This window comes from Oratosquilla oratoria, chromosome 9 (genome assembly GCF_046742065.1).
Source record: "Oratosquilla oratoria isolate Oo_2021 chromosome 9, ASM4674206v1, whole genome shotgun sequence".
NCBI classification, from domain to species: Eukaryota; Metazoa; Arthropoda; class Malacostraca; order Stomatopoda; family Squillidae; genus Oratosquilla; species Oratosquilla oratoria.
Genome location: NC_134785.1, coordinates 13200273 through 13344451, shown reverse-complemented (window position 1 = coordinate 13344451; position 144179 = coordinate 13200273). Strand labels below are relative to the sequence as shown.

The following is a 144179-nucleotide window of genomic DNA, read 5'->3' as shown; positions in this document are numbered from 1 at the left end:
ATAGATGTGCTAATAATCTTCCACCAGTACCCTGGTGTAATGCATAAACACTTTCACACTTGGATCAAAGAACAAGCATGCCATTTTAGGTCCATCAGGATCTGTACTACAAATCCCCAGAGAAATCACTCCTAAGGCAAGTGAGAATTACTTAGACAATTTTATGGATGGGGATGACGGGGGGTGATGGATACAGAGCTGCCTAGTGTAGGCCTTATGGTCTCTTGCAGTCTCCTTCATTCTTATGTTCTAAGAATTGCACTGCCATGCAGTTCAGGTCACCACCCTACCAACATATAATTAACACCACTTTACCTAAATGCAACCACCATACAGAAGGCACAGAGCACCTTATATTACATTGCTCTGCATTCGCCCCTTCCAGAGTCCAACACAAAATCTCTTGACCTATGTAGTGAATCAGTGCTCATGGACAGTTTCCATGGCAACAGATTGATTGACTATATGTCCATAAAGTATATTTTTTATGTTAAATACAAATGTATTGGTAAATGTCTAGAATAGCAGCACTGGCATCTATATGCTGTTAGAATAGTTGACTACGGTGACAGTTTGCTGGTAATTGTTTCCCAAGATCTCCCCTGTTGTACACCCATGGTGTGGGAAGAACCCGACCACAGCCACAAGGTTATCCCTTGGGTCACTAATTGAACATGCTCGGTATTTTTCGAAGGTGAGTAAGTATAGGGCATTTATAAGATAGGGTGGGTCAAATCTGAAGAAAGTCACAAGAGAATGTCATAAGCTAATCTAATCTAACCTAACCTAAACTTCCCTAGCCAATGTACTTATTTTTTTATGACCTGTGAGATTTTCCTGAAGCTGTCTGATCATGTTGGCTTTCTGTGTGGTGATTTCGTATTTGACACTGATGTTTGGAGGCTGGCTAGTTCTGTGTTGGCACAGTGTTGAGTAATGAATTGATTGCATGTGCTGATACTCATGTGTGTCTTGGTAGTGATTTTGTTTATTTTTATTTATTTTTTATTTTTATTTATTTATTTTTATTATTATTATTATTTTTTTTTCCTAGCTTGATGCATAGGATGTTTGATGAAGCACGTAATGTGATGGCAGAGAAACATTTGTCATCTGCATAAATTTTTTGTTACAGTAGTGAAACCAATTCATTGTACTAGTTCTTGCTTGTTGGAGACCCACAGCTCTGAGGGAACTGGGCGTGGCCACCAATTTAACCTATAGGTTGCTTGGTGAGATTTTGCAGAGTTGACAGGATTTATTGAGTACATGACTGTGCAAGATAACATGTTCCTTGTCTTTCGTGTGGTGATTGCATTTTAGGTGCTTGGTGTCTGTTGCCAGGCCATTTCTGTACTTGTGGTGGTTAGGTGCTGGGGAAGGTTGTAGATAGTACTTCATTAGCAATAACTATGAAAAATGGTCTCCAAACATGTAAGAATACTGTGTGACTGGTCCTACAAGATGGACAGCACAGCTGCCAATTTTTAAAACCTTGTCTCCCTCTTCACCTCCAACAGGGTGTGTGACCTGGGAGGCAGGCAACTGGTCTCTAAACTTGACGTAAGATCTCAGGGTAGTCACCCACCCTAGGAAGATAACCATGGGAGGGGATGATTACATGAGTAAACCCCTCCACCTCTACTCCACATACACACACGTGCACACGCATCCACAACCAAAATTTTGCAGAGGGATATATTCCCTCGTTTTCTTCATGGACCTACACTCTTGTATATTGTTACTTTTGTCAACAGTTTCTCTGAAATTTCCTCTTCACACACCCTTAATATAGATAATTTAGTTGAAAATGCTAAGTAGAATTATTGCAATTTTTGAGTTCATGTCAAGTTTGGCAAAAATGGACCAACATAATTGAGATGATGAGTTGAAGGACATTTTAAGAAAGTAAATAGATATTTGTCAAAACAACCAGAAATTTCTTTCTCTTGCAGAGGAATTGCAGCTTCAATGACATCATCATCAAGGATATGTGTGGTAAGTTACATAATTATTGTGCTCCATTTTACAATTCCAAATGCTGTACTTTACAAATGTTATAAAATATGATCATATAGGTCTTCTAGTTTGTAATGTCCTAGAATTAATATTGACCAGTTATGGGCACCAGCTATTATGGTCATGTGGATGGAACGCAGTGACTAGTTTCCCTAATACTCAAATAAAGGTAAAAGAAATTATAAAAAAAAAAAATCCATCAACATAACACCATGATTAAAAGAAGCAAGACAGTTTCCCCAGACCAGATCTTGAGATTTTTCCCATCCCAACCTCGACATTATTTTTTCCACCTTTTCACACAAGGACAATTGACTGGAAATTGCTCCCCTCCTATTAGCCAATAACAGAAATAGCCTCACACTGATACAACATGCAGTATTCCTTTATGTCTTCAGAGAGGTCTGTAGGTGATGAGCTATTGCCAGACACTGTTGGTCTGTGGGTGTCTGGTCATTGAAGTTGGGTAACAGTTGTTATCGTAGAAAACTGTAGTAATTGTTGAATGATTTTGCTTGCAGGTGACAGGAGCCAACAAGGGTATAGGCTATGGCATAATGAAAGAGCTATGCCAGAAATTTGATGGCATAGTATACCTGACTGCACGTAATGAAGAACGAGGAAAGGCAGCAGTCGCTGAACTCAACAAGGTAAGGTGATTTGGGGTTGATATGAATGTTGTTTAATATCCCATTTGTGTTTACTATTTAAAAGTACATAGAAGTATGGCAGTGAAGTACTTAAGATGTCATTGGCGTAGCTAAATTACAAATGTGTGGTGGTCATTAAATCAGTTGCTTTGTACAAGAAAGATGGTCTCAAGGTTTCATCAAAACCTCTAGGGTTGGTGTATAGGTAATTCATAAAAATAACAGGATTTCAATTTACATTTTACCTTTTCACTGATGTCGTTTACAAATATTATCTGGATTGTAAAGTCAGAAATGTTGAGATTAAGCAGAAAACAGGTTTGAAGGGAACTGTCAAGTAGATAAATCAGTGCTGAGGTGATTTGGGCAAGTGGAAGGAATGGATAAAGAAAGCGAATGTGACTGGAGTGAGGTTGAAAGGAAGACTTGTGAAAATGAGATGGGTAGATATGGTGAAGGGGTCTTTACGTGCATGTGTAATGGAAGAAAGGGTCTTGGATATGTGAATTCAATTTGTTGTGTAGTGTGGTAAACATGCTGCTGGGATGCTTATTTTTGAAGCTATGTTGGTTAGGTGCCAAGATAAGGGGGAGGGAAGAGAGTGGAGGGGAGTGGAGTGTGATAGGGATAGAATGAGTGGGAATGGTTTTTATGCCTTTGTTTTTTGGCTACCTCCCTTGTAAGGGGGGAAAAACCTTTGGAATATGTATGTTGGTTAGGTAACAATAGTGTGTTTGGTTCTTCCTGGGAGCATTTGTTAGTTTAAATGTAGCTGAGAGGAGAAAGATATATTTATATGATTTTAGCATGGATGATTTGTTGAGGGATATCTTACAAATCCAAGAGTTGTTGAAGAATGTTGAGAGTGCCATTATGGGCATTGGGCCTTGAGGTTTAACGTTAACACTTCATTATGAGTCAAATTCTTGCGCACTGCATTGGCTGCCATATGAAAGATACATCACACTATTTGCAATATAAAATATAGTCACTGCTGCATTACTAGTTCTCTTTACTTTGAGTAATAATAAACAGAAAACTTGATCAAACCGGTTTACAGAATCAGAGGGTAACTCGTTTACAACTACAAAAAATATATACAATCAAGACGCCAACGCCAACATAGGTGTCATCATACTGAAGTGGTTAAGAGGGTAGTTTGGAACTCTGAACTCGTGTATTTATTGTTTTATTTTATTTATTTATATTTATTTATTAATTGTTATTATTATTATTATTATTATTATTTTATTATTATTATTATTATTATTTTTTTTTTTTTTTTTTTTTTTTTTTTTTTTTTTTCAGTTTGATAATTCTGTGCTTTTTCATTTAACAGTTGGGCTACAATCCAAGCTTTCATCTACTTGATATTGACAGTAAAGACAGTATAAACACATTTGCTGAATATCTGAAGGAGACTTATGGTGGCCTTGATGTTCTTGTGAATAATGCTGCAATTGCATATAAGGTATGTATTTTTCTTTTTAATCAGAAGTTACAAGTGTAACCATACAAAAGACTGATTCCATACCATTAAATTATCATTGTTATTTAAATACTTGGGGGCGAATGTGGCAGGAATGGGAGGTAGAATGTAGGCTGAGAGAAGCAAGTAAATGCCTTGGGGGGATTAAAAAGTGTAATGAGAAATAGACATTTGGGAATGGATGCTAAAAGGAGATTGTATGAATGGGTGATTGTGCAGACAGCACTGTATGGGGCAGAAACATAGAAGATGAGAGGGGAAGAGTATAAATGTATTTGAGATGAAATGTCTGAGAAGTATGGTAGGGGTTATTAGGCTGGATAGAGTGAGATATGAGGAGAGTGGGGGTGGAAAGGGAGTTGGGAAATGGGGTTGATGAAAGAGTATTGTTTTGGTTTGGACATATGGAAAGAATGAATGAAGAAAGATTAACCACTTCACTCCGGGCCAAAATCTCGCGGGCAGCATTAGCTGCCAGACTTACAATGTTGCGTCATAATACTTGCATTATAAAAAATATAGTCACCGCTGTATCGATCGTTCTTTCACCTGTGAATTTTGATAACCATAGAAAATATGATAAAGCCAGTTTACAGAGTATGGGGGTCATGCAGGTACAACTACAATAAATATAATCAAGACGCCGACATCGGCATCCTCGCGCACCCACTTGCTCCTCATGAAGCCTACGTAGGCGTCACCATATGGAAGGGGTTAATAAAAGAAATGTGGAAGGCTGAGGTGGATGGAGTGAACATGAGGGGATGACAAAGGATAAGATGCATGGATGGGGTAAATAGGGCATTGGGAAAGAGGGGAATGTCTGTTGAGGAAGGGAGAGGACAGAAGATATGGGTGAGTGGAGAATGGTTGTGTATGGATGGTGCTGTGATGCATGGGGTAAGGGAGCATATGTGAATATTTTGACGTAGCCCGAAGGGATTTCTCCCCATCTCTTTTTCTGCATGAGAGGATGGAGGGGGTGGGTCACTGATTAAATGAAGCAGCCTTGCTGTGGATGTGCTGTGTCTTGCAACACTGCTTCTGACCTAGGGCAGTGGGCAAGATGCAGGTATGACCCATCATCCAGGAGGTGCCAAGATATGAGGGAGGGAAGAGGGTGGAGGGTAGTGGAGTATGTTGGAGATGGAATGGATGGAAGTGGTTTTTATGCATTTGATTTTTGGCTACCTCCCTTGTAAGGGGGAAAAAGCTTTTGGTTATGTATGTACCTTCATAGGTGTCGGCAAATAAAAGATTACTCGTTTACCGAGCAGAGTGTATTCATGAGCATAGCTACTTTGTCACTATTTACATTATTTCTCTGCAGTCAAAATTACTTTCAGTTGAGCTTTGCTAAGGTTGTAGAGTTCAAAGTAAGAGTGTACATTAGATTTGCTTTTTCAAAAAGTCCTTTGTAATGTAACACTATCCATGCCTTGAAAGGGCAAGTTTGTGAAGTTACATCAGATTATGTATGGTATGTGTGACAAATGGTTGGCTACCTCCCAAATGTGGGGAAAGTAATCTTGTGTATATACAGTGCTTAACCACTTCAGTACAACTCAAATTCTCCTGTGCAGCATCGGTTGCCATATATAATTTGCATCACACTACTCGCACAGTATGAAGTCACTGCCGTATTACTCATTCTCTTTTAGTCTGAGTAATAATGAACATAGAAAACATGATCAAACCAGTTCACAGAATCTGGGGATAACTATGTACATAAAAAAAATTATATATATATATATATATATATATGTATATATAATAAAGACTCCAATGCCAGCACCCTCGTGTACCCACTTGCGCCTCATCGGACCTACGTAGGCGTCATCATACTGAAGTGGTTAACATAGAATTGGTCAGCCAGGGTTGTGATGGACCAGTGCAATGTTGAAAATGGAAGACTCTTAAGGAGGGTGAATTTTCATGCAATTTGAAAGCTGCCTCCCATTGTAGCATTTTGGCTGGAGCTAATCATCCTGCCAAAAATCACCACACTTGGTTGTTGTCTTGCCAGTGTGTGGAGGTTTGTGATGCAAGTGTCCTGTGTGTCCCTACCTGTTCTAGCCCCCCACACACACATATACACACCCACCCCTGGGTTGTGATTATGGGCTATAATAAGGATTTATCAAAGAAAACCATTACCCAGATCATAACCATAAAGAAATCTGTTTGTACAATGAAGGAAATAGCCTCTGTTTAAGGGTGAGAAGAGGCTCCTTGACAGGTCTGTGCCCTGTGCACCCAAGTTCTGCTATCATACAATTCACAGTTCGGACTGACAACTTGCCAAACAGAAGGTTATTTTCCTTGATATTCCTTGCAGTCACTCATGAATTATACTCGACCTGATGTTTTACAGTTGTCTGGGCCCTTTTACTGGTCTTTAGTGCCTTTCCAGGCTTCTCTTTCGGAGTGGGAGTGGAGATGCCCCCCTCCCAGCCAAACTTGGCAGCCCAGCATCCAACACTTCATGAACACATGCCAACTCATTCAGCTATTTCCTTCTTTGTATGACTGGATTTCTTTAGAGGTACAATCTGGACAATGGTTTCCTGCAATGAATCCTTACTAGAGCCCATATTCACAACACTGGAGGAAGGGGGGGGTTTGAAGAGGTGATGGTAGAGTTTGAGAGGTGGGGACATATACTTGCGGCACAGATCCTCTCTCAACAGTGGCAAGGCAACAACGAGATGATGGTAGGCAGCACATTCAAATTAGTCCCCCTTAAAGGTGTTGACTTTTTCGACATTACATTGGTCCATCACACACCTGGTGGACCAATCCTATGTTGAGCACTGTAAATAGAATGTGTGAGAAAAAATCCCTCATACCTGTCCTAATAAGTTGACTTTTGGGTTACAAATACTTGGCAGTATAGGTGGGTGCGACAGAACCATTTGAAGAACAGGCTGAAAATACCGTACGAACAAACTACTTTGGAACACTGAATGTTTGTCATGCCTTGTTTCCACTGTTGCGACCCCATGCTAGAGTTGTTCACGTGTCTAGCAGTGCTGGACACCTACTGAGGATGAATGGCAAGGAGCCAGAGTCGTCGGGATTCAGAACAAAACTGGCTTCACCTGACCTCACTGAAGAAGACCTGAGTTCAATGATGAATGATTTTATAAGGTAAGGTTATATATATATATAATATATATTTTTTTTGTTTCTTTCTTCGTCGTCTTCTCTCTACTCTCTTCTCTCAAATGGTTGAACAAGAAGTCTTTATTGGTGAACATGTTAGCAGATTAAAGATGAGTCCTTGGAATTGATTTTAGTTAGAATATTGAGTCAGTTATAGCTTCCCCACAAGGGATTGTTTTTATTGATTGGTTGGTTTGTTTATTTGTTGTCTATTTGGTTTGTTGGCTACCTCTCTTGTAAGGGGAAAAAACCTTTGGATGTATGTGTGTATGGTTTGTTTATTCATTTATTTTATTATTTTCTTTATACAGAGCTGCCAAAGCAGGAACATGGAAGGAGGAGGGATGGCAGAGCAATACCTACTCTGTTAGCAAAGTTGGCGTGTCTGCCCTGGCACGTATCCAGCAAAGGGCCTTTGACGAAGATCCTCGACCAGACATTGTTGTGAACAGCTGCCATCCAGGTTATGTTAGCACAGACATGTCATCACACAAGGTAGGCTAAGAACATGTTCATGTGTTGCTCCGTACCACAACATGGTTGATTCTTGTTTTGAATGATAGGAAGTGCAAGTATGCAATTAATTCAATTTTCTTCCATATCTATGCTAGGGCCCAAGAACCAATGCCAGCCAGTGTAGGGGTTTTGTAGGTTGTCTGTCGGTAAAATCAGAGGCAAGAATTTTGATCATTACAAATATATTTCCTTTAGATGTTGTATATGAAAATTTTCTCCATTTTCTTTAACCATCTCTGATCCTGGGCCCAATACCCTTGCATTTACTTCTCACCACCCCATCCATGTATAGATTGAACAGCCATGTTGACACAACACATCCATAGCAAAGTCCCACCTTTCCCTCAAACCACTAGCTCTCTCCATTTTTAGTTCTAACACAGGGTCTTACTCTTACAAAAACTCTTGACTGCTCTTACAGCTTTCTTCCATTCTCAATCTGCAATACCTCCCACAGTGCCTTCCTGTCTACCCTGTCATAAGCTTTTTCCAAATCCATAAGGGCCCAGAAAACATCCTTACCTTTTCCTTAAGTTTTCTCACATATCTGCCTTACCACAGAAATCTTGTCCACACAACCCCTACCTGTTCTAAATCCACTGCACTAGTAGCAGGATCGGAGGAGGGATTAAGGGAGTTAGTGACAGAGTTTTTGAAGGTGTGTGAAAGAAGGAAGTTAAAGATAAATGTGGGTAGAGGTAAGGTGATGAGATGTACAAGGAGAGAGGATGGCAGTAAAGGGGAAGTGACTGGAGGAAGTGGATAGCTTTAGATATTCAAGGGTGAATGTGACAGGAAATGGAAGGGTAGAGGGGGAGGTAGAATGTAGATTGAGAGAAGTGAGTAAATGCCTTGGGGGATTAAAAAGTGTAATGGGAAATAGACATTTGAGAATGGATGCTAAGAGGAGCTTGTGTGAAGGGGCGATTGTGCTGACAGCACTGTATGGGGCAGAAACATAGAACATGAAAGGAAGGGTGTAAATGTGTTTGAGATCAAATGCCTGAGAAGTATGGTAAGGGTTACTGGGCTTATTAGAGTGAGAAATGAGGTGAGGAGGAGAGTAGGGGTGGAAAGGGAGTTGCCAGATAGGATTGATGAAAGAGTATTGGGATGGTTTGGACGCATGGAAAGTGAGTGAAGGAAAATTAATAAAGTGTGGAAGGCAGAGTTGGATGGAGTGATCACGAGAGGATGACAGAGGATGAGATGTATGGATGTGGGTAAAAGGGGCATTAGGAAAGAGGGTGATGTCTGTTGAAAGAAGAAGACTGAAGATAGGGTTGAGTAGAGAATGGTTGTGTATGAATGATGCTGTGATGCATAGAAAGGAGTGAGTGTGGGATGGGGAGGTTGAGGGAGTATGTGTGAATGAAATTTGGATGAACTCTAAAGGGATTTTTTCTCATTTTTTCTTTTTCTTCACAAGGGGATGGAGAAGGGGGGGTCACTGATTAAATGAAGCAGCCTTGCTGTGGATGTGTTGTCTTGCTGCATTGCTTCTGACCCATTATCCAGGAGGAGCCAGGAAAAGAGGGAGGAGGTGGTGGTGAATGGGAGTGGAGTATATGGGAATGAAATGGGTGGAAAGTGGATTTATGCCTTTGACTTTGTCTGTCTCCCATGTCACATTTAAGAAGAAGAATAAAGTTATGTTCTCCCTCTCCTTTCCCTAACTCTGGTGTCTGGGTACGAAGTGTTTTCCAAGGATAGAAGTGCTGCTAAACTACAATCCGTAACAATGACAACAACGATTATTTTCTTCTTCAGGGACCAGCCTCCATTGAGGAAGGAGCAGTGTGTCCATCCTACTTGGCACTCCTCCCTAATGATGTCGAGGAGCCACGAGGCGGCTATCTGTGGTCCCAGAAACAAATAGTTGATTGGGTGCATGGCCCCATTCCTGTCCGATTCTGATTTCCTTTAAGTGTACCTATGTACCGATTAGTTACCTTATGGTAATTACCAATTCATGGTTTGCAGGATTGAGTTGTTCCCATAGTGTCCTCTCTCTTAGTTCATGTGAAAGTCTTCCTTTGAACTTGTCATAAGCTCAAGATGCCCCATGTTTGTTTGTTTGAGAATAGTCTTACAAAGTATGAACAGGACTGCAGCACAATGCATTGTACTGCAACTGGACAAGTTGTAGAAAATATATATATTTTTCTCCCAAGATTTTGCCAATACCTACTTGTAAGGTGGCTGAGCATGATGACCAGTGTTGAGCTTGCATGCACAAACTTTGTGAGGTAGAAATAAGAAGTGTAGAGAGAGAGAAATACCTTGGAGTGACATAGGCTAAAAATTTTATCCCAAAGTTCGTTAGATTATAATATGTGCATAATAGGCAAACACCTGATTAGTTGTCAGTTATATTGATGTTGAAACCACATTGAGCCTACACAAAAAGATGCCATGGAACAAGGCAAGGTACAAGTGTTTGCCATACAGGCTTCAAGCTTGCTAGGAGTAATGTACGAGATACTTGGTGACATAATTTGACAGTTTTCAGGGTGGCTTGTTTGTGGTTTTATAAATTGTTTGCATCTACGGTATTATCTTGTTCTATTTTTGTATTGTGGAAGAAATTTAGGCATGTATTTGATTCAAGGAATGTGATTTAATCTTGAGTGTACTGAAACAAATTTATTTCTTGGTTATGTTGGATTACTTGAAGACTGTAGATGGAGAAACCTGTAAAGGTTGCAATGTTTAGGTATGTCTGGAGTTTTTTAAAACGGTCAATTGCTTACAGTTGTATAAAATACAATTTGAATGTGAAGGTGCATGCTGGAAGTTTTCTAAAAATTATGCAGTTTGCACAGATGGTTTAGTTATATATAGGGAACTTGAAATTATTATCAATGCCTTGCATGAAATGTGATTAGTATTACCAAGGGACCAAGGTATTGGTACTCTTACCACAGTGGGCGTGAGATCTCTCGACTTCAGACTGTACAGGGTATTGACTGCATGAATGTTATGCAATCAGAATTTTTGGAACTTTTATGACATTCCCATGGATCAGTCGTGCAGTTTTCTATCATGATTGGATACTAATTTCCACTAATGCTTATCACATAACTTCTTTAGTCTTCCTCTCTGTTGCTCTCCTATCACACCTGTCACTATTCTCAAGTCTCTTCCAAACCATGTCTGTAGCTCTACCTCTTTGGTGTGATATTGGTATTGGCCAATTAATGTCAACTTCAACTAGTTTTCCTTGACTTTCACACGGGGGAAGAAGAAAACTAGCAAGTTACCTCTTCCTCTGCTCCTACCCACCTACCACTGCCACCAATAAACCAAAGAGACTGTACTGATAAACAGATATCAGAAACTTTCTTAGTAGGAAATTTATTGGAAAGTCAGAGGACCATTCTTGTCTGTTGTGTGAAAGCAGGGTTCTCGTCAGTAACAAAAAAATTAAAGTTGTTTCAGGTTGTATGCACGGAAAAGTTGTGGGCACGTTTTCAAACGGGAGAACAAGTCAAGTGCAAAGGATTTCCGAGTATTTTCCAAACTTCAAACTACTATTTGAAAACACTATGCATTCAGACCATGACCACCGAAATAAAAATTGTAAAGCTGTATTGAGCTATAAAGAGAATCTTACGAGAATGGATACTATGATACTCAGTCAAGTAAACCACATATGTATATCGGTAATTGCAATTGGGTGATGGCTTAAGTTACTGTATATCTATTTACCTAATTGTGATGTATAAGAAAGGAGTACTCGTGGAGTCACGTCTCTTTTCTCAATCGATGAAACTTTGCTTTAAATTTGTTTGTTTTAGATGGGACTGTCTTTTGTGTATCCAATTTACCTAATTGTAGTGTATGCAAGAGGAGGGTCACCTTGACTGTCCCCTCCCTCCATATAAAGGTAAAATAGCCTTTGGTATGTATCTTTAAAGTAAATACAGAAGGCAGTCCACTCTAAAATGTTAAATGCTGAGTACACTTCTGTATATTTGTGTGGGATAGATAATTATCTGTTATTAATTATAATGAATGTACTTGCATTATGTAACCGGTTTCTGGTATTTGGTTTGCCTTTTAGTTTATGTGGTGTTTTATCTTAGCAGAGCAGTTTTCCTTAAATCTGTATGTGGTCAGAACACATTTTCATCGGATAAACCAATTCACTAGTCCCATTTCACTGTTCAGGAAGCTATTTTGATATCTTTGGTGAACATTTTATTTTCCAGTTTTGAATGTAGACAAAAGGCCATGTATTATTGTTAACAACATTTTTTGCCTCAAGTATTTTTACTTTGTGTACTGTTGTAATTCTTTGCCTAGGGTTTGTGATGTTACTCTCCTCTTTCCTCTTGTACTGATATTTCTGGTGACACCACCTTCTGTGTAAGATGATTCTTCCAAACTTGGAGCCCACCATTTAATTGTTGTTTAGACACTCCAGTTTTAATGTCATTTTGTGGGGACTTAAGATATAGCAAAAACTTGATGTTAGAGATTGGGTTGTTTGTATTTTCACTATGTCTTCATAGCAAGGAAGTGCCACATAGATATTTGTATACCATACTATTGGTCTGTGAACTATGGTGTTGAATTGGTGTTTGGTGTCTAACTTTTTATAACCCTTTTTGTAATGATAATGCTTGTTACAGATTTTGTTCTAATTAAATGCCAGGCTGTTTTATTTGGCTTGGTGAAAGTCCTTGTGCTGAAGAAGATAAGATGGTCTTGGTTCACCCCCTTTGCTGTGATAATGCTCGTTCCAGGTGTTGATGAAAAACATGGCTTTAATTGGCTTAGGGATAGGAGTTGAGCGTGACCCCTTTGCTATCTTTTACGTGTTTTGTTATACCCCTTCCCTTACTGCTTCCTCCTCTGTTATCATCTCTCCATCTGCACCTTTCATTTTTTTACTTTGGCTACCCCCCAGGTAAGGGGGGAAAAGACCTTGGTATATAGAATAGAATATACATTTTTGGCATACCCCAGGTTTTATTCAGGCTTGACTGATATTTCATGGTAGAATGAAATGGAGTAGAGGCTGTAATCATGCAAGACTTCATGTTGACGTGCACAACATTCTAAGAAGCTACAACCATTGTATCTCTGGAGAATGCAAAATGGGGAATGTCACATGTTTTTGTAGTCCCTCCGTTTCAAATTTCCACGAGTTTTCACTTAACCTTGGGGAATACTTTGTATTGATGGGCTGAAGCCCAAGATGTTTACGATTTTCCAGGTCTTTATTTTTTGCTCATTGATTTTTGGGTGTTGCACTTTGTAACCTCAACCTTGATGTATTGCACTATATTTGTTAGTGATTAAGTCTGTTTGACACTTTTGGACCATCAATGTTTTGTATTCATCACACATCACATATATCAATTCGATATTTCATCCTCTGTAAGGATCAATGTGAAGGCTTGAGAAGCTTTATTGGCTGCTGTAGGTCTGAGTTTCTGTACAAAGAAACCCAAGGTGGCATTGATTGATGCTTTTGTTTATATTCTCATGTATTGCTTCATTTGACCTGTCATTTCTTTGTTTTCCTAAGTATTTTTGTTATCTGCAAATGTGTTTATGTAGCAATATAGTGCCTCCCCCCATATTATTGTAGATTTAGAACAACATTGGTGTCGGCACTAATCCTGGTGGCAATCTATTTTTTACCTTTTTAACTATTGAATGATTTCATGTGTTCATGATCTGCCTCTCCATCAGGAAGTCTTCCATCCAATTAAGTGTGGTGCCTCTGTTTTCACCTATATTTTTCATTCCCATAGCAGTCCGTTTTGCAATACGTGAGCAATTTTTTCCTTTTGTCTCCATCTACAAACAGCCCCATGCTGGGGTGTTGGCTTCTTAGTAAGCTGTTAATATCTAGGGATTTTAGTAACACCTCGATGGACCAGTCATGCAACATTCTTCTGTAATTGGAGCCAAGTCTCCACTCAGAGGAACGCTGAGCCACTTTCTTTCACAATCACGTACATTCCCCCCCAATCATCCCCCACAGTTCCAAACACCTTCAGACCTCAGCTCAGCCAACTAACCTCAATCCCCAACCTGATCATGGGTGGTGACTTCAACGCCAAGTCGTCTGCCTGGTTTGTCGACAACCCCGACACAGACAGAGGGCTTGATATACAGACTCAACTCGACTCATTGACTATCATGAACAACACGCATAATCATACACATATCCCATACCAAGCCCTCTACACTCCCTCCTCTCCTGATATCACCTTTTGCTCCCCCTGCCTAACCCCAACAACATCATGGAGAGTGGTCGGAGCCCTTGGTTCTGACCACCTTCCAATCATCATCACCACCAAAACAAGATGCACCCCAGCTGGCCACAGACACACTTACACCAATTACAAGAGAGCTAACTGGGAAGCCTTTAATGAAGAGACAGAACAACATTTTGAAACACTTAACAGTACACCAATCACAAACATAAACAATGCTGTGCACGCTTTTAATACAATCATACAAAACGCAGACAAGAGATACATCCCTAGAGGCAACAGAAAATCACACAACCCCAACTTCACACCAGAAATCCAAGGCCTCATCAGACAACGTGACACACTTAAACACGATACCCCCACACCTATCCCTCAAAACATAGCAGACCAAATACAAACACTAAACACTGTGATTGCCAATAAAATACATGAACAAAAAACACAAAATTGGCAAAACTTTATCAATACACTTGATCACAAAACAAACACCAGCAAATTGTACAAAACACTCAACAGCATCACACTATCCAACACTAACACTACACGCTCTCACGCAGCAATAATCACAACAACAGATAATCTACCCTCAAACAGACAACAAGCAAACGCACTCATACGTCATTTTGCACAGACGAGCCATCTTACATCTCACCCTGACGACCGACGCACCATTCGACGTAAGAAAGACTTTCCCACAGACTCAGACTATACACCCTTCATAGACAGTCAGACAAAACTCATAATGCATAGTCTCAAGCACTCATCTGCCTGTGGCCCTGATAACATAAGCAACATCCACCTAAAACACATTGGACCACAAGGTATACACGCACTCACAAACATTGCAAACTACAGCTATTCACACAACACTATACCCGACATCTGGAAGCATGGTAAAATAATCACCATCCCAAAACCGAACAAAGACCCAACAATCCCATCATCGCACCGCCCAATCACACTTCTCTGCACCCCCTCTAAAGTCATTGAACGCCTAATACTTAAACTTGTCACACCATATATTCCCCTTGCTGACTCACAACACGGTTTTAGGCCACTACACTCCACAAACACTCTTCTGACAAACCTCACACAAAGAATTTTTGATGGCATCAATTCAGATAGGCCCCACCACAGAACACTTCTTATAACATTGGACATTAGTAAAGCTTTTGATGCTATCCCCCGCCACAACCTAACAAATAAAATATATAACACAGACATGCACAATAACACCAAAAGATGGCTGGCCAATTATCTGGCAGGCAGGAATGCTCATATGTCATATAATGGCCAATCATCGCACATCAGAAACATTAAGAACGGAGTACCGCAGGGCTCAGTTCTATCCCCCACATTATTTAATCTATACATGCATGACTTACCCACGCCAGACACCTCAGAAATACAAATCTCTTCTTACGCAGACGACATAACAATCACATGCACACATCGTAACACAGACAAAGCTGCAGAAATAATCCAGCCTTACCTTGACACACTCAACACATGGTTCATCACAAACAGACTCAAAATAGCTCCAACCAAATCTACAGCAACACTTCTCACCAACTGGACAAAAGAACACAAATACATACCTCATCTCTACATCAACAACACTCTAATACCACACACAAACACACCGAAAATTCTTGGTGTAACATACGATACATCCATGTCTTTCAAACAACACCTCACAAACATAAAAAACAAATGCACACCTAGACTTAACGCACTTAAGTCAATCACTGGAACAACATTTGGACAAAACAAAGAAACTAATATAACAATATACAAACAATGTATACGCTCAGTGATGAATTATGCGAGTCCTGCATGGGCTCCTAATCTCAGTGAGACACACCACAACACCCTTCAAATCATACAAAACAAAGCCCTAAAAACAATTACAGGCTGCACAAATACATCACCTACAGACCATTTACACCATGAAACAAAAGTCCTCAAAGTCAAGGAACACCTCGACATGAGAGGCACACAAACACTTGCTGCAGCCACCACAAACACATCACACCCGTTACACTACATAGCAGAACACCCACACACACCAAGAAACATTAAAACTACACCCAAAGACCTTTATTACACAAAGATACTCTCTTCTCTTCCTCCACAACCACCAAATACCAGCCTCCGGAAACATATTCATAATCATATCACTCACCGCTCCATTAACACGCTGAAAGACAACACACTGCTGCATGCCAGACCCCCTGATATCCACCCTTCTGAATCCTCTCTCCCACGTAAGGACAGAGTCCACTTGGCCAGACTGCGATGCGGTCACCACCCAGCACTTCTAAGCTACCAGAGGAGGCTGGACGACCGTGTTGTGAACAGCTGCCCAGGATGTAACACTTCACCCCATACCATACAACACATAATGGAAGACTGCATTATACACAATCATGCACGCAAACAACACAACATACACTCTATAAAGGATTTGTGGGAAAACCCAGTCTCGGCTGTGGCCTTCCTTGGGGAGACGGGACTGCTCGGACAGACAGTCTAGGGAACGACAACAACAACAACAACAACAATCCCTCATTCCTGCTCTTCTAGAATCTTTTCTGTACCACTTTTAGGACACCACCTCTTTGTGTGTCTTGTAAAAGGTGACTAAACAGTGGAGCAAATAGATAGAGGATTCCCTTGTGTTTTTCGAGGCATTTGTAGTAAAACTTCAAAGATCAGATTTTGGGAAGAAAGGTCTGCTAGTTTTAAATTTCAAATGTAGGCCAAAAAACAATGAAATAAAGTACTACAAACTAAATAGAAATAAACAAGAAATATAAACGTTGCTGTTTGGTTTCATAGGGAAAAAGTCAAAAGTTGAAAACATATTTAAACTTACAAAATGAGCTAGGAATAAAACCATGGTAGGCTGTCCCATTCATAGGCTAAAGTTATCCTTGCTAAAGGTGAACCAGTGTCGTGACTGGTTGTTTATGCACTCTTCAAACTACATGTAGTAATTGTCTGCCAGCATCCTGTATCCTTACTTCCATAGTCCCGTCCTTACATTAAGTGTTGCACTGGCTCCAGAACTATATATTAAAGTACAGTAATACTCCATTGTATGTCATCTGACTATACCACTTCCCAAAAAGTGAAATTTCACTTTGGTGAATGTCCATAAGAAAATACTAAAGGTATACCCTTAAATAAGAGTATGCGAGTAAAATTACTTAACATTATCAACTACTGCCAGACATGTTTATATTTGAAAACTAGAAGAAAAAAAATCCAGGTAAGGTTTATTTATTTTCAGAGTGAATGTAACCAATATTACATATGGTTTGGCAGTAGTTGTATTTTATTTAATTTTGCTGTGTTTTACCACATGTCCTATTTGCATAAAAAACCAGGTTGTCATGACTTGAAATCTGTTAATGTTTGGTGGGGTATTGTTAATAAAACTTAAATTTAAAGAAAAAATGTCCATCCTTAGGGTAAAAATAACCTTTGCTGAAGATGATCTGTTGACATGCACACTTAATCATAATAGAAAATAGTGCATAAACAGTATACTACATGTACAGCACTACATACTGTATTTGGTGCTTAGATGTGTGGTTAATACTTTTGTGATAATTTGTAATCAATTTTGATACTCCACCATTGCATAAAAGTAGTGCTGTGAAGTAAGTGTGATATGCTTTATTGTTATTTACTCGATTAGGTAAGTGATAGGTCCTGTAACTATGGAAAGCTCCAGATAGGTTTACACACCCAAGTCCCAGATCTTTGAAGTTTTACTCACTCAAGACACAACACAGACCCTCGTATCACTCGTCACCTCGTAAAAATTCAGTTTTTGTTTTCATCTGGCATCAAAGTGAAGGCTCAACTGAATAGCTAAAAGCCCATCAGGATAAGTGAAGGTGAGGTTTGTATGAGCAGTTGCCGCTCCTTTTCCCCACCTTTATTGGCATAATCAATTCCTGTGTCTGTTATGAAACAGAAACAAGTACTGAGTCAATGTTAATGTGTACCGGGAGACGGTGGTAACCCAACCCAATTGCTCTGTCCCTCAACCCCACTATCCAGTCAGAGGCAGACGCAATTAAGGTGGTGTGAATGTCTTTTTGGCAGTCAAACTGGATGTGATACCAGAGAAGTGAGCAAGAACCTAATCAGGACAGCAACTCTCCTAATACCAAGGTGCTCTTGTCCAATGGATTAGGGTTCACCAGTTGGAGGCAACTTGATCTTTATCCTGGTGTCACTATCCAAATATATCAGGCCACACATGAGCTCTAAGCTCTCATCAGGGATGGTAATAACTGTCTATCAAAAGTCCAACATGTGATCCAAGACCGTGGTGAATCACACAAACACACGCAGTACCTCTTAATTTATGCAAGTTTGATTTTCTTTCTGAGTAATGTGGGGCTTCCTTTTGGGGGGGAATTCAAAGCACCATCTTCAAATAATGGCAATTTCTCGAGCTTTTTTATAGCAAGTTTTTGTGTGTATATGTACTATGTTAAATATTTTTGTTGATATATTGTATATATGTGTCGTTACTATGTTATGATAATTGAGGCTTTACGCATAAGTATGGTTATCTTTGTGTATGCGGAACATAATCACTTATTTTCATATAATGAAATGGGTTTTAATATATGCATTTTTTTTAAATTATGCATGGTCTGCAGGTATGTAACCCTTGCTTAAATTAAGAGGTGTTTATATATAAACATAGACATCCATGTATTGGAAAGTATTTACAGAATGCCAAAGCAATGTAGGATATAAATAGAAGTTGGTAAACGAAGCTTTTCAGATGAATTGTTGCCGGCAGTTCCTCGAGTAGTCAGTCAAACACTTTGTGGTTTATTCCTCTGCAAATAAGCCTTGAAAAATAATAGGATGCCAAGTGGAGGCTTCTTGTAGCCGATGAATGTTATTTGCCAATAGCTCGAATTAAGTCTTCAGGCATCGAAATACATTTGGATTTGTCAAGTCAACCCACATGAATAAAATTGCCATTAACCAGAGTAGTCCAGAAGTGACTACATTCCATAGCAAGTTAAAGAAGCATCCCATCAACAAATTACACAATTAAATTTCAATGGGAGCCCCGCGGTTGCCTGCTCAAATTGACCAAATTGTGACCAAGGTGGAACCCTTCTTGTTTGTAAAGAGTAGAAGCATTTAACAAGATGTATCCTGATAAAGGCATTTATGGTCTGTTACACTATGGAAACATACGAGATCAAGCATTAGACTGAAGACCATTGGAATTGCAGTTGACTAGTAACTTCATAACTGAAGTCAGGATAGAAAAGTGATTTAACTTAACTTGCTATACAGGATATTTACAGGGTCATAAATTAGCAAGTTGTGCTACTGTATTGAAGAAATACTTTAAAGTTGCATAAGAATATGATAAGGGCAGCATTTATATGAATGCAGTTGTGATGACTTGGTCTAACAATTCTTTGATAAAACTGTCACTTTGTATTAATTACTTGCAAATGCAACATAAAATGTGGCTGAATGTTTATATAAAATTGTATGAATGGGATGAATTGGTATTGTAATAACTGTAATAAAACTTTCAATTGAATATAGCTCGAGTTTGTTTTTCATTTTTAGTCTGATATGTATCCCTGTAATATTTACTGCTATTTATACATTTTGTTGTGGTGCCAGGAATGTTCACTAAATGGGTCATGTCCAGATTTCAATGCAATAGAATGTTGACAAGTCATTATTGAGAATGTATACAAAACAGGAGAAGAGCATTTTACACCATGTAGTTATTATCTAAAGACTGAACAAAATTATGACATTTGCTACACAGGAAGCTTGTTCCTTTTGCTAACACTGAGGATTGCAAAGTCATTTATTTCTCAAATAATATTACCAATATTTAGCCCATTGTTACTTGTCTGGCATCCAGCAAGTGGTCAGTAGCCACTCCCATTGATCTACAGATCTTGTTCTTTACAAAGTAACTCATTGTACATAGGGTTGTACCTACACTGGGATGATGAAAGATTGGCATCAGGCACTTTGTAGTTTGTATTCAAAATTTTATCTATTTTTGTGGTATATTCAAAATTGAAAAGTTCACACTTGGTATTCAAATTCTAATGACAAATCTCTATCTAGATTTGCAGAATGGTAAATCATCACTTGAATACTCAAGAAATTGACAAGCTAGCACAGTGGAATTTGGATAAACTCACCACAAAAATGAGTTCCCCTCAATTCACAGGAGATCTGTAGTCCACAAGATACTGGTTATGGCCATTGATTCAACTTATACGTCACTTGGCAGAGATTTTGTTGTCTGGAGTGAAGGAGTGTGGTCTTGGGTGCTCTGTGGTTGTATCTGGCAGTTGCCAGGCCAGTACAGTGTTTGTACAGTTTAAGTGTGGCCAGTTCAGGTTTAAAGGAAGAACAGGGTGTGGGGAAGCTTGGCCATAGGGAACCTTGTGATCCATCAGGTTTGATGCAGAGAATCGATCTGTTGCCCCTACTCTCTTTCAGAAGACCTGCAGCCTCCAGGTGGGACTACAAGTTGTTTAAAGAGAGTTGTGCTGTGAAGCAGCCTTGCTGTGGATGTGCTGTGTCTTGCGACACTGCTACTGACCTAGGGCAGTGGACAGGATGCAGAGATAACCTGTCATCCAGGAGGTGCCAAATGAGAGGGAGGGAGGAAGGTGGAGGGGAGTGGAGTATGTAGGGGATGGAAAGGGTGGGAGTGGTTTCTATGCCTTTCTTTTTGGCTTGTGCAGCCGCGACAAGTCACTCCAGGGTCACCAGTGTAGTGATGCTACTATTGGTGAAGAGAAAGAGGTTTTGGTGAGTTTGTCTCCTTTATTGTAAGGTACGAGTGAACTGATTTTACATGTGGCAGTTTTGGCGAGTTTGTCTCCTTTATTGTAAGGTACGAGTGAACTGATTTTACATGCGGCGGAAGCCGATATATATATATATTGGCTTCCGCAGCTTGTAAAATCAGTTCACTCGTACCTTACAATAAAGGAGATGAACTCGCCAAAACCTTTCTCTTCACCAATAGTAGCATCACTACACTGGTGACCCTGGAGTGACTTGTCACGGCTGTATAGGTTACCCTCCGTGTAAGGAGGAAAAAGCCTTTGGTATATGTATGTATGTGTGGGGCATAGCATTAAGTGACCTGTGTTTTCTGTGGTGGTTGCATCTGGGGCATTTTGAATCCAGCCAGTCCTATTCTGTGTTAATGCTTTCTTAATTGGTTTGCTAGATTACATTTTCTCTGCATCTGTCATTAACTAGATAGACATTACAGTTTATGCATTTCCCCAATGAATCTCCAAATCTTTAAATTTGGTGCATTGGAGGGTTGTGGGCTTCCAAATTGGTAATATTTTTTTTTATATAGAATGTCCTATGCATGCCATTGTGGAAGGGAAATAATAGTATAATTACTTTTACTATTTATAACAAGATACAACAGGCACTGAAGAATTCCTGATATTACTTGTTTGGAGTTGAGGTGCAGGAGATGTGAAAATATGATTCCTCTATACTATCTGTGCTCTTCTGCCAAACACCATCTTGAGCTAAGAGAAAGGAAATTCACATAAATACATGCCACAGGTAAAGTATTTTGATTTTTGTTGAGGCAGGGAAAGTTGAGAAAACATCAGTACACTGCCTGGGGAATAAACCCAAGACCTCCCACTTGCTGGGTAAGGATGTTTACATAACCAACAGCCATTTCCCCTTATAATGCAACAGAAGGTTGCCTGTCTCTTGTCTCAGTGCAGTGAGATGAAACGGGGCTAGAACCTGATCCCCACCATACTCGCTTGTACATAAAATATTGGGTGCATAACACTGGAAACATTGTAAATATCCCATATATTCTGCATGTGCCTTGGTTGAGTGGTTTACAAATTGTACAGTTTGTGACAAATCATACATACATACATACATATACCAAGGCTTTTTCCCCCTTCCAAGGGAGGTAGCCAAAAAGGGAAAGGCACAAAAACACTCCCACCCATTACATCCCCAAATACACTCCACACCCCTCCCACCCTTCCTCTCATCTGAGCACCTCCTGGATGACGGGTCATCCCTGCACCCTGCCCACCGCCATGGGTCAGAAGCAGTGTCGCAAGACACAGTACATCCACAGCAAGGCCGCTTCATTTAATCGGCGACCCCCCCTCTCCGTCCCCCTTTGCATATAAGGCGAGGACGGGGAGAAATCCCTTCGGGCTGCGTCAAAATTTACTCACACATACCACCAATTACTCCTCCTGTTCCTCTCCTAATCCTCTCAATTAAGATCCTCCCATAAGCCTTCCCTACTACACTCAACAGGCTAATCCCTCTGAAATTACTACATTCACACTTGTCCCCTTTTCCCTTGTAAAGAGGAACTATACAGGCACTACTCCAGTCCTCCGGTACTCTACCCTCTCTCCAGCAAACATTAAATAACCTCACCAACCAGTCCACCATCACTGAACCTCCCTTTTTCAGACATTCTGCATGACATCCATCCAGACCAGGTGCCTTACCTGCTTTCATCATCTTTACAACTGCCTTCACCTCATCCTTCCTTATTTCTCCATTCTCCTCACTCATCACTCTCATTTTCTTCGCATTTCCCACTGCAGCTATCTTTCCTTCCCTATCCTCCTTCACATTCAGCAACTCCCTAAAATATTCTGCCCATCTTCCCCTCACTGCCATCTCTTCCATTATCATCTCTCCATCTGTACCTTTTACCTTTTCTTCCCTACTTGATTCGCCTCATCTTCCTCTCTTAATTTCTTTCCAAAACATCTTTTTATTACTTTCAAAATTTTCTGTCATACTCCTACCCCATTTCACATCTGCTCTCCTCTTTGCCTCCTTTACCTTTTGCTTTACTTCTCTTTTCTTTTCTTTGTACGTCTCATATGACTCCCCTGTCCTCTTTTGTAACCAAACTGTGAATGCTCGCTTCTTCTCTTCTACAACCTTCTTTGTTTCCTCATCCCACCATTCACTACCCTTTCTTCTATTTCCCCCTGTCCTTCTTGTTCCACACACCATCCTTGCACACTTTAAGACTCCCTCCTTGACAAGGAACCATCCCCATTCCTCCTCCACACCCATCTCTGCTCTATCCTTTACTCCCTCCCACTCCTCCTTCAGCTTCTTTTCGTACTCCTTCTCCTTTTCCTTTTCATTCAAGGAGTTCACTCTAAGAACCTCCCTACCTTTTGTCCCTTTCCTCCTTCTCCATCTATCCTCCACTCTCAGCTTACCTTCCACCAAAAAATGATCTGATATTCCCCCACCCTCTCCCCTTAGCACATGTACATCCTTAACTCTTCCTATCATAATCCTATTTACCACTACATAATCCATTAGTGCTCTATCTACCACCCTTCCCTCCACCACCCTCTCCCATGTGTACTTATGCTTGGCTTTCTTCCGAAACACTGTATTTGCTATCATCAACTCTCTTTCTAGGCACATTTCCACCATCATACATATGGCAAAGTAGAAAAGTAGACATCCATGTAACTCATGTACCTGTAACAAAGTGGGTAAATGCTAACAAGAGGTGGTGGTAAGGTGGGCACAATATTTTTGGAGCTTTTGTATGTGGAGGAGGGTAGGGAGATGGAAGGTACTAAGAAAATGACAGTGAAGTGGCCTTGCTGTGGATGTGCTGTGTCTTACTGCATTGTTTCTGACCCAGGGATGGATGACATGTCATTCATGAGGAACTAAGATGAGAGGAAAGAAAGGATGGTGGTTTAGTCTGGGTGTACTTGCCTTTTGATTTGGCTATCTCCCTTGTAAGGGGGAAAAAGTTCTTGGTATATAGATATACCCAGGGCTTTTTTTTTCCCCTAACAGGGCAATTAGCCAAAGTCAAAAGAAATAAATCCACTCCCATTCAACACCCTCTTTTCTTGGCTCCTGGATGACAGGTCTTCCCTGAATCGCTTCCACTGCCCTGGGTCAAAAGCAGGGCAGCAAGACATCCACAGCAAGGCTGCTTCATTCAATCAGTGATCCCTCTTGTCTGTCTCCTCATGCAGAAAAAGAGAAGGGGAGAAATCCCTTCCATGCATCATGGCATCATCATCAAGATAGATTATACTTTCTTGCTGGTTCTACAGTACTTTTGTCAAATCTGGAAAGACCATGCAAGTGGTATGGTTTTGTGCCAAATATTCTGTTCACCTACAGCAAGTGAGGAAGGGGTAGAGCTTATCAACAAGGCAACAATTAATCATGTCAAGTCATTGTCTTGTTGGTGAGAAGGTAGGTTGTGTATGCCATGACCCCTCTGTCCAGGGCCACCCTCTCAAACACCCCCCCATGAAATCTTCTCAGCCACCCTCTGTTACCAATATGCCTAAAGATCTAAGGGCAGAAACCATAGCCCAGATAGTTTTCCTCAAAAAATATTTGGCTGGCAAATGAGGGAAATTGCCGAACAAGTTGGCATGTTTACCCCCACCATTCACCACTGGGTTACCAAATTTACCCCCGAGGAAGGCAGCTAGACTCCTAACACTGCTAAGAAGCTTAGGAGGTCTAACAAGATGGATTGGGCTAAAACTATTGTGAAACATGAACTAGTCTAATTCACAAGTGAAGGAAAATAACCCAGAATTGTTTGGAGAGTATTCAGTGAGAACCATCAACCACTGTATTGTCAACGTGGGGTACACGAGGCACCATCCAGTGAAGAAACCTCTTCTGACCCTTCAACAGAGGAAAATTCCTTTGTTTGCCATCAAGAAATCTGGCTGCTGAACAAAAGAAATTTCCTCTGCTGAAGGGTCAGAAGAGGCTTCTTCACTGGATGGTGGCTCATGTACCCCAACTCGACAATACAGTGGTTTACGGTTCTCACTGAATACTCTCCAAACAGTTCTGGGACCTTTTCTTTCACTTGTATGGCTGTCACACAAAAATTAGACTAGTTCATGTTTCACAACAGTTTTAGCCCAATCCATCTTGTTAGACCTCCTAGGCTTCTTAGCAATGTTAGGAGTCTAGCTGCCTCCCTCGTGGGTAAATTTGGCAACCCAACACTGAACAGTGTGACTCAACATCCCAACTTGTTTGGCAATTTTCCTCAAAGCCAACCAAATTTTTTTTTAGGGCAACTATTTGGACTATGGTTTCTGCACTCAATCTTTGTACTGTTCACATTGGTTACACAGGGTGGTTTAAATATCATGGTGGGCATTGGGCACACGACCTTCCTCTTCAGCAGCAAGACAATGACTGCAGTGATTAATTCTTGGCTCACTGATAAGCTCTGCTCGCTGTAGACAGGCAAAATTATTACATAAAACCATGCCACTTGTATGGGTCTTTCCAGGTTCAAGAAAAGTACTGTCCACCTCAACCTGGACAGACAGTACTTTTGTCAAGTACTACATAGTTTCACCAGATCCTTTCGTCCATAAATCAACATGGTCTGGAAGAAAGAGCTCTACAGGTGAATTGTGACTGCTTGTTATTGTGGCAAAGTAGCATGCAGTCGATACTTTAGGGTCTATATGGGGCGCCCCTACGGACCAGAGCCACACATCATTTTGTCTATGATAGAAGAAATTCTGTTCATAGAGAAATGACATGACACTTTTATACTACGACTGTCCCTCCGTTATGCTGTCCCCCAACCCCTTGTTGCTGTCCTGTACCATTTCTCTGAGTATTCTCTTTCTGTGATGGGGGAATTCCCTGTGGTGGGGGGAAAGAATACTGCCACCAAGTTTCCCACTTGGATCGTAAGAGGCGAGAAGAAAGGGACGGGGAGAGGGACTAGGCATCCTTCTCCCTGTAGCCCCAAGGGGCAGATTCCTAAAAAGAAAAGGAAAGGCATAAGGGGTGCTGGAGGGCCTCGGGCCAGCACCCTAAGGTTTGGGTCTTTTAATGTGCGTGGATGTGGTACAGATGAGAGTAAAAGGGAAGAGATAGGTAGTATGTTTGTGAGAAGAAAGATGGATGTGTTGGCTTTGAGTGAAACTAAGTTGAAAGGGAAGGGTGAGTGTAAAGGCCTGTCTACACGAGCGGGCCTGATCGGCGGGCTTGCCCGTTAACGGGCATATTTGACGGGCAAATGATCAAATTGCCCGAAAGCCACTGACCGAAAGGCCACTGAGCTGGTGCCCGGTAGCTGGAGTTTCTACCCTGCCAGACGCAAGATAATATCGTGAACCATATCCTTTTCTTCTTTTTCTTCTTGAGACACACAGCTATTATCATAGAGCACAAAATCTTTTTCTTGACAATGCTAGGCACCATGGTTCTCGTACAGCACTCCACCCGCTACTGGCAACATCGTCGGGCAGGCCCAGCTGTTCATCACTTCGGTCGTGTGGACAACATTCACGGGCAGGCCCGCTCGTGTAGACAGGCCTTAAGTTTGGGAGTGTAAGTGGGAGGTTATCAGGAGTGAAGAGAGGGCGAGGGAGGGAAGGGGTGGCTATTCTAGTAAGTGAGGAGATAGGTAAACAAATAGTGGAGTGGAAGGAGGTTTTAGTGGAGTGGAAGGAGGTTTCCTCAAGGATAATGTGGATGAAGGTGAAACTGGGAAAGGAGATGTGGGTCTTTGTAAGTGCATATGGGCCTGGCAGTGAGAAGAGCATGGAAGAAAGGGAGGCCTTTTGGATAGATTTAAATGAGTGCATAGAGGGTTTAGGAAGAAATGTCAATGTAATAGTACTGGGAGACCTTAATGCTAGGGTGGGAAATGGTCCAATCGATGGAGTGGTTGGGAAGTGTGGAGTTCCAGGAAAGAATCGTAGTGGAGAGTTGATGGTGGAAATGTGTCTAGAAAGAGAGTTGATGATAGCAAATACAGTGTTTCGGAAGAAAGTCAAGCATAAGTACACATGGGAGAGGGTGGTAGATAGAGCGCTAATGGATTATGTAGTGGTAAATAGGATTATGATAGGAAGAGTTAAGGATGTACATGTGCTAAGGGGAGAGGGTGGGGGAATATCAGATCATTTTTTGGTGGAAGGTAAGCTGAGAGTGGAGGATAGATGGAGAAGGAGGAAAGGGACAAAAGGTAGGGAGGTTCTTAGAGTGAACTCCTTGAATGAAAAGGAAAAGGAGAAGGAGTACGAAAAGAAGCTGAAGGAGGAGTGGGAGGGAGTAAAGGATAGAGCAGAGATGGGTGTGGAGGAGGAATGGGGATGGTTCAAGGAGGGAGTCTTAAAGTGTGCAAGGATGGTGTGTGGAACAAGAAGGACAGGGGGAAATAGAAGAAAGGGTAGTGAATGGTGGGATGAGGAAACAAAGAAGGTTGTAGAAGAGAAGAAGCGAGCATTCACAGATTGGTTACAAAAGAGGACAGGGGAGTCATATGAGACGTACAAAGAAAAGAAAAGAAGTAAAGCAAAAGGTAAAGGAGGCAAAGAGGAGAGCAGATGTGAAATGGGGTAGGAGTATGACAGAAAATTTTGAAAGTAATAAAAAGATGTTTTGGAAAGAAATTAAGAGGAAGAGGAGGCGAATCAAGTAGGGAAGAAAAGGTAAAAGGTACAGATGGAGAGATGATAATGGAAGAGATGGCAGTGAGGGGAAGATGGGCAGAATATTTTAGGGAGTTGCTGAATGTGAAGGAGGATAGGGAAGGAAAGATAGCTGCAGTGGGAAATGCGAAGAAAATGAGAGTGAGGAGTGAGGAGAAATAAGGAAGGATGAGGTGAAGGCAGTTGTAAAGATGATGAAAGCAGGTAAGGCACCTGGTCTGGATGGATGCCATGCAGAATGTCTGAAAAAGGGAGGTTCAGTGATGGTGGACTGGTTGGTGAGGTTATTTAATGTTTACTGGAGAGAGGGTAGAGTACCGGACTGGAGAAGTGCCTGTATAGTTCCTCTTTACAAGGGAAAAGGGGACAATAGTGAATGTAGTAATTTCAGAGGGATTAGCCTGTTGAGTGTAGTAGGGAAGGCTTATGGGAGGATCTTAATTGAGAGGATTAGGAGAGGAACAGAAGGAGTAATTGGTGAGGAACAGTGTGGATTTAGGACGGGTAGAGGTTGTGTAGATCAGATCTTTGTGGTAAGACAGATATGTGAGAAAGCTATAGGAAAGGGGAAGGATGTTTTTTTGGGCTTTTATGGATCTGGAAAAGGCTTATGATAGGGTAGACAGAAAGGCACTGTGGGAGGTTATGCAGATTTATGGGATAGGAGGAAAGCTTTTGGGAGCTGTCAAGAGTTTTTATGAGAGTAGTAGAGCATGTGTTAGGATTAGAAATGGAGAGAGTGAGTGGTTTGAAGTAAAGGTGGGACTTCGTCAAGGATGCGTTATGTCGCCCTGGATGTTCAACTTATACATGGATGGGGTGGTGCGAGAGGTGAATGCTAGGGTAGTGAGTCAGGGATTGGAGATGGTTAAAGAAAATGGAGAAAAGTGGGAGGTGAGCCAGCTGTTGTTTGCGGACGACACTGCGCTTGTGGCAGGGTCAGAGGAGGGATTGAGGAAGCTGGTGGCAGAGTTTGGGAGAGTATGTGATAGAAGAAAGCTAAAGATAAATGTGGGTAAAAGTAAGGTGATGAGATGTACAAGGGGTGAAAGTGGCAGTAGACTGGAAGTGAACATTAAGGGAGAGCGACTGGAGGAAGTGGATAGTTTTAGATACTTGGGTGCAAGTGTAGCAGGAAAAGGTGGAGGTAGAATGTAGATTGAGAGAAGCGAGTAAATGCCTTGGTGGTTTAAAGAGTGTAATGAGGAATAGACATTTGGGAATGGATGCTAAGAGGAGACTGTATGAAGGAATGATTGTGCCAACAGCACTGTATGGGGCAGAAACGTGGAACATAAGAGAAGAAGAGAGAAGGAGTTTGAATGTGTTTGAGATGAGGTGTCTGAGAAGTATGGTGGGGGTTACTAGGCTGGATAGAGTGAGAAATGAGGAGGTGAGGAGGAGAACAGGGGTGAAAAAGGATTTGGGAGATAGGGTTGATGAAAGAATATTAGGATGGTTTGGACACATGGAAAGAATGAGTGAAGAAAGACTAGTAAAAGAGGTATGGAAGGCAGATGTGGAGGGAGTGAACATGAGGGGACGTCCTAGGATGAGGTGGATGGATGGGGTGAAGGGGGCTTTGGGGAAGAGGGGAATGTCTGTTGAGGACGGAAGACAGAGGTGAGTGGAGAATGGTTGTATATGGATGATGTTGTGACTGCATGAGGAGGAATGGGCGGGGGGTTGGGGGTGGGGTAGTATGTGTGAGTAAATTTTGACGCAGCCCGAAGGGATTTCTCCCCGTCCTCGCCTTATATGCACGGGGGGGGGGTCGCCGATTAAAAGAAGCGGCCTTTCTGTGGATGTGCTGTGTCTTGCGACACTGCTTCTGACCCAGGGCGGTGGGCAGGGTGCAGGGATGACCCGTCATCCAGGAGGTGCTCAGATGAGAGGAAGGGTGGGAGGGGTGTGGAGTGTATTTAGGGATGAAATGGGTGGGAGTGTTTTTATGCCTTTCCCTTTTTGGCTACCTCCCTTGGAAGGGGGAAAAAGCTTTGGTATATGTATGTATGTATGTAGAAATATTCCCTCTGGCCTCTACCCAGTGGGGTGAAGTTGTGCAGGTAAACCAACTTCAGCTGTGAAAGCATGGCATCCTACAGTATTGCTTCTGGCCTGAGCAGTGAGTGGGGTACAGGAATGAACCCCCATTCACAGAAGCATGACAGACGGGGATCAACTAATGGGTGTATGCCTTCACTCCCTCTATTTGTTGGTGAAATCTATGCAGCTCCACTTACCAAATGGACATATCAGTATGGGCCAGGAGTGGGTCCATTAACCCAATCAACAACTTCTTTCTTGGACCACAGGTAGGCTCCTCGTAATTCCTCTACATCATTGGGAAGGAGGGCCAAGTACGATGGACACACTGCTCCTTCCTCAATAGTGAATGGTCCCTGCAGAAGAAAATATATACATCAATCAAGAGATGTAGGCTTTTAATATGAGCATGCTCAATTAGAAAAAAAAAAAAAAAAAATTCACTACCATGTAAACGAGGCAAATGACTAAACAAGCTCTTTAAGACAACCACTCAACATTTCAACAATCTAGAGAAAACCCCTTTTACCACACAAGAACACCATCCATCATTAAGACAGTAGCAACAAAGAATAGGCCTGGCCATGGGTTCAAACTGCTCCAGACATAATCACCACAAAGAAGAGAGAACACCTAATACTACAATGCCTACACTATCAACAACAACATTTCTTGGGGCCCCAAGTGATTTATGGTCCTGCCCAGGGGCTGTTGCACTTTCTTGGGTCTTCTGCAAGACACCAGGAGCAACTGACTGACACTTTTTCACACACAGGATCTGACAACTTGTAATTGCTTCCCTTTCCTTACTACTTTCGGTTAGGGGGTTTGGGGCATAGCATAAATGAAGTGGCCCTGCTGTGTCTTGCTGCATTTCTTCTGACTCGCTTGCAGGCAGGAGAAAGGTATGACCCTTCATCCATGAGGAGCTAAGATTACCTCCACTCCTCCCTTTCCTGCCGCATGGAACCCCAAATACCTAAGCTATCCACTTCCTCCAGCTTCTCCCTTTAAGGTTTACTTCCAACAAGCTGTCAACCTCTCCCTTTGCACATCTCATCACCTTACTTTTACCCACTTAACTTCAACTTTCTCCTAACTCCCAATCCCCCCTGACCCTGCCACAAGCAGTGTCATCAGCAAACAACAACTGGCTCGCCTACAACTATTCTCTATTTTCTTTAACCATCTTGAGTCCTCTGCCCATTACCGCCACATTTACCTCCCACATCACTCCATTCATGTACAGCTTGTACACACTGAACATCCATGGCAATATGACATCCCTGATGCAGCCCTATCTTTACCTCAATCCACTCTCTCCTTTTCCAATACTAATATAGGCTCTACTACTCTCACAAAAACCCCTGACTATCCTTAAACAGCTTTTCCCTAATTCCATGTCTCTAAAACCTTCCACAATGCCTTCCTGTCTATCCTGTCACAAGCCTTTTCCAAATCCATAAAGGACCATAAAAACATCCTTACCTTTTGATAAAAGCTTTCTCACATATCTGCCTTACATACAACCCCTACCTTTCTTAAACCCCATGTTGTAAACTGTAGTTTCCTTCCTAACTACACTTGACAATCTGATCCCCCTGAAAATACTATGCTCACATTTGTCCCCTTGTAGAGCAGAACTATACAGACACTCCTCCAGTCTTCTGGCACTCTACCCTCCCTTAGGCACACATTAAACAATCTTGCTAGTCATCCACTTTTACAGTCTCTATACAAATGAAAATGTGGAATTGGAAAATACATGTATAACCTACCTGATGTGATGTCATATCAGTGTCAACATAACCTGGGTGGCAATTATTCACAACGAGGTCAGGCCGTGAATCTTCATCAAAAGCCCTTTGTTGGATACGAGTCAGGGCTGACACTCCAACTTTGCTCACAGAGTAAGTACTGCTCTGCCATCCCTCCTCTTCCCAAGTTCCTTCTTCGGCCACTCTGGGAAAGAAAAAAGTATATACATGTGGACATTCTATATTTTACAATGAAGCAGTTGTCTATTTATCTTAATACTTCTGCAAAGCAAAATATCAAGAGAATGCTGAAATGGAAAATCCATACGGGAAAAACATCTTTTATAATAAATCTAGGTTATAGACTGGAAAACTGCAACCCCCAATGGCTAGCAATGGTTCTCAAATCTTCTCATAAATCTCTATTGGACTAATGTCTTGTATATCAACCCTTTCAATACAATGATGCCTACATAGGCATCTTGTATTTATTTTGTAGTTGTAGCCGAGTGACCCCCATAATCTGTGAACTGGCCTGATAGTAAATAAGAATGAGAAATACAGCTGTAGCTTTATATTTTATAAGGCAGCTAATGCTGCCCAAGAGAATTTTACTTGTACTGAAGAGGTTAATGTATGCCTATGCTAATGAAATAAAGTAGAGCTCTCATCTGTATTTCCCTTTTTCCTTTTTATAAATTACACATTTAAGAATGATTAGTAAAAGAGGTGAGAAGGCAGAGGTGGAGGAAGTGAACATGAGGGGACAACCAAGGATGAGATGGATGGATGGGGTAAAAGGGGCATTGGGAAGGAGGGAATGTCTGTTGAGGAAGGGGGAAGACAGAAAATAAGGGTGAATGGAGAATGGTATTTTGGATGATGCTGTGATGCATGGAAGGGACTATGTTCACCTCACCTCGGATCTGCTGCAGTCTCTGTCGAGACAGCCAGACACCACCCTACGGCAGTGAGCTCAGAGCTCCTTATTAGCCGATCTCTGGGTAGGTCTGAGACCACTCACACACCACACACCGGGACAGCAAGGTCACAACTCCTTGACTAACGTCCCGTACCTACTCGCTGCTAGGTGAACAGGGGCTACATGTGAAAGGAGACAAACCCAACTTATCTCCGCCCGACCGGGGAATCGAACCCCGGTTCTCTGGCTTGTGAGGCCAGTGCTTTACCAATCCGCCACCGAGCCGTGTGTGAATGATATTTTGATACAACCCCAAGGGATTTCTCAGTCTTTTTTTTCTGCATGAGGGGAAAGAGAGGGGGGGGGGGGGAATTGCTGATTAAATGAAGTGGCCTGTGACCCTGGGCAGTGGGCAAAATGCAGTGATGATCAGTCATCCAGGAGGAGCCAAGAAAAGAGGGAGGGAGGGGTGGAGTGGATTTATGCCTTTGACTATGTATGTACATATCTAAGACGAACTCCACTTACATGCAAATCCATTGCCAAGAACATTTTTATCTCTGCATAGATACTAACCTTACAAAATCATTCATCATTTCATTCAACTCCTCTTCTGTGAGTGTTGGTGAGGCCAGTTTTGAACGCAGCTCAGAGGCCTGGGGTTCATTGCCTTTGACATACGACAGATGTCCAACGCAGCTTGAAACATGAACCACCCGGGCATGTGGCCGCAGGAGTGGGAACAGTGCATGGCACACATTTAATGTTCCAAAGTAGTTTATGCGTATGGTGTTTTCAGCCTGTTCCCCAAATGGTTCTGTTGCAGCTCTCTGGGAAAAGTGGGAAATTAAAGAAAAGAAGTTTTGTTAATTAGTTCTATAAAACTGTCTAAAATATAGTATAATTAATAGCAATGATCAACCCGTACTTTAGTATATTTCAATACTAACTAGTGAGAAAAGACACGACATGAAAAACAAAGCTGCTGGGAAATGTTTGGCTTACAAAGATACTAATTCATATTTCACTAATAAAAACAGTTGAGTACATTTATATCATGGTTATAGAGACAAGAGGCTTATAGATGGGGTGGGGGAGAGCTGGAACGCTGGAGAGAACAACAAAAATAAAATACACAATTGCTATTCATTTTTCTTGCTGCATTGCTTTGGACCCAATCAGTGTGGCAGGGGCTTCATTCACCATCACCCCAACTTCTGTAGAGCTGGTTTTGGATGTGTGTGCTATGGTTGCCTGTGGCCCCCACCACCACTATAAGAGTACAAGGTATGTATAGTACTAAAGAACTAACCAAATGGCAACCCCCATTTGGCAGGAAAGTTAACATACCTTGTATGCAAATCCAGCGTTGTTGACAAGAACATCAAGGCCACCATAAGTTGTCTTCAGATATTCAGCAAACGTGTTTATACTATCTATGTTGTCAATATCAAGCTGATGGAATTTTGGAGAGTATCCTAACTGTAGTGGAGAGGAAAATTAATTAAATATATATATGTATATATATATAAATGATGCAACCTAAGAGGATTTCTGCCATTTTCTCTTTTTCTGTATGAGGGGACAGAGAGGGTAGCAGGGTCACTGACTAAGTGAAATGGCCTTGCTGTGGATGTGCATAAAATCATTCCCACCCATTCCATCCCTGAATACACTCCACACTCCTCCACCCTCCCTCTTATCTTAGCACCTCCTACAAGCCAATAAGTTTGAGGTTGGTTATAGGTAAAATATTAGGATCAATAATAGCTAATTAACCTCTTCAATATGAGTCAAATTCTTGCAGGCAGCATCATCTGCATGATGTATGATGATGCATCACAATACTCGCTTAATAAAATATAAAGTTACAGCTTTATTACCCTTTCTCTTTCACTCTGAATATTAATAACCACAGAAAATATGATCAGGCCAGTCCACAGATTATGGGGGACACTCAGTTACAACTACAAAATAAATAAAAATAAATATAATCAAGACGCCAACACCGGCATCCTCACACACACATATATATATATACACACATACATATACATACATACATACATATATAAATATACATATACATACATACATATACATACATACATACATATACATACATACATACATACACATACATATATATATACATACATACATATATATACATACATACATACATATACATACATACATACATACATACATACACATATACATACATACATATATATACATACATACATATATATATATATAATATATATATAAATAAAACCTTTGATAGAATCTAGCAATAAAATTACAACTGTTGGCTACTAGTTTCCTGCACTTTAATAAATAGTAGAACCACACATTAAATGCCTAAAATACAATCTGTTCTAACAAAAATTAAACTCAAAACATGCCCTCCCTCAAAACACACAAACCTTTAAGGGGACCCCCCGCCCAAAATCTTTTTTTCTGAAGGATCTTGCCGATTTTTTCTGTGTGATATCTAGGTCTGAGGAAACCTTCACAGCATGAGTTTTATTCAGATCTGACTTAATAAAAAACGTAAAAAATACCATATTTTTGGGCTTTTTCAAATCCTATCTCCTCTTACAATTTTTATTCGATGTCTTTCATTTTACAGCAAAAGAATCTTCTACATATATAAAACAAAATAGAAAGCTTTTTTTAATATCTTTGTTTAACGCCGAGGGAAAAAATATAAACAAAATTATCGAAAAAAGCAAAATTTTGATTTTGACACGTTAAAAAAAAATTATTTAACATTTGCAAAAAAACTCTATTTTATTTTTTTTTCATTTATCTAGCTATTAATAGAGACCTCATATGCAAAAATTGGTTGAAAATTGAGGGAGGAGATAGACTTTGTGTATCAAAAACTTACATTTTTCAGAAATGAGTGTTAAAGTTTTTTTTTCCCTTAGTTTGACTAAATTTTACATTGGACCTCCTAAGAACCATTGAAAACAGGTTCCATTGTATTTTCATGATGATTTTGCATCTTTCAAGTAACTCAGGCACTTTGTACCCTCCTACAGTGTAGGATATTATTCACTCAAAGTGAGGGTCTCATAAGCCGCCACCTCACTCTTTGTCGCAAAGTTTGAGTTCTTGGTCTAGAATGACCCAGCAAGGTAGTCTGAATGCTGGGATTCAGCTCTCTTTCTTTTCTTGGGTTTCCTTTCTGGTGTTGGAACAGGCTCTTGCTGCATCAGGGACATCACTGTGAGGTTTGAGACTCTAAACCCAAGGTGTTGCAACAAGGAGGTATCCTTGTAGCCACTTGTTAGCAAACAGTTGTTTGCGTAGAGACAACTTGTCTGATATAGGTGTAGAGGACAGAGGATCAGGTGCTGAGGATGTGGATGTAGATGGAAGGGAGAGTGCTGCTGGAGGGAGTACTAGTGGTGGTGGCGGAGGTGGTGATAACAAAGTTGATGCTGGGGTTCTTTCTTTCTCCCCTTGAGTTGCTAATGTAGACGTTCTTATCTTCTGCAAGTGTGCCTTTTGTTTGGATAGCTTAGGCATGGCTAATATCTTCAAATATCTCTTCACTGAAAAATAGATGCGAATTTCACACGGCAAATTAGTGAATGCGGCAAGCTAACGTGTACATGTCCTTTACTTTGTAAGGCTCAGGCCACTGCCAGTCGTGCAGGCTGAACTTCCTCACACCACATACTCACGTGCATGCCGGACGTAAGAGAAAACTTTATGAGTGTATCAAACGCAAAAAAAATAGGGTAAAATATGGTCAAAACGTATGTAAACAATGGTCGTGCGCAGCATGTGGCTGCCGGGGGGAGGGAGGGTAGGCCCTTTAAACCCTTTAAAAATGGCAGTACGATAAAAACACTTTACCAGCATCTAGAGCAAGATCCCTACTATGTATTTATGCAATAAAAAAAAAATTGAACAAACTAACCTTCCTCAGCTCAGCAACTGCCGCATTTCCCCTTCCTTCATCACGTGCAGTCAGGTACACTGTGCCATCAAATTTCTGGCACATCTCTTTCATTATGGCATAGCCTATACCCTTGTTGGCTCCTGTCACCTGAAAAACCACAATCACAACTGTACTGCCCATGCAGATGAATAATCATTTTCAAATAGTTTGGCATGGTTTATGTTAGGTCATTCCACTTTTATTTAAAGAAACATTTTATTTATTATCATTTATATTATAATTTTTCTTTTTCTTTTATCTATTTATCATTATAATTTTTTTCCACATCCAACCTAGTTATGGACCAAAAAGTCTCCTGTCGGCATGCTCCACCTTTGTAATCCTTTGATCCTTAAGTGATTACAAAACTATTACCATTTAATTATCATAAGCAACCTCTGACTGTCATGTGGATAAATTTACTTTTAAAGGCTGCTTTCCATGATACCAACAATGGGTTCCCCAAAGGGATAATCCCCCAAGATGTATACCAAAATAATCTTTCTCCCACCCCATCTTCAAAACCCATCACAACCCTCAATTCAATCTAGAAGTACAACCCTGAGAGGCTAACATATCCTCTCAACCATGCCTTAAGGTCTCCACCAACTTCTACTTTATTTCATCCACCTTTTCATGTACACAGCTGACAACCAGTAACTGTTCTCTTCTCCCCCTTACTACAAACGTGCAACACAAGGTCATACACTAAAACAAAACCATCCAAAGTATCAATATTATTAAGGAAGTGCACACCTATACAATATATCAACATTAAACATTAATTTTATCAATTAAAACACATCAATTCATGCTTTTCCTGAAGCAATGAAACACCTTTGCACCCCAGTCTGATTGGATGCCAAAACCAGCCGTCACCATCCCTAATTACGACAACGACCCTAATGACCTCTAACATAAAGGTACCACATTACTAAGTGCAGGTTAGGTTAGGTTAGAACAGAAGAAGTGTGGAAGGCAGAGGTGAAAGGAGCCCTAGGATGAGATGAATGGATGGGGTGAAAGGGACATTACGAAAGAGAGGAATGTCTGTTAAGGAAGGACAGAACACAGGGGTGAATGGAGAAGGGTTGTGTATGGATGATGCTGTGATGTATGAGGGGGAGTGGGTGGGGGATGCGGTGTGAGGAGGTGTGTGCAAGGGAGAATTTGACACAGCCTGAAGGGATTTCTCCCCGTCTTCTCCTTTTCTGCATGAGGGGACGGAGAGGGGGGGTTGCCGAATTTATGAAGTGGCCTTGCTGTGAATGTGCTGTGTCTTGCGACACTGCTTCTGAACCAGGGCAGTGGACAGGGTGCAGGGATGACCCATCATCCAGGAGGTGCCAAGATGAGAGGGAGTGAGGGGAGTGGAAGGTGTGGGGAGTGGGATGGGTGGGAGTGGTTTCTGTGCCTTTTTCTTTTTGGCTACCCCCCCCCACCCCCTGTAAGGGGGAACAGCCTTTGGTATATGTATGCATGTATGTATATCACATAGGTGTGCACAACTAAAATAATATAGAAAATGTCATTAAGGTGTGCACTTCCTTCAATTTATCAAAGTTTATTCCTAAAAAAGACCTATGAAAATGTTTGGGGAACATTATCGACCACTATATGCTATGGGTTTCCAGTCAGTGAAATTTCGGGCAACAACATTTATTATTATTATCATTCCTTGAACATTACAATGAATATCACAATTACTGAAAATTAAACTAACATTTAGTAACAGTTCTTGTTACATTACTTACAGGTATTATGACACAAACAAATCAGGTAGTCTGCAATGCTACAAAATACAATGGGTTTTATATACCAACAGCATAAATCAAATCTTGCCAGTTCCATGGACCACAGAAAGACAAAGGACAGATAGCCCTTCCAAAAATGCCTTCTATCATGGCTACAAAACACTCTTTCCAGTGTTTCACTGTGGCCACAAATTGCCCTTTACACTTTAATAAAGAAAAGACAAGACAAAAAATAAAGGCAACCCACAAATATACGAATACAGTGAATGTAGGAAACTGTCAATGCATCAATGTACATCTTCAAAACACTTTTTAAACTTACCACGCAAATTCTTGTAGATGCCATTCTTGTCCAAAGTTTTCTGTAAAAGAAAGCAAAGCTTTGATATTCGTACATTAAAATTCAATTTCTCTCACGTCTGTTTTCCCCTTACCATTCTTGTCCAAAGTTCTCTGTAAAAGAAAGCAAAACTTTGACATTCGTACATTAAAATTCAATTTCTGTCGCATCTACTTTCCCCATACCATTAGTGATTCCAAACATACCCTGTATAGTTTACATCTACATATGAACTTGTATTAGCAAATCTATAATAATGTTTATGTGTAATATGTGTACTAATTGGTATTACTTGAGTCACTGTTTCTGGTCCCCTTAACCCCTAAGTATGTTGTCTGCGTAATTTAGTGTGGAATGACAGTCTAATGAGGACCACAACGGAAGTAAACTTGAATGCTTTTTTGTGTTATCCTTGGCAATTGTATTTGTAATTTCAAATTATTGGTTCTTTTCATTGTCTGTATTTCATGTATTTGATTCATTGCCAAATAAGATTATTATTATCATTATTATTGTTGATGACCTCTCATGGGCCATATCTAGAACATTTAAAGATTTTACTTTTGCCGATGCCAAATAAATGCTCATGTGGATGACTGCATTGGGTGACAAAGAGAAACATGTCCCTTTCACAGTCAATAGCAAATGAAAATCATAAAAAACATACATTTTCAGAAAATCTTCCTTTAAGAAAATTTGTGTGGTTGACAAGCTCAGTTAATCTTGGTATTATTTTAGTTGTGCACACCTACGTGATGTAGCATTAGAAAATTAAATATTACTTTTGTAGATTATAGTACATGAACATAATATGTTAATTGCCCGAGGTACAATAATAATCAGGCTGTCAGCATCCGTGATGACAATGACGACCCAGATGATCTTAAGAATTTGAGGTACCGAATTACTAAACATTAGTTAGGTTACATAGGTAGATTAGGTTAGGTTAGGTTAGGTATGATTATGATTTATGATTTTATGAGTTTTTGGCAGACAGCCAGGCACTGGGACCAAAATGATCATTCAGCGCCTAGGTTAGGTATGTTAGGTTAAAATAGACTAATTTGTCATCCTTTCATTTCTTCGACCTCGGCACCTATCAAATATATTGTGTATCATTCAACCGCCGCAACTTTGTTTGTTGGAAAACAGGTTTTAGCAAATTTTGTTGTCGATTTCTGCCTAGAAAATCACATATTACGTTGATCTATAATAATTTACAAAATTAGTAATTAATTTTCTTTTGCTGTATCACATAGGATGTGCAAACTAGAATTTTACCTTAATCTTAAATAGAAGAAAATTGTGAAGAATATGATGGACCTCTGGAGAAAGAATTCCAGAATCTCTTATGGGGATAGGCTTAGGCACTAAGACGCAGAGACCAGGGTGACCTAACAGAGGTGTTCAAGTGAATCAAATGCCTTAACAAGGGTGACACAATCAAGATCATCATAGGCAACAAGGCAGTACTTGTAGTAATAGACTTAAATTGGGAAAATTTAGGTATAACAGGGAAAAGGGCAAGAACTGGTCTACCAAAAGTGGTCAACAAATGGAATAGATTTGGTAATCATGTAGGGCGTGCTGAAACTATAAATTGTCCCTTGGTTGTTTTAAGAAAAGGTTAGACAGCTTTATGGATGGGGATGACAAGTGATAATGGACATGGAATTGCCTAGGCCCTTTAGTCTATTGCAGTCTCCTCCATTCTCATGTTATATAATATAAATTTGGGTCTGGAATATCCTGCCAGTATTACGTATATTGATGTCCTCATGTTACCTCAATAAAGTTTCCCACATAGATACGTCGACTTATGAAATAGCCTAAAAGGGGGGGCGGGGCAGTTCCATCAAAACTAGTGAAGGAATTTAAAGCGACCAATGGGGAGTCAGGACCTAAATTAGTAAATAATATATTTCCTGCCTAAATTTTCGATTAACAAAATCAAGTTTGACAAATCTATTATAATCATAATGTACCCATTCGTCTAAACACAATCCAAGATATCCACCTTACAGGAACGAGTTGATATAATGACTGTCAAAACTTACTTTTGTAGATATTACTTAGTTTCTCCTGAGTAGTCACCTACCGTGTTCAACCTCTCGCGGGTAATCTGCGACTAACACATGCTGCCGCGTTACAGCTGCCGAATTCCTGCCCTGGAGTTCTGGAATCTGGAGTGCAAATAATGTTTAGTCAGCATTACTCGTTTTCATTGGTTGCGGGATTGCGACGTCATGCTTGACGTGAATAGTCTGCTTTTCCCAAACATAACAATTTATCATATGACGTAATACATTTTTTTTTTTACAGCAAACATGGGGATTAAGGCTTTAATTAGGATTTTATGGATGGGGATGACAGGTGGTAATGGGCATGGAATTGCCTGCCCTATGCCCTTTGGTCTTTTGCAGTCTCCTCAGTCTAAGTTCCATCAAACATCGTGAAGGAATTAACCCATCAATGGTGAGTCAGGACTTAAATAATGTATTCCCTGCACAAAATATTCAATAAACAAAATCAGGTTTGACAAATCTATTATAATGTACTCATTCGTCTAAATACAGTCTAAGATATTCATCTTACAGGAACGAGTTGATATAATGACTGTCAACATTTCCTTTTCTAGATATTACTAAGTTTCTCCTGAGTAGTCACCTTCTAAGTTTAACTTCTCCCAGGCCCCAGGCGAGTCGGCAACAAATTATCGAATTCCTTTCCCGGATTGCAAGTAATGACTAGTCGGCATTACTCTGTTTTCATTAGTTGCAAGGTTATGACGTCATGCTTGACGTAAATAATCTACCTTTTCCCATTGTGAGATCACACTTTTGTGAGAAAGCAGAATCACACAGGTCACACTGGAAAGGCTTCTCTCCTGAGTAGGACCTCATATGCTGTATGAGATGTGGCTTTCGTGAAAAAGCAGAATCACACAGGTCACATTGGAAAGGCTTCTCTCCTGTGTGGGTCCTCATATAATGCACGAGAATTTCCTTTTGTGAAAAAGCATATAACGTAATACATTTTTTACAACAAACATGGGGATTAGGGCTTTAATTGGGATTTTTCCAACCGATGGAATAACTATTGGATGTCAAGTCGGAAATGTAAGTCTCCTTGTCCTGTACCTGTACATCACTCTCTCATTTGTTATTTCTATTTACTTCAGCGTAAAATGATTTTACAGGAAATTCAAGCCAATACAAATAAAAATTAAATAATCAACAAATAAAAAAAGACTGAGATAATATACCATAAGTTGGGTTTAATACGGGTCATTCTTTGGATACCTTTCCACCATGCTAACATCTTTCTGGTTGCAAGCAGGGCTGCCATTTTGTAGAATTTTGTACCAAAACGTAGAAAAATAGCGGTATGTGGGAACTGTGTGAGGAAAATATTTCTACGTATCAGCGGGCTGTTCAAAACATTTAAAAACTCAAGCTGTTGTTTAAAAATCATATAATAATAAATGGTACATCATAATATATGACTTTTATTGGTATTTATGTTGCTTATACAATATTTTGCTCCAAAATATACGTTTTTACGGTGTAGAAAAAATTCTACGCTAAAGTTTCAGCTTTCTTTTTGCGATAATGATATAAAAAAGATTTTTTATATTTTACTGAATATGTTAGGGCATGAGGGTCTTATATACATTCAAGAATATATACAAAAAAAAACTAGAACCAACATTTTGTCAAAGTTTGACAAGTATGTCTTGCTATGAAAGTCGGCACACACCCGAGGAAAATGTATACCCCGGTATGGCAACACTCTCCCATTCTACACGGCGTAGAAACGCGGCAGGCCCGGTTGCAAGGTTTCCCGGCTTGTAACGCAGCATTCCAAGTGGGAACGGACCAATCTCTTACAAAGACGCCCAATGTTATCACTTTTGTCTTCTATTGTTCTTTTAATATTTCCTACCATTTGGTTTACTTTCCTTACAATAGTATTAACGTATTCGCTGGGACTGAGTGTTTTGTTGATAATTACAACAAGGTCTTTTTTCGTTATCATTGTAAATTTCCTGTCCTTCCATCATGCACTCATGATGTGGATTGTTGTGGCCTAGACGTAAACACTTACATTTGTCTAGACTGAATGATATCAGCCATTTTTTTTTCTACAACATCTCCACACTCTTAAGGACATCTTGCAACCTCTTAGTGCCTTCTTGGATAGGGATCTTGCCGAAAATATTTGTCATCAGTAAATTTCAAAAAAGTGTGTCTTTGTTCCCTTGTCAATGTCACTGGTGTACATGATAAATGGGTCCCAGTACCGACCATTTGGACGTGCTCACTACCAGACTTGTAGCCCTTAATAAACACAATCTGTTTCCTGTTGTTTAACCTTATCTCCATCCATTTATATTATTATAATTTTTACTTCTCTTTTATTTATTTATCATTATTATATTTTTCCGCATCCGACCTGTTTATGGACCAAAAGGTCTCCTGTCGGCACGCTCCGCCTTTGTAATCCTTTGTAAAAATCCAGTTAGTTACCATAGGCCAGCCCTGTGCAACCTGCGGCCCTCTAATGTTTTCATTGCGGCCCTTTCTCCTAAAAATGAATAAGCTATAATGCGGCCCTCAGAGAGAGGGTAGCCTTTCATTTGCTAATTAATGGTCAGGAAAATGTCTGTGTTTGATCATTCTTATGATAATGATCCCAGTTAACCAATATTAATTAATTATTTATGTTTTTACATTATAATAATAAGGTATGGTAGCCTTTCATTTGCTCATTTATAGTAAGGAAAATACATTTGTTTCGGACAATTCTTATTTTTGTGATCCCAGTTTAAATCAAATCAGTAACAAACTACTCATCTATCTTTAACAGTATAATCTCGCATAATATGTCTTCGATCGTAGTAAATAACATGAAATAGTAAGGTTATGTGGCCCTCCATACCAAGAGAGTAGTGACTAGTGGCCCTTTGGGAAACAATGTTGCACACCCCTGCCTTGGGCATTCCGTATGCTTTGATCTTCGCAGCTAGTCTTTTGTTGGGAGCCTCATCGAACACCTTGGCCAAGTCAAGGTATAGTACGTCAATGGGTGACCCTCCATCTAGGTACTCATTCACTTTTTTCAAGAAGACGAGCAGGTTGGCCAGGCATGATTAAGAACATAAGAATGAATGAGACTGCAAGAGACCATAAGGCCTACACTAGGCAGCTCCGTATCCATCACCACCTGTCATACCCATCCATAAAGTTGTCTAATTTACCCAGTATGAAGCCATGCCGGGTCTCAATGATCAGCTTGTGTTGTTGCAAGTGATTCATGATGCTGTCGTTGATAAGCTTCACCATACTCTTGCTAATTTGTGATGTCAAGGTAATTGGTCTATAGTTGGAAGCAGGGCCCTCACGTGGGGTGGGGGGCAGGGGAGCATATGCCCTGGTGTGGCACATTTAGGGGGGCGGTACTTAAGTTATTGTGCCGGAATAGTACCAAATCACTGGCACCCTCTACGGCAGTGATTCCCAAACTGGGGGGAAATAATTACACTACCTACTAACTAAAAAAATCTCAGATGAATTTTCTCATGTCTCAGAGAGAGAGAGAGAGAGAGAATGCCTTTTTATCAGTATATTTGTACATCTGAAAAATACATTAGTAAATAGTCATAGTGCGTTTTAACTACTCTTTCCCTCATACACATGGAGGGGGAAATCTGGATGATTGAACTGGGTGGAGGGGAAAATGACAGAAAAAAGTTTAGGAACCACTGATCTACGGACTGCAACACACAATGGCAAAACTCCGCGGCGTAGCTGGCCTCTTTGTTCCCGAGTGCACGGACAACCTTGAGCAGGTCCCCTTCACCCCCGTTTTCTTCTCGCAAAATGACACAAAAAGGAAACCCCATTTCTTCAGCCTGTCGGCTAAAAAAAAATCATGAAAAATAATAAGCAACCCACTTACCCCCCCCCCCAAAAAAAAAGTCATCTTACAGACAGATTCACTCCATCTGTCACAGAGAATATTTACTCATCACCGCCATGGGGAGGGGGGGGGGTATGCCCTGGGGCGGCACTTAGGCATGTAAGGGCTCTGGTTGGAGGCTAGTCTTTTTGAATCCTTTTTAAAAATGGGTGTGACATTAGCTGCTTTCCAGTCGTCTAGTACTTCTCCCGTGTCCATATTTGTCTTCAGGATTTCAAATAATGGTTATCGGCTGAGAAGAAACCTGCACAGCGAAGCTATATCGGTAATCCCCTACCACACTCCTGGCCAAATGGCCACTTCCGAAAGGGAGTGTGTGGTTGGACATTCCGCATAAATCATCGGAAATTTAAAATTCCCGGCTCTGTGCAGGTGGCGCAAGCGTCTACAACCCCACCTCCCCCTCCCTATCCCCTCCCTTCTTACTCGGCCGCACGGATTGAGCCGTCACTTAGCATCGCGGAACCAGACGAGTCGGTCACTCAACAACCCACCTTCTTTCATGCCGGTAAGTCTGGTTCCAGCTCGTGCTCTTGTGTTCTCGTAGGGAGTTCTCCTGCAGTTTTTCCCCTTTGGTGTTGTGTCCAGACATCTTTGGGACACCCCGTCTATGATTATCATTATTCTATTTTCAGACCAAACGCTTGTGTGTGGAATCCGGCTGCACAGCCAGGATCTCGTCAGACGGCCACCACGACCTCTGCTCCCGCCATGCCCCTTGTTTCTCACAAGCTGGCTTTAACCCCCTAGCCTGCGTTGTGTGCAAAGCGCGGGTTGAGGAGATTCGTGCTGCTCCTCCCAAAACCCGTTCCAAGCTAGCCGCCCTCGGACACCTTCGGGAGGCATGGCGCAGAGCTCGGAAATTGAAATCCGCTGACGACCCCCCCCTGGTGTGGGCGGATCCGGCGTTAGGAGTGGAATTGGGCCTCGTTCGCCCTCGCCATCCGTCTCCCTATGTCTCCGAGACTTCCGTTGGTGGACAACCTGGGCCTCTCGGAGTACAAGGGGACGAGTCTGATGTTGCGGAGTATGGTGTCCCCGAGCGTCCTCAGGCCTCTCGGCAGCCCCATACATCCGAACATCAAGGGTCCTTAAAACCCTTACGGCTTGCTTTGTCAAGCACCCCCACGAACTCGTCTTCCTCCCTAGTTCACTCACGTGAACCCGGCAGGAAATCTCGCTCGAAAAAGAGGTCTGCCTCACCGAGGTCCAGGACGCTCAGCTTGTCCCCACCCTCCACAGCCTCTCCCCCCAACTCACCCTCCCTTCCTCGCTCTCCTTTTCCTCGCCGTAAATCCCACAAGGGCAGGGAGCCGGAGGACGACACGAGGGGAGAGGGAACTCTGGCCGCCCAAGTGGCTGCCCTCCTTCCGTCCCTGATAGGCCCCGTCCTTGAATCGGCCCTATCACATTATCCGGCCTTTCAGACCGCGCAAATCATAACGCACCCCTCTCCAGAGCAACCTCCTATTGAACCTACGGCTCTAGCCCCCCCTCCCACTCTCCCTCCTGGTCCTTCCCTCCGCCCCTCCGTGCCGGCGACAGGTATAGGACTAGAAGGCCCCTCTCAGGAGGAACCCCCCAATCAGACGTCCGTCGGGTTGGACGGGGTGGAGGACCACTACAGTTCTTTTCCTTATCCTCCTACCATGACGGACTCTTTTGAGTTCCGCCCCTTCTCATGGTGTGACCTTCCCCGGTCCTGGGAGTACTCGTTTGGAGAAGATCACAAGCTAGTGGCCTGGTCTCCCGACTACTCGCTACCGGAGGGCTGGAGGAGGAGAGATGACGTTATCCTAAAGTGGGCCAACGACGCGGAGGGGGCTAAGGTTCTATATAAGATTCGACCCCTCTCCGCCCCGGCCTCCACGCCCTCCAGGATTTCCACCTCTAACACTCTGGACGCATTAGGTGCTCTCCTGGAGAACACTCGTTTAAACCCTGATGGGCATATGTTTGTCGACAGGTCGGGGGACTCACCGGCGGTAGCACTCTCCCCAAACGCCTGGTTCCCGCAGGAGAAAGGGGAGAAGGCCTTAGACATCCCTGCTCTCTTCGAGCGGGCCCAAGACCAACCCAAGACGGTTCCTCCTCGACGGCATATCCCTTCATCATTCCCCGTCGTCCTGCCACCACCCTTCGCGCCGGAGGGTCTGCGCGATTGCTTATGGCACTCTGGCAGGGACCCCGCCCTCCCCCATCAACTTAGTGAACCGGAGACTAAGTTGCTGACGACGGAGGCCTCGACCAGACAAGACCTTGCCTCTACCATCTCGACCGTCACGGCAATCGCGATGATGAGGAACTGGCTGACGACGCTCGCCACGAGCTTTGAGGACTTCCCGCGGGAAGAATTGAGGTGAGTGGGATATTTCAATGTATACAGAGGGTCCAGACCTGTCCTGGCGAGAGACGCTCAGGTAGCGTCTTCACCCAGGACGGAGCCTCTTGACTAGCACCCAAGGACGAGGTCGTTCGGAAACGACCTCGGCCTCGCATATGTTATACGTTCTACAATTGAGCGATGTGACTTTATTACACCCTCCGGGGATCGGGATCCTTCTCGCCCTACTAATTTGATTCGCGTGTTTTATGTATGCAGAGACACCCTGGCGGCACTCTCTACCGTGGCAGAGGGTACAGCCAACATGGCGTCATCAGCCCTACCCCCAGCAGCGAGGGCCTTCACCGCGGCTCGTTTGGCAGCTCGTCAGTCTGCAGCGCGGTCGGCCCCGGAGATAGCTCGCCGGGGGGTGGTGAGAGCAGCTCCCCTTTCCCGTGGTCTGTTCGACCAGGAAGCGACAGACCGCGTCTTCGCTACGGTCCCGACCGTCATCCAGATCCAACAACCATCCCAACCGAAACCTCGGCCCTTACCTGCTTACAGGTCCCACTCTCTATTCAGGCGCCCGCCCCCATACGCGCGCCAACAACAACAACAACAACAACAACATCAACAACAACAGCGGGCATACCGTCCACCACCCACAGGGAGGATAACCCAGCGCCCGCATCAGCAACAGCCCCAGACATTTCGGCGCCAACAATCGCAACACCACACCTCCTCCCAACCCCAGAGGACCACCAACCAACGAAAACATCAGCAGCAACAACAGCAAAAGTTCAAGAACTTCTGAAGGCCCCCAAGTGGGGTGTCTCCTGGGCTGGCACCACGCGTGGCCTGCGCACGGATGGGCCTCCAGGGTCATCCGCCAGGGACTCACCTGGCCTTGGGTCTCTCTCCCGGTGGGTCTCCTTACCTTTATCCTCTGAGGGAACTGTGGTGATACTCTTACATAGTATGGATAGTAACTTGCCCCAGCCCTTCAGGCTTGGGGGGGGGGGGATATACACATTACTACCGATAAGCTGATTCCTTATTCTTTCCTCCCACAGCCACTACGCCACCCTCCCGCGTCATCCAAGGTGTCCTCTTCAGTGCTGCCCCACGTGAGAGACATGAAGGAAAAAGGAATAGTGGAACCAGCGACAGGTCGGGTCTTTCTGTCCCGTCTTTTTACCGTACCAAAGAAAGACCCAGGGAAAACGAGACTGGTTATGGACCTGAGCGCACTGAACAAATTTTTGAAACCCCTGCGATTCAAGATGGTGTCGGTGGCTCAGGTTCGGTCAGTGCTCCGGGAGGGAGACTGGTTAGCGTCCCTGGACCTTCAGGACGCATATTGGCATGTCCCCATCCACCCCCGATTTCGCCGGTTCCTGGCGTTCCAGGTCGGGAGGGAGACGTATCAATTTACCAGACTCCCTTTCGGACTCTCGCTTGCCCCGAGGGTCTTCACAAAGCTAGCGAGAGTGGTAGGCGCACGCTTGGCGGAGGCAGGCGTCTCCACACTCATGTACCTGGACGACTGGTTGATACATTCGCCCACCGAGGAGGGTGCATCAACCAATGTCTCGGTGGCTTTAAGAATCTTGACGGAGATGGGCTTCAAGGTAAACTGGGACAAATCTACCCTCACCCCTACACAAAAACTTCATTGGCTCGGGATCGAGTGGGACACGATCAACGCCTCCCTGTCACTGGCTCCAGACAACGCTCTTCGGACACTCCGCTGTGTCAGGAGGGCATTCTTCTCCCAAACGTTCTCCCGCCGTCAGTGGGAGGGCCTGTTAGGTTGCCTCAACTTCGCGGCCCCGGCCCTTCCACTGGGCCGCTTGAAACACCGACGGCTAACGCGAGAGGTCAACAGGAGCATCCCACTCTTCCCGCGCGACCTTCCCAGGCCGGTACCCTCAACACTCCACAGCTTGTTACGTCCCTGGCTTCGGCCAGGGGTCCTACGCCAGTCAGTCCCATGGTCCCCGCCCCCACCTCGGATAACAGTAGCAACGGACGCCTCGGACATAGGGTGGGGCTTCCAGTCGAGCTGGGGACATCAAGCGTGCGGGGGATGGTCGGAAGAGAGAAGGTCGCTACATATCAACCTTCGGGAGCTGATAGTGGTAAAAGAATGGCTCGAACGGCACCCCGAAATCTCCTACACGAGCGTCCGCTTCGATATGGACAATGTGACGGCAGTACAGTGCGTGCAGAGGCAAGGTACGGCCCGATCAGGTCCACTCCTAGCCCTGTCGGAGGACATCTTCGCCGAGGCATCACGCAGGGCCATTTCTCTCTCGGCGAAGTATGTTCCGGGCCGGGAGAACGAATGGGCGGACGCTCTATCCAGGTTCCGGGAGACATCGGTGGAGTGGCAACTACGTCCACAAGTGTTCGAGTCGCTCTCCCTCCGCTACGGCACCCCGGAGGTGGACCTATTTGCCTCCCCGAGCACGACCCAGCTCCCCCTCTTCCTCTCCTACAACCACAGAACACGCGCAGGAGGCCCGGACGCCTTCACGGAGGACTGGAACCGCTGGAAGTATGTTTACATATTTCCTCCTCCAGCGACAACGGTCCTCCTGAAGGTGGTGCAGACCCTCAGGTCCTTCAAGGGTCGGGTCCTCCTGATAGCTCCCTACTGGCCAGCTCAGCCGTGGTTCGGGGAGCTAATGAAGTGGTGCCCTTCTCCCCTTCTACTAGGGTCAGCCTGCCTGGCCAGCAGCCTTACCGCACCTCTCCAAGCGTCACTTCGACTTCACGCTTGGAGTTTCTACGGGGAGCTCTCGGCCAACTCTTCTCTACAGAGGCAGTAGACAAAATGCTGAGAGCTCACCGTCCATCCTCAGTGCGGCAATATGAATCCTGCTGGCGGAGATTCCAGGACTTCCTTCGGAGACACGCGATAGTGACCATCTCCGCTAGCACAGTTCTGGACTTCCTGTCTTGGCTAGCTGACACCACCAACAGGGCACCGGCGACAATCTCGGCTCACTACGCAGCCCTCGCTGATCCACTCTACTTCGGCATGAACATCACAGTGCCACAAAGGGCGCGAAACCTTCTAATGAAGGGGATCCGCGCCTCGAGAGAGCCGAGACGTCAGCCGGTCCTAGCCTGGTCCTTGCATCGTGTTCTGCAGTACCTGACGTTCGAAGGGACCATCATGGAGGAGGAACACTTCCTTCAACGTGCCGTCTTCCTGCTCGCCCTGGCTACGGGTTACAGGGCGTCACAGCTGGCGGCGATCACCCGCCACCAGTCCTTCTCCAAACTGGAGGAGGACTGCTCTGCCCTAACTCTCGCTCCATCACCTACATTCCTAGCCAAGAATGAGCAGGCGGACGACATGATTGGCCCTATCAGAATACCATCCTTCCTGGAGGAAGGAAACCCACACCCGCTGTGCCCGGTCCGTGCGTTTCAAGACTACGTGGAACGCACGGAAGGGGTGTCCGAGGATCATCTCTTCTACAATTCGAAATCTCGGAACCCCCTAACCCCGAGGTCCCTGGCGCGTTTACTTTGCCGCGTTATAGAGAAGGCCGACCCGGGCCATGCCCCCCACGCCCACAACATCAGAGGCCTCGCGGCATCGCTGGCGTTTCTCCGCACCCACTCTGTGGAACGGGTGCAGGACCTTGGGGGCTGGGCATCAGCAACTTCCTTCAGGACACGGTATCTCTACCACTCGATCACCCCTGTCCCATGTGTCGCCATGGGAACGGCTCCACCCCTCTCTTCGCAAGAGAAGGGGGGCAAAGGGCGACCGAGGGGTAGGGGAAGGCCCAGGAACCGCTGAGCAAGATACAATATTCTACATAGAATTTATGCACTATGTAAATTGTACAATATTATTTTTATAAAAAATAAACAAATAAATGAATTTATATATATATTGATATTGATATCGATATAAGTACTTGATGCTTTTTGTCTCCCCTCTACTGAATGATAAGATGAATAGTCTCCCATACGAGACACACGTAATAACGGCTTGAGCCCTGTCCTCGACTACAATTTGGGCTTCACCTTCTCCTCCCACCTATCCTCGTCTCATGCATAGCTTCGCTGTGCAGGTTTCTTCTCAGCCGATAATACTTCTTTGTCGCGGCTAGTGCCGCTTAAATCGTTTTTATCGGCTTAAGAAACCTGCACAGATTTAGGGTCCCTCCCTCCTCCCACAGGCGAAGCCTTCATTTCTCATTGAAGTGACGGCTCAATCCGTGCGGCCGAGTAAGAAGGGAGGGGATAGGGAGGGGGAGGTGGGGTTGTAGACGCTTGCGCCACCTGCACAGAGCCGGGAATTTTAAATTTCCGATGATTTATGCGGAATGTCCAACCACACACTCCCTTTCGGAAGTGGCCATTTGGCCAGGAGTGTGGTAGGGGATTACCGATATAGCTTCGCTGTGCAGGTTTCTTAAGCCGATAAAAACGATTTAAGCGGCACTAGCCGCGACAAAGAAGTATTCTATCATTTCCTCCGCCAACTTCTTCAGGAGTGCAGGATAGACTTGGCCATTGCTTGGGGACTTTGTTGTTGGAACTTCTTTAATACCTTCTCTTTGTAGAGGTCTACTTTTTCCAGTATGTCATGGCTGTTATACAGTGGTATACGTTAACTATCTGTTAACGGAGCGACGTATCACTTACGTTGTCCGCGTTAGTTTCTTGTTCTTCTTCTTCGTTTAGTACAGCACTCGTCTCTAGTTTTTCGTTCACTCGTATGGCCACCTAATCCTACGCTTACTAACTACTATCTACATTTCTCTTCTACTGCGCCTCGATCATTCGCACCTTAACCCATACACACTCACATACGGACTGGCGCCGCACACCATCCAACGCTCATTCGCCCTCCTTCTAGACGGTAACCTTTAACCCCGTGCCGGGGTGACAACTGTACACCCGTACCCGTGCCACATTCAAACCTATTCTTCGTCTCCTACTGCATAGTCCTGCAGCCATCTCGGAGGACGTCTCTCACGCTGCGTTCGCCGAGGCGTCGCTCCTCCATCCACTACCGCGTCGTGACTCTCTTCCTCGCTTCTTCCTCCGTCACCCACATGACGAAGAGCCAGTAAAGTATATAAGGCGTCAGATAACAATGATAATTACGATGTTATTTACCTTGACTTTAGCAAAGCGTTCGACAAGGTGCCACACCAGAGACTACTAAATAAAACCAAAGCCCATGGCATAGGAGGAAAAGTTTTAGAATGGATTAGAGCTTGAATTAGTAACAGAAAACAGCGGGTCACCATAAATGGAATAAAATCTAGGTGGGGCAGTGTTATTAGCGGGGTCCCCCAGGGCTCGGTTTTGGGTCCCTTGTTGTTCATTATGTACATAAACGACTTAGACGATGGGATAAATAGTGATGTTTGTAAGTTTGCGGACGACACCAAAATAGGAGGCCTAATTAGGTCAGGAGACGACGCAGAGATTCTGCAGGATGATCTTAATAAATTGTTAACATGGCCGGTGAAAAGGGAAATGAACTTCAATATCTAAGTGTAGCGTGTTAAACGTAGGGCTACACAACCCCGAAAATAGATACAGCTTAGATAACACGTTTTTAGAAAAATCCGAGTGCGAGAGGGACTTGGGAGTTCTGGTGAGTCCGGACTTTAAAACCAGGAAGCAGTGCATTAGCGCCAGAAATAAAGGTAACAGAGCATTAAGTTTCATTGCTAGGACGGTAACGAATAGAAGTGCAGAGGTAATTATTAAACTCTATCTAGCGATAGTTAGACCCATCCTTGACTATGCGGTACAGTTTTGGTCTCCGTCCTACACAATGGACATAAATTCACTAGAATTAGTACAGAGAAGAATGACCAAAATGATACATGGACTCAGAAATTTGCCTTACGAAGAGAGGCTTAGGCACCTTAACTTACACTCTCTGGGAAGACGCAGAGTGCGGGGTGATCTAATAGAAGTGTTCAAGTGGATCAAAGGTTATAACAAGGGTGATGCAAACAAGGTCATCATAATAAAACAACAGGGCAGGACTCGCAGTAATGGGTATGAATTGGACAAATTTAGATTTAAGAAGGAAATATGCAAGAATTTGTTTACTAATAGGGTGGTCGATGAATGGAATTAACTTAGTAACCATGTAGTAAGCGCTGAAACTATCAGTTGCTTTAAAAACGATTAGACAACCTTATGGATGGGGATGACAGGTGGTGATGGATACGGAGCTGCCTAGTGTAGGCCTTATGGTCTCTTGCAGTCTCCTTTATTCTTGTGTTCTTATCCAGTATATATTACGGCACTCGCTCGATTGAGATGTTGTTCTGTGAATTTACCACCGTCACGATCGCCCAGGACCACAATCGACAATCGATAGGTACATACCCCGTCGATAGTGGGTTACGTCAACCGCCAATCTCCTCCAGTTCTCTCCTATGTTGAGTTCCCCTGTTGCGTGCAGTCTGGGAGCGGGATCTATCGATTGACACCGGACACATGCTCTCACCGCCCGCCGGACTTCTTCCCTAGTCATGTTCGGGTAAACTTTCCTTGCTAAGAACAAGGACCTATCAACACCCAGGTGATGTGTATTCCATGCAACTCTTTCGCGCATAGGGACCCTGCGACGCACACTTCAACCTTCTTTTTCTCCTCCGGCACTCTTAGCCAACATTTCTTTTTACTATGGTTAGCGTGTCCGATTTCTTCACTCCTGAAGGCACTTGGGTTAAGCTCACCTTCACGCTGAACTCTTCTATTAAATCCCTCAGGATCCCAAGGCGCCGTTTCATAATGACCTCAGCTGCCTCTTTAGTGCGTATTCTCTTCTCAGCCGTCAGCATTGAGTTCATCCATCCCACCACTGTGGCTGAGTCTATCCTGATTTCAATCTCACGTAGCCCCCACTTCAACGCCAAATTGACTCTTTTTACAACCTCATCCAACTCCGACACATTAATGTGATGGCAGTCACCCTTTTCTTGCTGCCACGCCCCATCTTTGATTATCACACCTCCCATCTCCAAGACTACGCCAATTGCTATACTGCTAGCATCACATCATATAATTCCCATGCTCTTTTGTGGTACACTCTACTGTCCTCTCACTGAATCCTCGCGTCTCACCTGTCGTATGACGTCACGTATCATCTTGAGTGTGCCATCATCAACCTTGTCTCCCCAATCCGACGATCCTGATCACTTCTTAGTATAACTGCACGCTACACGGAGCCATCCTGCGATCGGGTAGTGACCAACCAATTTGCCGCACAGTGAGAAGAGCTTTCGTCAGTTCATTTCGTCCTTTACATTCTGGACCTCTCTGCCTCTCCTGGACGTTTCTCCTTCCATCGATTCCGGGTCCTTCGAGACCAATCCAAACTGAGCTAAGTCTTCCACTACGTCCGACGCCGGTGCAACAGTCTAACCCACCAATGTGTCATCGAGGTAGGTATTCGTGCCCTTCTTCATCATTTCAGTCTTCTTCAGGAAATCTCTGTTCATAGAGAAATTATGATACTTTATTATACTGCGATTGTTCCTCCGTTATGCTGTCCCCCACCCCTTCTTACTGTTACAGTATCACATAATAAGAACACATATGTACATATACAGTTACGCATAATTTCAGAGTACATATCCTGATCAAAATACTAGCAGGATACATCATAATTTATCCGGAGGGAGTATTACAATATAAATAGAAGTAAAAATCACTGCATGTGCGCCAGGAATTTTCTTAAAAGTAAAAAAGATCTAAACATAGAAGTTTACTAACTAACCTGAGCCTGCAGCAATTTATAATATCTACCCAACAAATATTGTTACGGTACTTGAAAAAAAGTGCTAAGAATTGGTCATAAAGCGCTTATTGTATTTTAACATACATTAAACTTTGGCATGCAGTATAATACCTTATACACCCACAACCTTTCACTTGATGCCACTAAAAAATTAGCAATAGGAACACTTATAGAAACGAATTGCCCATTGCAAGTGAGAAATTAATGTTTTATTTACTATGTTGTCAATACTTGACTCCAACGTTTCCAACCGATATTGTTTGTTGACATTTCTAAATCCCGAAACTGGAAGTAGTGCTAAACATATTTACTAGGTAACTCTTTGTTTTATATAAGTCTTATTCATATTTTACCAAATTTATAGAAGATTGACAATGTTTATGCAGGCCTCTCCTTGTTACAAGGTTACTGACCTGGTTGGTTAGGTTAAACTGGACTGGTAGATGGGAAAGACCCAGTATATTTAATGTACGTGATTACGTATATTAAAGTGATATAATAATAATGATAATAATAATATGTAGAGGGTAAAAATCCAGGCACATGCAAGTATTAGTATGGATATTTAACATGAAACTTACGTTGTCCAATAGCTCGTAACCAAACCAAACCTAATACCTAACCTGACCATTCTAAGATTCTTATTCTATAGGGAAAATAGTTATTTCATATGCAAAAAAAAAAAATGAAAGAGGGTAGACTGGAGGGCGTAATATTGCAAAAGATTTTTGAAGGGGGAATCCATTCTATTATTTCTAAGCCATTGTTCTAATTGGTATAAGTTTGGGGTGTTCTTGGTAACTTTACTTTTGTAGTTGTTGACTTATACTTATTTTCATCAGATCATTTGCACATGTGAATATGTTGGATACTATTAAGATATCATTTGTGAATAGGTTTGATAATGAAAATGTGAGTATTGCTCCTTGGGATATTTCATTGTACAGTTTTTTAGTTCCCAGAATTTGGTTGTATTGGTTAGTCTGCACTATCTGCCAACTAAGAAGTTTTTCAACCAATTCTTGTCATTATTGTGGATATCTGTCAATTACCTTCCGTGATAGTATGTGTTGAACTGTATCAAATACCATGCTTATGTTTGTTGCTAATGTAATCATTCCCTTTGGTGGTGATTTCTTGTTTAATCCCTCAAGTACTTGTAATGATTGTGAGAAGTATGCTGGTAGAATGTCTCCCATTGAACCCCAGTTATTTTAGGGAGGTGGGTAGATTAGTTATTGTTCTTTCTGTGATTAGCCCTAGGAAGGAAGGGGATCAGGGGTTGGGGGTAAGTGTGAAATGGTTGTTTGTTAATATGACACAGCCTAAAGAGATCTCTCCCTGTCTCCTCGATTTCTCTTATTCTGTGATAATTTTGCATATTGTATTTCATGGTGGTGTGAAAGGCCTGCACACCCAGATCTCTTAATCCAACACTCACCAACTGCCACTTGTGTGGGCATTTGGGCCCAGGACATAAGCCCACTTCAGGAATTGGTGGTGTTTTATGTCCTGGGCCAATTCCTGAAGTGGGTTTTTGTCCTAGCCCCAAACATCCATACAAGTGGCAGTTGGCAAGTGTTGAATTAAGAGACCTAGGTGTATATGTATGTGTGTATATATATATATATATATATATATATATATATATATATATATATATATATATATATATATATATATATATATATGCATGTGGATAGTCAAGGGTGGATTTTATGAATTGTTTGAAGACAGTAGAGTTACCCTATATTGTCTGAAACCTGTTCTTGTAATAGGTTTTATGTATGGGGGGACAGAGAGGGGGGGGTCGCCGATTTAATGAAGCGGCCTAGCTATGGATGTGCTGTGCCTTGCGACACTGCCTCTGACCCAGGGCAGTGGACAAGGTATAGGGATGACCCGTCATCCAGGAGGTGCTAAGATGGGAGGGAGGGTGGAGGGGAGTGGAGTGTATTTAGTGATGGAATGGGTGGGAATGATTTTATGCCTTTTTCTTTTTGGCTACCTCCCTTGTAAGGGGGGAAAAGCCTTGGTATATGTATGTATGTACTGCTAGATCTTTAATATAAAGGCCATGTGAGTATCAAGAGTGAGACATATAATTTCAGGATTCTTTTCTACAGTAATGTTTTGTTTTTATATGAAAATGATAGATTCACAGTTCTTTGCTGTATCCCTCAATACCACTCACCCATCTCATTATATCACACAAACAGCTGAATGTAATAGGAAAAATACACCCTAGCAGCTTACTACTCACACAGAAACAGATACAACAATCTACTACCAATACTGCATAATACATCTATACAAAAACACTTTCACTCTCAGATCACTAAACAAATTCTTCAAGACAGACCACTAAACTCAATACCTTACCAACACCCCAAATACGTTACCCCCACAAAAAATCCCTCACAAAAGAAGTGAGAATCACATTGACATGCTTGCATTCAGGGCATCATCCACCATTGGAATAGTGTCAACACAGAATAAGTTTAGCCACATAATCAAACTGCCCTAGATGCAACCACCACACAGAAGACAATGTCTCACACTAATAATCATTAGGCATATACATACATACATATACCAAAGGCTTTTTCCCCCCTTACACAGGGGGTAGCCAAAAAGAAAAAGGCATAGAAACCACTCTCACCCATTCCATTACCTATATATTCCACTCCCCTCCACCCTCCTCCCTCCCTCTTATCTTGGCACCTCCTGGATGATGGGTCATCCTTGCATTGTGTCCACTGCCCTGGGTCAGAGGCAGTGTCGCAAGACACAGCACATCCACAGCAAGGCCGCTTCATAAAATCGGCAGGCAAGAACAGTATTTCTTCTTTAAGTGACCTCTGGGCCCACCCAGTGGCTGTAACCAGTTACCAGGGAGCCATAGGTCTCCTACAAGAGATCTGGGGTAATAGATTTATATATACAATATACCAGTGGCTTTTTAACCCAATGTAAAAGCGGCAGAGTTTAAGAATACCTTGGAGATAGCACCAATGTAAGGACAGTAGCACAGGTATAAACCACATTACAAGAATTGCATTCATTGAGGCATAGATTTATTGAAGGAACATGTATGATGTTGATGAATGTGTAGTGTTACAGATAATTGAAAAAAAGTTTTAGTTGTTATAAGTATTGGATTCTTGACATTGTTCTTCTGGGTGTTGGGCTTGAACCTGATCTTCATGGTAACAGGTCATGAAGTTTTGGTCAAGATTGGGAATTCCAGAATTTAATAGTTAAAACTCCTTTCACACATTGTGTTGTTTAAATAATGAATGACTCAGTAACTGAGGTAAAGAAATTTTAAATGAGAAAAGAGTTTGTGTTTTGTGTAATTACATCCATTCTTTTTATTTTTCCAGGTAGCCATGGCTCATATCCTGCAAGGCTCTTCCGGGGGTTTTGGTGGCCTTATTGTCCGCAAGGTTAAAAAAGAGAGTGAAGATGAATTTAAGAAACCCGATCCTCCCAAGAAGAGTTCTCTCCTCGGCCTAGATAAGTTGGCCGCACTCAAGAGAAAAATACAGGAGGACGATGAGGAATTGCAAAGATCAAGTAGAAGGGGAAACAGCTACAACAGAAATAGTGATGATGATGATGACAGTGATGATGATGATGAGAGAGATTTAAGGAAGTCTCACCAAAGTTATGAAAAAGATAAGAAGTATAACAAAGACAGGGAATATAGGTCACGTTATGACGAAACTCCATCTTATACGGGTGGGGTCAACAGAGAAGCAAGAGAGAGGCTTTTGGAGAAAGAGAAGAAGTACAGAGATAAATATGTTCATGCATCAACCAAACACAAAGATAAGAAGAAGGACCAATATCGAGACAGGGTAAAGGATAAGTATAAGAACAGGAGCTACAGTAATAGTAAAGAGAGGAGTAGATATGATTATATGAATGACAGGAAGAGATATGACAGAAGTGATAGGTCGCAGAGACATGATTTTTCTGACAGAAGAGATCGTTCTGAGAGGTCTGATTATTCACATCGAAGTGCAAGAGAATGGGACACCCCGGCAAGATTTTCAGATGCACCACAAACGCCAAAGATGCCTAGTGGGAAGGATACTCCCTCACACTCAGCCTGGGACGAGGATGATCCAACGCCATCAAAAACTTCTTCATGGGATATGCCAACTCCTGCATTAAGAAGAGATCAGGAACGGGATAAGGATTGGTCTGTACGTAGTTTTAGATCACATAGAGGGGATATGAGCTCAAGGCACACGAGAGGAAACTATGACGAAACACCTCTCCCAACGCCATCGTATAAGCACAACCCTTGGATGGGTGAAGGTAAAAGTTACGACCATGAATTCGAGAATGATGAGGAAAGGGAGAGATGGCAAGAAGAGGAGAAGAGATTGGATCGTCAGTGGTATGACATGGACCAGGGCTATGATGATACCAATAATCCATTTTCTGATGTTTCTGAGGAATATGAAAGGAAAAAGAGCGAGAAGATTGAGAGAACACGGAAGAAAATGAGTGCTAAGCAAAGGCAAGTTCACAAAGATAATGAGCTATGGGAAACCAACAGAATGTTAACAAGTGGCGTAGTCCAGAAGATTGATTATGATGAAGATTTTGAGGAAGAGTTCACCAACAGAGTCCATATTCTTGTTCACAACATTGTTCCTCCTTTCCTTGATGGCCGAATTGTCTTTACAAAACAGCCAGAACCTGTCATACCTGTCCGTGACTCTACTTCCGATATGGCAATAGTAGCTCGCAAGGGTTCAACTGTTGTGAAAGCAAAGCGAGAACAGAGAGAGCGACGTAAAGCTGCAAAGAAGGAGTGGGAGTTAGCTGGAACACAGCTAGGAAATATCATGGGCATAAAGAAAGAAGATGATTCTGATAAACGCAAGATAGAGGATGGCCAAGATGATTTTAGAGCTGATCAGAAATTTGCAGAGCACATGAAAGACTCGGAAGCTATGAGTGATTTTGCACGAAAGAAATCTATAAAGCAGCAACGACAGTATCTTCCAGTATTTGCAGTGCGTGAAGAATTGCTAAGAATCATTCGTGAAAATCCTGTAGTAATCATTGTAGGTGAAACTGGAAGTGGGAAAACTACTCAGTTGACTCAGTACTTACATGAAGAGGGTTACAGCTGCCACGGAATTATTGGATGTACACAGCCTCGCCGTGTAGCTGCCATGTCTGTTGCTAAGCGCGTGTCAGATGAAATGCACACTCGGTTGGGAGAGGAAGTAGGCTATGCCATTCGCTTTGAGGATTGCACTTCAGAAAACACTGTGATCAAGTACATGACTGACGGTATTTTACTGCGTGAATCATTAAGAGAAAGTGACTTGGACAATTATAGTGCCATCATAATGGACGAAGCCCATGAACGGTCCCTTAATACTGACGTGCTTTTTGGATTGTTGAGAGAGGTGGTGTCCAGGAGACAGGACATGAAGCTTATTGTCACATCAGCTACCATGGATGCTAAAAAATTTGCAACCTTCTTTGGTGAAGTTCCTGTATATACTATTCCAGGAAGGACTTTTCCAGTAGAAATGTTCTTTTCCAGGAATGTTGTTGAGGATTATGTTGAAGCTGCAGTCAAGCAGGCATTGCAAATTCATCTCCAGGCTGAACAAGGGGACATTCTCATTTTCATGCCTGGGCAGGAAGACATTGAAGTGACATGTGAACTGATTGTAGAGAAATTAGATGAGATAGACAATGCCCCTCAGCTTGGAGTTCTTCCAATATATTCTCAGTTACCATCAGACCTTCAAGCTAAAATCTTTCAGAAAGCACCTGATGGATTACGCAAGTGTGTGGTAGCCACAAATATTGCTGAAACTTCACTTACAGTTGATGGTATTAAATATGTAGTAGACTCGGGTTACTGCAAGTTGAAAGTGTTCAATCCAAGGGTGGGTATGGATGGTTTGCAGATCTATCCAGTGTCTCAGGCTAATGCTAACCAAAGGATGGGTCGTGCTGGTCGTACTGGACCTGGGATGTGCTACAGGCTCTACACAGAAAGGCAGTACAAGGACGAATTGTTGCCCACAACTGTACCTGAAATCCAGCGCACAAATCTGGCTAATGTTGTCTTGCTGCTTAAGTCACTTGGTGTTGAAGACCTCTTAAAGTTTCACTTTATGGATCCTCCTCCACAAGACAATCTTCTGAATTCTCAGTATCAGTTATGGATTCTAGGAGCTTTAGATAACACTGGTGGGCTAACCAAACTTGGTCGTAACATGGTCGAGTTTCCCTTGGATCCTGCCCTCTCCAAAATGTTGCTGGCAGGTGTTGATATGGGGTGCTCCCAAGAGATTCTCACTATTGTTTCCATGCTTTCAGTTCCTTCCATTTTCTATAGACCCAAAGGAAGAGAGGAGGAAGCTGATGCCATGCGGGAAAAGTTCCAAGTCCCTGAGTCGGATCATCTTACGTACCTTAATATATACAAGCAATGGCGACTGCAGAACTACTCCTTGAATTGGTGCAATAAGCATTTCATTCATTTTAAAGCACTCAAGAAAGTTCGAGAAGTTCGCCAACAACTGAAGGAAATTATGGATCAGCAGAAGTTGAAGGTAATATCTTGCGGCAGTGATGAGGATTTGGTGAGGAAGTGCATTTGTTCGGCATATTTCCACCAAGCGTGCCGACTTAAGGGTATCGGGGAGTACGTTAATCTTCGTACAGGAACTCCATGTCACCTTCATCCGACATCAGCGTTGTTTGGCATGGGCTACACACCAGACTACATAGTGTATCATGAACTTGTTATGACCAGCAAAGAGTTTATGCAGTGTGTTACCTCTGTTGAAGGGCAGTGGTTAGCTGAAGTAGGAGACAAGTTCTATAGCATCAACGAGGGAGGGGCTTCCCGACAGGAAAAGAGACGACAAGCTTTAGTACACAAAGCCGCTATGGAGGAAGAGATGGCTCGTGCTCAGGAGACCATAAGAGTACGTAAAGAGGAAAAGGAAAAGGCGAGGGATACAGGAAAGAGACAAGAAGTATACGAGATAGGAACTCCCAGAAGACAGCCAAAATCTGCCAGATTTGGAATCTAAAAGGGAATATCGAGTGGTGGTACTTGTGTCCGTGCATAGATTTTATTTTGTTTTTAGTGTTTATGTGCATTAAATGGAAGCTAGAATGGGTTGGGTAATGGATGTCAGTTAGCCCATAGAGTACTCTTACAGGGCACCCAAGGGGAAGAAATGTTGTAGTGTTGTCTGGACGTGTACAAGGTGCAAAAAAAAATGTGGCATAGAAAGGCCACTCTTTTCTGTAAACAGTCAGCCAATTGCTTATGTCAGACACTTATTGAAATTCTCTTTGTACTGTGGTGTTACTATGCTTCATGTGTCATCACTTATACTGTGAATCCCCCTATATACAAAAGGGAAATACCTTTAAACACTTTCATATATTGAAATGAGACTGGTGCTGTGTTCACTTGTGTGGTAAATTTTGTTCTGCACAGTATTCTCATATTTCTTTTCATCCTATCGAAGCATATGCCTTCATATGGAGAAAATTGTCCTCATATCTTTTTCATACTTTCGAATCTTTGTATATAGGGGATTACCTCTACTTTCTTTACCTTATGTACATATATCAAGGGAGGTAGCCAAAGTCAAAAGGCATAATTCCACTCCCATTCACCACCCCTCCCTCCCTCTCTCATCTTGGCTCCTCCTGGATGATGGTTCATCCCTGCATCTTGCCCATCGTCCTGAGTCAGAAGCAATGCAGCAAGACACAGCACATCCACGACAAGGCCATTTCATATTGGCAACCCCCCACCCCCTGTTCCCACATGCAGTAACATTTAAGATGGGGAGAAAGCCCTTTGGGCTGCGTCAAAATATCATTCACGTATAACCACTCCCTAACCCCCATCCCCCACCCGCTCCCTTCCATGCATCACAGTATCATGCAGACTCTTATTAAATGTTATCATGTGTATATATTGTATATATACTTATGTGTACATTTATGTCATAATTTTTAGTCCTTTATGATATAGAGTAAAATTATTGGACTTGGAATCCAGATGTACCTGCTGTTTATGAAAAAGAATTTTGTATGAATAAAAATTGATGACTTATCAAGGATTATCTATATACCAAGGGCTTCTTTCCTCTTATAAGGGAAGTAGCCAAGTCAAAGACATGAATGTGGGTGCCAGAACAGAAGGGTGCGTGGACCACGTTGCTATCAGCTGATCACTGTTGAGGAAGGTTCACAGGGTGCTATCCATTACATAAGAATGAAGGAGACTGCAAGAGACCATAAGGCCTACACTAGGCAGCTCCGTAACACTGTTGTGAGTGAGGCGTTTCCAGTCCCTTGACACAGTTAGTAGAATGTGCTGAATTTGATACGCTTGTCAGCTGTTCAATGAGCAAGTGTTTCTCCATAAGTCATTTGATTGAAACGTGACAAAGCAAGTCAGCATATAGGGTTAAACGTTCCCACATTTTCTGGTTTTCAAAACCATTTTTTTTACTTCCTGGTGGCAGTTTGCAATTAATCAAACGGGATGTTAAGGGATGACTGTACCCTAGTCTCACACTAGCCAAACTCAAAAGTTTGTATAAAGCTGTGTAAATCTGTCTCTCATTGCTAAAGCCAAAGATGATCCATTAAATTTTTTAAATTCATCATTGTTACATCAATTAATTTCTCCATATTGCTCACACTCTAAGGTGATCATTTATACTACAACTACCTATATACCATGGGCTTTTTTCCCCCCTTATAAAAGGTAAAAATAGTCTATGTCAACAATTAAAATATATTTATTGATTACATGTATACACATATATAGTTTTATATACATATATGTGTGGGTGCATATAGTGGTACGTTGGAACTCGAAATTCATTTTGAGTAAATTTTGCTGTATGAAAGGTCATCTTATTCCTCACTATGCTGCTTGGGTCAAAAGCAATGTAACAAGGCACAACTCCACTGTAGGGCCAGCAAGAGCTGGTTTACCCCCCCCCACACCATTTCATAGTATGATGACCCCTTCAGAAATAAGAACAACATCCCTTTTGGCTGCATCATCATACCTTCATCTATTCACTATCTTTTCCACACTTTTAGATTCCACACTTTTCTGCAAATTTTTCCTCAATAATTTTTTCCATGTGCACAAACTTCCTTGGCACTCTCTTCTACCTCACCCAAAAGCTTCCTTTCTCTGCCTCACTCCACATTTCTATAAATTTTTATGTGTATCATATTCCTCAAATACATTGTACCAAAAACAGTGTCTGTTCCTCTATGTCTCCTTTACAGTTTCATGATATCAAACTTGTTGGGTTATATATAAAATATATATATATATATGAAAGGATACAGTAATGTGAGCAAAATAAAAATAAGTGTTATAATCATGCCTTTGAATTTATTTTCTCTTTGCAAAATTTATAAATTTCGGAAGTTTAGTTCCAAATTTTAGTGGTTCTAGCTTAAGAATCGGAATTTAAGAGAGACAGTGTCTTAATGTATTTGAGAAGAATGGTGGGGTTACAGGGTTGGATTGTGTGAGAAATAGGGGTTACAAGATTGGAGGGTGTGAGGGATGCGGAGGAGAGTGGGGTTAGAAAGGGAGCTGGCAGATGGGCTTACGAGAGATTATTGGATTGGTTTGGGCACAGAGAAAACGAGTGCAAAAAAGATTAGCAAAAAGTGTGTGGAAAGCAGAGATGGATAGAGTGAACTTGAGGGGATGATTGAGGATGAGATGGATGGATGGGATGAAAGGGGCTATGAGCAAGAGAGGAACGTTTATTGAACAGGGAAGGGAGAAGGCAGGGGATGGGCATGAGTGGAGAATGGTTGTGTATGGACAACATTTTCATAGTGCACAATGGGATTACTCCCTGTCTTCTCTATTTTTTTTACATGACGGTACAAATTGGGAGGATTGCCATGTAAATGATGCAGCCTTGCTGTGAATGTAGTGTCTTGCTGGACTGCTTCTGACTCAGGCAGTGGGCAGGAGACAGGGATGACCCACCAGGATCTCAAAGGAGAGGGGAACAATGGGTGTTCAATGGAATTGGGTGTATGGCTTGGCTGGCTACCTTCCTTGTAAGGAGGATGTGGCCCTTGATATATAGATAATTCTCCATACATACATATACCAAAGGTATTTTCCCTCTTACAAGGGAGGTAGCCAAAAAAGACAAAGGCATAAAAACCACTTCCACCCATTCTATTCCTAGCATACTCCACTCCCCTCCTCCCTCTTAAGGGGAACCCCCACCCCCAAATTTAAGAAAAATTCGAAAAAAAACAACAACAAAGAATTGTTTTATTGCATAAATACATAGTAGGGATCTTGCTCTAGATGCTGGTAAAGTATTTTTATCGTACTGCCGTTTTTAAAGGGTTTAAAGGGCCTACCCTCCATCCCCCCGGCAGCCACATGCTGCGCACGACCATTGTTTACATAATTTTGACTATATTTTAATCTATTTTTTTTTGCATTTGATGCACTTATAAAGTTTTCTCTCACGTCCGGCATGCACATGAGTATTTGGTGTGAGGAAGTTCAGCCTGCACGACTGGCAGTGGCCTGATAGCCTTACAAAGTAAAGGACATGTACACACTAGCTTGCCGCGTTCACTAATTTGCCATGTGAAATTCACATCTATTTTTCAGTGAAGAGAAATTTGAAGATATTAGCCATGCCTAAGCTATTCAAACAAAAGGCACACTTGCAGAAGATAAGAACGTCTACATTAGCAACTCAAGGGGAGAAAGAAAGAACCCCAGCATCAACTTTGTTATCACCACCTCTGCCACCACCACTAGTACTCCCTCCAGCAGCTCTCTCCCTGCCATCTACATCCACATCCTCAGCACCTGATCCTCTGTCCTCTACACCTATATCAGACACGTTGTCTCTTCGCAGACAACTGTTTGCTAACAAGTGGCTACAAGGATGCCTCCTTGTTGCAACACCTTGGGTTTAGAGTCTCAAACCTCACAGTGATGTTCCTGATGCAGCAAGAGCCTGTTCCAACACCAGAAAGGAAACCCAAGAAAAGAAAGAGAGCTGAATCCCAGCAATCAGACTACCTTGCTGGGTCATTCTAGACCAATACCTCAAACTTTGCGACAAAGAGTAAGGTGGCGCCTTATGAGACTCTCATTTTGAGTGAACAATACCCCACACTGTAGGAGGGTACAAAGTGCCTGAGTTACTTGAAAGATGCAAAATCATCATGAAAATACAATGGAACCTGTTTTCAATGGTTCTTAGGAGGTCCAATGTAAAATTTAGTCAAACTAAGGAAAAAAAAAACTTTAACACTCGTTACTGATAAATGTAAGTTTTTGATACACAAAGTCTATCTCCTCCCTCAATTTTCAACCGATTTTTGCATATGAGGTCTCTATTGATAGCTAGATAAATGACAAAAAATGAAAGAGATTTTTTTTGCATATGTTAAATAGAATTTTTTTAATAACATGTCAAAGTCAAAACTTTGCGGGTTTTTTTCGATAATTTTATATTTCTCTTCCTCGGCATTAAACAAAGATATTAAAAAAAACTTTCTATTTTGTTTTTCTATATATGTAGAAGATTCTTTTGTTATAAAATGAAAGACATCAAATAAAAATTGTAAGAGGAGATAGGATTTGAAAGAAGCCCAAAAATATGGTATTTTTTACATTTTTTATTAAGAAAAAAAAAAAACTACTGGTCAGATCTGAATAAAACTGAAGCTGTGAAGGTTTCCTCAGACCTAGATATCACACAGAAAAAATCAGCAAGATCCTTCGGAAAAATATTTTTTGGGTGGGGGCTCCCTTTAAAGAATGGATGGTTCTAAAACAGAAGCCTTCTAGCACACTATACACCAAAAGCCTTCCTCTCCTTATAAGGGAAGTAGCAATTAAGATCAAATATACACATACTGAAAAGCTTATTCCCCCCCTTACATGGAAGATGGCCAAGTCAAAGCATCCACTCACCCGAACCCATCCCAAACATTTGTTGTATCTCCTATCTTAGCACCTTGTGGATGAAGGGTCTCAGATAGCCAAATATCTTATGATAACAATTTACCAAAAACATAAAAATAGAAATAAAATATAAATGAATAAGATAAAATCATACATCAAAAGGCCCTTCTCTCCTTATAAAGAAGTTAGCAAAATCAAATTACATACCCACCCTTCATTCATCCCACATCCATTTAAAAAAACATTTGCTGTCCTTCCCAACTTAGTTCCTTGAAGATAAAGAGTTATCTCTGTCCCTTACCCAGTGCTTAGGTCAGAGGCAGTGTAGCAAGAGAGCAACTCCACAGCAAGACACAAAAACCAGTGTTTGTTTACTCTCCTTCATTACACGGCAACCTTCACCCGCCTCATCCACTCAACAATTTACAGAGCGGACAAGAAGAAATCCCTTTGGGCTGTATCACTTCCTCATCCGTTCACAACCACCCTCCACTTATTTAGTGCCCTCTCCCTTCTCTGCTTGACAGACATTCCTCTTGCATCTACTGTCCCTTTCACCAAATCCAACCACCTCATTCTAGGTCTTCCCTTCAAGTTTACTCTAACCAAATCCACCTTCCACACTGTTTATTCTAGACTTCACTGATTCTTTCCATATGCCCAAACCATCTCTATACTCTTAGATGAACCCTATCTGCCATCTCTCTTTCTATTCCCATGATCTGCCTCACTTCCATCTCACTCTATCCATCCCATAACCCCCATAAGTGGGAAATGTGGAAGTAAGGCAGACAGTGAGGCTGGAGAGAGCCGAATCAAAGAACACTGGATACATCTCTTGAAAAACACAGTTTAGAAGCAAAATGAAACTGAATTAACATTCACTTAAGCAAACTCAATATAACCACCACTTTCAATGTTGCCTAAAGCAAGTTTCAATGTACTGTGTGAGAGATAACTCTGGCACAGAAAAATTGTCAGTTCGATTCTCCACTTTGGCTCGGCGGTTTCCAGCTATATCGATGCCTGAAATGAAAATAGATTGATTCAGTTTAATGTTGCAAACTAAAAAAAAAAAAAAAAAAAATAGAATAATCATCACTATCTGGGTTCCTTCATTATTTCATAAATGCAGAAGGGAGCCCATAAAGAACCTGAAAAACTCCAAAGCTGGAGGTCCACATTGGGCCTCAAACATCCATCTCAAACACCTTGGCCAAACACCCAGAAGAGCTTCTGCTATTTTCAACTACTCCTGGTTACAAAACAAAATCCCAAACATCTGGAAAAGAGCTCACATACTCCCAATCTTGAAACCAAACAAACCACCTGAAAACCAAACTCCAAACTAATGGAAAGGCTGATAACGTCACAAACTCCCCCCTATTGGAAGGTAAGGACGGTGCCCCTCACAGAGGACTTTGTAGCATGGAATTTAATAAACCATGTCCTTGGTTCAACTTTGCATGATTTGAACCGCCATCCCCTCGACCTTTGCCACAAGCAACGACGTCCTAACCCGCTCAGTGATGAATTATGAGAGTCCTGCATGGGCTCCTAATCTCCGTGAGATACACCACAACACCCTTCAAATCATACAAAACAAAGCCCTAAAAACAATTACAGGCTGCACAAATACAACACCTACAGACCATTTACACCATGAAACAAAAGTCCTCAAAGTCAAGGACCACCTCAACATGAGAGGCACACAAACACTTGCTGCAGCCACCACAAACACATCACACCTGCTACACTACATAGCAGAACACCCACACACACCAAGAAACATTAAAACAACACCCAAAGACCTGTATCACACACAGATACTCTCTTCTCTTCCTCCACAACCACTAAATACCAGCCTCCGGAAACATATTCATAATCATATCACTCACCACTCCATTAACACACTGAAAGACAACACACTGCTGCATGCCAGACCCCCTGATATCCACCCTTCTGAATCCTCTCTCCCACGAAAGGACAGAGTCCACCTGGCCAGACAGCGGTGCAGCCACCACCCAGCACTTCTTAGCTACCAGAAGAGGCTGGATGACCGCATTGTGAACAGCTGCCCAGGATGTAACACTTCACCCCATACCATACAACACATAATGGAAGACTGCATTATACACAATCATGCACGCAAACAACACAACATACACTCTATAAAGGATTTGTGGGAAAATCCAGTTTCGGCTGTGGCATTCCTTAGGGAGACGGGACTGCTCGGACAGACAGTCTAGGGAATGACAACAAGAATCACATCAGTTGTGCCTACCTCTCCCAAACAACATTATTTCAAGAAGGCCATTCTGTTAGCACTGTCCTCACAGCATCATACAAAAATAGCTGAAAGGATGATAATAATAATAATAATAAAAAAAAAAAAAAAAAAAAAAGCCTCACCAGAAAGAAGTTATGGTCTATCTATGTAAAGGACCAATTAGGTCCTTTAGTTCTGAAACTAGGTGCGGACCACCACTGCCTGCTTCAGAACTCTCGGTTCATGTATAGACTCGTAGGACAAGTAAGAAAACACAGGATTGCACTGGAAGTTTATAATTCTGGTCCTTCCACAATGCAGCACTATCAAATCAATTTCAGAAAAAGGGAAAAACAACACCAACTGTTTCACCTCAGGTCAGTTCGGTCGTAGCTCACTTGAATTGACTCCACAGTAAACACTTAAATTACTTGTAGAAAGCTTCGGTAGAAGATCAGGGTTTTGGAGCTGAGCGATGATGACTCTGGCAGAGCGGAAGGCGAAGTTGGAGACAAACGACGTCCAGTCGATGTATCACACCAGTTTTAGAGTGGAGAGAGGGGAGGGGGAGTAGTGGACTAGGTGCAGTCACCAAGTTCTCTCTGATAAAACCATGTCTGTCCGGGACGCACGTAACCTCGGTCGTCATACGTGGCAGCTCGTTTCGAGTAAGACTTCGAAGCGCACTCAAATTGTGCGTAATTTAAGAGGGCTGGTTGTTTAGAAGATTAAGTAGCGATTTTCCCTTACACAACTCCCCCCTAAAGAGTCTTCCTTTGGAAGACTAAGTGGGGAAATGCCACCTGAAATTGAGAAGAAAAGTTTATGCTCGACTAAGCAGGTCAGACCCAATATGGTCAACTCCGGCCACATGTACGATCCTGAACTTGTAAGCTTGCAGACTCAGAGCCCATCGTAACAGTCTGTCATTCTTACCCTTGAATGTGTGAAGGTAGGTGAGGGGTTTGTGATCGACTTCGAGAACAAATTCACTCCCTCTGAGATAATAATCACACCTTTGGATCCCAAACACAACCGCCAAACATTCTCGTTCAATAGTGGAATACCTGCTCTCTCAATCGAGAAGTTTCCGGCTGGCGAAGGCAACTGGGTGAGAATGTAACGATGTCCCTCTGCAGAAGGTGGGGATAGTGGACCGACCAAGTCGATGGCTACCCTGGAGAAAGGTTCAGTAATAATAGGTAGAGGGTGTAGAGGTACAGGTCCAACTCTGCCCTTACTCGACATTCATTGGCAGATGTCACACGAGCGGCAGAAATCACGAATATCTACAGCCATCCCAGGCCAGAAAAACTTGTCTGCTATCTTCATAGCAGTTTTTCTTTGAGAAAAGTGTCCCGCTAATGGATTTTCATGGCCAACAGACAAAATGATAGGTCGGCACTCTTTCGGGACAACAAGGGCGAGTTTACGCACCTTTTCAACATGCGTAGATGATAAGCATTTTTGGTACAGCAAACCATCTATCTTGAGATACTGGAAGGAGGAACCATTCTTCGTCTGATCCATCTCCTCAGATTTTGTTTTACCCCACAATCCAGCCAGAGTGGGACAGGATTCCTGTAGACTACAGAACTCTTCAGGGGTAACAGACAGGGGTTGAAGGGCAGGCATCTGAAGAGGATGAACTCTCTTCATCTTGGACCTGCGAGTCTCGACAGCGTTGATCTGGAAAGTGGACTTTTGAATTAATGTAGGAGGTGGGACCGTCTTCGTGATAGGGGCAGCGGCGGCAATGGATGTTTGCATGCCTGTAGGAAGAGTTGAATGTGTAGTAGTGTCTAAAGAGCTAGCATGGGGTTTGAAAGGAAAGGGGTCAGGTTTACTAGGATCCCGTGCCCCAGGAACGTTGCCGATCGAGACGCTTGCGCACTTCATAGGGGCTCTGACTGCGTCAACCCATTCCTCGTAGTATGGACAGCGTATATAGCAGTGGACAACAGGAAACTCGTTAACTCGTCCCAAAAAGTCTGCTACAGATACCTTTGGGCACAGGGACACATCTGCATCTGGGACAGCTTCTTCGGAGACCAGGACACAGTTGCACCCAGTGTCCCTGACTATGGTAGAAGTCCAAGAGCCATTGATAGTTCCTGCAACAGTGGAACATGGGGTGGTCCTGTTACTCATGCAAAATCCTACCTTGAATTGAGATTGGGCTTCTTTTTCTTTGAATGCACGGGGATTCTTTGGACAACGAGATCGATGATGTCCTTCTTTACCGCAGTTGAAACACCTCATGGGCGTACGGAAGGCAACGCCTTTTGTATCTTGATGGGTTGACCCGTGGCTAGGGGGTTAAGATTCGACCACATTAGTTTTCCTACGAGGAAAAGAAGTCTTACCGGAAGCATAGTTAGTATTCGGCTTTGGATAGGCCTTATGGGCAGAGGCCCAATCATCCGCCTTTACCACCGCCGATTCTAGGGAAGTTACACTCTGTTCCTTGATGAAGAGGCATTCACCTCCAGCCAGTTGTCGAATAGCTGTCGTAGACGGATAGCAAATTGTCAGTAATTTTCTCCGACGTGAATCTTGTCGTTCCTGAAGTCCAATCTATAGCGTTCGGGAGTCTTGTCAAATTCTGTGAGCAATGCATGCTTAAGGAGGGAAAAATTGCTTATCGTTGCCAAATCAAACGTAGAATACAATTCAGCAGCCTTACCTGTTAACCTCTTCACTCCGGGGTACATCGCAAGTCTGGCAGCATTAGCTGCCCGACGTGCGATGTTGCGTCATAATAATCGCATTATAAAAAATAAAGTCAGTGCTCAATCATTCATTCTCTTTCACCCGTGTATTTTGATAACCATAGAAAATTGATGAAGCCAGTTTAAAGAGAATGGAAATTACGTAGGTACGACTACAATAAATATAATCAAGATGGCGACGTCGGCATCATCGAGTACCCACTTGCTCCTCATGCCGCCTACGTAGGCGTCACCGTCTGGAAGTGGTTAATGTGCTGCCCAACCTGGCAGCAAGCGAATCTTCCTCAACTTGGAGCAGGTTTGCCACCCTTTCGAACCTGGAGAGGTACGAGGCTATGTCTTCTCCTTCTTGGTACGTGGGGAGGTCGGGCCACTTGACGAAGACGTCCTGGCTAGAAGGCTGGTTAAGGGCGTCGGGTGCAAGTTTGGCAAGCTCAATTTCCTTTTCATGTCGTAATTTGGCCATCTTTTCTTCGTGTTCTCGCTGTTCCCTCTTTTCTTTCTCTTCGTGTTCTTGCTGTTCCCTCTTTTCTTTCTCTTTGTGTTCTCGCTGTTCCCTTTCGTGTTCTCGCTGTTCCTTATCCCGTTCTCGCTCGCATTCTTTGGTTCTTTCATCCCTTTCAAATGCCTGTTGATTTAAAACAAAGCGGCCAACATCGTCACCCTTTAAACTGATGGATTCGGCCTGGGCCTTGAGTTCTTCGATAGAAGTAAACTTAGACATTCTTGGGAGTATGGCTACGATTAACAAAATACTAAGACAATAAATAAATAAACAGCACAAATTAAGGTCAAGTACAGAGGAAAAGTTGTGTAACTAAAGTTAACGAAAAATATAAATACACCAAAATTTCAATACGGAACAAACTATGGTCGTCCAGCTGACGAAAGGACAAGTTGTCCTAAACAACACCCTACTGACTAAACAAAAAATGACGTAGTAACCAGGGCTTTTTGCTTCCTTTGCTACAGTACTACGTAGTCTGACCACGTGGGGGGGGGGGGTACCGCACCTAACCCACGGTTACACGACCACAGTCGAGCAAAGTGCCGAGGTGGCTAGAATCACTCTGAAAAACAAACAACTTAAATGGACAGTTTGCACGCTCAAAGTACCACAACCAGTTGAGCAAAATGCCAAGATGGCAGAAACCACTCGAAACGACAATTTAAATGGACAATTTGCACGCTCAAGGTGCCTCGACCACATCCAAGCAAGTGTCAAGACGACAGAAACCACTCTAAACAAATTCAAATGAACAGTTTGCATGCTCAAGGTGCCAACAGACGAATCACCAACCTTACGAGTCATTAAGAGTCTACAGTCCTGGAATCCTGGAATAGGCGCCACATGTAAAGGAACAATTAGGTTCTTTAGTTCTGAAACTAGGTGCGGACCACCACTGCCTGCTTCAGAACTCTCGGTTCGTGTATAGACTCGTAGGACAAGTAAGAAAACACAGGATTGCACTGGAAGTTTATAATTCTGGTCCTTCCACAATGCAGCACTATCAAATCAATTTCAGGAAAAGGGAAAAACAACACCAACTGTTTCACCTTAGGTCAGTTCGGTCGTAGCTCACTCGAATTGACTCCACAGTAAACACTTAAATTACTCGTAGAAAGCTTCGGTAGAAGATCAGGGTTTTGGAGCTGAGCGATGACGACTCTGGCAGAGCGGAAGGCGAAGTTGGAGACAAACGACGTCCAGTCGATGTATCACGCCAGTTTTAGAGTGGAGAGAGGGGAGGGGGAGTAGTGGACTAGGTGCAGTCACCAAATTCTCTCTGATAAAACCATGTCTGTACGGGACGCATATAACCTCGGTCGTCATATGTGGCAGCTTGTTTCGAGTAAGACTTCGAAGCGCACTAGAATTGTGTGTAATTTAAGAGGGCTGGTTGTTTAGAAGATTAAGTGGCGATTTTCCCTTACAATCTATATACCAAGGATTTCTTTCCCCTTATATGGGAAGTAGCCAAAGTCAAAGGCATGCATCCATGCCACTCCCATCCACCATCCTCTCTCATTTTAGCTCCTTGTGAAGTGATGGTAGCCACAGGGCTTTCAACCCTAGACACATACTATCCAAGAAGATCATTGGGACAGATATACATAACAATGACATGAAGTGGTTAACCAACTTTATTGCAGGAAGAAAGTGCAGAGTAACCCAAGACAACCAAATCTCCGAAACAAAAGACTATACAATGGAGTTCCTCAGGGTGTGGTAATTTCACCATTACTGTTCAATCTATTCACGAATGATCTCCTAACTTCAGAACCAGAGCTAAATATCAATGTTCTCTCATATGCAGATGACCCAGTAGAGTAAATACAAAATTACAGCAAAGAACAAAGCTAAAATGGAACAAAGGCTCAAAAATAAGAATGGTGTCATTACTCACACCAGACAACCATGAATAAAGATAAAACGCCGTATACATACATACATAGATATACCAAGGCTTTTTTCCCCCTTCCAAGGGAGGTAGCCAAAAAGGGAAAGGCATAAAAACACTCCCACCCATTTCATCCCTAAATACACTCCACACCCCTCCCACCCTTCCTCTCATCTGAGCACCTCCTGGATGACGGGTCATCCCTGCACCCTGCCCACCGCCCTGGGTCAGAAGCAGTGTCGCAAGACACAGTACATCCACAGCCAGGCCGCTTCATTTACATAGATATACCAAGGCTTTTTTCCCCCTTACTAGGGAGGTAGCCAAAAAGGAAAAGGCATAAAACCATTCCCACCCATTCCATCCCTGAAAACACTCCACACCCCTCCACCCTCCCTCCCATCTTAGCACCTCCTAGATGACGGGTCATCCCTGCACCCTGTCCACTGCCCTGGGTCAGAAGCAGTGTTGCAAGACACAGCACAGTAAAATTAAATGGCCAAATCCTTCCACTGGAAAAGATCCCTACAATTCTGGGCATCACATTTGATACCCATAAGGCTTTCAGTCCACATATCATACACCTGAAAGCAAAAATCAACAAGAAAAATAAATCTACTTAGATCCATCAAAAGCACTGACTTTGGACAACAGAAAGGAATTCTTAATAACCATCAACAAACAATTCATAAGAACCATCCTTGACTACACCACCACAGTGGTTCTCAACAATCAGCAAGATGAAAACAATTTACAAACTTTTAGAATGGAGCACTGAGAATAATAACACAATGCACCAAAACCAGTCCTATTACCCGTAGTAGTGTGCAATCAATACTCAAGGGATTATACAGGGTGCCCCTATGAACCAGAGTCCCACTGAACACCACATGAAAATGACTAAAACACAAACCTTAAACACCAAACACCTTTACCACTACATTTCACAAGCACCATTAAAAGAATGCGACAAAAAATTACAACTGTAGCAAACTACACGAACATCTATTACAACCTATCGCCTGTACCACACAAAACATCCGCACAAAAACAAAGACACAATCAGATCACTAAACAAACCCTTCATGACAGATTGCCAAACTTAATACTCCAACAAGAGACATAAGCCCCACAGAAAAAAAATCTCCCACAAGATCCACACTGGCATCTGCACTCAGGACCCTATTTAGCATTATGTTGGCTGAATGGATGAGTTTTTCTGTAGGAACATTATTCACAGGTAAACCTGCTCTTATGGAAAGATTCTAAACAAGAGCAAATTCCAATATACAGTCTAGTGCTGATCCAAGAACTATAGATATGGAAGGTTGAACCTCCAGTCTTAAATATTTCATTACATACATACATATTTCATTACACAAAAGAAAAACCTGGTCATTACTATGAGAGTGCAACAGGTTGTACTGGCAGGCAGCATGAAGTAGAAGCCGCTCAAAGCTGTTCATTTCCCCTGATATGTAAACAGCACTTGAGTCTTGATGGAACAATTCCACAATATCATCTTCCAGTTTGGAAAGAAGACCCTAAGGGAGAAAAGTATACATTTCTATCATGCCAATTTGAAAGTTACACTAATAATTTCATATCATTCACACAGAATCAAAAAGACATGTTATAAATGGTCTTTTCAACAAGTCTAGGCGACATAACCATAAAAGATATTTATACATAAATGCTCCCATATGTCAAGCTACAAATTACCAATTAAAGAGCAGAAAGTAGAGAGTCTTGGAAATGTAAATTGTTCTGCCTGTCTTATGATCCAAATGAAAGAAAGAGGGGAAGAAAATTATTTCATGTATGACACGGAACCTACCAGTGGTAAATGCTTCCTTTTCAGGACACGTCGTAAATTTGGCGTAACCTGAGAAAACCTCCACAGTGGAGTGTGAAAATAAGGTTCTCTCTCTCTTTGTTCACCACTGTTTTTAACTGAAAGATAACTGTAGCTAATATATGCACAAAAGAATTAATACATAATTGTATCTATCTAAAGGGCTTCTTCTCTCTTATAAGAGAGGTAGCCAGTCAGGGCAAACATCTACTTCCAGCCACCACCCTTGTTTCCCTCTTATCTTAATCCCTCATGGACGAGGGGTCATCCCTGTCTCCTGCCCACTGCCTGGGTCAGAAGCAAATGCAGCAAGACACAGCACATCTATAGCAGGGCCACTTCACTTGCATAGCAACCCTCCCTCTTCATCCCCTTATGCAGAAAATAGGTAAGACAGAGAAAAATACTTTTGGGTTGCATCAAATTATCATCCATACACAACAACTCTCCACTCACCCTTATCCCTTCCTTGTTCAACAGACATTCCCCTCTTATTCAAAGCCCCTTTCACCCCATCCATCCATCTCATCCTTGATCTTCCCCTCAAGTTCACTTCATCCATCTTTGCTTCCCACACCTCTTTTGCTAATCGTTCTTCTCTCATTCTTCCCATGTACCCAAACCATCATGATAACCTTTCATTAGCTCTATCTGCCGGCTCCATTTCCACCCAAGCTCTCCTCCTCATCTCCTCATTTCTCACTCTATCCAAACACACTCAAACTCCTCCTCCCTTCCCCTCCCATGCTCCATGCCTCCACCCTGCACAGCGCTGTTGGCACAACCCCTCCTCTCAGGATCCCTTCTCAAATGCCCACCACATTTTCCAATCCCCCAAGGCATAAATCCATAAAGACCCAAAAAACATCTTTACCTTTTGCCAAATAAAATACATAGATTCCTTCTAAGTCTTACAAAATTCAGTGATTCTTGTATCATCCACATATAGAAGATTGCTTCACATTCATTCTTACCCATTTCTCCCCAATCTCACTCCTTTACCCATAACTCTTGCATTCACTTCTCTAACTATTGCAACCACCACACAGGACACAGAACACCTCATACTACAACAATACCTCGACAACAACACAATATATTTTCCCCAGGTGACTTGTGGACCTTCAATGTGAGCAGAGTAAAGGGATGACCCTTCATCCACAAGGTGCTGAGATGGGAGGGGCAATGAAGAAATTTTGGTTTGGTGTAAGACGGGTGTAGAGTGGGTGCATACTTTTCACCCCCCTTGCCCACTGCTCCATGGCACAGTGGGCAAGGGGGTGAAGTTGGGTCCATCTGGTCCCAGATTCGAGTCCTGACCACGTGAGATTCTCTTACATTGTTTCTGACCCAGGGCAGTGGGCAAGACACAGGGATGACATGTCATCCAGGAGGAGCCAAGAAAAGAGGGAGGGAGGGGTGGTGAATGGGAGTGGAGTATATGGGGATGGAATGGGTGGGTGTGGATTTATGCCTTTTGACTTTGTAAGGAGGTAAAAGCCCTTGAGATATGTATGTATGCATTCTCTTACATGGGGGAAGAGGTCTTTTGGTATATGCATTTATGTACCTGGGAGCTATGGGCCTTCTTCAAGAGAGAACTGGGGCAAAGGACGAATTGATCAATCAATCAATCAATCCGTTGCACCTAGTCTCTCTAGTAAATGACCTATGGCCACCAGGAAACCTGCAACAGCCTCCAGTTGATGGATTCATCGATGTATGTACTTCCTAATAAATTCTCCAAGTTCATAATCTAAATATGAGCAAGAAAATATCAACAAGAAAAAGATGCAATTCCTATAAGAGCTTATTTCTTACCTTTCCCAATCCTGGCATAATTCTCCATCTCTTCTGGGTATGAAACCCTGTTTGTAAAGTGAGCACCACCTGACTTGGTAAGTTTCTGCCTGGCTATACACTCTAAGTACTGCTGCTGTTCCTCCTCAGAGCGACTTGCAAAGTACTTCCATACCTGATAAGATAAGTAATTTTCACTTAAGATATAGCTGAAACTCATTTTCAGGGTTGCATATATATGCAAATATTTATCTGCATATCTTATATGAATGTGACATTTAGCTTTGTTTCAACTGTTGGCTCAAGTTGTGCCAACTGAAAAACCCAGTGCCCTAAAGCAGTTAACAATGATCCTCAAGCCCTTCGACAGACAAAGCTGGGAAGGTGCACAAGGATAAATGGAAAACACAATTACACAACTGTGCATCCTTACACTGATGAATATCAGTTGCACATTAAATATGGCATAAGACTGTGCAAAATTACACTCTTGTGCATGAAAAGGCAGGGGTATAAATACAAAATTATTTGTACTTACACAACTAAACTGTGACACCTATACAGAATGAATAAATCAAATCATACAGTTTTGTCATAACTTGTTGCAGTCTTCATTATCCCCTTTGTGTATTTGCTACCCCTATCTTAGTTGTGCGTTTACTATCCCTTAGTTGAAATGGAATTTAATAGAGGCAGAGAGGAAAAGTTTAAGTGTGTTTGAGATGAAATGTCTGAGATGTATGGTAGGGGTTACAAGGTTGGATAGAGTGAGAAACCAGAAGGTAAGGAGGAGAGCTGGGGTGGTAAAGAAGAAGGCAGATAGGGCTGAGGAAAGGGTATTGGGATGGTTTGGAACATGGGAAGAATGTGTGAAGAAAGATTAGTAAAAGAGGTGTGGAAGGCAGAGGTGGAAGGAGTGAACATGAGGTTATGATCAAGGATGAGATGGATGGATGGGGTGAAAGAGGCTTTGAGCAAGAGTGGGATGTCTGTTGAGCAAGGAAGGGAGAAGGCAGAAGATAGGGGTGAGTAGAGCATGGCTGTGTACAGATGATACTGTGATGCAGGGGAGGGGGGTTAGGGAGTGGTTATAAGTGAATGATATTTTGACACAGCCCGAAGGGTTTCTCCATCTTCTAATATGAAGGGACAGGGGTTGCTGATTAAGTGAAGTGGCCTTGGTGTGGATGTGCTGTGTCTTACTGCACTGCTTTTGACCTGGGGCAGTGGGTGGGATACAGGGATGACCCATCATCCACAAGGAGCTGAGATGAGATGGGGGAAAGGGGTGATGGATGGGAGTGGAATGGGTGGGAATGAAATTGGTGGGAGAGGGTATATGCCTTTTGACTTTGGCTACCTCCCTTGTATGGGGGAAAGAGTCTTTGGTATTTAGATAGATCTTAGTTGAAAACTTGAAATCACATGTTGACATAGAGTAAATAAGTTAAACATCTCAATGTTTAACATTAATTCCCAAACAAATATGCAGATAACTTGCACTATGCAACATTGTGCAAGTTGAATGTTGGGAAATCTTGCACTCTTACACTTGTATACTGTAGTGCAGTGATTCTTAACCTTTTTCAGTGCCCTTTGTACCCCTTGATATCTCAGAACATTTCTCGTAACTATATCCAATACAAATACACTCCTCCCAAAAATCAAAATATGAACTAAAAATTCGCCATAACGAATAAAATCCTGTTGAAAAAAATGACTGTATTTTTAAATCATAAATATTAAAAAGAAAATTATTTTTACATCATATTGAAAAAAAAAACTGCCATATGTCCAGGTAAAAAAATAAAAAATAAAAGTGAAAATAGATACATACGTTTGTCATTTTCAAAACAACACCATGTACTACTCGGTCTACTCACTCAGTCTCGGTTAATCGTGGATTGATTATTAGCATTATTTCAAGTGACATTATGCCTCCCAAGCATCCAGGAAGCCCTATTAAGGATGGTGACAAGCCTAAGAGGGCTGGGAAAGCAATATCTCTAGATACTAAGTTGTCTGTGCTAAAGAAAAGTGACGAAGGAATGAGAGTGAAGGACATCGCAAATTTGTTTGGCTTGGGTGCTCGATTTAAGTATATTCGATATACGAATGGTTTTTCAAGAACGTAACTAGTTCGTAAATAGAGGGAGGAGTGTACAATGCAAACATATGAAAAGAATTACCTAGTTGTATTATACGGGATGGGAGCTATGCTCATGGTGACCCGTCTTTGCATCTTTCAGCATCAAGTTTTTTCTTAAAATCTTGAAAAGTGTTTGCACACACTGTTTCTTTGTCTAACTTATTCCAGGTATCTATCACCCTGTGTGGGAGGCTATTTTTTTCAGATCTCTTCCGTAATTATCTTTTTTGAGTTTCTTTTCATGCCCTCTTGTTTTTCCATTGTCCCATTTCAATAAATCATTCTTATCTAAGATTTCCATTCCTTTCATAATTCTATAGATAGTTAGTAGATCTCCTCTTTCCCTTTCTCATAGTAAATACAGAGTATCACGCACTGGCTATCGTGTCTCGTACCCCCCAGGTTCAAGGTTTTGTACCCCTTGGGGGTACAACAGGTACCCCAGGGTAAGAACCACTGCTGTAGTGAAATAGTCTGTATATTGTGCTTGTGCATGGTCCTTTTTCATTTGCGCTGCTCACCACTACAAATAGATTTCTCCGGGACCTTGTACTGAATTCTATGTTTTATTAGTAAGTAATAGAACTGAAGTTGACATAGATCTCAGGCCAGTCTGGGGACTGAGTGTCAGCCCCTCCTGATGGAGGTTGACAGGTTTTGAAACTATATAGCTCCACTTCCACCTTGAAGGATCACCAAATGCAGACAGGCACTGGTCCCCGTTTTGTAGTGAATATGGAAAATCAATTATATAAACAGCATACATGAATACATCACTGTCACGAGAACCCTGTAAGTACTACATTTTGAATAATCTTTTCATATTTCTACTTACTCTCATGTCCTCTACATCTTTATGTAGTCTGGTAAAAGGTGCATCATTATCTGGTCTGAAGTCATGGATATTTGGTTCTCTCCAAGATTCGACATCCTCTTCTGCCAAAGTTTGTAGGAGACGAGCTGAAAACAACAAATGAATTACAATGACATATATAATTTTATCTCACACATAACAACAATAATATGATAATGATAATAATAATTCTATCTATCTATATACCGAATTTATGAAGTGGCCTTGCTGTGGATGTGCTGTCTTGCGACACTTCTTCTGACCCAGGGCAGTGGACAGGATGCAGGGATGACCCGTCATCCAGGAGGTGCCAAGATAAGAGGGAGGGAGGAGGGTGGAGGGGAGTGGAATATATAAGAAATGGAATGGGTGGGAATGGTTTCTATGCCTTTTTCTTTTTGGCTACCCCCCAGTGTAGGGGGAAAAAGCCTTTGGTATATGTATGCATCTATATACCAAGGGTTTCTTCCCCTTATATGGGAGGTAGCCAAGTCAAGGCATTCAACCATTCCACCACATTTGTCTCTTATCTCCTGCCTACTACCCAGGTCAGAAGCAATACAGCAAGACACAGCAAATCTATAGCAGGACCACTTCACTTACACAATAAGCAAGTTGTATTATGAAATGTCTCTAGAATGCATCTGTCATATAAATCAAGAGTTACCTGATAAAAACAGTTAAAAGTTCTTTCAGTCTACAGGGTCAACTACAATTCACGATATACCTGCAACTGAAACTAGTATAGCATAAGGATTCCAGACATTAAATATATTATATCAACTCTACAAACACACCAACCATTGTCCAAACGACGAGTTTTTCTGACTCCATGTCTTCGTCTACTGTGCAGTTGAAGTCTTTCAAACAAAATGCTGGGGTCACGTGTCTGTGTAGTTGTTGGCCTTGCAGTTATAACAGGATCAACATGTTCTGGAGGTGGTGTAGCTGGTTCACTCTGTATTCCTAACCTGAAGAGAAAAAGAAAAAGAAAAAAATTAGTTGTATTGTTATTTTTAGTCATTCATACACTAAATAACAATTAATTTTCAACATTCAAATCACATTAGCAAACAAACACAGTTCTTAATGTAATGAAATTTTGTGGGCTTTCCCTCAAATAAATTAAATAACTAACATAAGAGATAACACCGATGTCAAAGGTTAATCAATGTAGGTATAGTCCTTTGACATCCTGAGGACTTTGCCTCCGTCAAATCAAATTGCCTGATGACAGCCAAAACATAACAAGTAAAATACTGTACTCATAATTTTCAACATATTTTACTTGTTTCAATCAGGTATGAGAAAAAAGAAAAATGGGTCAGTAAATGAGCATGGATATGGTAAAGATAAGAGATTGGCAATGTGGGCAAATGTGAGAGTGGGTTAGTAAATATGGGTTATTGTGAGTGCATATAGTCCTGATAGTGAGAAAATAAAGAGAAGTATTTTGGATTTATTTAAATAAATAAACAGAGAGTTTTGGGAAGAATGTAAATGTAGTGGTATCAGGGGATCTTAATGCTAGAGTAGGAGGTGAGCTGAAAGATGATGAAGTAGGGAGGTACAGGGTGTTAGGTAAGAGCTGCTGTGGAGAGGAACTGTTAAAGATGTATTTAAAAAAGGGGAATGACAATAACAAAGTGTTAAGAGATAAGCATGTATAGGAAAGGGTGGTAAATGAGAGAGTGGTTGAGAGGGCATTAACCACTTCGGTACGATGACGCCTACGTAGATGTCATGAGGTTTGACTGGGTATACGAAGATGCCAGTGTTGGCATCTTGATTATATATATTTTTTGTAGTTGTTCAGGAGCTACCCCCAGATTCTGTGAACTGGTTTGGTCATGTTTTCTATGGTTATTATTACTCAGAGTAAAAGAGGAATAATACAGCAGTGACTTTATATTTTATAATGTGAATATTGTGATGCATTGTTCATATGGCAGCTGATGCTGTGCATGAGAATTTGACTAGTACTGAAGTGGTTAATGTTGATGTAGTGGTATCCAAAGTGAGGATTAGAAAAGTTCTGGACATGTTCTCAGGCAAGAGAGCAAGGGACTGTCAGATCATTTTCTGGTAGAAAGGAAAGTAAGAGTGGAAGAGAAGGAAAAGAGATAGATGAAGAAAAATGCTGTAAGTGAACAAATCAAATTGAAGGGGAAAAAAAATTACAGGAAAAACTGTGGAAAGTATGAAAGGCACTGAAGGATAAAAGAGAAACAGGAGCAGTGGAAGAATGAGTATTCAAGGAGGAAGTGTTAAAGTCCACAAAGATGGTAAAAGTGGTCCTCTGCTTGCTCCTATCTTTGACTTAATATGCAAGTTCCCTTATCTTTGCTAATTCATCTTCAGTAGTATCTCTCCTAATCCAAACATCCTTAACCTTGTCATTACCTTGTAGTGACGTGATGCATCCTATGACCCATCACACACTGATCAAAGAAATCTTCGGAACTAGCCTTTCCAAGTTCCTGTAGTTGGCAAGCGTAGTTTGCAAGGGTGTCTCTGCCAGCCAGCAGTCAGCCAATCAGGAACTTGGAAAGCTCCTCACATTCCCGCCAGCCTCCCTTAAAATGTAGTGACATGATGCATCCTACGACCCGTCACACACTGATCAAAGAAATCTTCGGAACTAGCCTTTCCAAGTTCCTGTAGTTGGCAAGCGTAGTTCGCAAGGGTGTCCCTGCTAGCCAGCGGTCAGCCAATCAGGAACTTGGAAAGCTCCTCACATTCCCGCCAGCCTCCCTTAAAAGGTCGGCGTTTCACCGAGATGGGCAGAACAGTACCGATCAGACCGACCAGCGCACAAATTATATCTCCTCGTCCAGTCTTCTAGCTGTCCCATCGAGCCTCGCCGTCATCATCTACTACCGCCTCGCTGACGTTAGGCTCCACGTCCAGCTACAACCATAAGCTCCACTAAGCTGTGGCCTTAGTCCGAGCTTCACCTATATTTCTCATGTGACACTTCTAGTGTCGCACCTTGTGGCTAATTACCAAAAGAAAGAGATTAGATATTTTGTGTTGATTTTCATTTGTCCTGCCGTTGTTCCGAACAAAAACTACTACAACCTGTTAACTTTCAATACCTGTGCTTATCTTCTTTGCTATAGTTCATGACTAACTATTCATCATGGATGTGGGCATTTAACAATTTTATACCAATGATTATGTTTGGATATTTGTCCTTTGTTTTTTTTAGGATGTAACTTAATCTAACCCAACCTAACCAGAGGCTATTTATTGTCATCAACTAATACAACTGAAGAATCTAGCTGACAATTCTCCATGTGATATATATATATATATATATATATATATATATATATATATATATATATATATATATATATATATATATATATATATATATATTTGTTAAAGACTGATTTCCAATAGAAACAATGTTTCAAACCAGTAAAAAAGCTTTACAAAGTCAAAGACAAGCTTACGTGACAATTAACATTGTTCCAATTGTAGGGTAGGTCAGGATAATTTGGGGTAAAATTCAAGAAACACACAAACATGTAAATTCAACAGGAATTTTATTTTGTCTAATAGCTCCTAATATAACCTTACCTATTGTAATGTAACCATGCCATAGAAAAAAATAGATCTTTCAAACATAATTAAAAAAGTGAAAAAAGTGTTTCTGTGATGCTGGAATAGAACTAAGCCTGGAAAACAATGGCAGTATTATTCCAGAATCATCATCATGCAATTACATTTCCCACTTCTTTTGTTTTTGCATTTCAAAGAACTATTCTTTCAATGGAATTGTTAGGTTAGGTTAACAAGGTAAATCTCATGTTAAACATGTGCATTTACTTGATTCTGGGAATCCAAATAACATAGTTCCTATGTTACAAAAGTTAAGTTAGTTTTCTTATTATCATTTAATGCGGTCTCACTAAACGCCGACCAAAGTCGACCAAAGCCGACCAAAACCAAACAATGACGGTTTTTGCTCAAATGTATTATTTTAAATAAAAATTAGCATATGGTTGCATTATTTGACCTATTTTCTTTAAAATGTGTGATTTCCATGTAAAATCATCAGAGAAGTTACGTTTTTATCCTCTGCAAAATTACCAACCGCCGACCAAAGACGACCAAAACCACATAATGACGGTTTTTGCCCAAATGCATAATTTGTATATAAAAAATAGCATATGGTTGCATTATTTGACCTATTTTCTTTAAAATGTGTGACTTTCATGTAAAATCATCAAAGAGAATACGTTTTTGTCATTTGAGCAAAAGCCGTCACTGTTTGGGTTTGGTCGGCGTTGGTTGCCGGTTGGTAATTTTACAGAGGATAAAAACGTAACTTCTCTTTAATGATTCTACATGGAAATCACACATTTTAAAGAAAATAGGTCAAATAATGCAACCATATGCTATTTTTTACATATAAATTATGCATTTGATCAAAAACCATCATTGGTTGGCTTTGGTCGGCGTTTAGTGAGACCCCATTTAATGTATATTAAATGGTAGACATAATAAAGACTAAAATGTGCCCAATTTACCATGAAAGTTATAAAGTATCTGACAAAGTTTTCCTTGAAAATTTGTCCTGTAGCTCAACATTTATTATTTACAAAAATTTTGTGATTTCCACTAGAAATGCATGTCACTCAATCAAACTGGCAAAATTCATGGAAATATTTTTTTACAGAAAAAATGCAGCCTTACAACATGATTACCAAGAATGAAGCCACAACCTATCAATTACAACTCTGATTTAAAACTTCTAGTGGTCCAATAAGTAACAATTAATCTAAATATTTAAATTACTTACGAATTCAGAGATTCTTCGCTGAAGCTTACTACGGGGGCAGCTTTACTTAGATTCCTAATAACGCCCATTTTATCGATCTGGCTTCACCAGACTACGTGAAGTAGAACAGCAATACCAATCACCAAACAGATGCTATTCTTCTTTCGTCTCTACGTAATCTAAAAGTCCCTCCAGATTCTCAACAAACTTCTTTCCGGATATGTTTCACCATCTGTTGACAGACGGTCCGTCGTTGCCAGGTATCTGTTCATTTATAAACATTGGGGACGGCCAAGGTCATAGGCCTGTCGTCTGCATTACCCGCTCACAATCTCTGTCCCACATTCCAAGACTGCCAAGTTGTCACCCGTTTAATATATATATATATATATATATATATATATATATGTATATATATGTATGTATATATATATATGTATGTATATATATATATGTGTATGTATATATATATATGTATATATATGTATATACTGTATATATATACATACATACATATACCAAGGCTTTTTCCCCCTTCCAAGGGAGGTAGCCAAAAAGGGAAAGGCATAAAAACACTCCCACCCATTTCATCCCTAAATACACTCCACACCCCTCCCACCCTTCCTCTCATCTGAGCACCTCCTGGATGACGGGTCATCCCTGCACCCTGCCCACAGCAAGGCCGCTTCATTTAATCGGCGACCCCCCCCTCTCCGTCCCCCTTTGCATATAAGGCGAGGACGGGGAGAAATCCCTTCGGGCTGCGTCAAAATTTACTCACACATACTACCCCACCCCCACCCCCCCGCCCATTCCTCCTCATGCAGTCACAACATCATCCATATACAACCATTCTCCACTCACCTCTGTCTTCTGTCCTCTCCCTTCCTTCCTCAACAGACATTCCCCTCTTCCCCAAAGCCCCCTTCACCCCATCCATCCACCTCATCCTAGGACGTCCCCTCATGTTCACTCCCTCCACATCTGCCTTCCATACCTCTTTTACTAGTCTTTCTTCACTCATTCTTTCCATGTGTCCAAACCATCCTAATATTCTTTCATCAACCCTATCTCCCAAATCCTTTTTCACCCCTGTTCTCCTCCTCACCTCCTCATTTCTCACTCTATCCAGCCTAGTAACCCCCACCATACTTCTCAGACACCTCATCTCAAACACATTCAAACTCCTTCTCTTATGTTCCACGTTTCTGCCCCATACAGTGCTGTTGGCACAATCACTCCTTCATACAGTCTCCTCTTCGCATCCATTCCCAAATGTCTATTCCTCATTACACTCTTTAAACCACCAAGGCATTTACTCGCTTCTCTCAATCTACATTCTACCTCCACCTTCACTCCACCTTTTCCTGCTACACTTGCACCCAAGTATCTAAAACTATCCACTTCCTCCAGTCGCTCTCCCTTAATGTTCACTTCCAGTCTACTGCCACTTTCACCCCTTGTACATCTCATCACCTTACTTTTACCCACATTTATCTTTAGCTTTCTTCTATCACATACTCTCCCAAACTCTGCCACCAGCTTCCTCAATCCCTCCTCTGACCCTGCCACAAGCGCTGTGTCGTCCGCAAACAACAGCTGGCTCACCTCCCACTTTTCTCCATTTTCTTTAACCATCTCCAATCCCTGACCCACTACCCTTGCATTCACCTCTCTCACTACCCCATCCATGTATAAGTTGAACAGCCAGGTCGATATAACGCATCCTTGACGAAGTCCCACCTTTACCTCGAACCACCCACTCTCTCCATTTCTAATCCTGACACAAGCAGTACTACTCTCATAAAAACTCTTGACAGCTCCCAAAAGCTTTTCTCCTATTCCATAAATCTGCATAACCTCCCACAGTGCCTTTCTGTCTACCCTATCATAAGCCTTTTCCAGATCCATAAAAGCCCAAAAAACATCCTTCCCCTTTCCTATAGCTTTCTCACATATCTGTCTTACCACAAAGATCTGATCTACACAACCTCTACCTGTCCTAAATCCACACTGTTCCTCACCAATTACTCCTTCTGTTCCTCTCCTAATCCTCTCAATTAAGATCCTCCCATAAGCCTTCCCTACTACACTTAACAGGCTAATCCCTCTGAAACTACTACATTCACACTTGTCCCCTTTTCCCTTGTAAAGAGGAACTATACAGGCACTTCTCCAGTCCTCCGGTACTCTACCCTCTCTCCAGCAAACATTAAATAATCTCACCAACCAGTCCACCATCACTGAACCTCCCTTTTTCAGACATTCTGCATGGCATCCATCCAGACCAGGTGCCTTACCTGCTTTCATCATCTTTACAACTGCCTTCACCTCATCCTTCCCTATTTCTCCTCCATTTTCCTCACTCATCACTCTCATTTTCTTCGCATTTCCCACTGCAGCTATCTTTCCTTCCCTATCCTCCTTCACATTTAGCAACTCCCTAAAATACTCTGCCCACCTTCCTCTCACTGCCTTCTCTTCCATTATCATCTCTCCATCTGTACCTTTTACCTTTTCCTCCCTACATATATATGTATATATATATATATACATATATATGTATATATATATGTATATATATATATGTATGTATATATATATATATATATATATATATATATATATATATATAAACTGTAAGTAGTTTTGCCCACGTTGAGCAGCTAAATAATAGGTTAGTTTGAAGAAAAACTATTATGGAGAGAATTTGTTTATTAAAAAATGAGTGTTGGGCGCCAATACTGATAGTTCGCTTCTAAGTGCGAGAAAAGTTGGGGGGGGTTAGACGGGGAGGATGGTGACGACTATGCGTTTCAAGTCGTATCCCAACTTGGTTTCCTTGCAGGGGAGGGGGAGGAGGTGAGAAAGCAAGAAGATGGCGAGCCAGGGTCACTATGTGATGCTCCAAGGCGATCTGCTTGCGGGGGAAGGGGAATGAGGTGAGAAACCACGGCACAGAGAGCCGGGCTCACTGTGTGATGCTCCGAGGTGATTTTAATCTTCGGCGTTCATCTGGTCTTTATATACACGGGCAGGTCGTGGCCATTTATCCTAATTGACGTGAAGTCAAAGTGTGATGCGTGGGAAGTCGGACACAAGACGTTCTTACGCTGCTGACTCACGAAGATAGATTGCATGGAAGGCTAGTACTGCACATGAATTCTTCAAAGAGTTCAGTGTTCATCATCATGTGGACAAGCGAGGGTCTGGTTGAGTCATCGCTGGGACTAATGCTGGAACTGCACGTGAGTTCCTGAAGGAAACTTTGTTCAACCCGTGGGCCTCAATGAAGCTTTGGTCGAGTCACGCGGACTGATGGCGCGAGCGTGTCCTATGGGACCTCTTTGGAGGTCGGCAAGGTGAAGGAGGAGTGATGAGGACCGGGGAATGAGGACTAGAAGTAAGAGTAACTTCCTAACATGACCCCACGGAATTCGAGGCTGGAAGTGAAGTCATGTGGAGCCTCGACGAGAAATCGCCAAGGGAGTTGTCCTCATGACGGAACCGAAACTTGAAGGTGTAGTAGAGCTGCCACCATACTGCAAGAGTAACAGCAGGAGGGGGTCCATTTGCCACAGAGTAACAAGCCTCAGGGTGCTCGGCTACTCCCGTGGGACCGAAATTGGCCTGTACGTCTTGGATGACATCAAAGAGGTTAGGATATCACGGGAGGCTGGTCAGGGAATTTCGTGCCTGGAACGCGTCCTAGGATCGTGTCGCACGGTGGCATTGGTAGCATGGTTGCAATATCTCCCTGAAAAAAAGACATTTGAGAATGGTCGTGGTTAGTGGGTGGGACGTTAAACCACCCAGGGCCTCGTGGACTTGACAGTCGAAGTTGCTATTCATTAGCTTTATCGGAGTCGAGATGCGAGACCTTGTGATCTTTGAGCGTGTGGATGAGTCAAGGTGGGGACATCCACAGCTTTAGTTTGCTAAATGATCCAGTGGCGGTGGCGGTAGACCACAAATATACCTGTAATAGGCAAGAGTGTGGGCAGTCGAACTGGCAGTCGGCAGGCGTGGCGGGCAGCGATGGGAGTCGAACTGGTGGGCAGGTGAACTGGCAGTCGTGCTGGCAGGTAGTGGCGGCAGCCCATCTGGTAGACAAGTGGAGGCAGTCGAACGGCGACAGACACCTACGGTAGGCGAGAGTATAAACAGTTTAACTGGCAGTCGCAGACCCGGCTGGCAACGGTAGCAGGCGATCTGGCAGTCAAGTGACGGCAGTCGAGCTGCAGACGATCTGGCAAATCAAGTCAAGCTAGCGGCAGTCGACCGGCGACTGTCGATCGGGTGGTAGTCGAACGGCAGGCAGCAGTGACAGAGCTGGATCGTGGGCCCCAAACGTTGGGCAGCCAAATGATAGGCTGGCAGTCTTGTTCCACATTGGACGCAAAATGTTAGGCAGTAGTCTTGCCCATGTTGGGCAGTCAAATGTTAGGCTGTTTAAAGACAAACTCTGATGGAGAGAATTTGTTTATTTAGACAAGAATATTGGGCGCCAATAATGATAGCTCGCATCTAAGTGCGAGAGAATTGGGGGTGGGAAGACGGGGAGGGGGGTGATGACTATGCGTTTCAAGTCGTGTCCCAACTCGGTTTGCTTGCGGGGGAGGGGAAGGGGGTGAGAAAGAAAGAAGTTGACGAGCCAGGCTCACTGTGTTGATGCTCCGAGGCGATCTGCTTGCGGGGGAAGGAGAATGAGACGAGAAACCACGGAACAGAGAGCCAGGCTCACTGTGTGATGCTCCGAGGTGTTCTAAAATTTTGGTATTCATCTGGTCCTTATAAACACGGGCAGGTCATGACCCGTTCTCCTGATTGGCGTGAGGTCAAAGTGTGATGAGTGGGAAGTCGGACACAAGGCGTTCTTACGCTGCTGACTCATGAAGATAGAGGATGTGGAAGGTTAGTGCCGCACGTGAATTCTTCAAAGAGTTCAATATTCATCATCACGTGGTCAGTCAAGGTTCTGGTTGAGTCATCGCTGGGACTGATGTTGGCACTACACGTGAGTTCCTCAAGGAGACTTTGTTCTACCCGTGGGTCTCAAGGAAGCTTTGGTCGAGTCACGCGGTCTAGTGGCGCGAGCGTGTCCTATGGGACCTCTTTGGAGGTCGGCAGGGTCGTGGGGCATTGAGGTGAAGGAGGAGTGATGAGGACCGAAGAGTGAGAACTAGAAGTGAGGACAACTTCCTAACACCCACACATATACTATGTGTGTGTGTGTATATATATATATATATATATATATATATATATATATATATATATATATATATATATATATTGTGACATCATGACAGGTTTATGAATGGTAAGAATGGAAAGACACGATTGAGAACAAGATACTTTATTCCTGACCGGTTTCGCCTTTGAGGCTTCTTCAAAGGTATATATATATATATATATATATATATATACATATATATATATATATATATATATATATATTTATATATATATATATATGTGTGTGTGTGTGTGTGTGTGTGTGTGTGTGTGTGTGTGTGTGTGTGTGTGTGTGTGTGTGTGTGTGTGTGTGTGTGTGTGTGTGTGTGTGTATTTACCTAGTTGTATTTACGTAGTTGTATTTTACGGGAAGGGGAGCTATGCTCGTGGTGTCCCGTCTTCATATCTCATTTTATCTAAACTATTTTTAAATTCATGTATTGTTTTTGCACACACCACTTTCTCATCTAACTTGTTCCAACTGTCTATTACTCTGTGAGGAAAGCTGTTCTTTTTCAAATCTCTTCTATGTGGTGTAGTGCTGTCCTGGGCCCTGGCGCTCGACACGACGAGCAGGGCGCCATAGGTTTAGAAGGACTCTTGGGCACAAGGCCCTCTTAGTTAGATATGTAGGACAAGGCATAGATTTCCCTCTGCGTAGGGAGTACGACGTACACACCAAGTCAGTCTAGAACTGTCCCTCATACGGTGAGCATGTAGCTCTCCTGTTGTGACTCACCTATGTACGCATAACCCACTTATTAATAAAGACACCAAACGTCCCCTCGCGTTTCTGTTGCACACGAAGATGGCGCAGTGAGTAGGATTGCTTGCAATTGCTTGCAATTGCTTGCAGTGTGCAACAATGAAACATGGGACGATACGTGAATCAGTGGCGCGTACTGACGGAACTAGACCAATAGGCGAAAGTGAACACGCTGGACCGTGAGTGCAGTGCTGATTACAGTGAGTATGCAGGGACCATGCAAAATTGTGTGATAGTGATAGTGGCGCACCTTCGTGCACGAGGTGGGGTGAACAAAGAGGCCTTCATCCCACTGCTCCACCCCGCACGCGGCCCAGGCCAAAGTAGGCCGCGCAAACAAGGAGGCCTTTGTCCTGCTTCGCCGTGCTCACCGCGAGTGCCACCCGCCCAGCTGACTCGCACAGGCCACACCCACCCAGCTTAGGAACCGCCACGCTGCCTCCGCACACCCGTGGCAATTACGTCACCCCAGGAGGAGGTGACACCACTGCCGCCCACCGGAGGCATTGAAGGGGACCGTCTCGGACGCCCAGTAGGACCTGCACGCATGCATCCTGTCACTACGCAAGGGGTCCCCCGCCAGACGCACGCACCCCCTGCCCCTTCTCCCGGGAAGCCCGGCACCTGCCGTCCTAGTGCCTTTCGGCCCATCGCCCTCCACCACCTGTCAGCGCCCGCGACGCGCTGCCTTACTCAGGTGCGAACATTACGGGGATAGGCCCTCAGCACCTAGGCATATCACGCAGGTCAGATATATCTGGAGCCAGCCTACAGACGCCGCTCTTGGCGCCGACGACGCGGCCGACATATCTAACCTGCCCACAGCACCGTCCCCCTAGGAAAGAAGATGGTTCTCCCCCCCCCCTCGTGAGAAACCACCTGTAAGCCGACGCGACGCCCCTCGCCGCCCAAACGCTCAGGGCGATACCGTTCGCATTTCAGGTTCAAGCGAAGGAAGACATTGACCCAATGGTGCAGCAAGGTATCGTCATGTCTGACGCGACGCCCCACGCCGCCCGCACACCCAGGCCGATACCGCTCGCATTTCAGGTTCAAGCGAAGGAAGACTTGACTCAATGGTGCAGCAAGGTATCGTTACGCCCGTCGTGAGGCGAGCTCTGTCGCCACCGCCCGTGCTGGCGCCCTTTGAGCACCGGGCCGACCTCTCCGCTCGGCGAAGGATTTGTCGTCCTCGTGCGCGGACCCCCTTCGGTTCCGCCCCCGACGCAGTTTATATGTGTGACTGAAATATCGCGCACTTCCGCCTCGTCCAGTGTGGCTTACGGTTTCCGACGGATGCCGAAACCTGATACGCCACTACCACTGGAGACGCTTGCTGCCATCTGGGCCGCACCCAATTGCAAGCCATGCCCGTTTGGATGGCCCCACTTCTCGTGGATGACGGACCACCGTTCGTTCATCCCCTTCTTCACGTCAGGAACTCCGTCACCGGCGCCCCGCATTGGCGACCCGTCTCCAGCCGCCGACACCGACACCGACGGAGCGCTCTGAAGACCACGCCGCGGCACGGATAAGCCCCGCCTACGGTCACCCGCTGACCTGCGTGACCTCCGGGCTCCCGTCCGACTACCGCGCCCTACCCAACTCCATCCCTCCGTATTGGAAGATCCGCACCGCCCCTTCCGCTGACGAACCCCGCCATCTCCAGGAGCGACCACAGGTCTTGAGAGAAGCCGCCCCGTCGCGTTCCTTCGGTGGAGGACATGTCCTCATGCGTGGATCCCCCAACTTCCGCTTCCGCCGCTCGCCCAGGCTTGCGAGTAAGCATTTCCCTCGCAGTGGTCGTGCGAGCGCGGAGGGTGGGGGAGGTGTGGTGTAGTGCTGTCCTGGGCCCTGGCGCTCGACACGACGAGCAGGGCACCATAGGTTTAGAAGGACTCTTGGGCACAAAGCCCTCATTGTTAGATATGTAGGACAAGGCATAGATTTCCCTCTGTGTAGGGAGTACGACGTACACACCAAGTCAGTCTAGAACTGTCCCTCATACGGTGAGCATGTAGCTCTCCTGTTGTGACTCACCTATGTACGCATAACCCACTTATTAATAAAGACACCAAACGTCCCCTCGCGTTTCTGTTGCACACGAAGATTCTATAGCTATCTTTTTGTATTTTCTTTCCATGTCCTCTTGTATTTCTGTCATCCCATTTTATCAGATTCTCTCTATCAGTAATTTCTATGCCTTTCATGATTCTGTAAATAGCTATAAAATCTCCTCTCTCTCTTCTTTGCTCTAGTGTCTGTAGTTCAAGTTTTTCTAGTCTCTCTTCATATGATAGTTTTGAGAGTGTTGGTGCCAATTTTGTAATTGCTCTTTGTATTCTTTCAAGTTTTTTTTTATACAATTTTTTGTACTTGGTGATCATATCGTTGCTGCATATTATCTTGGTCTTATCAGGGTGATTAGGATTTTTTTCACAATTTATTCATCCATGTATGTAAATGCAATTTTTTTTGTTCTTATTAGATTATAAGTTTCTCCAAAAATCTTATTTATATGTTTCTCAGGTGACATATTATTCATAACAATGACTCCCAGGTCCTTCTCATTTTCTACTTTTTTTATTCCTTCTTCTCCCAATTTATATGCTCCTGTTATTCTGTTTTTGCTTTTTCCAAATTCCATTATACTACACTTTTTTGTATTGAACTCCATCTCCCACTTCCTACTCCATTCCTGTACTTTATTTAGATCTCTCTGTAGTGATTCACAATCTTCTTCAGTTTTCACTCTTTTCAGTAGTTTTGCATCATCTGCAAAGAAGCTCATATAGCTTTCAATTCCTTCATCCATATCATTAATATATATAGCAAACATTATTGGGGCCAGAACTGTTCCCTGCGGAACACCGCTTATTACTTCATCCCATTTTGAGTGCTGGTCTCTTATCACTACTCTCATTTTTCTTTCTTGCAAAAAGTCTTTCATCCAATTTAGTAGTTTGCCCTGTATTCCTCCTTCAGTTTCTAATTTCTTAAGCAACTTCTTATGTGGTACTTTGTCAAAAGCTTTCTTTAGGTCTAGAAATGCACAATCAGCCCATCCATCTCTTTCTTGTATTATATCTATTAGCCTTGAATAGAAACATATTAAATTGGTGACGCATGATCGTCCTTGTCTGAATCCAAATTGCCTTGGATTTAACACTTTGTTTTTTTCTAAATATTTTACCCATCTACTTTTGATAATTCTTTCACAAATGTTTGCTATTGTACTTGTTAGAGAGACTGGTCTATAGTTTGTAGGTTCTTCTTTATTTCCTCCTTTATATATAGGTACTATATTTGCTTTTTTCCAATCTTCTGGAACTTTTCCTTCTTTCAAGGAACTGTTTAGTATGCTATGTATTTTGTCTGCCAGTTCATTCCTGCATTCTTTCAGTATCCAGTTTGCTATTTCATCTGGTCCATGCGATTTTCTGACATCAAGATTACTCAAGTGTGTCAATATTTCATTCTTTGTTACTTCTATTTCTTCCATAGGGGGGACTTTCTCTTTCCATTCGTTCTCTTCAGGTTGTATGTTCTCCCTTGTAAACACTGATTTAAAATGTTTGTTCATAATTTCCGCCATTTCCATTTCCTCAGTGTATTCAACTCCCTCTTGTCTTAATTTCTCCAAGTCTTGTTTGTTTTTCAGTTTATTGTTTACAAATCTGTAGAATAGTTTTGGTTGATCTTTACACTTTTCTATGACATCTTTTTCATATTTTCTCTTTTCCTCTCTGCACGTTTGTACATATTCATTTCTATAACAGGTATATATTTTCCATTTTTCAGGTCTTCTGTCTTTTTTCCATCTGGTCCAGGCTTTGTCTCTTTTGTCTTTTAACTCCCTACAACTTTTGTTGTACCAGCATTTTACATATTCTTTTTCTTGTTTTTGTCCACTCCACTCCTTTTTTGTAAATTTTTGTCAAAATATTCCATTTCTCTTCTACTGTTGTTTCTTCTTTGTATATTTCTTCCCAGTTTTCCTTTTGAAAGAATTCTCTTATTTTATCAAAGTTTGTTTTTTCATACATCATTCTTCCTTTTCTATATTGTTCATTTCTTTTCATATATTTTTCTTCATTGAGTTCCAGTTCAATCAATATGTGGTCACTTTTACTTATTGGTGTTTTATATTCAATTTTGTCCACTATTCTAGGTTCAGATGTAATTATTAGGTCTAGTCTCGATGGCTCTTCTTCATTTCTATACCTAGTGTTCTCCTGTATCCATTGTGTCATTGTATGGTCAGTAACCATCTCAAGTAGAGCGTTTCCCCATGAGCCGTCTCCACCCTTTACTGTCATTTCTTCCCAGCAGATTTCTTTGCAATTAAAGTCGCCCATCATAACTATTCTTCCTCCCTCTTCCATTATCTTGTTTAATGCTATCTTTGTGTCCTCTAACATACTTTTATGTTCACTCTCTTCCCATGAGGCTGTTTTCGGGGGCACATAATTTATCACAAACTTTCTGCTCTTCTTATCTCTGTCTTCTACTTCCATCATTATCATCTCTACTGTATTCTTTCCATATGTGACACACTTCACGTTTATATCCTTCTTAGTCAGGAACATAACTCCACCCCCTTCCTTTTTCACTCTGTTTCTAATCCAATAATTATATGCATCATGTCCTACACTGTTGGGTGGTAGTGGACCTTTTAATTTTGTTTCTACAATTCCCATTATGTCTGGTTCTTTTTCCTTCAAATAATCATTCAGCTCATTCAATCCTGTTATTAATCCATCTATATTTGTATAAGACACTCTTAGTTTTCTGCCACTTCCATTGTGTTCTCTGTTTCCCTTTTGTTTTTCTCTTGTATGTCGACTTTCTTTAGTTTCATATTCACTACTCTCCAATAGAATCTCACTTTTTCTGACTCCGTTCTTTTCTCGTTTTTTTCCTTAGCTTCAAGTCTTTTCTGTTTTTCTTACTCTTTATTAATTTCTCTTTTTATCCATACCTTTTTATATTGTTCACTTGTTGCTAGTTTCCCTGTTTTGGATAAGATATTCTCTGCCGTCGTTTGTGACTTGAATTTAATCTTAATTGGTCTGGTCTTATCTGTGCTATACTTTCCAAGTCTAAATTTCTCTTCGATTTGCTTCATAATTTCTGGTTCATCTTCCTGAACTGATTCTAGTAATTGGCTTACTTTTTCATTTTCCTCTTTGATTCTTGTGGTTCTATCTGGGTTGTGTTTTTCTTCCATTCCTAATATAATTATACATTTCTTCTTGTCTGCTAAATCTCTTACTATATTCTCCTTTTGTCTCATCACTTTAATAACCGAGTCTTCAGTATGTTCTTTCAATTGTTGTTTGACTATGTCAGTGAATGAAACTTTATTGTCTTCTTGGGTTGCTTTCCAATTCTTAGCTTCTTTAGTTATGACCTCTCTGTTTTCTTTACTATTCCTCTTCAATTCCTCATTCTTCACCTTTACTTCTCTTAACTGTCTTTTTAGGTCTTCTATTTCATTAGTTAAGTTTTTGTTCGCCTTCTCTAGTTCTTCCAATTTTTCAAACCTCTCGGCGATTTTTGTCATCTTGCCAAACCTAACTTCCCAGTTGTCAGACATTTGTTGAAGTTTTTCCTCCAGTTTTGTCAGTCGGGGGAAGTTGGTATCCGCCGCCCTTTCATTAAATCCTTTGAAATGATCATCCTCACCTTCCATTGTACTGCTCTTATCTATGTTTCTGATCTTTACATTTTTATTAGACATTTCGTCGTCACTCAGCTGGTCGGGGGGCCGTTTTTTGATGTTTACATTTCGTCTGTCTGCCTGGGCCAAGTCTTCTCCTTCCTCATTTCCTTCCATTTCCCTCAGCAATCCCTCCCCTTCTCCTCTTTCCCTACTTTCCCACTACCCCACGAGCAATTTCCCCCCACCCTGCAAATACAATAGGTACTTCCTTTGCTTTGGAATCCTCTATTTTTCACTTTTTCTTCAGAACGTCTTCTACGTCGTCCGTTCACTGAAGTGTGTGTGTGTGTGTGTGTGTGTGTGTGTATATATTGAGACATTCTGACAGGTTGACGTAAGTGGAGTAGGAAACACAGGAGTCTTAATCTTGATTCTATTCCTGACTAGTTTCACAGATATGCTTTTCATTCCTTTGAAAAAGCATACCTGCGAAACTAGTCAGGAATAAATTCAAGACTAAGATTCCTGTGTTTCCTACTCCACTTACGTATGTATGTATATATATGTATGTATATACGAAAAAAGCTGGAGTCCGGGAACCATGATGGTGGAAACGTAGAAGCACCAGACTCAGAAGTAGGTCATTTATTCCCGACGTTTCGGGTCCTGTCCGGGACCCGTCCTCAGGGGTTACAATGGAATACAGAAATCACATAGTATAAATATACGAGCGACTACGTCCATATGAGAGGGACGTGGCAACCGTTGCTCGGTTGGTTCTGTGCTGAGTGCGAGTGTGTGGTGGTGTGGGGTGTGGGGAAGAAGGGGGAAAGGGGAGGGGGAGGACATTTACACCCCGCCACTGTTCGGGGTTTCCTCCACCTCTCCCTCGCACCCGCATAGATGGGATTGAGTGTGATAGACCTATTTATGCTGTCTCCGTTAGTGGCTCACTTCAGGAAAGTACATAAGACAGAGGACAAAGGGGACTTATAAGCTACAGAAACACAGAAAATAGAGGGAACGTGGACTGATGGCATTACTCAGACGCGGGGTAAAATGGGGTGGCGGAGAAGAGTGAGGGTGAGGTGAAGGGGGGTTGTAAGCTTCGTACTCACAGGGAATATTTTGCAAATGACTTTTTGGCTAATGGCTAATGAAAACAATAACAACGTTTCCCAGCCAAGTATTCTCCTGCCATATTTAAACATATTACTTTTAATGCTTTAATAAGTGTATAGTTGCAATTAAAGGCAGATAAATAAACTCACGTATAAACAATATGGATGTTCAATTCCATTAATATCTTATATACAAACCCCAGGAATTGTGATTCATTTGAGCACTCAAATTTACCATTGGATCTCCCTAGCAAGTTATTCACTTTTCTCAGCAGCAAGAGTTAGTAGCATACTATTCACTTTGGATACCAAAAAACAAAGTTAATAGCAAAAACAAGAAGCATGCTATCAAGAAATGCCCAGTGTGCCTGCACTTTTAGTTGTCAATAAGTGGTGCATCTTGAGGAGTGAAGTTATTAACTTCACTCCTCAAGATGCACCACTTTCTTTTTTATATATATGAACCTCTACCGAATTGGCATTGTATGGCTTGTACGTTGTCGTGCTAATGTGGCACAATGTTTTTCTTTGGAGGGATTTTTCTGAGGGCTAATGTTCGAGGATTAATTTGTTAGACTGGGTAAGTAAGTAAGTTAGTTTATTTGGCAAAGAATCAATAAACATGAAGTGCAGATGATGACCAGAACACATACATACATACATATACCAAGGCTTTTTCCCCCTTCCCAGGGAGGTAGCCAAAAAGGGAAAGGCATAAAAACACTCCCACCCATTTCATCCCTAAATACACTCCACACCCCTCCCACCCTTCCTCTCATCTGAGCACCTCCTGGATGACGGGTCATTCCTGCACCCTGCCCACCGCCCTGGGTCAGAAGCAGTGTCGCAGGACACAGCACATCCACAGCAAGGCCGCTTCATTTAATCGGCGACCCCCCCTCTCCGTCCCCCCTTGCATATAAGGAGAGGACGGGGAGAAATCCCTTCGGGCTGCGTCAAAACTCACTCACACACACTACCCCACCCCCACCCCCCCGCCCATTTCTCCCCATGCAGTCACAACATCATCCATATACAACCATTCTCCACTCACCTCTGTCTTCCGTCCTCTCCCTTCCTTCCTCAACAGACATTCCCCTCTTCCCCAAAGCCCCCTTCACCCCATCCATCCACCTCATCCTAGGACGTCCCCTCATGTTCACTCCCTCCACATCTGCCTTCCATACCTCTTTTACTAGTCTTTCTTCACTCATTCTTTCCATGTGTCCAAACCATCCTAATATTCTTTCATCAACCCTATCTCCCAAATCCTTTTTCACCCCTGTTCTCCTCCTCACCTCCTCATTTCTCACTCTATCTAGCCTAGTAACACCCACCATACTTCTCAGATACCTCATCTCAAACACATTCAAACTCCTTCTCTCTTCTTCTCTTATGTTCCACGTTTCTGCCCCATACAGTGCTGTTGGCACAATCACTCCTTCATACAGTCTCCTCTTCGCATCCATTCCCAAATGTCTATTTCTCATTACACTCTTTAAACCACCAAGGCATTTACTCGCTTCTCTCAATCTACATTCTACCTCCACCTTCACTCCACCTTTTCCTGCTACACTTGCACCCAAGTATCTAAAACTATCCACTTCCTCCAGTCGCTCTCCCTTAATGTTCACTTCCAGTCTACTGCCACTTTCACCCCTTGTACATCTCATCACCTTACTTTTACCCACATTTATCTTTAGCTTTCTTCTATCACATACTCTCCCAAACTCTGCCACCAGCTTCCTCAATCCCTCCTCTGACCCTGCCACAAGCGCAGTGTCGTCCGCAAACAACAGCTGGCTCACCTCCCACTTTTCTCCATTTTCTTTAACCATCTCCAATCCCTGACTCACTACCCTAGCATTCACCTCTCGCACCACCCCATCCATGTATAAGTTGAACAGCCAGGGCGACATAACGCATCCTTGACGAAGTCCCACCTTTACTTCAAACCACTCACTCTCTCCATTTCCAATCCTAACACATGCTCTACTACTCACATAAAAACTCTTGACAGCTCCCAAAAGCTTTCCTCCTATCCCATAAATCTGCATAACCTCCCACAGTGCCTTTCTGTCTACCCTATCATAAGCCAGAACACATACTTCAAAATAATAATTACAATTGGTTTTAGAGCTTGTTTTTTATCTGATTATTATATTTCATCTAAGTGATGTATGGTACAGGTGATAGGGTATTGTATATATTCAAGTAGTATACCGAAGGCGTTTTTCTTTCATTTGTTTGTTTTTTCGTTTTCAGTTGTTTTGTGCTTGTTTGGTGTAATGAAATGGATAAAAAGGATACTAGCAACTCAAGTGAATAACCATATTGTCATTTATATAAGAATTATTAATGTTTATGTAAATTATTATATTTTCTTGTTATTTCAGTCAATCTATATATTTATTAAAAATCGTAATTTGTAAAAGAACCATGAATCGGCTTGTAGCAGAAAGCAGTTCACATCCCATCTCCGTCGGTCATCTGCGGATAGAGCTGCACAGGGAAAACAATCGTTACAATGGCCGCACGATTTGGAATATTGGTAAAGATTTGCTTTATATATTTAGAAAATATATACACAGGAATTGAACTCTCAGAAAATATTAATTTGCAATAGTCATAGGGTTATGTGTATTCTGGATATCACTACTGAGGTAACCGGTAAGGGTTTGCTCGGAGAAAACAATCAGCTGATTGAAATACAGGGATATGACAACAAACCTAGTTCCTTGGAAGTGGTTACAATTAATTAGGTTTGAAAACATGCACTTAAGTGTAAGGACATTATGGATTAACTGGGTATTAGTCATTAGTGTTATGAAACCCTCTTGATCACTCTTAATAGTTTATGTAATAACGTACATTTTTGTTTGTCCTGTAGTAGGTCGTGACTAGAGTTGTGGACTCCTATTTTGCATTAGTGGATTGATCACGAGTCTATGGGATTACTATTATGCCATTAATTACAATTATTGTCAAGATTCCCGAATCACTCATACACGAATATTTTATATGAAGCTTACGTTGTCCAATAGCTCCTAACCTAACCTAATGTAACCATTTGATAGAAAAATAATTATTAAATGTAAAAAAAAGAAAAAAAGTGAAATGCGTTTGTAGGATATTTGAATAGAACCTAGTTGTGAAACTAGTAAATTTTGTGGTTCTGGTAGTCTGGTGATTATGTGCCAGTTTTATGCAGTCAATATTAATATTTAAAATCTTAAGTGGCATGTTTGGCCCAGAATTGCTCAGCATTCATTTAGATGTGGATACTGATCTTGGCAATGGAAAGAATGTTCATTGTTATATATTAAATTCTATACAGGTTACAGCTGCCATCTCTTAATTAATTCCACCTCTTCAGTGCAATATTGTTCCCAAAGATGTGTTGCCAACATACAGCACTTTTATCTTATTATTATTATTATAGCAACATTGTTGCTAAAATAATAATAATAATGATAAACTGATCATTGCCTTAGTGTGAGTATGCATGTGAAGGCATTTTTACTTTGATATTTGTTCTACAGCTCAGGTGATCACTAATTTCATGTATCATAATGCATTTACATTTGAACAACTTTTAATATTAGAAATAATTTTCAGGGTATTGAATTGTGTACACCTACATAATATAGCATTATAAAATGAAATATTAATTTTGTAAATTATAATACATGAACGTGGTTTGTGGTTTTCTTGGCAGAAATAAATAACAAAAAAACTTGCTACAAGCAAGTCCACTAACGAATGAAGCCGTTGATATAGTCCAGACTCCATGTTGTTGTGTGTCCGACCAGTCACTGTCAATTAGATGATGTGTTTCATGTTGTGAACTGGGTGTTCTCCAACTCCATGTGACGTTAATAACTGTTGTTATAAAGACAATAGGGTTTCCTTGGACTTTATGAGAGAACACGTGGGGTTCTGCCATCATATGGTAATTGCCCAAGGGACAATAATAATCAGGCTGTCAGCATTGGTGATGATGACGATGACCCATATGATCTTTACAATTTAAGTACCAAATTGCTAAATATAGGTTAGGTTAGAATAGATGAATTTACCATCCTTTCATTTCTTCAACCTCGGCATCTACCAAAATAAACATGGCGTACCATTCAACTGCCGCAACTTCATTTGTTAGTAAATAGCTTTTAGGAAATTTTGTTGTTGTCGATTTCCACCAAGAAAATCACATATTATGTTGATGTATTATAATTTACAAAATTAATGATTAATTTTCTATTGCTATATCATGTAGGTGTGCACAACTGAAAATTTACCATTTTCAGAAATTAGTTTCCATGCAGATCTATTTATAAAAAAGACCTGGTACCCTTCAATTTTTTAAACATGTTTCCAGTTGTGTAACATATTTTGTAAATTCATTAGTTTTCTTGCTAAGGTTTCTCTTTGCATGAGAACATAAGAATGAAGGAGACTGCAAGAGACCATAAGGCCTACACTAGGCAGCTCCATATCCATCACCACCTGTCATCCCCATCCATAGTTTCAGCAGTCACTACATGGTTACTAAGTCTATTCCATTTGTTGACCCACAGGCAAGGTCCTTCTCAACTGGATCAGTTAGCCAGCAGCTTGTCAAGGTAATTTGCACTCAGAATGGTGAATGAATGATATATAAATTTTGTTTTTTGGACACTTAGTAATAATAATTTCATCAGCCCCCAGTGCAAGTGTTTGGATTGGAAGGTCGCTATGCAAGTGCCCTGTATTCAGCTGCTGTCAAGAAGAGTGCTGTTGATGCTGTAGAAAAGGACCTCAAAACTTTTGATGTAAGTAATTGTTTTTCATTGACAATTGGTATAAGAAGAAATATGCTTGGATGATGTTACGGTTTAGGGCAGCATATGGACAAAGTGTAATAATACACTTTTGTAGGGTATTTTTTGCAATCTATATCTGAAATGCCTTTTCCCTTTTAAGGGAGATAACCGGCCAAGGCTTGTCACCCCCAAGAATCCCACTCCCATCTGTCATCCATTTGTTAAGGGTTTTCCTTGTCTCCTGCCCACTGCCTAGGTCATAAGCTGCCATTTGTAACTCCCTGATGTGTAATATATGATTTTCATTTTCCCGGATTTTTATCCAAGCACATTAAACATACCTTAAGTGATAGGAAAAAAGATAATGTGGCAGGATTCTAATATAATTTTGGTTTCGTAGGGCCTTCTTAAGACTGATACCATCCTGAAGGACTTCATTTTGAATCCTTTGTTAAGTAAGGATTTGAGAAAGGCTGCAATTGACTCTGTACTTACAAAGAAGAATGCTAATGAACTCACCAAAAACCTCTTTGGTAAGGTCTTGATACAAAAGCATTTGTAGAAATATTTAAGTGATTAAGATGAATGTGTGTGTGAATGAGAGTGAGAACAAACAAAATCTGTTACCCCAGGTCTTTCTTGCAGATTTGCAGTTCCCAGGTAACTGAGAGCAGCCACCGGACTCACATAAGTCACTCAAGGAAGAAGTATTTTGTTCTTTGGGTATGGCTAGGGTCAGGCAGCGTTTGCTTGGCGTCTTGGGTGGGAACGTTTCATCTGGGGCAGTTTGTTTCTATTGCTAGGCATATTTTGTGTGGTTGTCGTTTGAGTGTCAGTTGGTGAGACCTGAACATAATCATGCTAGTGTAGTTCTTGTTTCATTTGGAAGTTTTTTTTTTTGTGGGATTAATGTCTGGAAGGGTTATGTGGAACAGGATGTTTGTTTGGTAGGTCTTGTGGCCCTTGCTTTGTGATCAGTGTGTAAAGGTGTTTTCGTATATGTTGTGGTGCAGGTGCTAGGTTGAAGATGTATAAGTAGTATGGCCAAAGGTGAAGGTCTTTGTTGCTTTGCTGTTGTTCCTTCGACTGTGGCTGAGCAATCCCATCTTCCGGAGGAATGCAGCTGGAAAGAGGTTTTCCCATAAATCCCATATAGTGTATATTGTGTTGTTGGTGGGTATGTATGGAGTCTTCTATAATGTGTTGTATAGTATGGGGTGAAATGTTGCATCCTAGGCTGATATTCGTGATGCCTTCTTCCATGCTTAGTTTGTTGTATTTGTGTGATGTAATGAGATGAGTTAGTAGGGTTGAGGGCTGTTGCACAGAACTGTGTACCTATCATTTTCATGGAATGTGCTATTTGAAGGGTTTTGTTTTCTGTGTGTATTCTTTTGGAGTGGTTTCAATGCGTCCATATGTTTTTCTCAGTGTTCTTTGTATTGTTTATAGTGTGTGTGTTTGTTTGTTTGTTTTCCCAGTTGTGAGGAACTATGGTGTGGAAGTTCCAGCGTGGTTCTTGAGAGCTGTCTGTAAAGTGATTAGAATTTCTTTCTGTTGCTTAAAGCTCATGTTTGCTACTTATCTTGGTATGTTTATTTTCTTGTTGATTTTGTGTGGGCAGTTCCTGTGAATATCAGAAATGAGGCCCAGTATTTTTTTCAATGGAAAGGTTTAACTATTACTATTGGATGTTTCTGATTCACAATTATCAGGAGTAATGTTACTTACAATTTCCAAGGAAATGCCCCCATCTTATTTCTTTTGCCATTTTTGTAGTTTGTCTAAGAAAGCTTGGGTATTGTTATTGTCAGGTTATCTGCATATGGGGGTACCTTAATGCTAGAGTAGAAGAGATTATAGTAGAGAGGTATGATGTGGCAGGTTTGGATAGTTAGCAGATGTGTTTTGAAAGGGAAATGATGGTTGCAGATGTAGTTAACTCGTATATACATATATCAAAGGCTCTTTCCCCCTTACACAGGAGGTAGCCAAAAAACAAAGGCATAAAAACCACTCCCACCCATTTCATCCCCAACATATTTCACTCCCCTCCACCCTCCTCCCTCCCTCTTATCTTGGCACCACCTCAAGTTACATAAATACTAAGCACTTGAACAGGTCATGTATCTCAAAATTGCATATTTCAAGTGTGTTTTTCCCATAAGATAGTTAATTGGGGATGGTGTTAAGTTTGTGGATTGGAAAAGCCCATCTATATTAAGAACAAGGCTATTGATTATTCATAGATGGGTAGTTGTGGATGATATGGTATGTATGTAATCTGCATAAGAGAGTATTTTGGTGTTATGTACTGGATCTGGTGTTAGGAGAGCCTTGGGGATCTCCATTTTATGTTCTTTTTAATCTAAAAAATTTGATTGTTTTGGGTTACTCAGCAGTGCCTCTCAGGTTAGAAGATTGTTCACAATTTCTCATTGTTATGGATATTTGTCTATGGTCTTTTTTGATGTCGTGTCCTGGAATTTTATGACATTCATTGTTTGATACTGAGCAGTGTTGTTTGGGTTAGGGATGACATCATACACAAGGTGCTGGGATGGAAGAAATGATGCATGGCATGGGTGTGCAGTGGATGTGTGTGTATACCTTACTTTGACTTGGCCTTCCCATATAAAGGGGAAAGGTTCATTTGGTAAATATATGTATGTATATGTGTATGTATTAATTTCAGGAGCTATGATCGAAAATGGAAGGCTGTCGAACACACAGGGAGTCATTGGTGCCTTCAGCACCATCATGTCTGCTGTACGAGGAGAAGTAATCTGTGAAGTCACCACAGCCAAGGTAATATTTTAACTTTTACTTGAACCCCCCCCCCCCCTCCTGCCTCCCATCAGATGGGCATTGTAAAATCACCGTTTTAATGTATGGTTGTATTTGACCACCACCTCCATTACAAAGGCTTATATTTGGTATACACGTGTACACTCGACCCTCCATTTTCAGACGAATTGTGGGTGGTCTGGTCCAGGAACCCCAAAAGTTTAGCTTGGTCTGGACCAGGCACCATGTCACAGATACACAACATATGTTGCCTAGATATGGATCAAAAGGTCTCCTGTCGGCATGCTCCGCCTTTGTAATCCTTTGTAAAAATATTGTCCAGCACATATCCCATATGGGAAATATGAATTCTGGGGTTCTTTGTGGTTGTATGGACAGATTTTGATTTAGTGACTGTCATGCCTTATGGATTTTTGACCGGGGTCCACATCAACAAACTGAATATCCAGAAAATTAAGTTACATTAAATGAGGGGGTTGCTCTGTATGGGAACAAGATCACAATAATTTCATCCTATATGGCCCATGTCTGACCAGTGGTAGATACCTACATGCAATGATCCTAAAAGATGACCATGGAGGGAATAGTCTACCTGCTGTTGTTCTTTAAAAACTATCGGTATCCTTGCCTCCATCTAGAGGTGTAGGTTTGAGGATATGACACTATTTGGACTAGATCCAAGATATTTATCAATTATACATTTTCTTCACCTTTTTACTTGAGGAGATCTGACAAATGGTGAATGCTCACTTGTTACTGTTATTATTCTGCGAGGTGAAGGTCTCTTTTGTTAGTGTGGTCTACCCCTCATAGCAACTTGAACACAGTAATCAAGTTGCCTTTCTCTTTCCAGTCTTTCAGTGTTGTCAGATCCAATGGTATTGTCTCCTTTTATGGCATATCTTGTAATAGTTCATATTATGGTTTGATTCACCATAGTCTTGGATCACATGTTGGTCTAGTGATCGACAGCTATTATCCTCCGGGGTAATAGCTCAAAGTTCATATATTGCCTGATCCTATGGGTAATGCTGTGACCTCACACACACGTGCACAATCCAACTCATTATTGCGTATGTGCATGCTTGAACATTTTGTTTGACTTAGCCATCCTTTTCAGAAGTGGTGGGAAAAGTCCCTTTGGTGTGTTTATATATCCTTATTGCTACATATTCATGTGGATACTGAATTACTTTGAATTATATCCTTTACCTTTTCTTGCTGGTTGGTAAATACCACATTTCCTGGTTCTTCATTTCATGCAGTAAGGGTAGATGATGTAGATACTATGTGCTGAGGGTCCTTGTATCCATGATTTCCATCAGTCAAAGAAGTTAACATTAAACTTGTTTTATTTGCAGCCCCTTGATGGTCCCATGAAGGCCGATTTGAATGCAGCACTGAAAGCTTTCCTGAAGGAGGGTGAAACCCTTCAGATTACAACCAAAGTGGACCCAGCAATCATTGGAGGAATGATTGTGTCCATTGGAGATAAATATGTAGACATGTCCATGGCTTCAAAGATAAAGAAATACAATGATCTTATTGAAGCTGCTGTCTAAACATCTGAACATTAAGTTAATGTTCTTCCCATGTAGATATCTGAAAATCATGTTTACCTTGAGTCTTGTGAAATGTATATTGAGAATACACTAAAATAATTTTTTGAGGGGTTTTATTTGCCATTAGTTTTGGTTTGAGTATGAAAACTGCCTTACTGAATTGATCTTTTCCCAGATCAGTGTGATAGAGAACAGGGATTACCCTTTATCTCTGATGTCCTGAGATTGGATGTGTTTTAATTGTATAGTGTGGGTGATAACCATAACATTTAAAACAGATTGGTCCAAAAGCAATGAAAGCATTAACTGATATCACCACTCTTGGTTAGGAAAAAATCTGGAAATGAGCTCTCAATACCCATAAACCATGTATATATATATATACCTCCATGTCCACTCCTCCCTTTCCTGCAACATGTGACCCCAAGTATCTAAAGCTATCCACTTCTTCCAGCCTCTCCATTAATACTCTTCCAAATTGCTACCATACTCTCCCCTTGCACACCTCGCCACCTTACTTTTTCAATTATAGATCGAGAGAAGCTACTGTCTTGGGGGGGATTAAAGTGTGTAATGAAAAAGGCATTTGGGAATGGATGGTAAGCAATTGTATAAAGGAATGATTGTGCTGACAGCACTGTATGGGTCAGAAACATAGAACAGAGAGCTAGAGTAAAATGTGGTTGAGATGAAATTTCTGAGAAGTATGGTAGGAGTTACAAGGTTGGATAGTGAGAAATGAGGAGGCTGGAGGTGGAAAAGGAGATGGGAGATAGGGTTGATGAAAAAGTATTGGGATGGTTTGGACACATGGAAAGAATGAGTGAAGAGAGATGATTAAAAGAAATGTGGAAGGCAGAGGTGCGGGGAGTGAACATGAGGGGATGACCAAGGATGAGATGGATGGATGGGATAAAAGGGGTGTAGAGCAGGAAAGGGATGTCTAGTGAGGAAGGAAGAGAGAAGGTAAAAGATATGGGTGAGTGGAGAATGTGTATGGGTAATGCTATGATGCATGGGGGTGGTTATGTGTGAATGATATTTTGATGCAACCCAAAGGGATTTCTCCCTATCTTCAGTGTTTCTACACGAGGGGACAGAGACTGGTGTCACCAATTAAATGAAATGGCCTTGCTGGATTGCTTCTGACCCAGGGCCAAAGGGGAGATGCAGGGATGACCTGTCATCCTGGAGGAGCAGAGAAGAGAGGGAGGGAGGGCTGGTGAATGGGAATAGAATTATGCCTTTTGACTTGAGCTACCTCCCAGGGCTTGTTCCTGAAGGAGGTAGCCAGTCAAGACACACACCCATTCCCCATCAACCTCGTTTCCCTCTCATCTTGGCTCCTCATGCATGACGAGTCATCCTTGTCTCCCACTCATTGCCTGGGTCAGAAAGTAATGCAGCATGATACAGTACATATAGCACAAACTGGGACAATACATAAATTCAAATCTAAGTATGATAATTAGAAGTTAATGATGCAGGCCAAGTCAGAACTATACATGAATCTGAAGTATATATGATCAATTAGAGAGTAGGAAAGCGTGCCCACGAGTCAACCTAACGGCTCCATTAAACAAAATTTTCCACTTTTACAAGAGAGAAATCTTTCCATCATACAATAGTGTAACGGGTCAGAAAGCAATGCAGCATGATACAGTACATATAGCACAAGCTGGGACAATACATGAATTCAAATCTAAATATGATAATTAGAAGTTGTAGATACAGACCAAGTCTGAACTATACATGAATCTGAAGTATATATGATCAATTAGAGTAGGAAAGTGTGCCCACGAGTCAACCTAATGGCTCCATTAAACAAAATTTTCCACTTTTACAAGAGCAAAATCTTTCCATCATACAATAGTGTAACGGGTCAGAAAGCAATGCAGCATGATACAGTACATATAACATAAGCTGGGACAATACATGAATTCAAATCTAAATATGATAATTAGAAGTTGTGGATACAGACCAAGTCTGAACTATACATGAATCTGAAGTATATATGATCAATTAGAGAGTAGGAAAGCATGCCCACGAGTCAACCTAGTGGCTCCATTAAACAAAATTTTACAAGAGCAAAATCTTTCTATCATACAATAGTGTACCGGGTCAGAAAGCAATGCAGCATGATACAGTACATACAGCACAAGCTGGGACAATACTTGAATTCAAATCTAAATATAATTAGAAGTTGTGGATACAGACCAAGTCTGAACTATACATGAATCTGAAGTATATATGATCAATTAGAGTAGGAAAGCGTGCCCACAAGTCAACCTAATGGCTCCATTAAACACAATTTTCCACTTTTACAAGAGAGAAATCTTTCCATCATACAATAGTGTACCTTCTCCACATCTACAGATATAGTCGTTAAAAAGACTGGGGTACACTGTCATGAATAACCTTAGTTTCAGAAATAAGGTAATCTTTTACAATGACAAGCACACAGATGCATCAGAGTACAATTATTCTGTATTTTCATTTATGACAAAGTAAATATACAGAAATCTGGTATATAAAACTTTTTTGAAATAAAGTCAAGATTTTATTTGGCAATATTACCATATATTTAAACATCATTCACAATCTAAGTTCTACACCATATCTCTTAAATTAGAATATTTTTACCCATTTATTTATCTATTTTTTTTATTTATCTATTTGTTTAGTGTTTTATTACAAACACTACATATACCAAGGCTTTTTCCCCCTTACAAGGGAGGTAGCCAAAAAGGAGAAGGCATAAAATCATTCCCACCCATTTCATCCCTGAATACACTCCACACCCCTCCACCCTCCCTCTCATCTTAGCACCTCCTGGATGACGGGTCATCCCTGCACCTTGTCCACTGCCCTGGGTCAGAAGCAGTGTCGCAAGACACAGCACATCCACAGCAAGGCTGCTGTTTTATTATTAACTAGTATCATCATTGGTTACCTGCCTTGTAAGGGAGAAAAATCCCTGGGCTGCACTGAATGCAGCTCATTTGTCCCAACTTGAGTGACAATTGATAACATACAAATTGTACAGCATATCAGTACATACATATACCAAATGCTTTTTTTACCCTTACAGGGGGGGTAGCCAAAAAGAAAAAGGCATAGAAACCACTCGCACCCATTCCATCCCCCACACACTCCACTCCCCTCCCTCCCTCTCATCTTGGCATCTCCTGGATGACGGGTCATCCCTACATCCTGTCCACTGCCCTGGGTCAAAAGCAGTGTCACAAGACAGCACATCCACAGCAACACCGCTTCATTAATTTGGCGACCCCCCCTCTTCGTCCCCTTATGCAGAAAAGGAGAAGACAGGGAGAACTCCCTTTGGGCTGCGTCAAATTATTTCTCATACATACTTCCTCAACCCCCCACCCACTCCCCCTCATGCATCCCAGCATCATTCATACACACCTCCTTCTCCATTCACCCCTATCTTCTGTCCTCTCTCATCTTTCCTCAATAGACATTCCTCTCTTTCGTAATGCCCCATTAACACTATCCATCCATCTCATCTTAGGACGCCCCCTCATATTCACTCCTTCCACACCTCTTTTACTAATCTTTCTTCACTCATTCTTTCCATGTGTCCAAACCATCCTAATACTCTTTCATCAACCCTATATCCCAACCCCTGTTCTCCTCATCACCTCCTCATTTCTCTATCTAACCTAGTAACCCCTATCATACTTCTCAGACACCTCATCTTAAACACATTCAAACTCCTCCTCTCTTATGCATATCAGTAACCATGAAAATATTCTTTATTTGCTCTTAATACAAATTCAATTACTAATTCATTGAATGGTACATAAAGACTCTATGATATACAGTATTTGTTAGTTACATTTTATTCTATTGTGAAGCTGGAGTCTTATGTATGGTATGGTAGCTACAATACACCTGGTGGAAATCTGCCAGCTGCTGATGATTGAACTTAATCCAACAAAAAGAAAATATCCAACACATGAGTAAGAAAATGCAGATACATTCACATATGATGGAGAAAAACTCAAAGTTGTAGACAGATTAATTAGCAAGGTTTGTGTTTCAAATGTGCATTATTTTAACTTACAGTACATTTGGACTGTTCAACAGTGGATTAAGTTGGATGACTCACAAGATGGAACACTGAATATATATGTCAATCCAGGAAACAGCAGTTCCCCAACACAAGAAACACGTGTAATAATTACCTGGATAAAAAGAACATGCTGTCAACATGTGAGTGACATTCATTGCAATGTATACTGCAAGATCTTTACGTGAAAATGGCTAAGGTCTCACTGTAAGATCATTACACAAAAATTGCTGGGGTCTAATTTGTAAAGCAATGTATCAACCTTCAGGTCACATCATACAACACAGGCTTGCTTGTTTATGTAGAAGTTTCATCGGGCATGGTAGGACTGACTTGCTAGTACTGGCTAGTACCTCCGATCTGCATATCTGGAAGGAGCTGACGGCCCTGCCCTATGTGGTGGTGGAGAATCATCACCGTATCTGTTGGGGGGGGGGGCAGGATGGGGATAGGGAAACAAATAAGTCCCTCAGTTGCTGTCATAAGTCTTGAAAATTAAAAAATTCATGTGTCATTATGTGATACAATGGCGAGAGACTGAGGTCCGGTTGTCACTCACCTATCACCAAGGGCTCTGACGCCAGGGACTCCGCCGTAAACATTGCCGCGGCTGCAAAGAAAACAAAAGAGTTATTGTGCTGTGGCACCTGGTCAGTCTTAGGGATTCACACTATACGGTTCGTCTTTGTACGGTTACATTTTGTCAGCTTTCTGTCAAGATGTCGCTGTGTTCACACCATGCATCTTGGATGCTGTCTTTTCTTTCTTCTTCTTTTTTTTCAGTTGATGTGGTCAGACGGCGTGTAGTTGTCGCGTCATGACATCAAGAAATTGTTATGCAAAGCTCATTCCACTCGCTCTTCTTTTAGGTGAAGAGAGGTTAAAACTAAAAAGAAAATATGGTGGGTGCAATTGCCAATGGAAAAGAAAGTCAGAGGGTGAGTTTTAGACCTCAAGCTCCACGTAGCCTCTGACCAGCTCTATTAACTTTTCGTCGCTCATGACTAGTTCTTCACTGTGCAAAGCCAAAAGTTTCCACAGACTGAAGAGTCGTACCCTCTTGCCTGTTACCGCCATGTGACTGATCGTAACGATCTTCACACTTTAGGGCTGGGTTGCGGAATGTTTCCGTCACCCTTACGTTTCGTCCGAGTTTCTTCCAAACGTTTCCAATACGAAGGCCGTGCGAAAGACGGACGATAGACGGAACGTATGGTGTGAACAGCTTCATTGATTTCAATGTAAGAATAATTTGCGTGCGAAAGTCGAACGAAGACGAACTACATCTGAACTGAACTGTATAGCAAGATCTAAGGATATAAGGTCTAACCACTTCCGACCGAATTTCGAGGGAGTTGGCGCAGCGGGCCCGTGAACGTCACCTGGCTGTTCAAAGTGGGGTTGGCGGGTCCTATAGCTGTCAGTTGAAGCTGGTCCGTCGTTCGAGAATGTCGTTGTCTTCGCTCGCACCGCTCCACGCAATTAGTTATATTCTGACAAATATTATATGAAATATATATATAAAATATTATAGTTCCTGTCTATATATATGAATATATAATATATATGATATATATTATATATAAAATATCATAGTTCCTGTCTTCCTTGGCGTTTCAGTTTTCTTCAGTGTTTCACAAAGAGAAAACGGACCCAGCCTAATGACGTCAGAAGCTGCGCACAATAATTTAAACGGTCTGACCTGTATATTTAGACCTTGATATAACCTATGTGCCCATGGACGCATTCGAACGTGGTCTTGGTCGTGACGTGTGGAAGCCTCCATAGACACCCAACTTGTCGGATGGCTCGCCATAATAAAGACTCTGTGAAATTAAAATAGAGACTGAGCTAAGCCTAGTGCCTTCGGGGAACTACCAGGTCGTTCCTTTTGAACGGTCAGGCTGGCTCAAAGCTATCGCCTTTGCTTCATAATAAGCAGTCGCTAAGGAAAAGGTTCGAGTCCTTGCGGTGGAGCTAATTTCCACATATATATATATATATATATTTTATATAATATATATATATATATATATATATATATACTGTATATGTATATGTATATATATATGCGTAAGTAACCACTAGGAAAAGTAAACTAACGAAGCAGAGCGCTTTCTTATAGTTACAGTGTATCTGCACTGAAGATGTAATTATACGAAGGGCTCTGCTTCGTTAGTTTACTTTTCCTAGTGGTTACTTACGCATTTGTGAACACACGCTCCTAGTGTTTTTATTGCATATATATATATATATATATATATGTATATATATATATATATTTCTAAAAAGAAATGTAGTAGTAGCACATTTGTAAATGACACACAGGAAACCCACAGTCGGAGAAAATAAAATAAAGAAGAATCCTATATTTTGGCTATCAACTGTAGCCCTCTTCAGGAAGAGGGCTACAGTTGATAGCCGAAATATAGGATTCTTCTTTATTCGAAGTTTATTTTCTCCGACTGTGGGTTTCCTGTGTGTCATATATAATATATATAGTTATATATATATATATATATATATATATATATATATAATTGTATGTTTTATGGTGGCATTGTATACATAGTAGTGGCTTGGAATGGAAACTTACAAACGCGGTTGGGGTGCATACTAGGGGGAGGGAGATAGGAACTTAGACGAGTCCTACAGGCACCCCGGAAATGGGGAGGGGGGGCGTGGCTCGATGGTAACGCGCGCGTCTGGTAAACGCGTGGGGATTTCGGGCATCTATTCGAATCCTGGTTACGGCGCAAAGGTTGAATTCCGGGCGGGTGCTAGCCCCACAAACCACATAAAACGGGCACCCGGAGCGATTATTGCTATGAGACTGCCCCTACTTGCTTGCTACGAACGTGACAGTAATGCGCAGAGGCAAGCAGACAAATGCACACTTGCCTGATTACATAAGGTGGTATCACACGGCAAATACATTAATAAAAATACTCTATTTACCTCGGCATGGGGTACTCCTCACGCCGACCATAATCTTCGCGTTGTCCATTCATTCGACCTGACACTGGGCGACCTCTATAATCGTCGACATAATCACCAGATCTGAGGGAACAAGCTTTTATTCTTAATCTTATCTTATGATTTAAATTATTCATGAACACATTTCATGGAATATCGTAGATGAATTGTACTTTTAGTAAACTGAACTCTGAGCTATCTAACAGCACAATTATCTACCTCATATGGGTTCTTTCTTCGGGTTCTTCATAGGCATTGTTTTTGTAGCCTGGTCTTGGGTTTCTTCCCTTGTTCTTGTCGGTGGTTTGGATTATGGCGGCTGCTGCTGCTCCTCCAGCCTTTTGTAGGAGGAAAACTTTACTCTTGAGGCTACGAATAAACAATATGAAATTAACCATGTGCACCAGAAAGACTTCATATAATTTCTCACCATACTACAGTCTCTTGAAGTCAGTATCAAGTTTCAGGTCAAGGGGGGCTCATTCCATTTGTTATGGTGATCATGGCGGAAGCCAGAACAAAGTGCAAACACGTGGGCTCTCTCTCACCCGCTCACAGAAACGATGAGGTATAGAGTTGCAATCGTCAGAAGCCCGCAAACACAACTCAGGACACCAGTAACCACATATATCTGCAGCTGGAGATGGTCTTCAGCGGCCTGTAAACACACATATCATTATCATGGACAAAGTGACATTATTCTTGAGGTTTAGGTCACGTAGTAACTTGGAAAGGGTTCAGAGAAGAGCGAGGGACATCCCTTCCTCCAAATCCTCTCACATTTAGGGTGATGTCTCCCTCCGTTCTGATAGGCGAAATAGCGTTTAACAAATTACACAAGAAAAAAAATCTAACTGGTGAACTGTTTCTTGTATGGGAATATTTCCTTCGAGGAAGAAAAACAGATGAATATACAATTACCCAAATTTTTGTTCGTGTTGATGGTGTGTCTGTATGGGGCATTGGTTTTATGTGCAAATTCTATATCACCTAAAACTAAGTATACACAGCTTGTCCACATATAGTGTTTTCGAGCATTGTGGTTTCAATTCAATCTTGCCAAGAGGAAGAGGTACAAGATCCTGTCCTAAGCTGAATGAAGCCGTTTGGCCCATCAGCTAGACATCAAAACTCAAATTTGCAAAATGAACATTAGAATGGAGGACACCATAATGCCTGCACTAGGCAATTCCTTGTCCCTTGTCACCTTTCATCCGTACCCATAAAGTTATCTAATCTCTTAAAACACCCAATTGTTTCACCGCTCACTACATTGTTACCAAGTTTATTCCATTCGTTAGCCACTCTGTTGGTATACCATTTCTTGCCTACCGCCTTCTTAAACCTAAATTTGTCCATTTTAAATCCATTACTACGAGTTCTGCCCTGTTCTTTTTTATATAATAACCTTGCATGAATCATCCCTGATAAAGTCCTTGACCTATTTGAATACATCTATTAGATCATCGTGGCTTCATTGAGATATGATACAAGGTCCCACCCAAGCCTGAATGAAATCGTATTATCATAGTGAAAGGGACGAGGAATGACGTTACACCGCTTTGTCCTAATTGGAAATCGCAGCAGAGTGTCTGCTGAAGGCGGCGTGGTGTCATTGCGACTTTTGAGACAGACATATTTCCGCAAAAAGTGGACAGACTTAGTCTATTTAGAATTCGGATTCTATTGCAACACGGTAAGGAACCGCGGCCTTCCCTCAGCTCTGCCTGGCCTTGATGATAACCACCGTCTTGAGCCGCTGGTTGTCGCAACGAAAACCGCAGAATCCACAAGGATGAACATTCTGACCATACATACACGTCAACAACAACATCCACGCCTGTGAACTAAGACAAGGCATGATGCATACGATAGTTGATGGGTTGAATGATCTCAAATGGATTGTGGATATTTATGTAGGAGTGATACGCCGGGCCAGAAATCATTGTCACTGGCAGACGACGACGACGACGAGTTGTATCATGAGCTGTCTAACTTGCAAGCATGACGTATTGCTGTTGGGAGATTCTTATAATGCAGATAACATCTGGATGAGATTACAAGTAATCGCTCGAGATTTTCCTCGGCTTTGCACGGGAAATAGCTCCATCACTTTTCTAAAATTTCTCCTGGCAAGCTGGTTCTTTTCTTAGGGTGGAAGGGTTGTGGGTGAGGAGAGGTGTGTGTGTGGGTGTAATAGGTACTTGTACTTTAAGTTAGGGGAGGGTGACGGGCTGAATTCGAGGTTCTTGTAGCACAAGTGAGGGGGCGGTGGTGTAGGAGGGGGGCTTCTAGAGTGAATTTTGTATCATGTAGGACTGTAGGTGGTCTTTCTTGGAGTGGTTATTCGGGGGAAATATTGCTTTCCTCTGACAGATCGTAGTGTTTCCATGTGGTGTTTCCATCTACATGCCTCCTGGTCGGATTAACCGGGATCGTACTCGTCTTCGGGCTCCTCCGAAGCTGGTTCGCTCCTTACCCGAGACAGAGGGCTTGTTTCAAATTGGTTTACTATATAGTTTGAGAATGATACTGGGTGATCTCGGGCGCAGTTTGGAGATTTAACTGTGAATGTGGGGCACCGTGTGCGCGGGCCGAGCAATGTACACATATGCCTTCCAAGCGGCATCACTGCTGCGCCCAGAACCCAGAACAATGGAGTTTGAAGCAGCAGCATTGGGGTAGATATTACCTTTCTACTTCTTGCCTAAGGCAATCTACAGTTTGGTAGATTGATAGTTGTAGTTGACTCACTTTCATTATTTTTTATCAGAAGGAATTGGTTTCGGGATGGCTATTGATTCCTCTTTACTGCTGTTGTTTGTTGATTATTGTCATTATGCTTTGTCTGGCTGTCCTTACTGGAAGGGGGCGGTATCCAGGTTAGGTTTAGGGAAGCTATATTTAGGGCAGCATTTCTAGCCCGTTCTCCATGTGGGGCTACTGCCGAACTGTGCTGATCACTAGTTCCATCATAGAATGACCACTGGGATTCCAGAGATCTCCTACGCCAATAACCACGCACCATCGCCGGGGCGACTTTTGGTTGGAAGAATAAATTTATCTTTAGTTAGTGGAAGAAAACAGTCACAGTGACTGCATATACATGTACTGTTAGCTTCAGTCGCTTCCTACTTCTGGGCATCGACTCAGCGTAATAGAGGCGTTTGTGTCCTATGATGCCCTGGTTAGTTAGTTAGAGGGCAGCATAGATAAGATGGGGGAGAGGGAGGGAGGGGGACTGGGTATCTAGTGTGAAGGAAAGAATGAAATGGAAGAAAGTAAAAGTTATGATAGATGTGGGGCAGACCCACTTGCTCGGTTAGTTTATAGTCTTTGGGACTTTTTCTCTACCCTGGTCGCCGCTTGGCCGTTTGTTTACATCAGCCGGAAAGGAACCGCCTCACTGCCCGAAACGCGAAGGGCTTTTACAAACTATCTCAAATTGTACGTTCGGCTGTAGTCACATTATTATTATTACTATTGTTATAATTAATTACTATTATCATTATTATCATCATAATAATCGTTTATTAGTTTATTTGTCTTTTTTGAGGTCTGCGGGGCTGCCCGAACCTCGACCTTCCACTGGACCGGAAATAGTCACATTATTTTTCTTTTACATCAGAGAAAAAAATTCTCTAAAGCGTCTAAAAGGCACACTTGTAATACACAAACTATTAGTTCCTACAGAATACATTTAATAAACACGCCACCATGTATGGGCTACTAAGCAAGAGAACTAACCATTCAGTTTTTTTTTTAATTCTTCCTGTGTGAATGCACTGTGTTTACTCACCATAACGGCGGAAGGGAGGATGAGAAGGGCCAGAATAAGGTACGCGTTCATCCTAAATTTTTACCAAACACAGTCACTCTACAACGCTTGAAATCTATTCAGTATTGAGTTCCAAATGGTAGTGTGTGTTTATCGAAAGTCGACTGATCTGATCTCCCCTTAGGAATAAACGAGAATTGTGAACAATTGGAAGTTCCCTCCAGTGATAAGATCAGCTCTGATAAGATATGGCCCCCGTTATCCGCAGGTTAACAGAAAACCTCGACACTGAAAAACGTAACAATTTCTAACCTTACTGTTAAAAAAACAATATAAATTAACATTCTTCATCATTCTGATCATGCGAACTATGTATGACCTTTCCCCTATATTTACTATACAACATAATTACTTCTCAATTATATATATATATATATATATATATATATATATATATATATATATATATATATATATATATATATATATGTATATATATATTGTATATATATATATATATATATATATATATATATATACTGTATACAGCATATTATGTAATAGAAAAAATATTTCTTGTTTCTTCTTACACTACACATGGCACATTGTAAATTACGTTTAGTAGGCTAATTTGTTCGGGTTCTTCTGCTATGGGCGTCTATAATGAAACGCACACGCGTATCTTATTTTTCCCGATATTTCTTCGACGAATTTTAACCTCGACATGAAAGCACAGCAGCAAAACACCATGCTATACATGACGTTTATGATAAGATACGAAACGTAGTGGCAAATACCGACAATATAAGAAACATTTACTACGAAGCCCAAATTGGAAGGAAACACCAAATACGATCGTTCAGCACACTGTTGCACAATTTGCACGCAAGAACAAAAAATTCAGCAACTATATTGCATGCAACTACAAACCATGCTCTAATATATTTTGAAAAGTGCAAGGAAACGTAATGCTACATTTTTTTTATCTGTGATACTCCCAGATACCAGCTCTTACATTTGTAATGCTAAGTGGCAATCTAGTCATGATATCATCTTTTATCACTGACGTAATCAATGTTTCAGGAAGTACGTTTATCAGCCAGCAGCCCACTCTTGGTTTGAGGTTCAGCCACACTTGCGTAATGTTACGTTAATCTCCTTTGTGACGTACTTTTCTAAGGGTTTTCCTTTCAGAATGCTTGCAGATTCTAATCAAGAGCGAATGACGCATCCCGGTAGATTCGATATTCCTCTTGCTCAGTAGTCACCATCCGGTGAATAAAGTCGTCTATTAGCACAAATGGGAATCAACATATGTGAATATGCCCCCATATGACTTATTAAATAGTTCCACCACTAACCACTGCGAACCAAATCCCCAGAGTTTCGGATATATCGACCGCTTTTAGGCATGTAATCTGGTCACATGACAGCTGTTTATGAAATTAAAGCTGCATCACAGCTAGTGGTTGCACGTTTCCAATTCATTGCATTTACTGTTAAGTTGAAACCTCATGCTCACGGATGTGAAACGATGTACGTAGAGTACATGCCAATCATTTCACAACCGATTAATCAATCAGTTATCAGTAAACATCTAATCGCCGACCTGCTGATCCCACGCCATGTACCTGTAACCTGGCATTTCCTTATCGTGTTTTTTTTTATACCTCACTTGGAGCTCACTTCTCAAATCCCAAATTAATTAAAACAAAATCAGAAATCTAATCTAATCAGGGATCACCGTTCGGGAAGAAAAGAATAAATATAACTTTTTTCTATCCACTTTTTCTACTGCCATTCATAGGTCCATCTTTTACCACCTCACCAACACTATTTTCTCCAAGGATAGAAACACCGGTCATTACCACGTGAGGTCGGAGTTAGCGGACATCGTGACGCATGTCATTGTGTGTGTGTATATATGTGTATGCATGTATGTGTGTAGATGTGTATGTACCATACTGACATGTAACAAAAATAAATAAATAAAAATATTTTTTTTTCCTTAAGGGAGAGCAACTCCCCATAAGCTTTGCTTCTCGCTCTCCCTTTTCAACTACCAATTTTGTAAAAAAAAAAAAAAAAAAAAAAAAAAAAAAAAAAAAAAAAAAAAAAAAAAAAAAAAAAAAAAAAAAAAAAAAAAAAAAAAAAAAAAAAAAAAAAAAAAAAAAAAAGTATATATGTATGTCTAATTGTATTTAATATTGTTGAATAAACCTATAACAATAAAAAAAAATAATAATTTGCATTTATTGTTGAATGAATCAAATAAATATTTAGATCAGTCTATTTTCTCTTACTAATAAAGGAGGTAGCCAGCTAAGGTATGACCCACACCTTCCCTATCCATCAACCATGTTTCCCTTTCATCTTAGCTACTGGTGGATGCTAATGCGAACCAAAAATTCTCTGCATGATGTCAGGAATGTTGCCTGTCTAGTTATTAATGAAGTTCACAAACTCATGCTTAATATTTTTGGCAGTGTGACTGGGAACTAAAACCTGCATGACCATTGAAGTGGTGCACTACTTAAAACGAAGGTAGACCTACAACACCATAGCTCACAATAGTTCTTTTGGTTCATCATTTCATTCTTTGGCAATAATACATAGTCACCAACACCATGATATGAATTAGTCCCATATTATTAATATGGGTGTTTTACCATGTTTTCTATAAGCTTAAGGTCAAACTGGTTACTGCGAGAGCATATTCTCCCACCATGGTTAGCCTATCACTGTTGACACTGTCTTATCACTCTAAAGCACCCCTCTCCATTTCTGCAGATCCCAGACACCGTGTTTCTTAAAATCATCTTCAAAGGCTTACACCTGTAGTGACCAATATTCTGACGCAGTCACTTTAGCACTGCACACGAGGTCACTTTCCTTAGTAATGCATGGTTTCAATCCTTAATTTAGTGTTGAAACCTTGGATAATTACCAAGTTGTTTCTTGACCATTTAACTGAATATGTCATAATTTGTCACAAACACTCTTCATGACAAATGAGTAGTTACTTTCACAAAATTTTTTGTTGTGTGATTATAACTAAACTTTTGGAACATATTAGAGATATTTTCTTTTGAACACATCTTTGTTCATGATAATAACCTCTTGTTAGGGGCACACCTCATTTGTAAAATATAAAATACATATAACAAAGGCCTTTTTCCTCTCACAAGGTAGGGTGTCCGAATCTAATCATAGACTCACCCAATTCCCATTCAAAACCTTTCATCACCCCTCTCATCTTAGCACCTTATGGTTGAAGGATCATCAGAAAGGAAGACAGACCCTTCCATTTTATTCTGCCTTTTGTGGAAAAGATATTTGTAAAGACTGCAATAGATTTTTATTCATTAATACATTTTTTTTTGTATATTTACATTCTTTAGCAAGGATCATGCCATAAAGAATGAATTTATATTTCCATACCTTATTTGACCCTATAAACAATCTCACACACTTGTCTTTGTCTTCAAAATGAGGTAAATTTATATCACAAAATCTGAAATCACTATAATTTACTGCTAACCTACTCTCTCTACTGAAATACAGACAGTATTCAATCATTACACCCTTTCCATATACTCTATTAACATTTCTACAGGCACATGAAATACATGTAATAAGGCCAATTTTTTGAGACTGCATATGTACCTAATTTACCTAATTCAAATTTGGTAAATTAAGTATGTGTGTGTGTATATATGTATATATCATAAGGACCAATGATAGGAACCTGTATGTGTTGGTTCTGCAAAATGGACAGCACAACTGCCCATTTTCAAAATCCATCAACCTTTTCACCTTGATCAAGAGGTCTCTGCAGGGCTGGCACTCAGTATCTTTCTAAATCAACTTCAACTGTATTTCTTACACTTTTTCCTGACAACCTGTAACTGCTTCCCTCTCCCTGCCACTTTCAGTCATAGGAACACATAAATAATTTACAAAAGAGACAACACTCCAACGATTCTTTCAAGAGACATCTGCAGGTGGACCTGAGGACCACTGCCAGCTACAATGAGGCTGCAAGTTTTCCATTTTGTGAAACCTGAAGCAACAATTACACATACATACCTATATATGTATATATCATAAACAATATCACAGTTGAAGCAGAAGAAAAGGACTGGAAACAGGAATTCTATATGTTATGACTGCTATATACAATCCTCTTCAGTAGTACTTTTGTACTATTGCAGCAATCAAAATATGTAGAATACCTGTTTTCAGTCTTTTTCTTTTACCAACTGCGGTGTTGATCACTGATTAAATGAAGCGGCCTTGATGTGGATATACTGTGTCTTGCTGCATTGCTTCTGACCCAGGGCAGTGGGTGGGAGGCAGGGATAACCCTTCATCCATGAGGAGCTAAGATGAGAGGGAGGAAAGGGTGGTGGATGGGAGTGGAATGGGTAGGAATGGGTATGTGCCTTTTGACCTGGCTACCTTTCTTATAAGGGGGAAAAAGCCCTTGGTATATAGAAAGACATACATACTTGTACACACACACATACATGCATATATACAAAGGTCCTTTTCCCCTTACCAATGGGTGGCTGAGTCACAGCAGACACTCACGTCACATACAAATAAAACTTATTCATTCATCCCTGCATAAGATATATTACTTATCAACCGATTCGGTCTTCATATCAGATCTTATCTTCTGGTTTAGTTGTCAATATGTTTCAAAAGGTGTTGTTTCAGTTTGGGCATATTTTGTGGTGCATAAACACACTTGTGACACCTGAGGGGCTGTTCCAAAAGCTTTTCCCCAGCAACAGGAGTCATGGAAATCACAGTTCCTCTTTCCTTAAGGCACCTGATGACATCTGCAATTCCAAAAACTTACATAAATTTCCGATATACAAAAGAAGAGAGAATTTTTTTTTTTTTTTTTACTGAATATACTTAACATTACCTTCACTATCCAGGAAGTATCTGGTATTAAAGCTATTCCAATGGCGTTTTGTCTTCAAACAAGGAGAATCAAAATCTTGACTTATCATATGAAGATGCAACTGTGACATACTTGGAATAGCATGATACCCATACCTGAAAAAATATATATGTAATATATATATATACAAATAAGAATAAATATACTTCAAATGGTTATCAACACTGGTATATATATATATATATATAAATGATGAAAGCCTGCAAGGAGCTGTTGCCCATCCTGCATAGAATATGGAAACAGTCTATAGATGAAGGCATGGTCCCACATATTATGAAGCAAGGACTAATAACACTTGTACACAAGGGGGACAACAGAGAAGCCAAAAACTACAGACCCGTTAACTTAACATCGTTCATTTAAAAAATACTTGAAGCTGTAGTGCGAGAATGCCTAGTTTGCTTTTTTGAGAAGAGAAGTCTCTTCAATAATGGACAATGCAGTTTGCCGAAAGGGCAATCCTGCCTATCCCAACTGTCAACCCACCTTGAATACAAAATGGAAAAGCTGAAAAAAGGTAGTAGTGCAGATGTTGTCTACTTTGACTTTGCTAAGGCATTTGATAAATTGGATCATGGTATCCTACTAAACAAGATGAAAGCCTTGGGAGTAACAGGCAGGCTGTGTCAATGATTGCACAGATTCCTCAATGACAAACAGCAATGAGTAGCCATCAACATGACATCTTTGGAACCATCTTTAGTTATATGTGGGATCCCATAGGGCATCATACTGGGTCCATTACTGTTCTTAGTATTCATCAATGACATCTACAACACAGTTCAACATCTCAAAATCTCCTTGTTCACAATAACATCAGTCACCAAAGAAATAAAGGAAAATGAAGATACCAATCTCGTTCAGAATGACTTTGAAAATGTATACACTTGAGCTGTTGACCAACACGAAATTCAACGAAACCAAATTTGAACTAATGAGGTATGGCAAAGGCCACACAAATAGTATCCAACTCCACACCACAGCTCATGGAGAGATCATAAACAAGGCAAATGTAAGACCTGGGAGTAAAGCCGAGTTGAGTTGGCAAGTTTACCACACACATTGACAACACTATTGACAGTGCGAGAAAATTACTGGGATGGATCCACAGAAACGAGAATTGCATGATCACATTGTGAAATACTCTGTTACTACCTAAACTTGAATACTGCTGCCAACTGTGGAACCCATACAGTAAAGGGGAGATAGACAAACTTGAGAGTATCCAAAGAACCTTCACCAGGAAGACTGAATGTTTAAAAGGCATGAACTACTGGGACAAACTCAAACACCTCAAATTCTATTCACTCCAAATGTGCTGAGAACAACCATATCCTTTACATGTGGGAAAAGCTGGAGGGTCACATCCCCAATATTGGAGTGACACTCAGCCAAGAAAGGATGAGAGGGAGATCATGCTATGTTGAAAGAATCACCAGCAGCACCATATCACTTTGAGCATACTCCTTCACCAGAGCACACCCCAAGGTCTTCCCAACTATCTGAAGAGCACTACATCCTGCACAGTCAAAGTATTCAAAAGATGGCTGGATGCCTTCCTATAAGAAGTTGGAGACACAACTCCCACACCATCCTACAGTAACATGTGGCCCCACTACAACAAGTTGGTACATCATAAATCACTTCACTGGAGGTAACACGGCCAGAGAGGAAGCAACAGCAGTTCCTGTAGCTGAGGCGTATTCGCTGAAATCTTTGCAAGGTAAGGTAACACAGAATCACACACTGCCAACAAAGCTGAGATACTTTGAAATTAATCATTCTTTTTTAACTGCCTTTGAAGGATACTTTTTACCTTATGAGTACAAAAAAGGTGTGAAGCTTACCCCAGGAGGTGTGCAGCTGTAGCCGATCCTATCACCTTTGCCCTATGCAACTGGACTGTCGGGGCAGGTAACATTCACCGCTGGGAATCAGAAATTAGTGTGGGATTTGAACCCACAACTAAGCAAATGCAGAATCATGACACTTCTGGTTAAGCCACCAGCACACAGTACACAAAAGGGAGCAACAAATCAAGGGTTGTTCTTGAAGCATAAAACTGGTGGTTCCAACTTTGGGAAGAAGTTTAGGAGGGAGAACTGTGGGACAGTTCTTGTTGGCCTTCAAACCAAAAGAAAAGTGTGGTAGAAAACTCATTAGTTTGCATTTCAAGGTTTTTCCTTCATTTAATTCGCAAAACATTGTTAGGGAAATTGACCAGGAAGAAACTGAGGCTGAAATAAAAGGGGATAGCCTCATAGGATATAAGAACTTAAGAATTTAACAATGGAGGTTGTAAGGCATGATGATAGTCCTGTTTAGACAATGGTGGCTCACATAATGGCAGTTCAGGTGTAGGATGGACTGTATATTTTGTCCAGTACAACTGCTTGAAACCAAACCTGCAATGGATAGCAGCAAGAATAGAAGGATAAAAGGATAGACAGAAAAGTGGCACTTACAATAGAACAGATGATGCTATGAATCAATCCAATTTATATTCACTTACCTGAATGTCACCTGAGGATGGCGAGCTCCAAGGAGCTGAGCACGCTCATCCATGTACTGTAACAAATCCACCTGATTTGCCTTCAGTGACTTAAGGTTTGGAATTTTTTCTCTTGGTAATATAAGGAAGTGATAACGAGCCTACAAAGGAAAAGGAAATTACATTCATGAATGGGGCAAAAATATATACATGTTATACACAAGCACAATGGACTCCTTCAATGATCTGTCCATCATTCTCTGATTATCTTTTCTATATTTGTCAGCGATACTGGTCTACAAATTAATGGGTCCTCTTTATTACCCTTTCTGAAAATGGGTGCCAAGTCTGCTAGTCTCTGTTTATAGGAAACTTTACCTTTTAATAGGAAGTCTGTAAACATTAGTGATTCAAGTAGCTGAGCTCCTGAGAATACTCTTTTAGCACCCATACTATTACCTTAGCAGATACTATCATCCTTCTTTTGTCTACATTACTACAATTTTAGATTTCCTTTCAGATTTCAAAACCCCTTGCTTTTCTTAATAGCTCTTTCTTTTTCTCTGAGAAAGTGGTATCTGAAAAAGAAGGGCATCTCAAAGGAAAAAGTCAAGAAAATGTAAGGTGGTTGAAGGAGGCATATACTAATATTGATGGTTTAATAGCTAGACTAGAGGTAAATAATTATTTACAACCCCACCTCCACGAGGACGTGCAGCCCTGAGGGGCTGGTGCTTGGTCTCTGGATCAGGCCCAGAAACTCGATCTATTCATCATATTACTTCTCTCCAACTATCTCCCTCTCTTTCATTTCTATTTTTTCTCATATATACCACTTCCCAATAAAGGCCACCACAGAACTAGAAGGAAAAATACAACTTACGTACAAGATAACATTCATACACAATAAAAAAGCAGATTGACGAGAATATAAAGGAAATAGGGAAGAATTATGACCTTCAATATAAACCACTTCCCATCCACAGATAAAGTAGCTGATAAGATATGAGTAACTATTCAGAATCCAGAAATCATTAGTAACAATGCTCCCTCCAGACAACAATAACACATACATATAGCAAGGGCTTTTTACTCCTTATAAGGGAGATAGTCAAAGGGAAAAGGCATAATTCCACTCCCACCCACTCCACTCCCATTCATCACCCCTCCCTTTTTTCTTGGCTCCTCCTGGATGACAGGTCATCCTTGCACCCTGCCAACTGCCCTGGGTCAGAAGCAATGCAGCAAGACACAGCATATCCACAGCAAGGCAGCTTCATTTAATCAGTGATCCCCTCCCGACTGTCCCCTCATGCAGAAAAAGAGAAGACGGAGAAATCCCTTTGGGTCATGTCAAAATATCATTCATACATAACCACTCCCTAAACTCCCCATCCCCACCCACTCCCATGCATTATAGCATCATCCATACACAACTATTCTCCATTCACCCCTATCTTCTGTCTTTTCCCTTCCTTCCTCAACAGACATCCCCTTCTTTCTCATTGCCCTTTTTACCCCATCCATCCATCTCATCCTTGGTTGCCCCCTCCTGTTCACTCCCATCACCTCTGCCTTCCAAACTTCTTTTGCCAGTCTTTCTTCATTCATTCTTCCCATGTGTCTAAACCCTCCCAATACTATTTCATCAACCCTAACTCCCAACTCCCTTTCCATCCCTGCTCTCCTCATAATAATAATAATGATGGTATGAAATACAACCAACAGTAAAATTAAATGGACAAACTTTTCCACTGGAAAAGAACCAAAAAATTTGACGCTTCACTTTTGATATTCATACGACAGTAAAAATAATCAAGAAAATAAATACACTAAAACTGACCACAACCACAAGGGAAGGAAACTAATCACAGTCAATAAAATCTTTATAAAAATCACACTCAACTATGTTTCCACAGCTTGGTTTCCCATTAATTAGCAAAACACACTTTAAAAAGAAAGGAAATATATATATGTATATATATATATATATATATATATATATGTTTGTGTCAATTTGACATTTGGAAATAAACTCATCTGCTGGCAGGGGTTCGAATCCCAGCAGATGAGTTTATTTCCATATAATATATATATATATATATATATATATATATATATATATATACAATAAATAAATGAATAAATAAACCATTGGTAATAATAAAAAATGTACCACAACCACATCAATTGAACACCTGAACTCGGAAACCAATATCACCCCCCGCCATTAGATGTATGAAAATGAAAGTAGCACAGAATCCTACTCATCTATCTCATTACATTACCAAGCACAAAAAATTGAATGTTAGGAGATAAAAAAAAGTTTACAATTCAAACACATAAAAGAATGTACCACTTCCACAAAATACATGCATACAAGCACAGATTCATAACTTGGAACTGAATTAATACCTCCACCTAAGTTTGACACAACATATTAAAAGAGGATGTGGTGTTCTCAACTGATAATAAGGACAACATATCAAGTATAGGGTCTAATTAACCTCATCAGGTACCTAACAACCCTTGCTTAAGGTAAATATTTAAGGGAATTGGAGTCTAAGTATGATAGAAAATTAGAGAATAGGTGGTGGGACCCAACAAGCACTGCTCCTTTCCTGTATATTACAATTAGGTATATACCCAATCACAGTGGAAGCTCTTTCACTGACCAAAACTCCACCAGCTTCCCCCTCCCATATAAATTCCACAGAAAATACCTCCAAAGAGAAACAAGAACCCCACATGCAGTATACCATCCAACCCTAAGACAGTACCAGCACAGAATAGGCCTGGCCAAAACTGCCTAAGCAGGATACAAAGAGAACACTGAACACTTTATCCTAAGGACCTAAACTGCTTGGAGAATAACACAATATTTCTTCCTTGAGTGATCTATGGGTTTGTCCCGTGGATGTTGGCAATTACCGGTACCTGGGAGCCATGGGTTTCCTGTAAGAGAACCTGGGGCAACAGATTGACTGAACAACTAAATTAGGTTATATTGGTGCAAGTCTACCAACAAATTTTTTTACTTTCCCAAAAGCAAGGCATTCAAGTACTATAGAGTGCCACAACCACAAATTAATGAAACTGCTTGCTGAGGGACACTATGCATTGTTAAGATTCTTATATTCTTGGCAAGTTATTTCTGATATTCTAGTAAGTATAGCCGAATCCTTCTTCCCAACACCCTTCAGTTCAATCTCAGTGGGCTCTCTGGCTCCAACCAACATGGACAGAGGAAGGCTGGTGTGCCATATTTCACAGAAAAAATGAAGAAAAACTAATTTGTAAAGCTAGATAGTACCTCCACTCCACACTTCATATACTTCACATGATTCTATTATAAAAGGCATATCATTAATTATGGTCAAATACTTAACATTTACCAAAGTAATCTCAAAGAAAATTACATCTTTAGAACGTCATATAACAGAATACAAGGTAGGTAAAAATCCATAACAAAATATCATTGCATGCTGGCATGTAAAAAAAACTGTTTGTCTAACACCCAGATAAACTAAATAACCCAAATTTGCACATAAAGCTCACCACACATCAGTACCTAAATCTTAATTCATAATATCCAAGATTCTCCTAATAATCATAATGATTAATGTCAGGAAAACCATTCTAATGATGATACTTCTATTTTCATTCCCCTACAACTGCTATTGCCTACTTCATACCTTAACAACTGTCGACTTTTTATTTCAACTTAACGTAGTATGACATTTCACAAAAAAAAATTATTCACCCCAAGTTTGGCTAGCCTACGGTTTCCCCAACATTCTATGATTCTTATTAAAACGAGTCTATTAATCGAATTTGGATATGACATGCAGTAACCTGCCTACAATTGACATCTACTACATTTTTTAAATCAAACTGGAATTGCTTCATACTCTTCCATGCCATTTACCTCTATAATTTAGTTTATGTTATTGTAACATCAAATTCCGACCTATCAATCATATGTTTATCAACAATTCTGATTTTACCTTTGGGTATTTATCCTTTATTATTACAATGTGTTCATCACTTTCTACGATCAAGTTCGGATCGTTCATTGATGCCAACAGTCCTTTTGACCAATGCCCATTTTTGGATGAAGTTTGGCCGCTTGTTTTTCCAGACTTCACTGCTGCTGTCGCCATCTCGAAAACAAACGAGTACTGTACATAGGTTGCCGCGAAGTTCTCAAAACAACTGACGTCACAAATCACAGGTGCTTACTTCAGACAATGCGTTTCCATATCTTGTATTTTTTCAGAGATGTCGCTAGTATCAATATGCAGTTAGTTCAGATTATTGTTAACAGTTCTTCAGTATGCAATGACAAACATGTATTTCTGTGGGCGGTGTTAATTTAAGCTGACACTGAGCGGTTTCTTTAAATTATCTTCTCCAAACTGAATAAAAGCCAACACACCTGGGCACAGGATGTTTTTTTTTCATAGGTCAACCAACTGTATGTCTAGAACTTTAGTACTATATAATCAGAGCATACATGTATACCTGTGTAGGTACGTATGGTGTAGGAGCACCGCTCGCCACCTGTTGTATCCCAGTGTATACCTTTGTATACCAGTGTGGTACGGTTGAGTAACCGTTATATATGGTGTGGGTGAGAGCACCGCTGGACACCAGTTGTATACCTGGTGTATACCAGTGTATACCGTTATGGTATGGTTGAGTAACCGTTATATATGGTGTGGGTGAGAGCACCGCTGGACACCAGTTGTATACCTGGTGTAGGTACGTTAGTTGTATACCAGTGTATACCGTTATGGTATGGTTGAGTAACCGTTATATATGGTTACGTAGGGAAGTCTTAATGTGGCGAGATAGACTCCAAAGCGGGAGTTTTCGTTGTTTATTTTAAAGAAGACATTTGAGATTAAACTACAAATCGGATGCCCTTTGGGGCTAAATACAATAAGTGCCAGGCCTTGACCTAGGGCACGATAGCTCTGACCTCCGGCCGGTAGGTTCGTGACCTACCCAGCCTCTGGCAGTAGGTTCTTCACCTACTCCAGCTCTGCCAACATTACATGGATGTCATAGAATATATAGGGTTAGAAGGGTTGCTGTAAGCAAAGGCGTTAGTCTCGTTATTCTATGGATTGGGGACGGTTTAGATATATAAGGGTTAGTTGTATAATTGGTGGAGATTGTTAGGTATATTATATCTATGTTAGTTTATGCGTAATACACTAGGGCAGTTATAATAAAAGGATTTATGATACGTTAGTCTGGTGACACTAGGCATCTATACTTGTTTGTCTTCAAATGTGCTGTGTTAGGGGTGCATGTCGTGGGAAATGCAAGGTAAGCAAGAGGAAGTCTCGCTCTGTTGCAAGCATGTGGATCACGTGCGTGGTGGGTGATGGTTAGTAATGGTGATGGATACATACACCATTAGCGTTCATACACTTGTGAACATTCAATTTGGAAGAACTCTGGGAAACTAAGACAATCGAAACCTGTGTCAAATATCTGTCGATAGTAACTTTGATTCTGTCTGGAGATTTACTTTAAACCCCCAGGACCACCCAAATTTCCACGTGCCATATGCGAAAGGGGTGTCAGTGTTGTCTTGCCATCGAATGTGATTTCTTTCTCCAATGAAATATATATATATATATATATATTTCGTTCGGGGCTAGTACCCACAATGCAAGTGGGTCCGGAACATTTGATATACACATTTTGTTGCCCACGTGATGACACTGTTATTAGCGGGGAGCACCCTGATCTCATGGAGGTGGGGGGTACCCCTTAACTCGAGGTGCAATTATGTAAGCAGTAAGGAGTATGATGCCAGTAATGAGTTATCGTTCACACATTCTCGGTGCCTGGCAAGTCAGCTATCATAGCTGGAGCCTTAAAGCAACGAACATGACGAGTCACTCAATAGCAGACACCATCCGCGATGAGTCACTCGCAATCAGTGACACCATCCGTGATGAATTTGAGTGCTTCGACAAACGTGGTCTTCATTTCATGCATGTCAGGGCGAGAAGTTTACTTCTAAAGATGAGCTTCGTATCATAGCAAGATCCAGTGCAACGGCCATTGGGGTCACCGAAATCTGGTTAGACGGCTCGGTAGAGGATACCGAGGTGGAGATATCAGGTTGCACCGTGCATCGGAAAGACACAACTTATATTGTAGGAATAAATTTGAATATTTGAAGAACAAGGCAAAACAAATTTGAATATTTGGAGAACAAGGCATAACAAATTTAGATATTTGAAGAACAAGGCAAAACAAAAATATTTAATAGAATACATGAAAAAATAAATCAGACAGAGAAACTATGGCAGTCCTTAAAATAGTTGGGTATACCCTCAAAGTGCAAAACCAAGTCCAATAATATAGGCTTAAAGACTGAAGGTAATCTAGTGTTTGATAAATATACTGTGGCAATTCATTTCGATGAATTCTTTACCAATATAGCCTCTAAACTGGTTGGAGCATTTCCAATTAGTTTATGTAGATATGGTTATGACTTTGTATTTTTTTTTGTAGAAAACTCAATAACAATGAAAGGATTTTCAAGTCATGGATCCTTTAAAGAGGTGGTAAATATTTTAGAAAATTTGAGTCCTAGCAAGGCTACTGGTATGGACAACATCCCAGCTCGTTTTACGAAGGCCGGTGCTTGTGCCGTTGCTCATCCTATAAAACATATATGAAATCTTTCAATCAGTTCAGGTGTAGTGCTAGATGACCTAAAATTAGTCAGTGGTGCCATTACATTAAAGGAGTAGCAAAACTGATGTGGGTAATTATAGGTTGTTGTCTGGCTTAAGCGTTGTATATTTTTTTTAACGCATTGTATACAAACGACTGAATGGTTTTATTGTGGAAAATGATCTGTATGAACTCCACTCAGGTTTTCGTATAGGATATTCAACTGATACGTGTTTGATTTACTTACAGGACTGTACTAGACAGGAATGTGATAAGGGTAGATATACTGGTGTGGTCCTTTTAGACCTTCAAAAGGCATTTGATATTAATCATGAGATCCTTCTCTAGAAAATGACAGCCTTTGGTATTAATGAGCACAGTGATACAATCAGCTGGTTTAGATCTTATTTAGCTGACAGAAAACAAGTCGTTAATGTAAACAATTCCAATTCCTGTGAGTGTAATGTTAGCTGTGGTGTGCCTCAAGGCTCAATCTTGGGACCACTTCTATTTCTGATATATATATGAACGATATATCAGATGTGGGCTATAAAATTTATGCAGACGATTAATTTTTGTTTCAGGCAGGGATACATTAGAGATAGAAAAGGTCCTAGGCACTGAACTTGCTGCTGTACAAGAATGGCTAATTAATAATAAACTGTCGTTACATCTTGGTAAAGCAGAATCTGTACTGTTTGGATCCAACTGTAAGCAGAAACAGTGGTTGGATAGTTCATCTGTTCAAGCAGAAGAAATTTTCATTAGATTTTCTAACATGCTAACCTCCTTGCATGAACAGATGAACTATCCATGCACTATGGACGTGGTCATCTTGGTGGTCGTGTGGATGTTTTTCCAACAAAATAAAATTAAAATCAGCCCTGCTGGGCATGATGGGGCCTGTTAGGGCCAGGCCCATCAACGTCTGTTAGGCATTAGGCCTACTATTTCATGCTTTCAAACTTTCATTCGCACGTCCGATGACAAATTAACCAACGAAATCATGTGTCTGATCTGGGGTATGTATGTAAAGCGTGCATGCAGTAATGCATTCTGACGAACTCAACAGTCCTTATTTCCTACTCGTTCTGGACATTCATCCTCTGAAGATTCCTCGCTCTCGACATGTTCTTCGTCAGTTGAATCTTGTCTGGATATTCGAATTGGTTCGTATATGTATCCTTGTACCGTACCCACATTGGAACACGAGAGGCCATCCAAATCGGATAAGCCTTCTTCACTCGATGTGAAATCCCCATCGTGTTGCTCGCTGCTCGATGGCAATACTGACGTCATCAGTTGCCCTAGCGGTGGAAAATGTAACTACGACATTGAAAAGTTCGTCTGCTACCAGGCACTTTTAAGATCACTATTTGGATAAAATCAAGATTATAAGATGCTAGAAATATGCATTTTAGTGCTCTAACTGCTTCTAATTTATATTTTCATGCATGGAATAAAAAAAAAAATCTAAAACCTTCTCAGTTGACTTAAAGAGGACCGCAATGGAAATAATTTTCAATTGCTTTTTGTGTCATCCTCGCAGATTTATATATTGTATTTCTACATTTGTGTATCTAAGTACAAACGAAAAACAAACAAATGCAATGCTTAGGTGGAATAAGATTATATACAGATACACGTTCTTTTTTCCGTTATTTGTAGTACGTTCTCTATAAATGTTTAGGAGTGACACTATTAAATTTGGTTTTATGTATAGCCACCACCGTGCATTGAAGAAATATATTGCTTTAGGAAATGTATTTTACAGGATTGAGGAAGACATGAAAAAGAATATCATCTCGGTTTGTCTTTCTTCCTCCCACCAACCAATTGCTCTCTAATGTTGCTTTCTCAAGTTCTTCATATACATAGACGCATACGTACTGATGTACCTACACCTGTACACACGCACGCACGCACGCACGCACACACACACACACACACACACACACACACACACACACACACACACACACACACACACACACACACACACACACACACACACACACACTGGCCTCACAAGCCAGAGAACCGGGGTTCGATTCCCCGGTCGGGCGGAGATAAGTTGGGTTTGTCTCCTTTCACGTGTAGCCCCTGTTCACCTAGCAGCGAGTAGGTACGGGACGTTAGTCAAGGAGTTGTGACCTTGCTGTCCCGGTGTGTGGCGTGTGAGTGGTCTCAGACCTACCCAGAGATCGGCTAATAAGGAGCTCTGAGCTCACTGCCGTAGGGTGGTGTCTGGCTGTCTCGACAGAGACTGCAGCAGATCCGAGGTGAATACACACACACACACACACACACACACACACACACACACACACACACACACAATAGATCGGTCATACGAGCTCTGAGCTCTCTTCCGGGAGGGAAATAGCTGTCGATCACGAGTCCAGCATGTGATCCCAAGACCAAGGTGAATACACACACACACACACACACACACACACACACACACACACACACACACACACACACACACACACACACACACACACACACACACACACACACACACACACACACACTAGATCGGTCATACGAGCTCTGAGCTCTCTTCCGGGAGGGAAATAGCTGTCGATCACGAGTCCAACACGTGATCCCAAGACCAAGGTGAATACACACACAGACACACACACACACACACACACACACACACACACACACACACACACACACACACACACACACACACACACACACACACACACACACACACACTCACACACACACACACGCACAAACACACACACACACACATACACACACACAGACACAGTTGATAGAGTTCCCGTCTGTCACTACGGAGGTCCGAGTTCGAATCCCGCCAAGGGCTGAAATAATTTCAGTATCACTGCGCTACGAGTAGGTACTGCAACTCTAGTGGGTGGGGAGTTGTGTGTGTGTGTGTGTGTAATGTCACATTATTACCCATAGATCGGTCATATATAAGCTCTGAACTCTCTTACTGGAGCGAAATAGCTGTTGATCACGAGTCCAACACGTGATCCAAGACAATGGTGAATCTCTCTCTCTCTCTCTCTCTCTCTCTCTCTCTCTCTCTCTCACACACACACACGCACACACACACACACACACACTTTCAACGAACGGACGGCTTGAAGAACGTTCTGAAGAAAAGTGCCGATTGTGGATCCCAACGCAAAGAGAAGTGCCTTTTTGTATTTACAGGGTGGGGGAAATTGCTCGTGGGGCAGTAGGTAAGTAGGAAAAGAGGAGAAGGGGAGGGATTGCTGGGGAAATGGAAGGAAATGAGGAAGTGGAGGACTTGGCCCAAGCAGACAAGCGTAAGGTCAGCATGAAACGACCACCGGACCAAATCAGTGATGACGAAATGGCTAATAAAAATGTAAAGATTAGAAGTATAGAGAGGAGCAATACAGTAGAAAGTGACAAGAATATGTTCCAGGGATTTAAAGAGGGTGGGGGGGACACAACCCCCCCCCCCCGGCTGATAAGACTAGAGGAGAGAGTTGATAGGGTGATCGAGGACTTGGAACGTAGGTTAGGTAATGTTGACTCCATTTTCCAGAGAATTGAAAAGTTGGAAGAACTAGAGAAGGCAAACAGAAACTTAACTGATGAAATAGAGGGCCTAAAAAGACAGTTAAGAAATGTAAAGGAGGAGAATGAGAAATTGAAGAAGAATAGTAATGAAAACAGAGAGACAATAGCTAAAGAAGCTAAAAATTGGAGAACAACCCAAGAAGGGAATAAGGTTTCATTCACTGACATAGTCAAACAGCAATTGAAAGAACATAATGAAGACTCAGTTATTAAAGTGATGAGACAGAAGGAGAATATAGTAAGAGAATTAGCTGACAAAAAGAAATGTATAATTATATTAGGAATGGAAGAGAAACATAACCCAGATAGAACCGCAAGAATCAAGGAGGAAAATGAAAGAGTAAGCAGTTTATTAAAATTAGTCCAGGAAGATGAACCAGAAATTATAAAGGAAATTGAGGAAAAATTCAGACTCGGAAAATATAGTACAGATAAGACCAGACCAATTAAGATTAAATTCAGGTCACAAACAACGGCAGAGAAAATTCTATCCAAAACAGGGAAACTAGCAACAAGTGATCAATATAAAAAGGTATGGATAAAAAGAGAAATGAATAAGGAGGAAAGAGAGGCAGAAAAGCAGAAAAGACTTGAAGCTAAGACAAAAAACGAGGAAAGAACGGAGTCAGAGAAATAGAGATTCTATTGGAGAGTAGTGAACATGAAAATAAAGCAGTTCGACATACAAAAGAAAAACATAAGGGAAACAGAGAACACAATGGAAGTGGCAGAAAACTAAGAGCGTCTTACACAAATATAGATGGATTAATAACAGGATTGAATGAACTGAATGATTATTTGAAGGAAAAAGAACCGGACATAATGGGAATTGTAGAAACAAAATTAAAAGGCCCACTACCACCCAACAGTGTAGGACATGATGCATACAATTGTTGAATTAAAAACAGAGAGAAAAAACAAGGGGATGGAGTTATGTTCCTGACTAAGAAGGATATAAACGTGAAAGGTGTCATATATGGAAAAAATACAGTAGAGATGATTATGATAGAAGTGGAAGACCGAGATAAGAAGAGCAGAAAATTTGTGATCAATTATGTGCCTCCGAAAACAGCCTCATGGGAGGAGAGTGAACATAAAAGTATGTTAGAGGACACAAAGATAGCATTAAATAAAATAATGGAAGACGGAGGAAGAATAGTTATGATGGGCGACTTTAATTGCAAAGAAATCTGCTGGGAAGAAATGACAGTAAAGGGTGGAGACGGCTCATGGGGAAACGCTCTACTTGAGATGATTACTGACCATACAATGACACAATGGATACAGGAGAACACCAGGTATAGAAATGAAGAAGAACCATCGAGACTAGACTTAATAATTACATCTGAACCTAGAATAGTGGACAAGATTGAATATAAAACACCAATAAGTAAAAGTGACCACATATTGATTGAACTGGAACTTAATGAAGAAAAATATATGAAAAGAAATGAGCAATATAGAAAAGGAAGAATGATGTATGAAAAAACAAACTTTGATAAAATAAGAGAATTCTTTCAACAAGAAAACTGGGAAGAAATATACAAAGAAGAAACAACAGTGGAAGAGAAATGGAATATTTTGACAAAAATTTACAAAAAAGGAATGGAAAAGTATGTCCCAAGACAAAAACAAGAAAAATAATATGTAAAATGCTGGTACAACAAAAGTTGTAGGGAGTTAAAAGACAAAAGAGACAAAGCCTGGACCAGATGGAAAAAAGACAGAAGACCTGAAAAATGGAAAATATATACTGGTTATAGAAATGAATATGTACAAACGTGCAGAGAGGAAAAGAGAAAATATGAAAAAGATGTCATAGAAAAGTGTAAAGATCAACCAAAACTATTCTACAGATTTGTAAACAATAAACTGAAAAACAAACAAGACTTGGAGAAATTAAGACAAGAGGGAGTTGAATACACTGAGGAAATGGAAATGGCGGAAATTATGAACAAACATTTTAAATCAGTGTTTACAAGGGAGAACATACAACCTGAAGAGATTGAATGGAAAGAGAAAGTCCCCCCTATGGAAGAAATAGAAGTAACAAAGAATGAAATATTGACACACTTGAGTAATCTTGATGTCAGAAAATCGCATGGACCAGATGATATAGCAAACTGGATTCTGAAAGAATGCAGGAATGAACTTGCAGACAAAATACATAGCATACTAAACAGTTCCTTGAAAGAAGGAAAAGTTCCAGAAGATTGGAAAAAAGCAAATATAGTACCTATATATAAAGGAGGAAATAAAGAAGAACCTACAAACTATAGACCAGTCTCTCTAACAAGTACAATAGCAAAAAATTGTGAAAGAATTATCAAAAGTAGATGGATAAAATATTTAGAAAAAAAAAAAAAGTGTTAAATCCAAGGCAATTTGGATTCAGACAAAGACGATCATGCGTCACCAATTTAATATGTTTCTATTCAAGGCTAATAGATATAATACAAGAAAGAGATGGATGGGCGGACTGTGCATTTCTAGACCTAAAGAAAGCTTTTGACAAAGTACCACATAAGAAGTTGCTTAAGAAATTAGAAACTGAAGGAGGAATACAGGGAAAACTACTAAATTGGATGGAAGACTTTTTGCAAGAAAGAAAAATGAGAGTAGTGATAAGAAACCAGCACTCAAAATGGGATGAAGTAATAAGCGGTGTTCCGCAGGGAACAGTTCTGGCCCCAATAATGTTTGCTATATATATTAATGATATGGATGAAGGAATTGAAAGCTATATGAGCTTCTTTGCAGATGATGCAAAACTACTGAAAAGAGTGAAAACTGAAGAAGATTGTGAATCACTACAGAGAGATCTAAATAAAGTATGGGAATGGAGTAGGAAGTGGGAGATGGAGTTCAATACAAAAAAGTGTAGTATAATGGAATTTGGAAAAAGCAAAAACAGAATAACAGGAGCATATAAATTGGGAGAAGAAGGAATAAAAAAAGTAGAAAATGAGAAGGACCTGGGAGTCATTGTTATGAATAATATATCACCTGAGAAACATATAAATAAGATTTTTGGAGAAACTTATAATTTAATAAGAACAATCAAAGTTGCATTTACATACCTGGATGAAGAAATGGTGAAGAAAATCCTAATCACCCTGATAAGACCAAGATTGGAATATGCAGCAACGATATGGTCACCAAGTACAAAAAAATGTATAAAAAAACTTGAAAGAATACAAAGAGCAATTACAAAACTGGCACCAACACTCTCAAAACTATCATATGAAGAGAGACTAGAAAAACTTGAACTACAGACACTAGAGCGAAGAAGAGAGAGAGGAGATTTGATAGCTATTTACAGAATCATGAAAGGCATAGAAATTACTGATAGAGAGAATCTGATAAAATGGGATGACAGAAATACAAGAGGACACGGAAAGAAAATAAAAAAAGACAGCTATAGAAGAGACTTGAAAAAGAACAGCTTTCCTCACAGAGTAATAAACAGTTGGAACAAGTTAGATGAGAAAGTGGTGTGTGCAAAAACAATACATGAATTTAAAAATAGTTTAGATAAAATGAGATATGAAGACGGGACCCCACGAGCATAGCTCCCCTTCCCGTAAAATACAACTAGGTAAATACTAGGTAAATACATACACACACACACACACACACACACACACACACACACACACACACACACACACACACACACACACACACACACACACACACACACAAACGCTTAGCAAGATGGATAAACCTATCTAGCTAGTACGGGTAAATTTAATGAACAAGTGAAAGTTAAAGTTTCCGACCTCTTGGTTTTAACTCACGATTGGACACTAATCTTTAGTTATAAAGAAGAATTCTATCCAATTTCAACTTCTACGATTTTTTTCTGTCTGCTACTGCCCTTCTCCTATAACTTCTTTGACTCGTCCTATTCAGTGCGATGTTGGCGGTAGATGGAATACTCCATAGCCTTGTTGATGATGAAACTCGGGGTGGGTGTGGGGGTGTGGATGGGCGCTTAACTCGATACCACCTGCCTGGTACCTTGCCAGTCACTTCCGACCGGGAAGCGTGTGCGCGCGCTCGCGCACCGCGCCTAGCAGATGAGAGACCGTGAGGCCCTCGATGGGTGGGTCATACTCGTAAGGACCCATACATCGACTCCGGAAGCTGACGAAAAATTAGCATGAATTAGTTTACCCCCAGAAACCTCTGCCCTTCTCAATGATTACAAAGGATTACAAAGGCGGGGCATGCCGACAGGAGACCTTTTGATCCATATCTAGGTCGGATGCGAAAAAAAAATCATATTAATAATAAAATAATAAATAAAAACTATAACAATGTAAATAACAAATAAAATACATAAATAAATGCATAGGTATAGTTAAATAAAAAACAAACAGGTAAATAGTCAATAATAATGAATTGACATATAACTAATAATAAATGAAAATCAGACAGACAAATGATAACAAAACAAAAACAAATAATATAAGATAAATTATAATCATTACAGCATCTTACTTAGGTATTTATCTAAATGATTCTTAAAGCTTCGAACTGAACTACATTGCACTACCTGTGCAGGAAGTTTATTCCATTCATTAACTACACGGTTGGCAAAGTTGTTTCTACCTACTTCCAAATTGAATCTATTTCCGGACAGTTTGAGACCATTGTTTCTTGTCTGATTTTCATTCGATGTAAAAATTTTGTCACTTTTGATGTTGATAAGGATAACAAACATTAGTCATGAGGAAGAACGTGTGTTCAGAAGAGGGATTCGCGAGGAAAATGCGAAGGAATATGAAAATATTAAGACAATTTTATCCCTGGAGCTATCGCCACGTCACATCTCCGTTATGACGTCATGTCGCCAACAGCCTTCAGTGTTTGGTGGCTCGATTTCCCACTTGCGCTTGAGAAGCCATGAAGTCTAGTTGCTCCCTACGAGTTTAAGAATGACAACAGAGCTGCTGCTGCTGCTGGGTCACAACGAAATGAAGACAAAGAAGAAGAAGAAATGGGGACCGACTGCCGTGCTCTTGCTCCTCACAGCAGTTGTGGGACTCTCTGACAAAAATGGTGAGGTGCTGCTATCATACATTTCTTAGATTATATTTTTCTCCGACTGTGTTTGGATTTTTTTTTTGCTGAAGGGGGAAAACGTATTGAGTAAATCGAACTAGACACAGATATGTCTTTATTTTGCTTAGTGATTTTTATTTAGTGTGAAAACTGCAGCGGTACTTGGCATAAGAAAAGATGAAGGTGAATTTCTTCTTCATTCGTTTGTGTTACGAGAGAGAGTTTCGAGGAGGAGGAGAAAGAGTAGAAGAAGAAGAAGAGGAAGAAGAAGAAGAAGAAGAAGAAGAAGAGGAAGAAGAAAGAAGAAGAGGAGGAAGAAGAAAGAAGAAGAAGAGGAAGAAGAAGAAGAAAAAGAAGAGAAAAGAAGAAATAAGGAGAAGAAGAAGAAGAAGAAGAAGAAGAAGAGGAAGAGGAAGTAGTAGAAGAAGAAGAAGAAGAAGAAGAGGAAGAAGTAGAAGAAGAAGAAGAAGAGGAAGATGATGATGATGAAGAAGAAGAAGAAGAAGAAGAAGAAGAAGAGGAAGATGATGAAGAAGAAGAAGAAGAAGAAGAAGAAGAAGAAGAAGAAGAAGAAGAAGAAGAAGAAGAAGAAGAAGAAGAAGAAGAAGAAGAAGAAGAAGAAGAAGAAGAAGAGGAAGGTGAACAGGAAGAAGAAAAGAAGAAGAGAAAGAGGAAGAAGGAGAAGAAAAGAAGAAGAGAAAGAAGAAGAAGAGGAAGAAGAAGAAGAAGAAGAAGAAGAAGAAGAAGAAGAAGAAGAAGAAGAAGAAGAAGAAGAAGAAGAAGAAGAAGAAGAAGAAGAAGAAGAAGAAGAAGAAGAAGAAGAAGAAGAAGAAGAAGAAAAACAAAGATAAGAAAAAAAATATATATATATGAAATAATATTCGGATGAATCTCTTGAATATGTCGATGCTCTGTTGCTTAGTTTTCATCCTCTTGGCAATGCAACACAGGACAGTTTTTAAGAATAATTTTCTAGTGTCGAGGAGGATAGTTAAGAACAAAACTGACGCAGATCTGATATTTTCCGGATTGAATGAGGTTCTTGAGACAGATGACAGAATCTTATATTTGGCAGTGACATAAATAAGTGTATTGTTGGAAGGAAAGCCGTAGTTTGGCTTGGCAGAGGGACGCAGAATGGTAGAAGAAAGTCCCCCTTCAGCTGAATGAAATCGAGTGGTGTTAACCAAACCCACTCCCTCAGACCACTACGCAGGTCTGGATTTGTGCATTTCCTGGAGGACCCGTTCATGGTTTTGGTCCAGTCTGCTTTTGTGTTATGCTCTGGGGGCGCGTTGCTCGAATGATTTGACAGGCGCTTGCCTCAGACCGTACAACCCGCTTACCACTTCCCCCTCCCCCTCCCCCCATGTCCTAAGAGAGCTCAAATCCTTTGGGAAAGAAGGTTTTTAGTTAATCACGCTTATCATTGATTGGCGATCTGGTAAACCGTCAACCATTTCGTCCTGATGACCGGTGGGATACTTGTATGTTTCATGTTCGTGTAGTGCCTCAGTGGTAGTAGCAGTCCATCCGGACCTCCCTTCGCCCCCTTTTTTACTTTTCTTGTTAATGTCATATGTGAAAACCTTTAGGGTGGCGAGGGGCACCGTCAGCAACAGCTACTGCTGCAGTGCACGATGTTCGTCTTGGTGGGTCCGTATTCTTAAAAAAGAAAAGAAAAAAAAAACACGAAATTTCAGTGAGTTCAATGGTGATAAACCCATCTGGCCGTTTCCTTGCAAAGCAAGACAAGGCTCTTTAGAATGATTACGCTGTTGGTTAACCACATCCCTTAGCACAGATTTGGACTAGAGAGGGGGGGGGGCTTGGGCCCAATTTTGAGCCGTGCGGGGTCTTGGGTCTTTACGTCATATCGGGAGAATTCTTTTGGAAGGGAGGGGGAAGTTACCCTTGTAACATGGAGAGGAGGCGGCGGCGGTGTGAGTTCTTGCCTAAAGGTGAATTAAACAGTTTGTTGTTAGCCTGAACGGAGTTCTCTTTATACGAAGGTGTTGAGAGAGTGAGTGAGTGTGTGTGTGTGAGAGAGAGAGAGAGTATTTACCTAGTTATATCTTACGGGAAGGAGAGCTACGCTCATGTCCCGTCTCTGTATCTCGTAGTATCTAAATTGTTCTTAGATTCGTGTGTGTGTGTGTGTGTGTGTGCGTGTGTGTTTACCTAGTTGTACAGTATTTACCTAGTTGTATTTTACGGGAAGACGAGTTATGCTCGTGGTGTCCCGTCTTCATATCTCATTTTATCTAAACTATTTATAAATTCATGTATTGTTTTGGCACACACCACTTTCTCATCTAACTTGTTCCAACTGTCTATTACTCTGTGAGGAAAGCTGTTCTTTTTCAGATCTCTTCTATCAAATCTCCTCTCTCTCTTCTTTGCTCTAGTGTCTGTAGTTCAAGTTTTGCTAGTCTCTCTTCATATGATAGTTTTGAGAGTGTTGGTGCCAATTTTGTAATTGCTCTTTGTGTGTGTGTGTGTGTGTGTGTGAAACCTTCGGGCTTCCTTAAATCGTGGGCTAGAGGCCCTGCAGGGCTACAAGGCGGCGAACGTTTTTTACCATTAGAAAGCAGAATTCTTCTTACTTTATTGACTATACCTGCGAAGAAGACCAGTATATATGATAAATAAACTACTACACAAACTTAAAAAAAGTATAATTCTACTTTCTAATGGTGGGAATTATAAGCGTCCAATTGGGGATGATGGTGTTTTCCATATGTCGCACTTATTGTGGCCAAAGCCAGTCGTTGCGCATAGTCAAGGAAAGAAGTGGAACAGAAACCATTTCGACTAATCCTTCCCGAACCATTAGGCTTTCAGGTTTCATCACGTTGGTCAGCGCCAGGAGGTTTTATTCATCTCAAGCATGAATGCTCCTCGTCCTCCCCTGTGTGTCGCACATAGCCTAAGCACAAACTATAACGAAGGAAACACAGGCGACGCAGAGCAGAACAAAGTCAGTCTTCCTGTTGCTGAACAGAAGCACAGTTTGAACTTCTCTCTTACTTGAAATGCTACTAGATGCACTGCTACCTCAGCATTTCAAGTGAGAGAGAAGCTCAAACTGTGCTTCAGTTCAGTACCAGGATGTCTGCCTTTGCTCTGTGCTGCGTCACCTACGTCGCCTGCGTCGCC

At 41.4% G+C, this 144179-nt stretch overlaps 10 protein-coding genes and 1 long non-coding RNA gene across 21 annotated transcripts in view; 6 read left to right on the top strand and 5 right to left on the bottom strand.

Annotated features, from left to right (window-relative positions):
* Positions 1-11480, top strand: part of LOC143028239 (carbonyl reductase [NADPH] 1-like) — a 13238-nt gene extending 1758 nt beyond the window's left edge. For 3 of the 6 annotated variants that reach the window (XM_076190044.1, XM_076190048.1, XM_076190050.1), the window contains exons 2-7: positions 1956-1998; positions 2541-2669; positions 4009-4140; positions 7055-7308; positions 7635-7818; positions 9610-11480. In XM_076190044.1, the coding sequence (XP_076046159.1) occupies positions 1972-1998; positions 2541-2669; positions 4009-4140; positions 7055-7308; positions 7635-7818; positions 9610-9756 (873 nt within the window). In that variant the 5' untranslated portion in view covers positions 1956-1971 and the 3' untranslated portion in view covers positions 9757-11480. Of the gene's footprint in view, positions 1-659; positions 695-1520; positions 1564-1955; positions 1999-2540; positions 2670-4008; positions 4141-7054; positions 7309-7634; positions 7819-9609 lie in introns of those variants that run through there. The other 3 variants (XM_076190045.1, XM_076190046.1, XM_076190047.1) reach the window with 2 other exon arrangements.
* A 10046-nt stretch (positions 11481-21526) lies between these two features.
* Positions 21527-40605, bottom strand: LOC143028237 (carbonyl reductase [NADPH] 3-like). 3 transcript variants are annotated; one of them, XM_076190042.1, is made up of 8 exons: positions 40495-40605; positions 38379-38418; positions 36282-36410; positions 33692-33823; positions 32918-33171; positions 31441-31624; positions 29860-30018; positions 21527-21664 (listed from the first exon to the last, which is right to left on the bottom strand). In XM_076190042.1, the coding sequence occupies exons 2-7, from the start codon at positions 38400-38402 to the stop codon at positions 29872-29874; spliced, it is 870 nt and encodes a 289-aa protein (XP_076046157.1). In that variant the 5' UTR covers positions 38403-38418; positions 40495-40605; the 3' UTR covers positions 21527-21664; positions 29860-29871. The 3 variants fall into 3 exon arrangements, with proteins under 3 accessions (XP_076046157.1, XP_076046158.1, XP_076046156.1); XM_076190043.1 differs by having other exon boundaries at positions 40454-40566; XM_076190041.1 differs by lacking the exon at positions 40495-40605 and adding an exon at positions 40182-40216.
* LOC143027983 (uncharacterized) lies at positions 40487-44576 on the bottom strand. Its single transcript, XM_076189626.1, has 4 exons — positions 44470-44576; positions 43657-43829; positions 43384-43511; positions 40487-40579 (listed from the first exon to the last, which is right to left on the bottom strand). The coding sequence occupies exons 1-4, from the start codon at positions 44574-44576 to the stop codon at positions 40487-40489; spliced, it is 501 nt and encodes a 166-aa protein (XP_076045741.1).
* A 69-nt stretch (positions 44577-44645) lies between these two features.
* On the top strand, positions 44646-47515 carry LOC143027982 (uncharacterized). The gene is made up of 4 exons (XM_076189625.1): positions 44646-44886; positions 45014-46737; positions 46981-47347; positions 47483-47515. Exons 1-4 carry the CDS (start codon positions 44881-44883, stop codon positions 47513-47515), a joined length of 2130 nt encoding a protein of 709 aa, XP_076045740.1. The 5' UTR covers positions 44646-44880.
* On the top strand, positions 47255-51355 carry LOC143027981 (uncharacterized). The gene is made up of 3 exons (XM_076189624.1): positions 47255-47624; positions 47775-48842; positions 51294-51355. Exons 1-3 carry the CDS (start codon positions 47570-47572, stop codon positions 51353-51355), a joined length of 1185 nt encoding a protein of 394 aa, XP_076045739.1. The 5' UTR covers positions 47255-47569.
* Positions 51356-53942: 2587 nt separating this feature from the next.
* Positions 53943-62640, top strand: Prp16 (ATP-dependent RNA helicase l(1)G0007). 2 transcript variants are annotated; one of them, XM_076190018.1, is made up of 2 exons: positions 53943-54153; positions 57896-62640. In XM_076190018.1, the coding sequence occupies exon 2, from the start codon at positions 57898-57900 to the stop codon at positions 61591-61593; it is 3696 nt and encodes a 1231-aa protein (XP_076046133.1). In that variant the 5' UTR covers positions 53943-54153; positions 57896-57897; the 3' UTR covers positions 61594-62640. The 2 variants fall into 2 exon arrangements, with proteins under 2 accessions (XP_076046133.1, XP_076046132.1); XM_076190017.1 differs by lacking the exon at positions 53943-54153 and adding an exon at positions 54712-54819 and having other exon boundaries at positions 57892-62640.
* Positions 62641-63312: 672 nt separating this feature from the next.
* On the bottom strand, positions 63313-85714 carry LOC143028219 (R3H domain-containing protein 4-like). Of its 3 annotated transcripts, none has more exons than XR_012966698.1 (8): positions 85392-85714; positions 81380-81549; positions 80561-80685; positions 77598-77751; positions 75759-75874; positions 75324-75465; positions 70225-70476; positions 63313-67544 (listed from the first exon to the last, which is right to left on the bottom strand). XR_012966698.1 is itself a non-coding variant. In XM_076190020.1 (8 exons), the coding sequence occupies exons 2-8, from the start codon at positions 83011-83013 to the stop codon at positions 67432-67434; spliced, it is 852 nt and encodes a 283-aa protein (XP_076046135.1). In that variant the 5' UTR covers positions 83014-83576; positions 85392-85714; the 3' UTR covers positions 63313-67431. The 3 variants fall into 3 exon arrangements, 2 of the variants coding, with proteins under 2 accessions (XP_076046135.1, XP_076046134.1); XM_076190020.1 differs by lacking the exon at positions 70225-70476 and adding an exon at positions 82982-83576; XM_076190019.1 differs by lacking the exon at positions 70225-70476 and having other exon boundaries at positions 85392-85713.
* Positions 85715-91672: 5958 nt separating this feature from the next.
* On the top strand, positions 91673-93457 carry LOC143027912 (uncharacterized). The gene is made up of 2 exons (XR_012966680.1): positions 91673-92316; positions 92425-93457. It is a non-coding gene; the product is annotated as an uncharacterized LOC143027912 (long non-coding RNA).
* A 7140-nt stretch (positions 93458-100597) lies between these two features.
* ATPsynO (ATP synthase subunit O, mitochondrial) lies at positions 100598-107436 on the top strand. Its single transcript, XM_076190015.1, has 6 exons — positions 100598-100711; positions 102738-102782; positions 102861-102971; positions 103363-103495; positions 105658-105770; positions 107132-107436. The coding sequence occupies exons 1-6, from the start codon at positions 100688-100690 to the stop codon at positions 107330-107332; spliced, it is 627 nt and encodes a 208-aa protein (XP_076046130.1). The 5' UTR covers positions 100598-100687; the 3' UTR covers positions 107333-107436.
* Positions 107437-109869: 2433 nt separating this feature from the next.
* Positions 109870-118373, bottom strand: LOC143028217 (uncharacterized). The gene is made up of 6 exons (XM_076190016.1): positions 118204-118373; positions 114953-115062; positions 114624-114773; positions 114387-114488; positions 111988-112038; positions 109870-111850 (listed from the first exon to the last, which is right to left on the bottom strand). Exons 1-6 carry the CDS (start codon positions 118252-118254, stop codon positions 111775-111777), a joined length of 540 nt encoding a protein of 179 aa, XP_076046131.1. The 5' UTR covers positions 118255-118373; the 3' UTR covers positions 109870-111774.
* A 3154-nt stretch (positions 118374-121527) lies between these two features.
* Aptx (aprataxin) lies at positions 121528-129854 on the bottom strand. The gene is made up of 4 exons (XM_076190013.1): positions 129656-129854; positions 125670-125809; positions 123119-123252; positions 121528-123029 (listed from the first exon to the last, which is right to left on the bottom strand). The coding sequence occupies exons 1-4, from the start codon at positions 129809-129811 to the stop codon at positions 122869-122871; spliced, it is 591 nt and encodes a 196-aa protein (XP_076046128.1). The 5' UTR covers positions 129812-129854; the 3' UTR covers positions 121528-122868.
* Between the last annotated feature and the right edge of the window lie 14325 nt (positions 129855-144179).

Excerpts from the sequence above, each read along its gene's own strand:
- LOC143027981 (XM_076189624.1), top strand. The coding sequence starts at position 47,570 with ATGGGCCTCCAGGGTCATCCGCCAGGGACTCACCTGGCCTTGGGTCTC. Across the intron at positions 47,625-47,774 it reads GGCCTTGGGTCTCTCTCCCG|CCACTACGCCACCCTCCCGC; the intron begins GTGGGTCTCCTT and ends TTCCTCCCACAG. Across the intron at positions 48,843-51,293 it reads ACCTTCGGGAGCTGATAGTG|AGGTCTACTTTTTCCAGTAT; the intron begins GTAAAAGAATGG and ends TTCTCTTTGTAG.
- LOC143027983 (XM_076189626.1), bottom strand. The coding sequence starts at position 44,576 with ATGGACACGGGAGAAGTACTAGACGACTGGAAAGCAGCTAATGTCACA. Across the intron at positions 43,830-44,469 it reads CAGAGCCCTTACATGCCTAA|GGCATATGCTCCCCTGCCCC; the intron begins GTGCCGCCCCAG and ends GTGCCACACCAG. Across the intron at positions 43,512-43,656 it reads CCGGCATGGCTTCATACTGG|TGAATGAGTACCTAGATGGA; the intron begins GTAAATTAGACA and ends TCTTGAAAAAAG.
- LOC143028219 (XM_076190019.1), bottom strand. The coding sequence starts at position 85,459 with ATGGGCGTTATTAGGAATCTAAGTAAAGCTGCCCCCGTAGTAAGCTTC. Across the intron at positions 80,686-81,379 it reads AACTCGTCGTTTGGACAATG|CTCGTCTCCTACAAACTTTG; the intron begins GTTGGTGTGTTT and ends TGTTGTTTTCAG. Across the intron at positions 77,752-80,560 it reads AAGATGTAGAGGACATGAGA|GTATGGAAGTACTTTGCAAG; the intron begins GTAAGTAGAAAT and ends TTATCTTATCAG.
- LOC143027982 (XM_076189625.1), top strand. Across the intron at positions 46,738-46,980 it reads TTCCCGCGGGAAGAATTGAG|AGACACCCTGGCGGCACTCT; the intron begins GTGAGTGGGATA and ends TTATGTATGCAG. Across the intron at positions 47,348-47,482 it reads AACATCAACAACAACAGCGG|CAGCAACAACAGCAAAAGTT; the intron begins GCATACCGTCCA and ends CGAAAACATCAG.
- ATPsynO (XM_076190015.1), top strand. The coding sequence starts at position 100,688 with ATGGCCGCACGATTTGGAATATTG. Across the intron at positions 102,972-103,362 it reads AGGACCTCAAAACTTTTGAT|GGCCTTCTTAAGACTGATAC; the intron begins GTAAGTAATTGT and ends TTGGTTTCGTAG. Across the intron at positions 103,496-105,657 it reads ACTCACCAAAAACCTCTTTG|GAGCTATGATCGAAAATGGA; the intron begins GTAAGGTCTTGA and ends TATTAATTTCAG.
- LOC143028237 (XM_076190041.1), bottom strand. The coding sequence starts at position 40,201 with ATGTGGGAAACTTTATTGAG. Across the intron at positions 38,419-40,181 it reads ATGTGGGAAACTTTATTGAG|AAAACTTTGGACAAGAATGG; the intron begins GTAACATGAGGA and ends TTTCTTTTACAG. Across the intron at positions 36,411-38,378 it reads CATCTACAAGAATTTGCGTG|GTGACAGGAGCCAACAAGGG; the intron begins GTAAGTTTAAAA and ends GTGGTTTTTCAG.
- Prp16 (XM_076190018.1), top strand. The coding sequence starts at position 57,898 with ATGGCTCATATCCTGCAAGGCTCTTCCGGGGGTTTTGGTGGCCTTATT.
- Aptx (XM_076190013.1), bottom strand. The coding sequence starts at position 129,811 with ATGGCGACAGCAGCAGTGAAGTCTGGAAAAACAAGCGGCCAAACTTCA. Across the intron at positions 125,810-129,655 it reads TAAAGGATAAATACCCAAAG|GCTCGTTATCACTTCCTTAT; the intron begins GTAAAATCAGAA and ends TTTCCTTTGTAG. Across the intron at positions 123,030-123,118 it reads ATACTTCCTGGATAGTGAAG|ATGTCATCAGGTGCCTTAAG; the intron begins GTAATGTTAAGT and ends TTGGAATTGCAG.
- LOC143028217 (XM_076190016.1), bottom strand. The coding sequence starts at position 118,254 with ATGAACGCGTACCTTATTCTGGCCCTTCTCATCCTCCCTTCCGCCGTT. Across the intron at positions 115,063-118,203 it reads TCCTCCCTTCCGCCGTTATG|GCCGCTGAAGACCATCTCCA; the intron begins GTGAGTAAACAC and ends GTGTGTTTACAG. Across the intron at positions 114,774-114,952 it reads CTCATCGTTTCTGTGAGCGG|CCTCAAGAGTAAAGTTTTCC; the intron begins GTGAGAGAGAGC and ends GTTTATTCGTAG.